Consider the following 144,179-nt stretch of genomic DNA (forward strand, 5'->3'; position numbering starts at 1 on the left):
TTCATATTGCTTGTGTTTTCTCAAAAACTCATAGCTACCACATTTGTTATGACATAAACCACATAAATAGAAAATTATATAGAGAATATTGCCAACAATATCCTTTCAATTTTAAGACATTAAAGACATTTCTGTCAGTAAACATGATAATTAACCAATGGTGATGCCTTCAGATATCTGAAAAAATGTCCTGATCTTTTGTGGAACATAACATCATTTAGTGGGAGATACTGGCAGAAATGAAATATAAATATATTTTCTTCAGTGTATCATCACCTGAAAAAAAGAATTGTAGTGTTTTTGTTACCTTAGAATGAGCCGTTTATATCTACTTAGAGAGCAGGTCCTTGTTTATGGACATTGCCATGTTACACCACGTGTCTACAGCTGCCCACAACAGACAAACCAAACACCAAACCATTTATGTTTTCACTTTGGCCACTGTAGTTAGAAGCCCCTCCATAAAGAGCAGCATCAGAAAAACACTGATTTGTGACATGAAAAAAGAGACAATGGGTGAGCACACATTAAAAGGACTGTGCCAGTGGCTCGTCTTCGACATGCCAAACAGCTTCAGAGAAACAGTGTTAAGTTTTTAACACCTGGTCCGTTTGTTTTGGAGAGGACTATTCAGCTCCCATTAAAAACCTCCTGAACAATGAACACTGAAGGAATTCTAACCGGAAGAAGTTTCATCTGGTTGCAATCTTCTTTGCTAGCTGCCACTACATCTCTCTAAATTGTACAAAGTGAACCTTGAAAGCAAAGGAACTTTCACTTTGTCTTAATTTTGGTGGCCCCTAAGAACACAAGCAGTAGTGTTTCCACGGGCACTACCACCTCGTGTCATAAAGGATCTGGTAAGCACTGTATTTGTTTTGGATGTCAGTAGAAAAAAAAAGAAACAGCTTATTTTAATACAAAATAACTTTTTTTTAAACACAGCTGTTTGCAGGATACATAGCGATGAGCTAATGTATCGATTTCTGCGTATGTACAATTCATAACTGTAAAGTAACTGGTGAAGCAAAGTAATCTTTGTCGTAGGCACCAACGTAAAATTTTTATTCGTATTTCTACATCATATCAATATACATTATACATTGAATACAATGCTCAAAATATATACCTGTCTTGGAGGAAGAGGGCCAAACAGAATTAGTTTTGAATCCTCTTACATTATTGAATGACCAACCATGGTTGACTCATGTTTTCGCCTTTGCTCTGTCACTTTTTCCAATTCTTTTCTTTTATGCTTTTCTTTTCCTGCCACAGTATCAGCCATAACCACAAATATAGCATCAAAAAACCTCCTTTAAACTGTCTGATGTATTACTGCAAAACTGCAAAACTTTTCCTAGAAAAATGTAAACACAGACTCTATTGGCCTCCATGTTTTAAATTGTTTCATCTCCTTTGGCGAGGAATCAGAGCCGGGGACAGACATTAAGAATAACTATACATAAATAGACAGCATTCTTGCTGATGACCTTCTTTGCTTATGTGGTGGTTAGCACTGTCGCCTCACAGCAAGAGAGTTCCTGGCTCCATCCCTTCTGTGCGGAGTTTGCATGTTCTCCCCATGTCAGCGTGGGTTTTCTCTGGGTACTCCGGCTTCCTCCCACAATCCAAAGACATGCAGGTTGGGGATTTAATTGCTGACTTTAAATTGGCCGGTGTGAATGTGAGTGTGAATGGTTGTGTGTCTCTATGTGTCAGCCCTGTGACAGTCTGGTGACCTGTCCAGGGTGTACCCTGCCTCTCGCACAATGTCAGCTAGGATAGGCTCCAGCCCATCCGCAACCCCAAACAGGATAAGCAGTTACAGAAATGAATGAATGTTTCATAACCAGTTAAAACTTCTTGTAGTTGGGGCGTCAGTGGCTTAGTGGTAGAGCAGGCGCCCCATGTACAAGGCTGTTGCCGCAGCGGCCCGGGTTCGAATCCAGCCTGTGGCCCTTTGCTGCATGTCACTCCCTCTCTCTCTCCCCCTTTCACGCTTGTCTGTCCTATCAAATAAAGGCTAAAAAGTGCCCAAAAAATATCTTTAAAAAAAAACTTCTTGTAGTTGCTTTAAAGAAACTGCACTCACTGAAGGAGACAAAGCAAACTACTTCAAGTCAAATGTGGAAAACATGCAACATTTGTTGGCAGAATTGTATGAAACACCTTGAAGTTTTTCTGCAGCAGGTGGATCCTTGAACATCAGATGTTACACATTAACTGAAAACATGTTTTTGTACAGGGCGGCATGGTGGTGTGGTGATTAGCACTGTCACCTCACAGCAAGAAGGTTCCTGGTTCGAGCCCGGGTGTGGGAGCCCTTCTGTGAGGAGTTTGCATGTTCTCCCCGTGTCAGCGTGGGTTCTTTTCAGGCACTCCGGCTTCCTCCCACAGTCCAAAGACATGCAGGTTGGGGACTAGGTTAATTGGTAACTCTAAATTGTCTGTAGGTGTGAATGGTTGTGTGTTTCTATGTGTCAGCCCTGCGATAGTCTGGCAACCTGTCCAGGGTGTACCCTGCCTCTCGCCCGATGTCAGCTGGGATAGGCTCCAGCCCCCCCGCGACCCTCAAGAGGATGAAGTGGTTAGAAGATGGATGGATGGATGTTTTTGTACATTTCAAATGCACAGAAAGTTAGATATTAACCTCATTAATTTGGAATTGCTCACTACTTATTACATTTTACAGGTAAGACAATAAAAATGATTACACTTGGGTATCAGAATTATACCTGAAATACTGCACCAATATATTAGTCATTTTGTGTAATTTCCCATTTAATAAATAAACTATTACTATAAAAAACAAACTATTATGTAGCTGTAAGACAATTTAAGGGTTCATTCGGCTAATGTATTTGTAAACAACTATTACTTTTTCTATGGGCAACCATGTGTAGAGGCTGCTGTATGAACAAATAATGAATGACAATGAAGTAAAATACATCTGTGATAATGTTAAGTATGTCCTCATAGCAGAGGTTACAACTGTTGCCAAATACTGTAAATTAATGAACACTTACTTCTGCCTATGACTACGTAATAGTGGGTTAAAAGCCCTTTATTAAATGTTTATCTGGTGTTACTAAATGATGAATAGGGGGTTAAAGTTTTACATAAGAAAGTAAAAGAAATATGGGACAACTCCTACAACTGACATAAGATTACAGTGTGACTTCCTGTGCGTTTCTTGCTGATCTTGTTAACTTGTTTTTCTAAGTCCAACTGTGTCTACAACTGAAAAACAGTCAACAGTCAAGGTGAGCTCAATCTACATTTCCTCTGATGCGTCAAATTTCTCCATTCCTTTTAATTACCCACTCACGGTGAAGTAAAAGTCACATCAAAGTCTGAATGTTTTTTTGCAGGTCTTGTCATATGTCTCCTGAATGGAACAGAGTACTGCTGAATACAAAAAGAAATAATAAAAAAAAACTCCCCCTTCTCACCTCTGTTACTGTAAACAGAGAGCGGATAAGGGTTTAGGCTTTGAACTTATTTTGTGAATGAATCCGTGGGAGGGCAGAGAGCTAAGTTTAGAACTCAGAGAATCAAAACAACTCCTGCTTGCCCTGCATGGCTTTCCCCGAAACGTAGATGGGAAACCAAGACAGAGAAAAAGTCTGAGGGACATCAGTGTAGACAATAACAGAAAGTGGTAGCTGACAGTACAGGTGGGGCTTCAAGAAGTTGAGAAGCTGACAATGAATAGGTCAACTCATGTTACAACACAAGAGCAAGTCCACCTTGTCCTTAGATAACCCCCTCGTGTCTTTGTCAAACTTTCTCATGTGATCTGTGGGCGTGTCGCCGTCTGTCTCCTCTGCCTGAGTGACTAGACCTACCACAACCATACCGCTCGCTCAAGTCCCTACACCCACGGTCATATTCACACTTTCTGTTGTCACCATCTTCCTCTGGGATCCAGTACAGCCTGTTCTGATCGCTGGCCTGAATAACTGCCTGCATCGTCCCCCACCCTGCACACACCCTGTGCTCACACCCCTCCCAGAGAGCTAGACGCTGACATGTTAGACAGTATGAGTGAACTGGTGAGCTGGTGCTCCAGAGATGAATTGCTCAAACTCGCTGGTTTGAACCGTGGTAAACACACACCAACTGTCTGCAAATGTGCACTGATGCAAAATAATTCACTTGCGTGTGACAGATGGATCGGTAAGTGTAAAGACATAAGTGATCATTTTGCAGATATTTCACAGGATTGGCCACAATGTCATTAACAACTCTGTATGCACAAAGAGGAACATACAGGGAGTATTAATATATTAAGAGTAGTTTCCATGGGTCTGTATTGGTATAATCTATAGGTATAACATGCAGGCTTTACCACAGTTTTAATGCTCCTTAACCTCAAAAACAAAGAACATTTTTGCTGAGCTATATGCTAGTATGTGGACAAATGAAAATAAATTTGGACTATATAGGCAATTATTTCAAATTTTTGAATATCACAATACAACAGAATCCATCACAAGCACACCCCAGATTATGTCTTTAAATTACTATGGAATTGAATTTATTTGACATGAACATGCTAATTCAAGGCATTTGATGAATGTTATGCTGGGCAATGTACAGTGATATAAGATATACTGAAACAATAAATATTTTGCAAAACCATATCATTTGTGTAACAAATTAATGCATTAATGGGATTTTTGCTGCACTGGAATAAGGAGATTTAAGTAATAGATTGTAATAACCTCCACCAAGGAGATTAGGTTCTCCCTCAGTTTGTTAGCAGGAAATTGAAGACTAACTTCTAAACATTTGTTGGTAAACTTTGGTGGAAACCTTAGGCCATGGGCCACAGAAAAACTGATTTGTTTTTGATGTGGATAGTAGGGTTGCAACGGTATGAGATTTCTACAATACAATAACCGTCTCGGAAAACATTGTGGTTTCACAGTATCATGTATCACAGAATTTATATTATTATCAGTTAGAATGCATGGAGGAATGAAAATGGAAAACTTAATGCTGGATAAACAAACATTCTATTACTATAATTGAAACAATTTTGTAAATGGAAATATGGTAGTACCTCCTTGAAACCGGTATATTGCTGCAACTCTAGTGGATAGTAACACCATGTGGCCTTCTTTATAGCACTTTACATTCTGATTCATTAGTCTTGAACAGTGACACGTAAAAGTAAACAAACGATTTGTTATTTTCCATAAACCACAGCAACCATCAGCCAATCAGTGTGATTATGTGATTGTCTATCATTACTGTATCTGCGTACATTTTAATGGAGATCTAAATCAATGTGACTCATGAGGCCTTTGCAGAGGTATGTGCTCTCTAGGGCCACTTCACTAAAAGATTGTGCAGTTCTTGCAGCCATCAACGTGCAGAAATAGGACAAGGGGAAACTCCCTGATTCTTCAAGCACCTACAAAAGGTGAAATGCACCCCTAACTGCACTGCCAAGCAAGGAGTGTCTCAGTGCTCCTGTGGCAAAATTTAAATTAGTTAATTAGGTTTCACACAATCCAAATCTCATTTCTCCGGTCATATGCTCAGTACTCCCCAAACACATGCTTACAAAAAAGGACAGTAAAATGCACTCAACTGCAAAATATGATGGTCATTTGATCTGTAATATCATTAGTGCGATACCTTTTTATGAATCTGACCTTGATACAGGGTTGCAAGTGATGCACAATTCATGGTGCTATCATTTGCCCCTCTGAGTCTTTTCTAAGACTCTATAAAAGACAAATATCACTCACATTACACGGTGAAAATTAAAACAATAAGATAAAAAAATACATACGTATATGATCAAAATTTCATTTACTGAGTAGTTAAGGAAGTACAGTATCTCACATAGGTGAGTACACCCATACCCTCCCATTTTTGCAAATATTTCATTTTATCTTTTCATGAACAATGGGACAGGGACAGTTGTCTTGGTGCTCTTCAGCATGTGTGGCACCTTGGCGAAAAGCACCAAGACAACTGTCCCTTGACTACAGTCAAGTATAGTGGTGGCAGCATCATGGTTTGGGGCTGCATGAGTGCTGCCGGCTCTGGGGAGCTCGGTTCATTTAGGGAAACATGAATTCCAAGCAGAGCTTGATCGCCCCTCTTCAGAAACTGGGCTGCAAGTTTCCATTATCAAGTTTTCCAACATGCTAATGACCCAAAATACACCTAGAAGATGACAACTGCCTTGCTGAGAAGCTGAAGGTGGAGGTGATGGACTGGCCAAGTATGTATCCAGTCCTAAACTCACCTGTGCACCTGTGGGGCATCCTCAAGCTGAAGGTGGGGTAGCACAAGGTGTCTTCACATCCATCTGCTCCATGATATCATCATGGAGGAGTGGGAGAGGATTCCTGAAGCAACCTGTGAGCTCTGGTGAATTCCATGCCCAAAAGGGTTAAGGCAGTGCTAGATAATAATGGTTGGTACACACAATATTGGCACAATTTGGACATGTTCACTGTGGGGTGTACTCACTTATGTTGCCAGCTGTTTAGATGTTGATGGCTGTGTTTTGAGTAATTTTCAGAGGAAGGTAAATCTATACTACTATACAAGCTGTACACTGACTACTTTAAGTTATATCACAGTGTCATTTCTATAGTGTTGTCCCATGAAAAGATAAAATGAAATATTTGCAAAATGGGAGGGGTGTACTCACTTATGTGAGATACTGTAGAAGATGAACTGAAGTTTAAGATGACACATTTCTTCAATATTTTTCTTCAACATTACTTTCAAAACAACAAAAAAGGAAAAGGGCCGAAAGCAAAAGTATGGGCATCCTACCTGGTCAGTGCTTAGTAGCGCCCCCTTTGGCAAGTATCACAGCTTATAAACGCTTTTTGTAACCAGCTCAGTCTTTCAGTTCTTCTTTGGGGGATTTTCACCCATTCTTCCTGCAAAGGGCTTCTAGCTCTGTGAGATTCTTGGGCTGTCTTGCCTGCACTGCTCTTTTGAGGTCTATCTATGGATTTTTAATGATGTTTAGGTTGGGGGACTGTGAGGGCCATGGCAGCAGGCTTACACCTCTTGAGGTAGTCCATTGTGGATTTCAAGTGTGTTTAGGATCTTCAGCTTTTTTACAGATGGTGTGATGTTTACTTACAGAATTTGCTGGAACTGAAGTGAATCCATTCTTCTCTCTACCTGTGAAATGTTCTCCGTGCCCCTGGCTGCAACACAAGCCCAAAGCATGATGGATCCACCCCGTGTTCAACAGTTGGACAGGTGTTATTTTTACGAAATTTTGCACTCTTTCCTCTCCAAACATGAGTCCAATTTTTTTTTTTAACTTCACTTCACTGTGTATATATATATATATATATATATATATATACACACACACATACATATATATATATGATGTTTTGCCTACCACATATCCCTAGTTCAAGGGCTACTATACATGAAGAAGCAATCTAAAGGTCTCACATAGTCACCAATTATCACTGAAAACATAAAAAAAAAAAAAAAAAATCAAGAACCAACCAATTAAGCAACCAACCTCAACTTTAAGGTCAACATGGACAGGAAGTCCTGACAGTGCTCGCTCAGAATAATGGAAAGATTCAACCCTTAAGAGTTCCTTGAAAACTAAGCAGCTGTGATCTGCTGATGAAGAATGTCTAAGATGGTCAGAAGAACCTGAACAAGCAATTAAGTGGACCTTGAGCAGAAACTGCTGTTGCTTTAACAAACCAAACCAAAAGAAAGCATCACTTTAACAGTTCATTTTCTTACTTTATTGGGCAGTAGAGATGGCACAGTGCAGAACATTAACACCAGCTTTAAATCTTGATTGGGACAAATATTTTAGTGTGAGACAGCAGAGAGTCCAGCCTGTTCATGGCCTATGTCCCACTGCTGACCCAGAACCTTGCTCAAACAAGCCAGTTAGCCACTTGCATGCTGTCTGTTAGCTATGTGAGTGGCTGTATGTGATTAGCATAACCAACATGACTGGGACTGTCCTATACAGTAACAATGAAATCAACTCATTTAGTGCCTTGGAGATTAGATTAACAGATTTGTGTCCAATCTGGTGAAGCAGAAGTTGAAAGTGACATGGAAGGAAGCAATGAGTAAACAAGTGAAGTGATAAGTGAAAAGATAACGGTGAAGTTCATTAGCTGATTACACATAGATAAGAAACAAATACAGCGCAGTGTAGTGGTAAATAGAGTGGCTAGAGTTTATCTCTTTACAGGCTGGACACAGGAGGGCTGGAAGCAGGTGAGCTGGAGCTGCATGCTGCTTTTAAACTTGTTCAACAGCTCTTCCAATAACCTGGTGGAAGAAGCATAAATCATGTGAAATTAATCTTTAGAGCATAAAGCAAATACCAACAGAAAAAGATCATATATATATTAGTAACCACAATGAGACTCACTTCTTATCAGCTCCGCTGTGCAGCTGAGGAAGTGCGTCCAAAGCCATTTTGAAGCTGGCACTAGAAACAAGATGCATGTTTAAAACATTATTTAAAAAACACAGTTATGAACAATGAAAACCAGAGAATACAGTTCAAGATAAGTCTAAGCATGCACACTGACATCCCCACATGAACACATACATGCATGCACACACATGCACACCCGCGTACACCACAGTGCATGCACACAGCAGAACCAGATTACTTTCACTTCCTTTCCAAAACCCACCAAGTAACATAAATAGGGATTGTAGTGAGGGATGTGCGACTGCTAAGATTTATGTTTGTGACATTCACTACCATAAATCACCGGGCACATACGTGAGTTCCCGTCTGTGCCACTATATGAATGTGTTTGTGCTGCACTTACTTGCTTTGAGAGTTTAGGTATGCGGCTATGGCGTCTCTCAGAGCACAGAGTTCAAGGCGAGCCTGAGCACAACGTGGGGTGAGGGGGTCAGGTGTATAGAAAAGAGAAAGACAACAGATGAAATCACATGGACATCTAACTGTCAGCAGTTGGTAGCTTGAACTGCAACGTATCTTTATCAGAAACGACAGGTAAATCCCCCGACTAGTTTGAGGGTCTACTTATGAGTCAGGGTCTTACTATGAGTGATAAACTGCTCTATATAGTGTGAGAGTGTGCCAGTGTGTGTGTGTACCTGCAGTGCTCCATTTTTGCTGAAGGAGGACACACACTGCATAAGACGACACATTTCGTCCGCAACTGACTCAACAATTCTGGACAAAACTCGCGGTACCAGGTCTTTGGAGACTGTGAAGACCTGAGACAGACAAAGTTGGAGATGAAGGCATGAGAGAAAGTTTTAAAATTATTTTTTAAGAGAAGTTTTATGGCATGAACTGGGGAAAATTCTGAATCCTGGTTGAGTTGTCATGGAATGACCCAGCCAGTAAATGCAAGGTTTGATAAAGAGACCAGTACAAAGAACGAAAGAAGAGTTCAGGGTGTGTATGAAGTGTGTAGGTTGTTTGTACCTCAGCATGAACTGTGATGATGTTGACCAAAGCTTCCTTCAGGTAGTTCCTTACACCTGATGGAAAACAGAGCACAAGAACATGAACATAAACCCTGGTAGATGGGACGATGGGATGCTAACAAATAGTGTCTCAACGCTTCTTTTAATCACAACACAGATATACCTCAGGTTAAAACAACAGTTGTCGGGAGAAATTATTGGCAGGGAATGTGAAATAACAGCAAGTGTGTGGTGCTACAGGCATGTCTGACAGATCTTAAGTGCAACACAAACTAGCTGTGTTGCAAATATTGACATGTTAATTAATGGCCATAGCACACACTGGATGCCCCCTATCTGGGGAGTGGAGTAATGTGAATAAGGACATGTTTAGCTCTTTAAGGATGATTTCTAGCTGTGTGTTAATGGATCTTCTGTCCTTACAAACATGGCCTTTTGTTACTTTGGGTGAATGGATTTTGTCAACAGTTTTGTATCTCTAAAGGAAAGGCATTAAAGAAAGTATAATTTTTGGGATTGATACAAAACTCAGAAGTTGTTTTGGCCTTAGTACAGAACAATTTGCTTGAGGGAGATTTCTATAGCCATGATTATTCATGATTAGGAAGATTTGATCAAAGGACAAGAAAAGTAGCTGCTCAAACTGAAGATAAATGATGCAAAGGTTTTAAACTCTTAGGTCTAAATAACCACAGCTCTGCCCACAGTTGTGTAGTTTCATCATGTTTTATTTAACTAGACAGCAATCCAGTTAACCATACAAACAACAGTAAATGGTGAATGTAAGTGGCTGTTCAGTGAAACTGTCAGAGTTAATGATTAACAATTTATCAGAACCACCATCATTCCTGCTAGAAATGTGACTAAGCGAGAGGATGTCATTATTCATAGGTGTTTATGCTTTATGATAAGTCTGACTCTGAAAAGAGTAACAAGCTGAAAAGGCCAAAGATGAAAATAACGCAATTAGATGGAGCGGGAAGTGTATTATTTTTTACTTTACACTGTTCTGTGAGAATAAAAAAAACACAAAGAAGAGAGACCATGTCTAACTTTAAACTCTAACATTTAATAAACTCTAGCAGTGAAACAACCAGAGACAACAACAGACTAAAAGTACTGAAACTGGATTTCTAATGCCTTGCAGCAGCACCCACCCACCAACATGAGTCCCATACGAAAAGTGCAACAAGTGAAAGTATCATATCCTAGAACTGTGGTTTAGTGTCCAAAGTGTTCCTCTTTCACATGTAGCCCAAACACACCAACTCACACCAGCAGGGACAAACTTAAGCAAGGCCCAACTTTCGAGCAATGCTGCCTTTTAAAACTGTAATGTGCTGCTGCCCATCTGAAAATTTACCCCGAGCTCGAACACACTCTCTGACATGTTGCCTCATATCCTGTGCTAAGGTAAACCACATACACACATTTAGGGTTCACCTGGGTTTGGTGCATCTGGTGAGCAAAAAAGTCAAACTACACTCATGCACACACATTGCTGCACACCCACAGCACAAGACAAAGGCCATGAGACTTTTAGGGGGACCAATCAAGCGATCTCAGTGGTGTTTACAGTAAGCCATCAAAGAGCTGTGCTTTACACATGACACATACACATGACACATATGAACCACAACAACAAAGAACAGAACAGAGATGTGGCGTACTCATCCCACAGAAGGGTTTGGGTCTAATTTCTGATAGTAGCAGGGTCAGTTAGTGGTTGCCGCTGGTGATTTCCCCCAACATCTCAGACACACATCCCAGGTTTTATCATCATCACACACAAGAGAGAGAGTACAGTAGGGCTGATCATGGCAAAAATCATAGTCTTGACTATTTTGGTCAATACTGAGATTAGATCAATTACTCACTGACTTTGGAAACATCAGGCATTAACTGAACATTTTAAAAGATTCGTCTTTTTAACAGTGTATTTTATTGAAGTTTAAATATAATTCAACTGTAGATGGCTCATTGGCAATAATTCTGAAAGTCGTTTCACACCAAGCACATTTTTTGGTCCAAAAATATAGCATGGGAATTTATAAAAACAGATTTTGTAGCTTCTTATGAATGCATATCCATGCTGAACATTTTGTGCTGGAAAAACATATCTGGACAGACCTTGATTTCAGCTGTTTACCCAATGAAATCCTTTGTTCCAACTGATGTCATACCTCCAGGTCATAGCTAGCTTGCTGCCAAACTGGGGAACATTTTATCATTTTGGTTTCTGCTTCAGCTGAGATATGATGAAGATGCTAACATAGCTAATGTGCACTTACTAACGTCATATGTGGGTAACAGAAGTTACATGTTGGTCACAATCTCAAACAAACAGAAGCACATGGCTAATTATTATGCAGTTTGATGTCATCGGATGAACAGATGCTACTTTGTCAGACCATAATCAAACAATCCATCTTCCCTGGTTGGCATTATGTAGCATTCCATGTAGCAGTGATATTACAATGGTAGTGAAGGCTTTCCTAAGAAGAACAAAGTACTCAGATTTCTTAATGGATGGGTAACTGTTTGTCAGATTGGCGGTCTGATGCCAAATGGCGTAGTTGATAGGTTACCGTCCGTCAGCCATATGTAACATATAAAACAGAAGCTCCGAATCAACTGGGGGAAGGATGGTGTGAAACATTAGGAGGCAGGGCTGACTGACTGCAGGGCATGATTCTTTGTAACTGCAGGGAGAACATATTTTTCAGAGAAAGAGGACTTCAGAGCAATGGGCGTTTGTTGTCAGGATAACATTCTCCGTCTGGATAGGTTTTTGTTGTGTTGAGTGGACGACGGCTCTGTTTAGGCGGAAACTTTTGTTTGGTTTTTCTTTGTCAAAACAACAGTGCTCACATGAATAGTTTTAACTGGTTGACTGCTTGATCATGTTGCCTTTGCTTTGTAGCTTATGTATTTATTTTAATCTGAAAAATTGCTTCTCTTTTACTATTGTATGTCATTGTACCCTTCATTTTTTCTTTTCTTTTCCTTTTACATTTATTATTTTATCATTTCAAAAGCCTCCTGTGGACAAGTGTTGCGAATTAGCATGTGTACTAAAACACTCAAACAATGCATCTGGTCCATCCAATGCAATTGTGATGTCCACATCAAATAAACAATAAATAAATAAATAAATAAATGAAACATGGCAACGTGAATAATTTAGACTGGACCCAGTGTGTCATGGAACCAAATACTGATATATTGTAATAAAAATAAACAACAGAAATGTAATTCTCTATCGTAAGACGCCTGTTGATAATTCCTGAACTGCAGCTTGTGCTTGTTTAGACAGGGCAGGCACAACAGACTGACTAAAATGCAAGTAGTGGGGCTCAAGCGCTTTCAGCATACACTTAAATTTTAGCATTCTCTAGCAATATATTCAGGTGATGCTGTAACAAATGAAATGTTAGCAGCCATCCTGAGAACTCTGTCTCATAACATAACGAGAGTTCAACAGTCTGAACCTGCATCTAACCTCGCTGTTGCAAGTTATTTTTAGAAATTAAGTCACTAAGAGGTTCTGAGAAGTCGCCAAGTTACCAACACTGAGTGCACTGCTGTAAAGAAAAGGAGAGCACTTAATTTCTAACACAAGATAAAACAGTAGCATCACTGCAAAACGGAATGTGAATGTTTTCATCATCATTGGGAGCAAATACTTTAACTGAAAGGTTCTAGCGTAGAGTACCTGTAGGTGTTTGGCAGTCTCTCCAGTCAAAGTATCCAGCGTAGATGCCAGGCTCCAGAGAGCCTGCGATGGGGTCAGCTCGTCTCTCGATGTAGGCCTCAAAGAGTTTTCTGTCCAGCTCTCGTACAGCATCCACACTCAGCTAAAATATCAAAGACACATAATGTTACTACAAAAATATGGGGAAGTATATTTTGAGTAAACAGTATCTTTTTTCACTGTCGCATCTAAGTCCAAGCAGGCTGTAAAATTGCACAAATAAGAATCTATCTTTCAATAGAAATACTTAATCTTTGTTGCATGTCTGTATTTGCAATCAAGAGAGCTTCTGGCAACTGGAGTCTGTATGTGTCAACATACAACACGTGTATGTTTGGCTGGGCAATGGGAATGAAACCAATATCATGATATAAAAGAAAGACGTATATTCACAGTTGTTATTCATAATTTGGCCTGCGACTATCGATTGGTGGCAAAATGGTTAAGACTGCATTTATACGAGCTAAGCAGACAAACGGCATTACCATTTCCTCTTAATCACCTATTCACACACACCTACATGAACCAGATGTAGCAGCGCTGCCGAGAAAGAAAAATTCAGAAGCTGGAAAAAGAAAATGTTTTGATATTTTCCCTTAATTAATAACTTAAATAGTTAATTGATTATCAAAACTGTTATCTGTTCATTTTCTGCTGATGGAATAAATAACTAAGCATTCCAGCACTAATGATATGGTAAATGTATTCAAAATCATATATAGAAATAATCAGAATGACATCAGACAAATGTGATCACCCAGGCCCCACTCTAATGCATTGTGCATTGAAGTGTGTAAAATAAAAACTTCAGTGTCATTTTTGTTTGTTAAACATCTGTATCTGCTTGGAATTATTATTAATTATTATTTATTTGGACAACAGAATTGTGTCACATCATGATCATATAATTCTCAAAATGTTTCCAATCAAAGTCAAATGATAAATAAGTGATAATATTGAGCTGCATTTGTATGCAATGGGAGATGCTCTAATATTATTTAACTGCATATCCTGTTTGTTACATTTAACTGCTTCAGTGCTGCTTCAGAGGAAAGGTGTGGGGAATTTGACTTTTTGCCGTGTTGATGGTACAGCTGTGCCAGCTGTATGGAAGGTGCATGATGGGGAAATTCTTATTTTTCAATGCTCTGTTACTAAGTAATATTTGAAGATTAAAATCAAGACAAACTGTCACCCAAATCTTGCTCTCTAAATACTAATAGAGCATCTAAAGTCTAAATCGATCTTTCAAAGAAAATGGTGTTCACCAGTTTTTACTGGAAAACCAACCGAACACTTCCTTGCTTTGTGAATCAGCCATTAGTCACTCTGTGTGTGTGTGTGTGTCTGTGTGTGTGTGCGCGTGCACCTGTGTGTGTGTGAGAAGAGAAAGGAGTGAAAATGTGGAACTGAGCTTCTAAGACAATGACCTTTACTTTCTTTTTAAGAAAAGAGTCATATTTTCAGCATCTCTCTGATCAGCTTTGTTGTTAATGCCAACACAACTCACTTCTCATCAGCAGTAGGACACAGAGCTCAGTTCTCTTTTGGTAGTGTGTGTTAGACTGACCCGTGTGATCTTCTCGGTGCCTGTAAGTCCATGTTTCTCAAAGTGATCAGCCAGGTTCAGGAAAGTGCGTCTCTCGAGGTACTGGCAGTTACTGAGGATGATCAGCAGACGCTGCTCCTATACACAAAAACATGATTATACTTTTATATTTCACATTATGCATTCCGTCCCCTGACCTTAACTTTCACAACTTCATGCCTAATGCCAAACCTTAACCCTAACACCAACATAGGTCTAACTTTAACCCTTTAACCAAGTCTTAACCCTTGAACAGCCATCGAAAGAAGTGAGGATTAGACAAAATGTCCTTATTTTCTTAAAATGTCCTCCATTTTTAAATTTAACTTTTCTAAATGTTCCCATTTAACTAAAATGTCATCACCTTCCAACAATGTCCTTGCTTTCCTACAGTGTCTTCACTTTCTAAAAAATCTCAGCCCTTTTCTATGTGTCCTTAACTAACTAAAATGTCCTTACTTTGCAAAAATGTCCTCACTTGCTAAAATGCCGTCACTCGAATTATCTTTGCACAAATGTTCTGTTTTCAAAAATTTCTTGACTTCCTAAAATCTTATCTCTTTTCAAATATATCCTAGCTAACATGTCCTAATCTTCTAAAATGTTCTGCCTTTTCCAAAAGTGTCCTTACTTCCCACACTTGTCCTCATTTTACAAATACATCTTTGCTTTCCAAAAATGTCCTGACTTTGCTGAAATGTCCTCACTTTCCAAAATGTCCTCACTCTGTGGGTGTGAAACTCAAATCGTTGCTCACAAACAAATACGTACAATGGCATACACAATATTTCATACAAATTTATAGAACACAAGCACATAAACAATGACAAGAGTGATGGCAGAATGGTTTGCCTAAATTCTGATGACCCAAAATGATGTTGTCATCGGCAGCAATTTGTTTTTCATACTCCATCTAACCAAGTCTGCAGACCTACAGACAAGACAGAACACTTCAGTGGGCTGACAACCTGACATCTACTGTATCTGGTAACGGCAGTCAGGCACCATCCTTGTGCCAACTTGCCTAACACTAGATTTCATATCATGAGTGACACCAGTCTGGTCAGCCGCTTTCAGTCGAGTCTGGCTGCCTAACCCCTGCTACGCATATTTGGGCTGGGGAAACCCCGTCTGCACCTTGCTCCATTTCCCTTTACCAGAAGCACTCTACGCCCTGCTCTTCCTCCTCCTCGTCCTCCTCCTCCCCTGCACTTAAAACCCCTTCACTAACATCTCATACAAGTTACAGGAAATGAGGACGTATCTGCTTCGTGTCCACAACCAGGAAACAGCCTGATAACATTTGTGGTTTGAATGACTGAGACACGTGTTTGTCCTGTTGTGTAAAGGAGAGCCCACGCTTTGGTGACGCTGCCAGATGTGGGCCTTCAGGTGTAATAACCCTAAACAGTTTAAAGGAAATTAAAAAAAAAATATTACACTTACAGATGTTGGACTGAAGCCCTCTTGAACTGCAGTAAACCTATCTGGAGAGGACAGGTCCACTGACATGCTGCTGCACACACAAGAGAGATTTTAACATGTTTTCAGAGTCGAGCACATGGTGATCAAAGATATGAAAAGGTCATCCAAATACTTACTGAGATGTGTCAGTGTCTCCATCAGTTTTAGAGCTCAGCTGCTCCAAGCAGTTTATGAAAACCTGTGTTGAACACGAGAACACACTTGTCAGGCATGGTGTGAAAAACACTACTTAGGTGCCATGCTCGCATCTTACTCTACATGATGAACACGCTCAGTTCACTACATTTCTCTCAGACTGCCCAAGGTAACGCAGGGTGAAGGTCCTTTTAAGGGAGGATAAAGAGCTAAGACTGTGGCTTGACTGCATGTTAAATGGGTATGGGATGTCTAGCTTTTCACAATTTCAGGTTAAACACTGCGCTCCATTCTTTTTATTTGTCAGTCAAAACATCCATAATGTAATCTGCATGCTGACAGATCTTACTTTCATGATGCCCACACTGAGCTCTGTGGCCTGGTCCTGGACCTGGTCTAACTGCAGCACCTGAAGAAGAGACAGTGAAAATTCAAGTTACTTAAAATCTGACATTGTGTTACTCAATGTGTGAACAATTTCAAAACAATCTTAGGGTTGCTTTGCAAATAAAAATGTTCTTAACTACAGCTGAAACAGTTGGGACCGCAGAGAACAAGATTTGCTTTGCCTACACCTCACTTTATTGTTTAGCTCAGTTATTGATTCTATGTTTTGACCCATCCTAAAAGAAGCAGTGTGCTGAGATGGTGCAGCGCCGAGGACAAGTTTAAGTATATGATATTTAAAGTGCGTTAGAAACAAATGTTCGTGACTGGCCAAACAAATTATACTGACGTACCAAAACCCAAAGCGTCGATGGCAACAAATAAGTTGTAAGAGGCCAAAGTCATGATTATGTTCAACAATCATATATTGTACTTCTGCTACTCTAGTTTCTGTGTTTGCATTGATTATTATGGATCTCACATTGATTTCTCCTGGTTTGATCTCCAGGGGCTCTTTGAGTGACTGCAGCATCTGGACCATGCACTGCTCAAACTGTGAAGGCTGCAAAAAAACACGAGAATACATTTTACAAAACTGGCTCCTAAAAACATCATAAAAGTTTTAATTGCATCCTCAGCAAAGACGAAAACACATTATGGGTGAAGAAAATGACCAAAACAAAATGATAATATCATACTGTACATTTAATGGTCAGAGGGAATGCTTTACTGTACACAAAATAAATACAAATGCCATTTTATATCTTGTTTTTGACATGCTGCTGAGTAAAAAGAGGAAAATGGTGATTTACAGTGTACAGTGCTACATATGACTGACATTTGTTGGAGCATAGCTATCATTTCTAATTATGATGTGACATACTGCTTGATGCACCAACACATCCTTACCAGGCTGGTGATCCCCTCATTATCTACGACCCAGTCCTCCTTCTCAGCGAGCCTCTTGACATCTGAGTGTCAACAAACAGCACAAATATGAATCAAAATGGCAATTACTAGAAAGCTGTGTACAGTGAATTGAACTTTCAGACAAAAAAACCCTTTCTATCCTTTCTATATATAATGTGTGACACTTGTCACACAGGGTCATTACTAGACATGAACAGAATTTAAAAGTTTCTGAGAAAAACCCACAATATGATATAAAATCAGGTTTCTCTGACGAGACCACAATTTGATGTGAGTGTGGGGAAAAGTTAAGTGAAAACCAGTCACTCTTCTCAAAATGACCATACCTAACCACATGTGAAACTGAGCATGTCTGGTTTTAGTCTCATAACACTTTCTCCATTACTACCCTGTCGGTTTTAAGAGGTAAAAGGTGACAGTTGAGGACACTGACCACCAAATACTCAATGACACAGACATGTGTCTATAGTGTAGGTATTAGCTTTTATAATTATAAGTCTTCAGTTTGAATTTTTTTAAATACATTTTTTCTTTTTTGTCCCAATTATACGACATACTACTTGAATGCAGTACATAGCATGACTGTGGCAGTACATAGCATGACTGTCTCTGCTATGTACTGCTATGCAGTACATAGCAGAGACAGGACCAGGTAATTGCTTTGCAAGTCACAAGTAAGTCTCAAGTCTTCGCACTTAATTCCCAAATCAAGTCCCTCATCAACACTGAAAAATCCCAAGTGAAGTCCCAAGTCCTGAACTTTGAGTTTCGAGTCCTAAACAAGTCATAATGCACTCTTTACCACATATTATGCCATTTTAACAATGGAGTAATAATACATTAAATTTACAAAAATCATGAGTGCTTTTTAAAATATGTATTTATTCCTTAAAATAAGTTTGTTGGAAGTTGATGCATTTCCATCCGTAATTCTAGATCCACACGTTTTGCATATTGCATTTCGTTTTTTGTTGCCCACCTATGTGGTTGGTGGTGGTTTAGTTCATAAACAAAATAATCTTTTTCCATTTCATTCCATTTTTCATTAGGTCTTCACGGTTCTCTCCTGCGACTCAATTTGATGTTGTCGGATTGGTTCAAACAAAGTGGATCTGGGGAAATAAGGGTCAACTTGCTGAGAATGAAAAGCATTAATGTTGATTCAAGAAATTCAGAGAAATTAATAGATTTGTAAGAAAATGTTTCAAATAACAGTTTTTAATCTTTGGGCAAGTCAAAAGACTCAAGTCCAAGTGAAGTCACGAGTCAGTGGTGTTAAAGTTCAAGCTGAGTTTTCTTTGAGTTTGTCAATTCGAGTCTAAAATCATCAAATTTGAGTCCACAACTCTGGTATGAAGTATATACTACTATACACTAAATGTTATAGTATACTGTTTTTTCAGTTAGTAAACACAAAAACAAATGTAGTTGATCGTTCTGTGCAAACAGGAAATGATACATGCACCAATCAAACTGCGACTTCAGAATGACACAGACAATCAAACTTGAACCAAGAAACCTTCATGTGTTTCTAAAAATGTTAAATTCATGCTTTAGTTTTCTAGAATCTTCCTGAACAGTTGATCTACATGGAAGTGACTGTGTTAAGTGTGTTTAACACTTACGTACTTACTCAGTTTTCCAGTGTGAACACCATTAATCAAAATCTGCTTAGGACAGTTATGAAGTTTAGAATTTGGACAGAGCTTGTTTTATTCCAATAATTTAAAAAAAAAAAAAAAAAATCCATGAAAAACCAAAAAAATATTGAGTTGAAGATCTAATAAACCAAAATCCAAGTGAAAACAGGATTATATTACAAATAGAACTTCCAGCACAAATGATACAGCTTTAATGTAGTATTCAAACATTTTTAACCAACTGTGACGACTTTGTTGCATAATCAGCAGCTTATTTGCATTTTGTAAATAACATAACGCAAGCATGGGGACATAATTAATTTGTGAACTGATCGTTTAAAAATCTTGATAATATTCAATGATCACTTCCAACTTAAAAGGTCAAATTTTACTTATACCCCTTCCATCCATTACTGCGTCTGCTCACCTTCTGTCGTATGCAGCAGAGTCACCATGAGGCAGTGAACTCTCAGCTCCAGCAGCAGATCCTGGATCACCTGCAGCAAATCATTTGGGATCTCCAGAGCAGAGAGAGCCTCATGACAAGCCCTGGATGAGAGACATGAGAGGCAACAGAGAAAGTGACAGAGAGAGGCAGGTCAATAAATGGTATGGCAGGCATAAAAACCCCTTCATATAACCACGTCAGCACTACACATAATCAGTGAGAGACACAATCGAACCTGACGGTGTGTATGATTTGTGTAAGCCAGTCTCCAGTGAGCTCCGTCTTGTTTTCCCAGCCTCCATAAAAATTCAGCTCCCCCTGTGGCAGGGTGGTGGGGAGAAGAGCCCCACGGATGAGCTTCACCAGCCGATTGGTCATCTCCTCAATCATTTTCTAAAAAACATGCAGCGAGACACACAAACAATAAGGTTTATGTGGCACATATTTATAAAACACAACCTTGGTGAGTAAGAATCTTAAATTAACACTTTAGTGTAAATAGTCACAACGACGCATACTTTAAAGTCATTCTGTCTCTGTCTGGCATTCTTCTTGGATTTTTCCACCTGTCCAGATTTCTCACCAGTCTGCAGAAAGAAAGAAAAACAAGAAATACTAATAATACTACTACTACTTAAACTAAATATCTGTAAATTCAAACAAGTCAGCAATGTGTCAATGTCTTTTTAAAGACTTTTTGTTCGGTCTTCACTCTTCACTTTTGCAGCAATCTGAGATGTTTCTTAACCAGATCAATTGGCTTTTAATTGTTATGCCAACAACAGGCCAAACACTGTATTTAGGCTGTGTGGTGGTTCTCAATTTTACCATTTCAAAATGTTTGGTTTTAGGGCTTTTGTTAGACCACCTGAATTTAATTTCCAGGAACTACAACACAAAATGAAGACAGACCATCCCTTAATGTTTTTTTGACATAACCGAGTGGAGCTGTAGCATTAGATGAATGGAATGGAAACCCTTAAAACAAATCATTCATACAGGCCTGTAACGTACAGTAGAGCCACAGTGAAACAAGATTGTATTCTCGTCAGGCCTGTCAAGACAATTGCCTTGTGGTACACCAAAAATGTGTTCTGTGAATTCATTTCTGAAAAGACCCGTTGATGTGAATTACAAAAAAAGTCACTTTTCCATAGTCTGAGCATTAAAAAATTCCGATCACCTCCTTTATTTTGGGGTGGAGGGAGTAAAAGAAAAAAGGATATCTGAATTATGGCTAGATACCACGAAAGGTAAGCGGGACAAAATGTTTTCTTGATTAGGGTGAACCCATGTGAAGTATGTGCAGTATCCTTTTCAGGTTATTTGTTTCTTATCACTGTAAAAGCTTCCCAGGTATTTACCTCACTGAAAAGGCTTCCATTAACATAAGAGATCCAAAGCTTCCAGAAGTTGGGCAACTGACCGATCACCACATCTGAAAGCTTCTCCACAAACTGCACCTGCTGTGGGGTTTCAAAGCGCCAGGCTGGAACAAAGACACACACATACTGTAATACACAAACCCCCCCGCACATAGTACTTATCTATGCTGTTCTCGAAGGTGACGGGGGGGACTTAAAGGATGAACTAGCAAACCACGCTGGCTTGAAAATGTCTTTTGTATTTCTAAGAATTACAGAAGAAGTTATTTAACTTCCAGTCACCAGGCTGCAGCTGTTTGTACTTTTACTGTACTGTCTGATATAAGGAGACACACTGCATTGCACTTACGCATGACTCCTGTATACTGTGATTCCCCTAAGCGCTGTGCAGGGCAAAAAGTGTTACAAACACAAACAAACAAATGCACACTCAGAGTGTGCCTCAGAAAGGGAAGCCCCTCCTAAGCACCAAGTGTGTGGGAGAGTAATTTGTGATTGTGGTACTCACTGCTGGGTCGCGGCGTCCGCAGGCTGCCCCCTCTCTTCAGAGACGCAGTATGGCTGAGCCTGCCGAGGGCCGACGGACGGGTATCCCCCTCCGGATCCAGAGCTCCGACACCCACTAAGAGAAATAACGGGGGGGGGGGGGGGAGAAATGAGAAATGAACTTGCAGGGAAAAGAAACACATACTTCAGATATCAAATAATCAAATAAGCCATTTTCATAATTCCACATTCCTCAATAAGCTCAGCAGGCTTTCACACCAAACAATCCTCCCTCGCCCCTCTTGGCCTTTCTTTATTTGTGTTCTGATCCATCTCTGCCGTGGCCCACAGCTGAGAGAATGCACCCTTGTTTCCAGGGCGAGGAAACAGAGCTGTGGGCTTTGTGAGCGCTGGGGTGAAGTGGGTTTACATCGGCCACACTGGGCCTCAGTTACGTCTGATCCTCAGGCAAGCACCGCCGCTCCACTAGATGGCATCGGGGAGCTTTGCAGCACAGACAAATGAAAAAGTCCTTCTGCAACCACACACTCCTATCTCGGCTAGTGAGATAACTTTAGTGCAATGAATCTGTGAGATAACTTTAGGATAACAGAAGAAAGGGGCGAAAGTTGACAAACAGGAGTGAAAGTGAAACACTGCAGTGCTGAGAGGGGATCAAACTTACAACAATGAAAATGAAACTTTAAAAGACAAATTCGTGCAACGCTGCAATACGCCTACATGTAGTTTGTCTAAACGAAGGGAGACGGATGGCCACATTTCCAAAACATGTGTCTGACACACACACAGAAAAGTGTACTGGTGAGTCACAGACTGAATGTGTGTAAGCAAGTATTGAGAAATCCCCAAGCGAAGGAGCAAATGTGGTTGAGCCGGCCGTGCACACAACACAGCCATCCAGTCTAGAAAATGTAAGGAAATTCTCGATTGACTCAGATTATCTGTAAACAAACGACGCTTTCTCACATCCCACACACAAACACACACTGACACACAGCGCATATGGAGCTGTGCAGAGTCTGTCTCTGTGATGTTTTTCTCTCTTTTTACAGGGATGAGAGCTGCTGTTGATCCAGGTGTCAGCTGAACCCCCAGCGTCTTCAGATACACAAGTGAGTGTGTGTGAGACAGTTTAGGTGTAAGTGTGTATGTGTGCAGGGCTGCTTTAAGTGCTCCAACGAGTCATTATGCCACTATGTTTTTTCCTTCTAAAAGTCTGAGGGTTAAAATGTAGGAACTACTGTGTATGTGTGTTTAAGACGCTGAGACAATGTGTGTCACCTCTGCTCACTTCCTCATCAGCTCTGATGCTTCTCTGCAGGTCGGACGAGTTCCTGTTCCCTAAGGGGTCACTGACCCTGACCACACACACACACACACACACACACACACACACACACACACACACACACACACACACACACACACACACACACACCTGCTTTCTCTCTAAACACACACACTTTTCTGTCTCCTATTTAAATGTATTTTATTTCCCACACTACAAAATGTAAGACTCATCATTTTTCACTAATTTCCACCCAAAAAGTAAAAAAGATATTATTTTTGATTTTTACCCACTAGAACTGCAATGATTAATCAAAGAATCTAGAAATTGTCAACCAATAAATTAATTGCCACTAATTTGATAATCGATAAACCTGTTCAGTAATTTAAAAAAAAGTCTCGTTTCTTTTGTCCTCTATTAAAGTAAACTGCATATCTTTGGTCAAAACAAGACATTTGAAGACATCATTCTGGGTTTTGGGAAATACTGATCAACATTTTTCATCATCTTCTGACATTTTGTAGGCCAAACAACTAATTGATTCATCGAAAAAATAATGGACAATGAAAATAATTATTACTTGCAACCCTATTACCCATATTTTATGCCCTCAGAGACCTAAAAGTTGTTAAGCTACCTGCAGCAAAACACTGAACACTGTATTTTATAGCAGGTTCTTTTGATGCATCTGGTAAGGAAGAGTCAAAAGAAAATAAAGTGAAAATGTGCAAGAATCCCTTGCAGACAGTTGGAAAGCAACAAATTGTAAAAGTTTATTGTATCTTCATTTCTCATTTTTATCTGAATTCCACCAGCTTTTTGGATTGAACAGATGAACAGATGATAAAAAATGAAAATAAATTGATAAGTTTATTGACACCACCCCACACTCATCAGATCACAAACATGCTAAATGAAAAGTAATAATTTACACGATTCTCCTAGAGGGGTACTGAATGACTGAGTCTAAAATCACAACCGCATGTTTCCCAGTCAAACATACGAACACTAGAATCCCTCTAATTGTTCACTGACAAACCTATTTTCCTACGAGCAAAATTTCCTGCTAATTGTATTGATATTGGCAGAAGAAGTGCTGTTCAGGAAATAAGAATACTGCAGTTTATAATTGAATCGGGCAGAGTCAGATTGCAGCACCAGGGCACGATGGGACTGTTTAGACATACGGAAGCAACTTGCGCTGCTCTGCTCCCTCACAAGAAAACTCCAGCTTCAGGCTTTTGTTTCAACAGAGATGGATGGGTCTATTTCACATTTATGGCAATTTATAGGCTAATTAATGGAATCATAACTCCAGCAGAACGACCTCTGGCCTCATATTCTGGACTCGGAAACACAGGAGACAGAGAAAATGACATCAGTTACCTCGGACATGGCTGATCCATCACAGAGGACTAATCCCTGCCACGTGTGATGCTGACAATAGCATAAAAGATGGCGTATAAATACACTGAGCTGGTGAATGTGATACGAGGAGGAAAAAGGAGGCCGCCAGCAGAGGGGTCGGCTGTGGGGTACCGGTAAGGGGGGATTCTGGCTATTTAAGAGGAGGGGTAAGTGTGGGAGGAAGGGGGAGGAAAAGTGGGGTCGGGGGAATGTACTGGATGTGGTTTTATGATGGTGGCTGTTCAAGAACTGCCTGGGTGGAGGGATGTTTCAAAAGCATGGGTTTCGTACTTGGGCGAGAGGTGAGCAGCAAGGAGCAGGGATGGTAAATAGCTACCAGGTGTGTGTGTGTGCGTGTGTGTGTGAGAGGAAGAGGTGGGGCTAGAGGGGCTCTCTGTAAAATGTGACAGCAGAGGGGACAGGAGAGAGCTGGCTGTAGCAAACTACAAGAGTAGAAATGATCAGTGCACGCACCTTTCTGTACGTTTGTCTGCTTTCCATATAATGTCGATGAAAATTGTCCTCACCAGAAAAATTTCAGTTTTGGTCACTTGTTGAAACAATTAAGAGAACCCTGTGGAGTTTGTGACCAGTAGCCTTGCTGTTTAGTGTTGTGTGCTGGGCCGAGCATCACAAACAGTTTTTTTGTGTTATCAAAAGGGTTTTACATTAAAAATTAAAGTTTCCAAGATTTGTATAGGTAACCAATTTTGTGCCAATCAGTCAGCCACCGAGGGACTATACTGAGCATGCTCTATGCACCCAAAATTAGCAACGTGCCAACAAAAAAAATCAAGAAATAAGAGGACTGCTTTCATGGATTTTAGGTTTCAAAATATTCCAAATTTCATTTAGCAAATCTTTTGATGAGAAGCACAGTACACAAACAAAATTGTGTTTATTTATGAGAAAGCTTTACAGGGTACCTTTTTCTTCACAACAACCTAGAGATACATTTCCTTACAAGTGGCCTCATGTGGTTGTGCGAATAATGACTGTCCTTTCTTGGTGGCGGAGGCGGAGGTAGCGTGACGTTATTCATAACACTGCAGAAAAGTCTTGGCAATGAGGCTGGGGTGGATTTACAAATCGCATGATCTCGACAGTGATGACCGCAACTCATGTCCTGCCTGCTGGAAACAGTCAAGTTGGGTTTCTTTTTAATACGAAAGTGATCTTTTCCTAAACTTAACCAGTTAGCTTTAGTTACCTAAACTTAAACAGAGCTTCACTAGGTGACATGGCAGATCAGGAAACAGTCTAGTTTGGAAACGTCATATAGGCCATTTTGGAAGACAATGACAAATGTGTTATGTGGTAAGAGGACTTGTGTGCAGTAAACCTGTCTATTCATGTGTTGTCAGAATTGTATTGTATATAAAATATTGTTTGGATATAATGTTTCTCTTGAGTCACTTAAAGTTTATTTCATGTAACTTAAGACTATCATATTTAAGTAAATAAACTCCCTATAAATGTGCATTTCTGCAAACTAACAATTTTCACAATAGTTGGGTTGCGTTTGATTTGCATGCAATTTCAGATTCACTCCCTGCAACTTGTTGCTCTGCTGTGGAATGCATGTGTGAACTGAAAAGGGGCCATCCCTGACATGATGATCGAGGTGATATTTAACTGTGGAGAGGCAGGGAGCACACCAACCCCCAGATCCATCAAGCCTGAGCCCCGGAAACCACTGTTACCCTTAGCATTAGACATGTTTATGTTTCAGCTGCACTATGTGAAGCAGCCACCCACTCACAATGTATTTGTATGGGTGCCTTTGTGTGAGTATGAGTGTAGGAGTGTGTCTGTGTGTGTGTGTGCGCGTCTAAGTGTGGTTGGCGAATCGCGGTTCCTCCTGAGCGAACGGTTTCACATTTTTCTGCTGGCTGATTTAACAGAGGAACAGCTTAATTGGGGTTAATTGTTCCAATCCATCTGTGAAGCTGTGTGAGTGAGAAAGAGAGTTTGTATGCGTGCGTGTGCAGCAACATGTCAAGCCCTGAAACCTAAATCCAAAGCCAATGCTCCCTCACTTTCATCTTATTCATACATTCATGAAAAAATAAACATGCGGGCCTCGAGCAGAGCAGAGCAGCGCAGGGGAGGGCGGTGATGGAGAGGGGAATGCAAGCAGAGAGCTGGTATGACGGAGGGGCAGCTGGCCCTCTCTCTTCCCTTCAGACTCACATGACATCCACCAACCGCTTGATTGGAAACGCTAAATAGGGGCTTTTCACTTCATGTGTAATTCGAGTCATCTCAGACATGTGTGTGTGTGTGTGTGAGTTAGTCACCTCTCTGGCCACTGATGAACTCATCCCTGCAGTTCTGCATCAGCTGCAGGATCCACTTGTGCTGAGCGTAGATGCACTGCCATGCTGGGTCGCCTGGAGCGTGCAGGTCAGACAGGTACCTACACGTGCACAAACACAAATGTGTGAAACATTTACATTCAAAGAAGAAAAAAGGAAAACCACACTTCTTCTGGTGAGGTGCAGGCTTGCAGGTACAGTGCACATCAGAGAAAGGAGGCGAGAGCAAAACACCAATGAACTGCAGATTCTATTCTATCCACAAACACTTCACCACTTCACTTATCCATCTGTCATAATCCAATAATCATTCTTCTCCCAGGACGTTATTTCCTGAGCATCACTCAGTGACCTGTGGACCGTCAGATGACTCAGTCTCTGAGCTGTGGCCTGGCTCCCTCTACTGTCATCCTATGAACCAGCTGCTCATTTGTTTCTCATTAGGTGGCATCTTTCAAAAGATTGAGCAAGACTCGCACGCACAAACACACACAAATGCACACAGCTCCCACCATCCACGGCAAGAGTAAACAGGAGCTGAGTGGGCGTTCAGAGCCGTGCCTAATGCAGCAGGATGAAAGATGTTGCCGTGTGGTTGAGAACTGGTCTCTGTGATCCTGACAGGTCGGTCTTAACAATAATAAATTGGGAAAGACCACAAGTATGAATGGGTAGAAGGATGGAGGGGGGAAAAAAGGGGGGAAAATAGAAACAGAAACAAGAGAGTGGGACAACAGAAAGCTGGAGGTTCAGAGAAAAGTGGGAGGCAGATAGAAGAAAGTGGATGGAGGATGAAGTTCTGGTAAATGATGACAGAGACAGACATCAAACAAACCAAAGGGGGTGTAATTAAGAAGTATAAGAGATATGTCATGACTTTGTATTTCATGTACACAGACTGTTTTCAACGTGTAGAGATCATGTGACACGTGTCATGAATGAAAAATGTGGAAACTGCTGGTTAGAAAAAAAGCTTCACAAGTAGATAATGAAGCCGTTATGTGAAAACAAATCAAAGAGTATGAGATGTAAAAACATGACATCTAGGAGGAATGCAGACAGATGATGTGGAAAAGTTGCGGGATAATAAAAATGTAAAGAGACCTGATGTATCTTTTCTGGTCGTGCAAAGTCGATGGGGTCTGCAGCAGTTTTTCCAATAAGAGGCTCCTCAGCGCTGCGATCCTTGTCTCAACCTCAGCATACACTAGAGCAGAGTAACAGGGAAACAGTTGCATTCAGAACAGGGAGAATTTTTGAGATTTTAATCATTTCATTCATCTGTTGAGGAAAAAACACAAACAAAGGACAAAAAAACCTGTTTACCTTTTTTGAAAACAGGGACCTCTGTATTGCCGAAGAGAGATTTGGCTTTTTCATAGTCATTGATCACCACATCGTAATCACCCTGTGAGAGAGAAGTCAGTTCAGTATTTTTTTTTTTCAGTTTGTTTTTTTTTTACTTGTCAATCATGACACACACTGTGTATTTAAACCTCTCTGGCTCCACCCTCTGGATGACAGCCATCTAAGCTGAGCCTTAAAACAAATAAACTCTACATACTGTAATACAAACAATTTACTAAAAATCACTTTGAACTAACAATTAATAATTAAAGGGCTGCTTCACAAGAATCATAAAATATGAAATGCTCTTTTTCTTGTGGGGCTGTGGCAGTTCTTAAAGCAGCTTAAGACAACAAAGATCACAATACAAATACAAAACTAATACACAACTGCCTTTATTAAACGTTATAGAGAGCATTTTGAAAATCATGACAGTGTCTGTTAAACACAGAAAAACTGCCCAAATATTACTGCCTTGACAATTACCACAGACTTTAATTAGCACCTTGAAAAATGTACATCGTATCACTACCAAATGGACCCTATTTAAATCCAAGATCTGTGTCACAAGCAATAGATACAAAACTGATTTAGTAACTTGTGCTATTATGTTTTTACATGTGTAACGTGCAGGGATCTTAGACATTTTCCATTTAAAAATTCCATACTTTTACAGATTAAAATTTCCAGACTTCGCCATAGACTGTATTTGCCATCTAAGTAAAAAAAAAGCCAGCCCTCTGAAAACTTCCATTTAGCTATTGTGGCTGTTCAGTTCACACGATTACAAAGAAAGTTGGATGACGCTCCACTGTCAAATAACTAAACCCACAGAGGAAGTACACTAACAGGTGCTACCTAGATTTGTATTATATTTCCTTGACATATTGAATAAATAATACTACATTATTCACATTACACATACATTATTTTAGTCTTTTGTTATGAATAAAAAAAAGAAAAGTTTAATTTCTTTCTCACAGCGTCTGTAAAGCCTTTTTTATTCACTGTGCCCATGAAAATGACGATCAATAAAGGAATTGTTTCCTTACACAGCAAAGACAATCCATTTACTATTACAATGACTAAATCACTGCATAAATACTCATATATTTGGTTATGTGATGCTGTGTTTTTATGCAATTCAAAGATACTGCTGTAAACTTAACTTAACAAACTTATTTGGTTACTGATGTCTGGATCTGGTACAGTTACAGGGCACTTGGGGCAGAGCTGTTTTGTAAGCTGTGACACACATGTGTAGAGGCAGCTCTGCGCACAAGAGTGCGTTCAGTCACAAGCCGTACTTCTTGCTCTGCTTTCGATGACATCAGGCTTGCTCTGCCAAGCGGTAAACATTTTGGATGAGCTGGCTGCCTGCTCTGAATGCCATGAAAAACATTCTGCTTGTATGTTTGGTTTGTTTTTAGAAATTCTGAATTTCAGCTAATATTTTAGAAAACAGAACAGGGGCAATAGTCTAGAAACACAAATATTTTTCAACACTCTTTCCTTTTTGTCATATTAATCCATTTCAAACCTGGAAATTAAATTCCACATTATACTCCGTAGGAACCCTGTAAGTAGTGACAGCTAGGCCCTTATTTTGTTTGCTGTCCTTATGGGTAATGTTTCTATGTATATACAGTATTTATGTATTTAATCACTGCTGAAAGTCCACTTTTCTGTGAAAGGACAATAAAGTTAAGTTAAGTGAAGTGAGGGGAAGTTTCACATAATGGTAGACTGGTAATGTCATGGAAGGCTTCTCATGAGAGGTTTTATGATTGCTCTGCTGGGTTTTATAATAACTGAGGAATATTACGCCAGTCACTAGATGAACTCAATATTAGTGTCATGATCACCAAGATGAAAACAATAGCCTCACAAATAACCAGACTTAAATACTCCAGGCTAAAGGAAGTTCTGAGAGTACAGGCTGTAAAACTGATTTTCATCTCCTTCATCACTGAGAGAGCTGAAGGCTTTCCCGTCTTGGTGAATGATCTGATATCTCACTACACACAGCTCATTACAAATGTGTTGGCATGGAGGCAGAGAGAAGCTTTATTTATTTTGTATTAGGCTCTCAATAGCCATACATGTGCTGGTGTTTTTTACTGCTATTTTGTACATACATGTATGTGGGTAGTACCTTTTGGATATTGCGTTCAATGTTGAGTGGCAGGTTAAATAGAAACTTGAAACGTTGCAGGACGTTGAGTGCATTGCGTGTGGAGTCAGCTTTGTCTTTCCGCCCCAAGACCTCCTGGAAAAGAGTATCTGCGGTATCACTCGCTCCTACGAGAAACACAGAGAGAAAACGAGTGAGTGAGAGTGCAAGAGGCAGGAGCAAATGAGAAACTGGGATACTATAAAAATAAATGTTGATACCACATTTCCCTTTTAATGTCGGTCTCTGGTTTTCTTCCTGCTCTGTATGCTATCTGACACAGTAGAGAGTGAGCTGCTAAAGAGAAAGTGACAGCTATCTCTTAGTCAGACAGCTCAGTGAGACCTTCGCATGACTCGCTGGCTTCGTGGGTGGCCTTGAATGTGCCGTCAAATAGGAAAAAAAAAAAGTTCTTCTAATCAAAACAAAACCCCACCCCCAAAACAAAATTCCTGAAGGAAAAACAGCATGGGACCCGACAGAGAAATATTTGACATTTTTCAATTGCCAATCTGAGTTGTCACGTAACTAACATTCCTACTTTATGATTGGCTGATTGGTGCTGTGTATTTGACGCATTAGGGTTTTGGGGGGTGAACAGTGGCCTGGGCCCACTGGACCATGGGCCCACAAGTCTGGGGCTGTGGGGATGAAAGCTATGTCCGGCTTGGAGGTTTATTTACTCTAGACTCCGGGAAAAGGACCTGCTTATTGACCCTCCATTAGAGAAGTCACATTATCATATATGAGATGAGAGGGTGGGAACACAGAATTTGCTGAGGGATCCGATTGTTAAAAGCGGAATATCTACAAAGGCGACTGGACATACACAGTGTACATGTGTTTGGTTTACAGAGGACATATCAGTGAGTGATAGGTTTGGCAGCAGAGCATCAGACGGTCTGTCCTCATAATCACTTTGACCTAGGGTTGGACAATATGTTAAAAATTTCCAACCGGCCACCGTCAGCTCTCTCGACACCACATGAATGCAGCAAAAAGCACGCCATCAGAGAGGGTGTTTAGCACGGCTGGTAACATTGTTAACCATATGCGCACTTTGCTTAAGCCAAATATGGTTAACATGCTCGTTTTCCTCTCCAAAAACATGTAAAACACTGTGTTTTTGAGTTAAAGACAGCGCAAAGGGACTTTATTATTTTATGTGATTGTGTGATTTTTGCAAACAGCAAACAGGTGGGAGATAGGGATAACATACCTGTCCTACTATAACGATCGGGGTGCACAACTGCACATCTTTTTTGCCTAGTTCTCAATTATGGTTTATGAATTAACGTTTCCACCGGCTGCAAACGTAAGCGTCACGTCAAGCATCTTGTTTACAGTTTGCTGAGCCATGACAGTTAAAGCATTTTCCACCTAAGTTAATACATATATTTGACTTATCTAGCCTACAAGTTTACTGTACTGTTTGTCATCTACTCGCTTTCAAATGTCCGCCACGGACATTTACACAATGTCACGGATAAACAGGGGTAAATGCATGAAAATTAAAGTCATCACATATCACCTCTGATAATGGTTTATTCATTTAAAAACACATTGTGCTCGTTTAGCACACTATTTCATGTAGTTTTCATCTGCTGGAGGGTCGCATATGGGAGCGCTGCGCGACAAAAATAGAAGAACCGCCTCAAATAGAGAGTTGTCGGGCGGCAGCCTGGGGTTGTCGCGCCACTCCCGTTGCCGGTGGAGCCGCCGTTATTGATTAACGGGGGGGCGAGCTGACGTGCCCGGTGGATCTCGGCCGTAACTTTCAGCCCCGCCATCACTGACGTGTTTTGTGAAAGACTCGTCGGAAATCAGTGTGAAGCTGCCAGCTCCAATACGCACACACTTTGAATTGTGTTCTAGTAATTATGGACTATATGTACCGAGCCCAAAAAATCGCCAAAAATGAAACCAACCGTGATGGACTCAGCCGATGGGCGATTGGCGACATATTCGTCCAATCGCCCAAGCCTACTTTGACCCTTGTTCAAATCAACACAAGGACATACCGTTAAAGTGAGAAGTCAAGGTAATTTGCGGGGAGAGATAAACAATCCCAAAAGGGCTCTTTAATTACCTTTACCTAAACAATATAAAGCAATGCACAGTATATGTAGAGAGAAATATAAGAAAGAAATCCATTAAATAACAGATAAAACAGAGTTCAATGTTTTATTTTATATTAATTGTCAGATTTGAGTGTGGGACTTGTGATCAGTATGTGTAACTAAAAGTCTCAACTCAAGGTCCACTAGCTTTTCAACCATCAGCAAATGGAGACATATTAGGAGCAGATCAAAGCCATTCATTGCTTACACATTAGATCATCTTTTAACTACATGATGATATCACATGCATGCATATGGGCCGGTTCTACTTGCTGAGGAAGACAGTAACTGAACTTGGAGATGGGATAATTTTGTCACAAGTAAGAGTCCTGTATCCTATCCACAGAGTGGATGTGTGAAGTCATTTGAATTAATGACAAATTAATAAAGAAGTTGGAGTTTCGGCAATTAAGGCACCATAAGGGTGCAAGGATTTGAAGGGTTTGGGATTAAAAAACATCCCTGGAGGAGAAACACTTTCTGCAGGGCTGCTGAAAATGAACTTGCAATATGAAAAATAAAGCTAAATCAAAGAATAATAAAGGGTGTACAGAAAGTGATTGTCAAAAAAAAAACCAAACCTCACCTTGCTAATTAAACCAATAGATTTAGTTACTCTTTACTGACATAATCACCGACTACGTCTACATGCACACTAATATTCCACTATTATTCCAATACGACAATACTCTGAATATGATACGGGTATTGTGTAAACGGCATATTTCATTTGGATTTCCTGAATTAGGCCTTTTTTCCGAATAAAGTATTTGTGTTTTAAGAGCATTCTTTGGACATGTATACAGCACATTCAGAATATGCATCTCAACTGAGGATTGTACCACAGTTTGTGACACCAGGCATCTTGCCTGTTTACGGTCAGCTCTGTGAGTTGTTATGGGTGCCTTGTCCACAAACCAACTAACCAATAAGTTGAAAGGCTTTTTGGAAATGTTTAAATATTGCAACACAGACCTTCTCAAGAAGGCGAGTGAAGGATTGAAAGCTGTGTTCACATGGTCCAACAAGTCTGCCCTATCATGATGGAAAGAAGCAAAATGGCCTTTCCACTTTTCTATATTTACATGTGATAAAAGACATGTTAGGGCATGTTAATCTAAGTAGGCACGGGTGCATGTAAACATGAATATTACTGGAATATTTATTATAATTAGCCATGCAAACAGCTCAGTAGGAATACTGTCTTTTCCAGAGTAAGGGCAAAAACTGGAATATTTTGTGCATATAAACATAGTCAGTGTGTTCTCATCAGTGATGAATGACTTCGTTTCTTAGCTGTCAAACAACTACAAGATTGCGGAATTAAGCTTTGCGTCTAAACTCAGATCTAATTTCTCAAACCAGTGTGGGATACAATAAATATGTCACTGTCATCTGTGACTAATGCATCAAATAACATATGAAATGGGGCAATTATGTGCTAAAAGGTTGCGTCTTGGTTCCAAAAACTGAACCTTTATATCTGCAAAACACCTGCAGTTTCTCTTGGGGTTGGACTCTCAGTAAAATGTTGCTTACTGTTAAGGATGTTTTCTAGTCGTTGCGTCATCGATCCCTCCACTCTCTCTGTGCCATCAGATTCCAGCCTCTGGTGGATCGCTGCAACACAAAAGTCAGTAGTGTAAAGGACTGTGATTGACAAAATATAGCGAAATCCACTGAAATAAAATCAGAGAAATAATAAATGTTTGTATGAATGTTGAGGTGGAATGTGGACAAAGAAAATATGGAAATCTGTTCTCTACACTGTAGAGGAACCAGCGTGCAATCCCCTGAGACAGGAATATTTTCAATTTCAGGAACCGAAGGTAAAACAATAAACAGGCCCTACCCCAGTGATAGATGGGAGATAACCTCGCCGGCTCTCCGCCCACAGATGCTATTGAACCCACCCCCCCTTGTGCCTGTTCCCACGCAACAGAGGACCTGACCTCGTCCCAGTGGTGACTGTACTGGATCAATTCACCTAAGCAAAGCCATTAACAGCACAGTTTTGAGGTCTTGGGACATTTGGAGCCCTTTGACCTGAAGGTAATGTGAATCTAAAATGTTTCAACTCTCTGAAAAATAACATTTGGGAGACTAGAGCTGGAGGTCTGGATGCCAAAAATGACTGTTGCTTAGGAGGGGCGGGAGGAAACTCTCTGATGGTTTGTATCCATCACTTAGCATGAAGAGCTTTACGCGGGAGAGGGAATTTGAAAAAAAGGGAATGAGGGGAGAAAACAGAGAGAAAAAGAGGCAGAGCTGGTGGTGTGGCTACCCCAGTGAATAAATAAATGGTGTGCAGTAGTGGGCAGCTGGGTGCTGAGAGCGGCAGTGTGGGTTTATTGACAGAGTGGAAGAGAGGTGGAGAAGGCTTAGGAGACCTTCTCATACATACTTGTGAAACGATTCAAATATGCAACAGGCAGACATCTCAAGAATGAAGTTAAGAGACAGAAACATGGAAAAAAAGGGAAAAGGGGTAACAATCTTCTCATTTCTGTCCTCTCCATTTCCCTGCCTTCCTTCTTCTCCCACAGTTGCTCCACTACAAATACTTGCTGTTAGCAGAGCTTGGAGACAGCAGGGGGAGCGGGAGGCAAAGTAAAGGGGGGAGAGTTCTGTAAATAAATATGTGGGTCCATTTCTGACAGACAGAAGCCTCAAGGCAGGGAATGAGGTATTCCTAAAACACACTGCTCAAACATGCCATTGCCTAATCAGTTCGGACATCACTGGCCCTTTCTTGGACCTCTCCCTGCTTGCCGACCGGCAAAAAACGCCGCCAGATGCAGGTTAGGACAAAGGCACGTAGATGTGGGAGACTGTATACGGGAGAGCACAGGATTGATAGGGCTGAACACACAGGAAGAATAAGACACACACACTGCAGGTCTGCTTCACGTCTCCACACTCCCCCTTGCCCTGCTGCCAGCTGTGTGTCCTCTGCATCTGTCACACACTGAAGTGCTGATGACGTCACAGCTAACCTAAACATCAGGTCAGAGTCCGGATAACACACGCAGCCAGGACCTGAGGAAGAGCTACAGCTCCCGCTTCACTTCCTGGAACCGTTGAGGAGGGGGAAGAAAATGAATAAGAATAAAAATACAGTGTCCCTGGATTCTAAAGCTGGAGATGTTTTGACTCCTGCCGGGGCTGGGGGCTCGGGGAATAGGCCCTGGGAATCTGGCATTTTTGGAACACGGTAGCCGTTCCGTTTCCTGCATCGCTGGGAGACTTCCTGTTCACACAACAATGAAAAACCTCAAATTTCAACATTTTAGTAGAAACAACCCTGGACTCCCTGACAGACTGTCAGTCAGTCAATCAGCTGGAGCAGCTCTCCCAGATACATGGCTCAGTCTGGCACCAAACAGTCGCAATTGCCCAAAATCTTCCATGTCTTTCACCAGTCTGTGGCGGTTCACATGGAGTGTTTACGGGACCACTTGTTTTCTCACTGCAAACAAAAATCCCTTCTGCAAACAAGTAAAATATTACATCAAACAAAACAGCCTCAAATGGGCCAGCAAAAACTTCAGATTTCTTGAAACTAACATAAAAATCAGACCACAAAGAACACATTATCTGACCTTGAAACTGATGAGAACAACTTGATGCTGTGACACTTCAGGAATTGAACATATAGGTATTTGAAATTACACTATTTGATTTAATGACCACTTGCCCTCACAATATACCTCCAACTTTCTTCCCCCAATAACAAGTGTACCTGGCAAAAGGTAAAATAAGCCTACATCTAAAGCATCTAACTTATGACTTCATGTGAATCCGTCTGACTCTGACACCCTGTCTGAGTGATGCTGTATTACTTCTTTGGGTCAAAGCCTCAGGTACAGTAGTATATCTATCACTCTGGTCAAATTCATGTTCTGAGTTGTCTACCCACCTATATACATCCTATGATTTTGAAGTTAAAATAACATAAAATGTTTTGGATTCCTATCTCTTTCCTCTTCAATTTGGGCTAATTTTTTGAAGTACTTTGCTCAGCCTTTAGTCTCCGTGTCCTGGCCCTAGATGAGCGCATAAACATGCATGGAAGGACGGATGTTATATAATGAGATATATGCTTGAAATTTTACTTTTCCCCCCCCTGGTAATCAGGGCTGCACAGATCCAACTTTGTTCTCCTGATACCAATTTTGATTGCTCAGCTCTGGATATCTGCTAATACAGAATCTTGATCCAATTAGCAATGGTTGCTTTTCCCCAAATTTAAAATCTTTTTTAATCCTACCATTTTTATGTAAAGTAAGATGAGGCCAGAAATGACTGGTGCTTAGAACTTAGTCGGCAGCTGACTGTGACTCAAAAACACAGCAATAACACTGAATTTCACACTGACAGTGAACTGGTTAATCTGGTCGATATTATATCTGCTTAATGAGGTCAGTATCCATACTGATCTGGTGATGGGGGTGGGATCCTATATCTCATTAAAAAATACATACACCAATAGTGCCATTTGGATACATACATCTGCTAAAGAAAAGATGCTGATCTGGGTCAAGTTCATTCCTTACACCAAGCAAATCTTTTGGGGCCATGCAACTTGATCATGTACTTCTGTCTGGTCCATTGGAAGCTCTTAGAATAAAACCCTACCATAAAAATCTGGCTGGAGCTCCCAGTCTTATTTCTCCAAAAGCCAACATCAGCTAACTAACCCAAACAGCTCTGTAATTAACAAGATTTGTGGTTTGCAGATGCAGAAGTCTAAACTGTGTGCTAAAGCAGAGAGTTCATAGGTTATTAAACAGAAACATGGGATTTTGTTTTGCTTTTTCTGTTGGAGATGGTTAACTATACTGGAGGGCAATTAAGAAGCAATTAGTGAGGACAAGAAAAAGAGGGAGGGAGAGGAACCCCAGCAATATTGAGGTCAGAGTCCTGCTGTTTGTTCTAAATATTTTCTATCTGCTTTATTTCTTTTCCAGATTTGACTTCTCCTCCTTCTTTCCACCTTGCTGACAGCAGGACACTTGTATTAAAAAAAGTAACTCCAGACTTCTATTAAAGTCATCAATAAAACTCTCACATGCAAGCAGAATTGAAAATAAACAGGAGAGGAGACAAAAATGTCTTGATGGTGACTGAGAGGGCTGGACAAACTACAGCAACTTCCAACACTGAATTCTGAAGAGGGAGAACACACAAGCACCCTGTTAACTTCTTTTTTTTTTTTTTTTTTTTTTAACAGCTAATTTCTTTTAAATGTTCACAGCTACATCTCAGGTGAGGTTCATTTGGAATGACTAAGAACAACAGAGACCTGCCAAACGCTGCTGAGAGACAAAGAAAGGATTCACAGTCGCTAACTGGGCCTGGCAGTGAGCTGTTGCAGAGCTGTCTCGAGCTGGCCGGCTGCTAGCAGCTTGTCGGCTGGTATGTCGGTTTGGCTGACCATGCCTAGTATACAGAATATCTCCACTTGAGCTATCCATTCTGGGCTACCACTTCATTTTTTATGACTGAGAGCCAAAAGTTGGCCAAGAAAGGATGTTGTAGTGCTGTAATGAGTCATGTGAGAAGGCGGGAGCCAGGGCGTTTAAAAAATGAATTTTTAAGTCAAGCTGCTCAAGGTCTGAATATGAGACGGTGTTTTTATGTGGAAATTACATTTGAAAAGCGGGAGTGGTATGATGTTCAAGGACAAAGTAAGTACCAGCTGTTACAGAGTGTGCCCGTTCCTTTATGATAATGCAATTAGAGTTGTTTTTAGCCTTGTTGTTGATGAACTAGCAAGTTTGTTGATGTCCATTTATAGTGGATATGTTATATATAGTCAGCCCTACCTTACCAACTAACAATTACTAGAGTTTCAAATGTCTTCTGTAGATTATGTTTATTTGCCATGAAGGAAATTAACTCAGGACAAAAAGAAATCTGTGGAAGTTATGGAAAATGTCAAGCTCAAAAAGGACAGTCTGAAAATGCTAACAGCTACAACAATCACTCAGACCTTTTCCAAAACTGTTGACCATAAAGTAGTGTCTGTTTGCTGCACTTGAAAACACAGCTGGACAAGCTACACAGATGTGAGATTTATGTTTTTAAGCAGGATCATTTAATTTTATTTAGGTAACTTGGGTCAATGAAAAGGTTACGGTGAATTCTTCTTTTTTATATGACTTTATTATTCAGTCTCTCGTTCCAAGTTGGTGCCGACTAAACTGTTTGAGCGCTGCATGGACTGAGACAGATGGTATTTCATAGCGACCTGTCTTTGCATTGCGCTGGCAAAAGGGGCTAAATTTAGTGCGTTCACCTGGATGTCGAATTTCCATCACTGCTAATTGGAGCTGGAGCTGATAATACTCGTGACCACTGCAGAGTCATTCTCCCTGAGAGTAGATGCTGATTGTATCCTTTCCCATTAAATGCAAAATTAAGATTTAAGTTGGTTTAAGTGGGTTTTTGTCCAGTGGGAAAGGGGCTTTATAAAGTTGTTAAGGTTGTTTGCAAACAGCTGCATATTTACACATCTAACAGGCTGAGAGCAACATTGATTCTCCTTGAAATGATACAAAAGAATGTAAAAAAAAACAAAAAAAAAACAATTCGACCATCCTTTGTCATGCTTGTTAGTTATTTTGTTTTAAACTTTTTTACTGTATATATGTAGGTAAATTTGACAATACATTAAAAGGGACTCTGTGCAAAGGGTTATCAAGAGTGCCTAAGCTGGAGGCTAGTAGCTAATGGAGCTAACTCCATGCACAGCGCTAAACAATGGCAACAGTGCTGAAAGAGCTAACGGTATTTACCGGGGGGAACCAGAGGGTCTACACAAAGCCGCCATCCTGATATCAGCATTAACAGCTGTATGAGAGCAGTGCAAAGCTGCAGTGATGAGCAAGATATAGTCAGATACATACATGTACAACTAAGCACGCACTGCACAACTGGCTTACCACAACAAACCACAGACAAAGCATACATAGGTAGCATGACTCTCTGCTCAGGATGCCATAACTCCAGTGAATCTTTACATAGCAAACAGTGGTTTGTGGCTTTATTAATGCTCTGATTGTTGCATACAGACCCTTTAAAATGTGTTTATATCTGCTTACCTTGTCTATTCAAAGTGCTCCTTATTAAAAACAAAAGGTGTAAAAGAGCAAGTGGGACATCTTTTCATTCTCTTATATTAATGCCAACACAATGACTCTCATCCTGTCACACAGGTCATAAAGCATCGTTATGCCCTCTTGATTCACAGGTCACTTAAGTTCTTCCATAGTGTACTGCTTCCTCCATCTGTACATTTCCCATTGGGCAAGTGGGCACACAGTAGGCACGCTCAGTCTGAACGTGAGAATGACTGTGTATTGTTCCCATTGGTCATATTGGGTCTGTTATCAGCACTATCAGTCCTAATACTCTGGCCTGCATTGTGTTGGGCTGCTCCGTTTATTTAGATTCAGCCACTAACAATGAAAACATTGCCTCTCTCCCAACCGGGACACAAACATACGGAAAGCAATAATAATAATGATGGAGGCAGAAAAGTGTACGTATAAATAGTAAGGGGAAGTAACTGAGGGGCTATGGTGGGAGGAGAGAGTAAACAGACAAAAGTATGAATGATGAAGTGAACAATTGATTTGAAGTACCTGGCAGAGCGACAGCAGTCAGTCAGTCTCTGCTACCTTGAAATCTTTTTGCCATCTGAAGGTGAACGTAGCCAAGTGTGTGTTTGTGTGTGTGTGTCCACTTCCAGGCTCTCGAGAGACTCAAGTGAGACTGTGTGTGACAGGTGAGAGCTGATCTCATTTTGATGAAGGTGAATTAGCCGTGTTGTGGTTGGCTGGTGTAACTGTAGGACGAAGTGGAGGGTTTTCACACAGCGTCCAAATGAGCCTCTTTAATCAACCGCTGCTAAACCGCATGTGTAGGGAAAAAAATCCAGAGACACGCACACTTGCACGCCTTCCAAAAAATCAAAAGCTCTTTTCTGAGCAGAGATGAAGAGTGATGATTTGGAAGTCTGTGTATTAACTGTAGGCCATTTGGTGCGATTCCATAGCACACAGAAATGTGTTAATCCCTCTCACCTGCCAGAGCGTCCTGGGCCTCAAAGAACGTACTGAGGCCTCCTTTCACATAGGCCAGACTCCCCTCATTCTTCTTCGTAGCCTGTTTCTTCAGATTATTGGCTGCAATCTTCAACTGCTCAAAACTGAGGAAACAAAAATAAAAATGGTCATGCCATTATGTTAGGCCTCCAACTTGTGACTACTGTCATTTATTACATTATTTTGGTTAATAAATTAATTGTTAGTTGTCACAAAAAATGCACAAGTGTCCAAGGTGACATCTTTACCTTGGTTCAATAAATGTAGGTATGTCTTACTGCACAGCTCATACACAAGCATGTGCTGTATCTCAGAAACACAATCACACACAAATTTCAGCCAATATGAGCATGTGTGTGTTTGTGTCTGAGTGTCCCAAGTGAGGTTTCCTCCGCAGGAAGAAACAGTCACCCAGCGAGCTCCAAACACAGGCCCCTGGTCATGCTGGATCCTGGGGTCTGGGTTACTGGAAGGCTAAGCAGGGGGAGAGGAAGCCAGGAGAGTCCAAAATAACTCTCCTCTGCCCTGACATGACAGTCAACCAGGCTCAGGGCTTTTGGGTCAGCGGACTGCCTTGTCTGCGTACCTAACTGCTCTCTGAAGGACCAAATAGCCATGTGAAGATTCAGCCAAGACACTATAACCTCAAAATGAACACCATAAAACAAAGTGTAATATATTTTCTGTATTTTTTCTCCCATGCAGTCAGTCTAACTCATCTCCTGTCTTTACCACAGCTCTGCAACTAATGATTATTTTCATTATTTATTAATCTATTGCTTACTGCAAGTTGATGTCTTCAAATATCTTGTTTCCTCTGGCCAACGATCCAAAACCAAATACATACAGTTTACTATCAAAAAAGAGTAAAAGGAACAAAAAATATCAACATTTGAGAAGGTGGAACCTGAATGTTTATTTATAAATAATTATCAAAGTTGTTGCCGGTTAATTTCCTTTAATTTCAAGTGGTCTACTAATTGCAGTTCTATTGAACTATAATCTTCTGTTTGGCTTGGTGAGGGCATAGATTTACCCGTCACTGATCTCACCTGCCAGCAAGGAGTGTTAACTGGAACAAAGCGATTTGAGATGTACAAGCGCAGTGTCAGTGACATGCCAGACTCCCACTATAGTTTATTGGTGTACCCAGCAAAGCCACAGGGACTTAATCCTAAGCCTCAGTTTTGCCTCTGAAGCACCATATAAGCCTTTGCCTCTTGTGTCTCTTGTGGAATTACTTCAGTTGAGGACAAAAATATGATACAAGCCAAATCCTGGTGGTTCCCTACATTACAACTTGCATTGCTTTCTGGAGAGCTTGGGTCAAGGCAACAGAGACTTTTATTCCCATTCTTATTGGTAATTATGAGGGATGACAGCTTAACACTGGTGATAATGAAAGACCTACCTGGAGCCTGTGTGGTTTTCTATGAGGTACAAGGTGGCAGAGAAGTTCTCACTAGTGAAGTCTCCACTCATTCCTGGAAATGTCAGCTCCAGGTCTTTCTGTGGGATTTTGCCTCTGGGAGAAGACAGATAAATACTGATGAACACAGAGGAAAGGCAAAGCAAAGAAGAACTTCGCTGTGTTAAAGATGTCCATGGTATGTACAGTACTATAAACACTAGAAAAACACAAAGGATCAAATTGTGCGGTACAATCTGTATGACAAATTGTGAGTAAGGAAGGTTTGGCAAAATAATTGTGAAAATTGTGACAGAATTAATTCATGTGATGTTGGCCTCAGTTGTTCCAGCAGGGGGCAGTGTGCAGCCAAGAAGTACACCAGGCTGGGAGAGCTTGGCGTGGGAAGTGCAGTGTGTGACGCCTGGGTGCCCCTGGAGGACCGAGCACTCATTAGGGAAGCTTGATCTCTACTAATGACCCGTGGCCAACACAAACCAAACCCCCACCACCACCACCACCACCCACTCTGCAGTTACACACACATATGTAGAAATCCAACACATGGCAGTACAGTATTAAGGTCTAGGGTCTGTCAAACAGAAAAGCCATACACTTGGTGACGTATGCACACACAAACTCATGCACAGAAAACCAGAAGCACTAAGTAGTAAGTACAAACACATCCACACTCAGTCATGTATATGACATAATATTATTTCTGCAGAGTTGCTGCAATGGTTAAATGACTATCACAACAAGGTTAATGTGTATATGGACATACAATATTTTGGTCACTAAATATTATTACTTCAGGTAGAATATGCAATAGTTAAGATGGGAAACTGGGTGAAATTGCAAGCTGCAAATGTATACAGTGTCTGTATCAAAGATCAAAAATTGTGCTTAAGAAAAAAATTAAATGAGCAAGAGGTGAGTGTATTTGCAGAAAATACAGGACAGCATAAAATGCTACTAGTCTCATTCCCTTTACAGTCTTCATTGTTTTCAGTTTAGCTCAGGAGATACCAAACTGACATGGTTCGTGAAGACAGTCCCACACAGCAGCTGTACCAACTCTTGCTCTCCAGTCTAACACTAAATGATCACTGGAGTCCTTTTTTGTATCTTCAATTAGTGTGTTAGAATGAAAGTAAATAAGGCTAGCTGAAAGCAGTCTCAAACCTCATAGTATTATTCACTTGTTTCTGTAAGCAACACACTTCAAGGCTCTCACATGTGTTTAGCCTGCAGAATACACTAAGTAGAAAGATATGTAGCAGCTTTTTTCTGTCCAAGCTCAGCAATATAGCCGGCATGAGGCATTGTATTATTCAAATATTATACGTCTGAGACTGTGTCTATGAATCAAATGATTAGAAACGGATTCTTTGAGCAGATAAGACAGTTTCCTCTACTGTCCTGGACTGGTAAAAAAAATAATAAATATATCGCTCAATTTATGTGTCAAGTTCTTTACTACGTTCTAAGAAACTTCTAGCAGTTTATCACTTATGTGGGTTGCACTGTTAAAACTTAAGGAATGTCTTAGCTAGCTGTGTAATCACAAAGCAATCAACATCATAAACTGAAAGACACTGCAGCTTTGTAACAAGCAATATGATCTAACTTGCAACGGTTAAAATAACTTGTTTATACTGTTTGTATTTGTTTTATTCTTCATACATACATACATACATGGAGAAATGTATGTTTTTCATAACAAGTATGCATGAAGTTCAGAGTGTGGGAAAAATGACTATGCTATAATTTTGTGTTGTTTGTGAAATGTGATTTAACAGTGTATAAAGAAAATGGTGCCAGTTTCTTGACACTATTGGTGAGTTTAGTGGATGTTATTATTCACTGACATACTGTTGAATGAGTGGAGATTGCAAATATATCCAATCTGAGTGTCAAGTCAAACATTAACCCTCCTCACTTTGAGCAGGTCATGTATTGCATGTTTGTTGTAAGATAGTTTTGTCAGTTGGTTCAGTCAGCTGCTCAATGGTTACACCTTATAGCTAAGCAAATGGAAATATGCAGTAACAACTAACCTCTACGTTTTATATAGTTACTACTTCATCTCCATTTACGCAATGGAACATTTACATTACATCTAGGCCAAGTATGACGTTACAAACAGCTAGTGCAAACATCTACAGCTGAATAACCATCCAGTGACATCACCATACAAAGATGCGCACAAGAGTGAGGTTGTTTTACTAACAAAAACAGCTCCGCAGATCAAATGCTGTAAGGAGTATTTTTTCTTAAACTCTATCTGTATCAGATCAACACAGACCATTACAGGCACAGATGACAGAGTGGTCATATATTACTGTCAGAGCAAACTGTGTGGACTTTTTATTCTGGATGTTTAACACAACTGTGGGAGACGAGTGAATGGTACAGCCTGTTTATGGGGGTCTCGTCTCTGGCCACGAGCGGTCACTTGCCCTCGGCCCTCTAAACCAAACAAACACTAACTCTGAAAAGCCAGAACCTGACAACACAAACTATATATTACAACTTCTGCACTCCCTGCCAGGCGCGTGGGAGGCAGCACCACGCTGCCCGCTCCAAGGCTGTACACAAACATGTGTGTGGGTCGCTGCCTTGGTTCTTTCCAAATCCCTTTCTATCGCCGTCCTCTCTGCTTTATACACAATTATTCTGTTTCCACTCCCTGTGAGCAGCGGTTAGAGGCTGTTCAGCCATTGCTGTGTTGGCATAATATTTCAAACGTCTGCATATGGGGAGAATTTGTTTCTGTTTAGGGATGTAAACCATGACTCAATGACTAGAGCGTGTGTGTTTATGGCGATGTGATTGTGCCGAGCGACTCTTGTGTGCGTGTGTTCTTGTGTTCTCTGTCCGTACTTGTCTATCTCAATGCCCAGTGGATTGCTGGGCCGCAAGGACAGGGGTGAGATGCCTTTGTTGCGGTCTGTCCTCATGTCGTAGTAGTTCATCTCATCCACCCACACGGCAGACTGGTCCAGGATACCTGCAGGACAGGGCAGGACAAGAGAGGCATGACACACATCAATGAGCTCAACAACACATACCAGATGTGCACTCACACACTCAAACACACACTTTCTCAAACAAACAAACATGTATATTCATCAGTGCCATTTAACTTTTTATGTTCTTCATATTTTTAGCTTTGTTCCTCTATAATTAAACTGGTGCAAATTCTGTCTACTCTACTCTTTACACATGACACCTATTACATGTTTGTCGGTTCTGGGAAAGAGACCTCTAGTTGTCATTCAACACTGCGACTTCAGAAACTACAGGCAAATAGACAAAACACAAATAAACACAGAAAAATCTTCTGACTTTGACAACACGTGCATTACATTTAGAAAAAACTACAAATAAATATTACAAGCAATTTGAGAGACACATTCATTGATTTGACAACACATACGCAGCACAAAGAAAATGTGCTGCAAATACAGTCTCAAAGGGACACAGAAGTCATGAGTAAAACGTTAATAGTATGTATAGCCAGTATCTCCAGTAATACTGAAATCATGTGATCAGATTAAAATAAACATTGTTAGATCCTTCTCCAACATTATCAACTTATGGCTGATTTATCAAATCACACAACTAGGTGTGTTCATCAGTTCTTATCATCTTTTTATTTATTTGCAGGCTTGTTATTAATGTGATACATCTATTGCCAAAGTAGTGTTGTAAAAAATATGTATTTATCGATACATAGTGACTTTGAATATTTGAGACCATTTTAATACTCATTATCTGCAGTGTTGGTTCACTGGTAACAGCTGCACTTTCTGGCTCTCTCTTATTGTTAATGTTTACTACAGTCATTGTGCTGTTCTCTACTAACCAAGAAAAGAAAGTCTTTGTTGTTATGTTATAGCCTTGTTATAATTATCTTTTACTAAAATAATTAAATTGTATGCCCTAAATGTCAATTTTACCACGTGGTACTGAATGTTGCCATTTTTCAAAGTATTGTATCGTAGTTAGAAATTTGAACATTGTGACAACACCATGCTAAAGAGATGAAAAATGTCTTTTTCATGTGCGTTATGAGTTGTGTCCATTTCAAAGTGTATTTTAAAGCTGTAAACCATAGAACTCTCTTGTCTTCCTGTGTTGCTGTTCCAAAGCCCCCCCCCCCCAAAAAAGAAATGAAAAAGAAGTCCTGATAAAGTGCGTTATTGTGCAACATTTTGATAATCAATTCACTGCTTGTTTTCTTTGTTTACCAAAATTAAATTTGAGGATCTGCTGCTTTTCTCTGCTGCTAATTGTTGGTCCGGAAGAAAAAAAAATTGTCATCTTGAGCTCTGGGAACTTAGGACATACACTTTTCACTGTTTTACGGCATAGACTAAACAGTTAAGCAGTTATAACAAAAAAATAGAGAGTTTAATTGCTAATATAAATAATCATTAGTTGCAGCCCTAGCTGCTCTAATTGTTTCGGCAAGCAAATAAAACAGATTTTTAGTCTTGGGAGTCTTACCAATCCTCTCTGGCCTAAGCAGTTTGAATGAGACTGTGGAGGTGCCGAGACCTCCAGACTTGGTGGTGACAATGATCTCTCCCTTGTCGTCTTTGGCAGGACCCACACGGCACACTATCTTGCTGGCTGACATCCACTCGGCTGTCAGCAGGCAGTTATGGCCGCAGATCGACAGACCTGAGATGGAAGAGAAAGGGGAAAAGGGGAAAAGGGTGAGAGATACAGCCACACTGTGACAGCACAAATAAACAACATGCAGCACCGACGTACTCACACACAGACAATCTATAACAAGAGGAGCTCACTCAGACAGAATTGCAACTAACAGCAGGTTTAGTCAAACTGTCACCAGGGGGTCAGAGTTCAAGTTGGGGTCAGGATGGGTGTGGGTGGCCGTGACCTTCCTTCCTCTCACTCCGCTCCTTTAAGCTAACGTGTGTCACTTCAGCGCTAAGTGGCCCATTACAGGCACAGTGTGCACTCTGCCCCTACATCTGTCGTCCTCTTTTTAAACCCTCTTGAAAACTATTTGGACACTAGAAGACAGACACAGGGATTACTTTGACAGTTCCAGCCGAGGGAATTCAGAAAGCTTCACGTGTGTATAATCTAACATCATAAAAGCCTGTGAAAGCTGATTAACAAATAGCCCATAAAACCGTGAATAATATGCCAATTAGAGCCCCATTTCCTGCCTCTGTACTCCCCTGGCCAGTTTGTTTGAATACATAAGCACTCACACACATTTGTGCATATCTAATTGTCTAATTCCAGGCCCCAGGGACATTCATGGTCAAAAATAGACCCGAATCACTGGCCAGAGCACAGCTTTCCAAGCATGGAGCAGTGTGTGAGTCCTCTGGACTGTGCCCCCCTTTCCCCACCTCCGCTCAAACACAAGAAGTAGGGTAGAGGAGGAATTGGCGAACATGGGGGAAAATATCAGCACAGAAAAAGTGTGACGTTCAAACACATAATGAGAACAAGATGGAGGTAGTCCATCTGTGTGGCTCTTAAAAGTCATAAAAAAAGACACACCAACAACAACAACAGCTCTATTTTCGTATGAATGCATGTTGATAAGCACTTGAGTTTCTCAAACTAGGCATACAGTAATCTAAATATTTAGAGAAACAAAAGTTTTGTGTGTTGAAGAGAGTTGGCAGAATTGTCACAGAAGAGGCAAAATTGAATTACATAACAGTAAAATATCTTAATATTTTATGTGGTTGGTCTGCAGGAGTTTTTTGTTATGTCTGTTCTCTCCGCTAAAATGCTGAAAGGTTTGTATTTTGCTGAAACATTTAAAGAATACAGCAAATTAAATCATTTTACATGTACAATAAATTGACAAAAGATGTCTTTCAAATTATAACTGCACAATGAAATTGAAAAACGGATTTTAAATTTCCAAATGAAGTTTCTTTTGCTTTGTGTCGACAGAATTTTAAGTACATTTACAAAAGAACCAAACTGCCTTAATTAAAAAAAAACTTGTTAAAATGCAAGAGTTATCTAAACATTTTAAACATTCATGTAAGCAGCCATTTTAAATTAACAGTTTATCATCACTCCGTATGAATGTGTTTTTTTTTATTCTCTACAAAAGTACTTTTTTGCTCAACTCATTAAAATGTTATGAAAGAAAAACCCATATAGTGAGAAAGTGATGAAATTCTTATTCTGGGGTGGGGTGGGGGGGTCAGGCGTCCTGTCCACTTACATATCATATAAACAAAAACAAACTTTACACCAGCCTGTTTAAAAAAGGGGCCGCTGTGGTTTGTTGATGGATAAGTTAATAAAATCTGTTAATATGACTAGAGTTACAAAATACTCTACATACCAGAACAGAAATTAAATGACAAAAATAAAGCAGCTATATTTACTCAGCATCAGTGTACCTCTTTTTCAACAAAAAGTGACTACCACAGAGATATAAACAATAAAAATCATCACCTAAGAATTATCGATTAAGATAAAACAAATAAATGTTAATTATATAATGTGCTGACATATTATATATCTGTCTGCTGATCCAAGAAATATCTATATTTACTTTATATTTATCTTGAAGTATTCACTTATATACCTACATGCATATTTTATCAAGGAAGATGAAATATCAAGGGGAGGAATAAAAAGGATGAGGTTTTCATTCCCCATGAATATCAATATTGCTGAACAAAAATTCATTGGGGAAAAAAATTAAACAAACATAGAAACTTCAGCATTTTACCAAGACCGAGTTGCGTGTGCAGTTAGTCATGTAGTTATAAAATGCATTATTGTACCGATGAGGTCGGCTGGGCCCGTGCCCAGGTTTTCTCCACGGATGGTAACTTTGGTCCAAGCTGCACCCTCCTTGGGAGAGATGCCTGTGACCAGCGGGGGCTGACGGGCACGAGACATGGTGGCCTGACGCAGATGGGAACACCGGGTTGATCAGCACCTGGACATGGAAAAAGAGAGCAGAGAGAGGCATGCATATGAGGACATGGTGAGTAACACAAAACTCAACTCCACACACTGACAGTTCAGTTAAAATATATAAACAACATCTCATAATGAAGCAATTGGTGCCAAAATTAAATAAATAAACTTTTGCAGAAAATTAAGGGTTTAATAATCAGTTAATTGTTTAAGGGATTTATTGAGCAAAACTTGTTGGTCGCAGGCTGAAGTCAGAGTAAAAGCTGCTGTTAAAATGGACAAAGCATTTTCAAACGGTTGCGCAAAACCGCACTCAATAATACCCACCAGGTCTTAAAAAGGGGATAAAAAATATCTTAATGTTGACATGGGAGTGTAGCTAGTGAATCCCCATCATTCTCCTAAAAATAAATATAGTAAATAATTTTTTGAAATTGACAAGACACCTTTACTGAATTACCAGGCTCGCATATATTTAGATTTTTAGAACTGACTGGGGACAGCAGAATACGAGCAGCATTTGGCTGGCAGTGAGCGTTAATATCCCACCCTGTAGGTCTCCAAACAATGTATGCATTGCAGCAGTTATCTCTCAGATAATAGGAAAAATAGAGAAGGGAGCCAAGAATGAAGGAGCAGACAGAGAGCAGGGAGGAAAGGAAGAATGTAAACCTCACAGCGAAGGATAAATAAACCTGGCCTCCCCAATCATTCCACATAAGCCCACACAATACAGTACAGATTATGGTACCAACGAAGGAGCACCCATGCAAATCAGTTCATGTTGGGGCTGAGCAAAGGAAGCGAGGGAAATATTCCAAATGAAAAAATGAAAGGATGTATTTCAGCAGCACAGATGTTTGCTAATAAATTACTGCCAGGTCTCAAAAAGGCTGACCAATCTAGACTCTGAAGCAGCTTGAGCAAGGCTTCCGCCCTTTTGCTCCGCAGCCAAAACACGTTCTCCACAAACAATGCAGGAGTTCACACGGACCGGACCTGCAGAAAGTTCATGGTGGTAACCCTTTGTACAGTTATATGGTCACTAATTAGGTGTAGGCGTGCAACTGAGGTGCAAGAAAACTTTCAAAGGGCCAATGGGGACGCCAATATTAAAGGAAATCAAAACTGACAGAGCACGACATTGATTAGTCTACTTGTTAGAGAGATTTCCTGTATTAAAAAAACAACAGATTTTTAACCCCTGCAGCAGCCAGTGCAAGCATCAAGAACCATAAACCAGGGCTGCAATTTATGATTATTTTAATGATGTCATGCACTATGTGATATTTGGTATAGCCTACTAATTGGTCGAAAACAGTACAAAATTCAAATCACATTCAATATTGAATTCAAATTGGTGAGGCAAGCAGTCTAAAATCTACACACATTCAACTTTACAAAGATATTAAAAAGAGAAAAGCGGATAATTGTCATATTTGACAAGCTGGGACAAGGAATGTCTGGCATTTTAGCTTGATACGCAACTTAAATGATTAGGCCTACTCTGTGCTTTCCGAACCCTGCAGTGGATACATCATGTGGTCGCCTGATATTCAAACAGGGTCACATGAAAATTAGAGAGAAATAGATTTTCAAAGGTAATTTAAATCAAGGTCATTTTTTCCAAGTTTCAATAACAAAAAACATTAAAAAAAAAAATGTTAAAAACAGTTTGCTTGAATCATGTACGTTGCATGACCCTTAAACTTTATGAACCTCCACCTTCACAACAGAGTTGAAAGGCATGATGAACAAAAAATTCACTGGCAACATTTTTGACAATCAATTAATCGTCAGTAATGTTTACGCATAAATGCTAAACATCACTTAGTTTTAGTTTCTCATCTCATCCTTTCTCATTGGTTGTAAGGTACAAGACATTTGAGGAAGTCATCTTAATCAACGATTAACATCTTTAACCATTTTCTGACATTTTTGATCAAATGATTAATTTATTATTATTTATTAAGTCATTAGCTGCAACCCTACTTCACAGGGCTCCTCTACAATGCAACTTGGCATTAAGCAAAGTTGCATACATAGTAAAGGCCGCTGACTTCAGGCTGCAGTGTCATATGCAAGCACAACTATCTCATTAGACATGGTGTGTTCAAATAAACATCAGTGACAGCATATTGTGCTTTACACACAGTGGCAACTAAATGATGTACAACTGTACAACCTATTGCAACAGTTCTGCCTTAAATTTTTGTAAGTGTATTTCTTTTACCTAAACTTTATGTTCAGTTTTTTTGGTTTTATGGGGGGTTTTTTGGATACAGTCATAAAGGAATTAATTCACTGATAGGTTAGTGACGGTGTTGCACTGGAACTGGACTGCATTTTATTAAGCAATGTTTCCAGTATTCTTCTCCTGTCATGTAAGTAAATGAAGGACAAATAAATCAGAAATACCTTTCGATATAATGCAGTCCGGTACAACATAGGATTAGGCGATATAATGGTATATACCACGCAATGGTAGAAATGTGTCCACCAGCAGAGATTTGGCAATATCATTCCTATCTAGGTATTCAGGGAAGGCTATGTACCAAATCAGGGCTGAATTATCTTGCGATCCCATGATTCTTGTATGATTTTGCAACTCCAGCTGCCTTGGAAGTTAATTTGATTTGGGCAGACATGGAGGAGGAGTGAAGAGACCTGTTACACTTTGAATTGCTGTTCGCAGGAACCGTAAAGCTTCCATTTTATAAGAAGTGTATATATACTGTTTTGAGTCTTCTGAAAAACTGAAGTGTGGTCTCATGTGATGCAGTTGAGGTTTTTTTTGTTTGTATGGGAAGCTAATAAATAATAAAAAATAATAAAATGTGAAGTACAGCATGGTTCTTCTAAACCATCTCTGAACTGAATTTTAAGAAAAAAGTAATGTATAATGATATCTACTGCAACCATGATGTCAAATTACATCCTGTTTGTCCTTATCGCCAACCTCTAGTACAACACCATCTTTCACTATGACCTCAGCAATACAAATGCAATTTAATTTAAACATTTTCGACATCACCAAAAACTGATCATTACAAACTTCACAAAAGCAGAATTTACGGCAAAGCTGCTGTATTTAATTACAATATATTTTAACAGGTGTAGAGTAAAATGCTATGTCATAAATGTTCATTACAATATGTGCCCGTCATTTTAAATGACTGCTTGTGAAGACATACTTTCATTTTTAATCACTGGTGTCACAAAAATAACATCAAAATGGGGACCAGAGTAAACAAAAAAATAATAATAAAAGGTTGGCAACATCTGTAGATTAACAAATTACCTAAATTAAAGTGACTAATTGTTTCAGTACTCATCATGTGAAAACCTCCTTAACACTTAAGTCCTACCAGCTCACACTTTAACACTTAGTCAGGGCACTTGCAAGACCTCAGATTTTCATTACAGTGTCTTTGAACAGTTTTTACAGTGTGGGAATATATGTAGGAAAGTATGGGACAACAAAAATCCACGAGCATAAAAAACAGCAGTGAGACAGCAGCACATGTAATGACCTAAAAAACCTCCAAGAGTTGAAACCATTCCATTTTGGGAAACTTCTCCGCCACAAGCCCCCCCCCCCCCGCCCAAAGGCCCTGACATCCAGGAGTTAACAAGAAAACTCCAACGGGATTTACCTCATGTTGTTGCTGCTGCCCTGCGCTTGTCAGAGGAAATGGAGGGGCTATGGATCTGACATGGAGAAGATAAGAGGTTAACAGGTCTAAAACAAGAGCCTGGTATATCCTTCATCAATCCCATATGTTTAGAGTGGGAGCGGCGAAAGGGCAGAGGACTGGGATCCTTATTTTGTACAATTTTGATTCTGCTTCCAGGAGCGTTTCTAGATTACCCCCCCGCCACCCCACTCCCACTCCCATCTTGGAAATACACGTGCACAAACACACAGATAGCCTGCCCACACACACACACACACACACACTTGCACACTTACACACTCATACATGCTGGGCAGAATGACAGCTCAGCTAGGTTGCGTGCGAGGGGCCCAAGCTGGTGTTGTGTGGTCTGTGTGTATGCGAGTATGTGGAAGGATCCACGGAGAGGTCTGGGCAGTGTGTGTGTGTGTGTGTGTGTGTGTGTGTGGTCTGGGTGTGTGGTCTCTGGCGCGGGCCTGGGGAGAGCCTGCTGACGGCTGGGATGAGAAAAGAGCCGCTGTGTTTACTTTACTCTGGGGGCTGTGCATGGACACGGGAACACTGCCCAGACCCCTCTCTATAACACCAGCGTGCACACACACACATGCAACAAGTCACGCAGAAACTAAGCGGACTCTTGCACAAGTCTCATGGCACACACCACCACAAATACCCTGTAAACTAGGCAATAGAAACTAAAACTTTATTCAGACCGGGCACATGAATTTTTCCTTAAAGTAGCATGAAGAGGAAAACAAAAGAAAAGGTTTCTGAAGCTCCAACTGGAAACTTATGAGGCAGACAGCCTTTTCCACAAGGGGGATAAAGGTAATAGCCTCCAGGGGGCATCAGAGGATCCCCATAACACTGCACGCCACTCTCTTCCAACATTTATCAAACTATGTCATACTGTGAAGGCTAAATTTGATCAATGACAACACACAACCAGTTTTAGCTCCTTTTCTCTTGCTCGATTCCCTTCCAACCATGATGCTGTTATCCCCCAGCCCCAACCCCAACCCCCCCCCTCTCTCTGGTAATAGGGCTAAAAGGCAGGTTTGTTTTCCTTGGAAGCTGACTTACAAACAGCAGGGTTGGCTCTAATCTGTGTGGTAGCAGTGGAAGTCTGAGGCTTGGGATCTTCTTGCAGCGCTGCTAACAAGTGACAACCCTTTCTTGGCCTTGTGCTCAAGTGTGCAGACACAAAGGAAAGACTTTTCATTAAAGCTCTAAACAAATCTTTTTGTCACATGAAACCATTTAATTTGAAAATGCCACACGCAATACACCCCAGAAATGCTGTGCACAGTGGTCTGGGCTAGATGGCAGCAATGGATTTCTTTTTCATTAAAAAGGAAGACCGAGTTGAGTTAAAAGATATGTGCTAGTGACTTGATAGTGTCCTATAGACACTGAGGTTTTCAGATGGGAAATGTGGATGATTTCCCTCTGCCACTGGGGCTGCTAGAGGGTTTGGAGAGACAATGGCAGCACACATCAGAAAAGGCTACTATAGAAGTAAATTTGATCATCACAATCATGATTTTGGCTTTAAAAACGAATCAAGCTTATGATATTAATACCTTGCGTTCTAAGCACATACTCATTATCAAATGAAGTGTTGCCTATTCCCGTGTAAATTGTCTAACCCATCACACGGGTTTGTTTCAAGTACTCTGTGATTATCTGGCCTGCAGTGAAGAGCATTTACAGTTAACAAGGCAACTGCATTAGCCATACAAGATAAAATTATTTTCAATTGGTTGTAATTTTGGATGAACAGTACTGTTCAGTATTGCTGCTCCTAAAAATAAAACAGCAAATTTAGATTCACTTATATGACTGATATCACGATAGTAAAAATAAAATGTTTGGGATATTAAAATAAATCACAAAGGGTTAGTCAAATGTACATTAATGTAATTCATGTTAAATGCTATTAACTGTGGTTCACTGTTACCCAGTACATCAGACAAAAGACTTGACAAACGCCATTAACTAATTTTGCAGGGGTGCCCATTATAATATGCTTAGAATCATTAATTTAACCAACAGAAGTTTGCAAAAACAATAATCTCATCAAAAAGATACACTTGACCCTGATTAACAATAAACATACATACAACATAAACATGACCTAGAATTAAAAATAATTTGATTTATCTAGGTCAAAAATAATTGATTTATCAATTATTTGATAGAAAGAATCTTAAAATTAATCAACATCTTTATTTGTTAAAGTCTTTTATAAGGAAAAACATCTGCTGATCCCAGCTACTTCTATGTGAAGTATTTCTCAGTTGTCTATCATTATAAATTGGCCATTTTGGGGTATAAAACCATTTGATGGACAAAGTAAGAAATGTGAGACCATCACATTATTTTTTTACTATTATTACACATTTATACACTAAATAATTAACTGATAAAAGACACTGAGATTCCAATATGAGTTGGGATTTTAGTGGGAATGCTAATTTTTGCATTTCATTCTCACTGACAAAAACGTAAAAATGATGATGTTGTGATGTTTGTAGGGGTCTGTACCAAACAAGCATGTTCGCTTACGTCTCACATGACTTGATTTATTTATAATGGTATGTTGAGAAACATTTTACCTTTATCAAAAAATTGCAGCTTCTGCTCTCTGGATATTTCCCTTGACCATATTGTGATTTTGAAAATAATTTGACCAATTGTGCAACCGTAATGCAATATTCCTAGTTTACAAGGGAGCTTTGTTGCCTGTCATACCTCTCATTCGCTAACCTTTTCCTGTCTTTCTCCACTGCCTCCTACCAAATAAAGGGAGAAAGGTATATCATCAACAAGAATCTTGATAGTTCTCCTGATAATACCCCAAAATGAATTACATGGGGTTTAAATACCACAAGTCCTCTGCTTTTTTTCATTTCCATAACTTCAAACCATGACAAACTCTCCACAGCACCACAGACGTGGGAAACTATCTACCTGATCCACCATATCAACACACATACTGCTACATGACTATCTCATGAATAAGGCGTTTATACCTTAGATCATTTGCTGCTCTAAACTCAAAGGTGTCTCACATATGGCAGTGATTGGCAAGTGTGTGTGTGTGTGTATAAGAGAGAGTGTGATGGGCTGAGGGGGCACAAAGGGACCCATTTAGACAGCTCATCACCCTCACCCCCTCCGTCTCCCATCACAGCAGCTAACTGACTACGCTGGCGGCTCAGAACCCCCCCCCCCCCCCACTCCCAAACTAACACCATTTCACTCCGTGCTCCTCAACATTACACAAACACCAGATTCCATCAAAGATCCCCCTCCCGACTCCTCTGAATGGACAGAGCAGGCCAAACATCACCCAGTCTGAGATGACTGGTCTGATCACAGAGGCTGGGCGAAGCTCTGAACAATCCTCCACAGTGTTCACTCACACCCAGGCCACCACATGCCTCTAAGATGTGGAGAGGGCAACGTTGCCAAATTAACCATAATATGTGTCAACTGTATCGTATTTCAAATAAATGGATCGTATTTACATGAACTGTGCAGGTTCTGTTTGAAAACAGATGCTGCGACCACTGTCCAGTCCTCATTCTTCCACAGTGAGTCAGCATCTTCTGGGCGTGCGGACCATCCCAGTGCTCATGGAGAGTCTTTCGTGACAGAGAAAGAGGACAGAGTGATCAGATGTGTGCCTCTGGCTCACTATCCGACCATCATCCGATGTCTGCCCACAAGCTTTGTTATCTTTATGGCTGTCTGTTTGTTTGTTTGTCAGTCTCAAGTGCTTTTCAGAGTTAGGCCTAACGAAGTGAAGTCCACAATTTCCCATATAAAAATCCTGGAACAATAAACAGAAATATGAAGTGTAGGCCTGCAAATGCAGGAAGATGTTTTCAGAGGATTAGGAGACTGGAGACAGGCGGCTTTGCCCAATGACATGGCGGAATGGAGAGACTTGAACCTTCATGAGCCAGGCTATAAGCTTAACGTCAAAACCAGCAGCGTGAGAACATCTTCTTCACCCTAACTTAGTATAAAGAATTATACAACCACTGTAGTTTAAAAAAAAAATTAAAATTAAAAAAAATAAATAAATAATAATAATTCAAACATTTTATTTAGGGTTGTGACTAACTATTTTTAACATTTTTCTTTTCAAGTAATCTGTTGATTATTTTTTCTATTAATTAGGCCTAACTGATTATAGGGCTGCAACTACTCATTAACTGTGTTCAATAAATCATCAGAAAATACTGACGTATGTCCATCACAAATACCCAAGCTAAAGTCTGCTTAGCTGACTGCTTGCTTCGTATGGCCAATAGTCCAGAACCCCCATTCAATTTATTATAGGAAAAAAAAAACACCTTTTTTAGATTTCTGACCAGAAACCAATGACTTTTTGACACGTAATGATTAAGTGAATATCAAATGTGAATTGTTGCAGAATAATTTTCTGACAATTGACACGATTATAAGGTGTAAAAAAGCCGTAAAAAGAAGGAATAGTAGAAAGGTACTGTGTTGTCCAACCAAAACAGTCCAACAGTCCAAAACCTAAAAAACAGCAGCAAAACATCACATTTGAGGAGCTAGACTGGCAAATGTTTCTGATAACTACAAGACACTATTAATTATAAGAGTGGTTGTTGATAACTGCTCTGAAAATGGACTGCTTCAATAATCAACTAGGGCTGCCAATGATTTTACTTATTGAAAGATCATGTGGTCAATAAATGTCAGTAAAATGTAAAATAGTTAAAATGTTTACTGTGTCTAATGTAATAACTTAAAATTGTTTATTTTTGTCTAAATAGCGGTCTAAAACACTAACTATTAAGATTGCTATTACATAACAGAAAAAAAGCAACAAGTCCTTGTAATTAGGAGTCTAAAACCAAAGAAAACCATCAAAAAATGAATAAATAGATTATTTTGTGACAAATTCTATCACTCTATTATCAACAAATTGTTTCAATAAGCTGACTCCATAAGTATTGAGCTCGTCTCTCCAAGTTGCGCTGTGACCTGTTTTCCCAGCCCAAAGCTCCTCTGTCTGTCTGTCCAGGTCTGACTGGGTCACAGAAATCACACTGTGAAAACCAGTGGCCCAGCAAGCCTGTCAGCAGGGAGGAGGCTACCAGGTGGGGCAGACTGTGGAGAGCAGACAGGGGTGAGAGAGGAGCGCCGCTTCACAAACAAGGCTCAGCCTGACCCTCGTCACTCGATTCACCCTGAGGTCTATGGAGCAGCGACACTGAGGAAAAGCCTCAAAAAAAAAAAAAAAACACAACCCACCACATTCCACCAAAACAAACAAGCAGGGCCACCCAAATTTTTCAATTAGAGCCCCAAGAGAGGGGCAGGAAATGGATCAGTGCAGTGTTGCCCCCGCCATCCCCAAGCCAAGCAGTGCTGACTTTGGGGAAGAGAAGAAGATACACAGAGCTCTGCAGGCTCTCACTGAAAGGCTGAGGACTTGCTAGACAACTAGACAACTAGAGATGTTTACTTTCTCTCCAAAATAATGAAACTACATAGCACTCGACTTGTGGTGCTCATAGCACAAAAAAGAAACGTCTGAAAAATAGCAATATCTCTTTCCAAAAATCATGACCCTGTTACTCAAGATAACCCACAGACCTTGTCCTGAGCAGCTTCATGTAGGAACTTGTTTCTTTCTACAGAAATACCCCCACCAACTATATCAACATGCAGAAGAAAACTTAACATCTTTAGGTTTTAGACCATATGTGTCAAACTCAAGGCCCGCGGGCCAAATGTGGCCCGCCACATCATTTTACGTGGCCCGCGAGAGCTTAAAAGGTCTGATTGTCTAAAAATAAATAAGTCAAAAGCGTGATTTGACCAAAAACTACATTTCCCACAATGCATGTCGATTATGTTACCCGTGAAGTGACGGCTTCCCGCCACTAGACGGCAGTGTTTCCACATCAATGCGATTTATCCAACAATTGGAATTGAGAAATACAAATAATGATCCCAAAATGTCCAGGAAGAGAAAAGTTGATGCAGATGGAAGGCTGTTTCAAGAAAGATGGGAAGGCGAATACATGTTTGTGCTTCAAGGAGAAAGGCCGGTATGTCTTTTGTGTTACGAGGCGGTGTCGGTTGTCAAAGAGTACAATCTACGTCAGCATTTTGACACCAAAAACGGAGCTAAGTATGCCAAAGCTAGCCTTCAAGAAAAACAACAAATTGCCCAAGAATTAAAAGGCAAACTGCGGTCGCAACAGAATGTGTTCACAAAAGCCACGGCCAAAAACAACGCGGCAGTGAAAGCTAGCTTTATTGTGGCTGAAGAAATCACCCACGCTTCAAAGTCTTTTTCAGAGGGAGCGTTTTTGAAGCAGTGCATGCTGAAGGTCTGTGAGCAAGTGTGTCCCGACCAGATACAGACTTTTAAAAATGTCAGTTTATCAAGAAACACCATCACGGAGTTAAGGAACTAGCAGAAAACCTTGCAACACAGCTGGCCGAAGAGACACGCAGCTACATAGCTTTTTCATTAGCTGTTGATGAAAGCACAGATAACACGAATACAGTGCAGTTATCCATTTTTATTAGAGGCGTGAAGTCGGACCTCTCTGTCACTGAGGAGTTGTTGGATGTGGCTGCTATGTATGGGACCACAACGGGACAGGACATTTTTGATGCGGTGGAGAAGTCTGTAAGTAAAAATGCATTGCCCTGGGAAAACTTGGTGGGATTAACTACAGACGTTGCACCGGCAATGTGTGGAGGAAAAGTGGGCTTGGTTGGACTAATGAAGGGGAAAATGCAAAAACTGAACTGTCACACGCCTCTGATAACGTATCATTGCATTATCCACCAAGAAGCTTTGTGTGGGAAGGTGCTGGGGATGGATCACATAGTGACCATGGTCATGAAAACAGTGGCACGTGGCCTGAATCATCGTCAGTTCCAGCTGTTTTTGCAGGAGATGGGCTCGGAGCACGGAAATGTGCCGTACCATACAGAAGTACGGTGGCTGAGTAGGAGCAAAGTCCTCAAAAGATTTTTTGAGCTTAGGGAAGACATCGCTCTTTTCATGCAGAGTAAAGGAAAACCCTTGTCTGAACTGTCAGATCCAAACTGGCTGTGTGACTTTGCTGTGTTGTGTGACATAACCGAGCATCTCGCCCAACTGAATCAGAAGCTGCAGGGACGCAAACAAGTCATCACACAGATGTCCGACACGATCATGGCTTTCCAGCGTAAACTGGACCTATGCATGTGCCAAGTGAAACAGGACAATCTTGCCCACTTTCCTGTTTGTCAGAGCATCTCAGCCTCATTTCCCGGTACTTTTTCATGTGCTCAGTTGGCTACCAAATTGAGCCGGTTAATGAATGAGTTTGATCGGCGCTTCTCTGACTTCAGAGCACAGCACTCTGGCTTTGCCATCTTTGCCAGTCCTTTCACCACCGACGTCTGCACTGCACCCCAACACCTTCAGATGGAGTTGATCGAGCTTCAAAGCGACAGTGGCCTGAGAGCAAAGTTCCAGGATGCTGCAATCCAGGACTTTTACCGTCTGCTGCCCCCTGGTTTGATGCCACAGCTTCGACTTCATGCTGCCCGTGTTCTGTCCATGTTTGGGAGCACCTACCTGTGCGAACAGATGTTTTCAATAATGCATCTAAACAAAAACAAGCACAGATCACGCATCACTGATGACAACCTCCATGCTGTTCTACGGACTGCCTCAGCACAGGACCCAAAACCAGACATTGACACACTGGCAACGGGAAAACGGTGTCAGACATCAGGTCAGAAAACACATAGGTAAGCATTTTTAAAAACCTAATTAGAATATAATAAAATGTAATTCAACCAAGAAGAAGAATAGTTAAACTGTGTGCAATTTAATGATTGTGCTTGCATTTTGTTTTGTGTTTGTTATTTTCAGAACATGATCAATGGATGGTGGAGAGGGGATCCACTTGGTGTGTTCAAGGACAGGCAGCATCTCCTCATCAAAAACTAATCTAAAAACTTGACCAATATAGTTGTGAACTGAGACGATATTTATTTTGTTATTTTGAGTTTATTACATATACGTATTTATATGTGTAGCTGCTGTAGCAATGTATTTAGTGTTTGAAGGTTTTATGTGTTTATGGCATTTGTCTGCATAAACTTTATGCAGACAAATGTTTATTGTAATCAAACCATCTCATTAGTTGGATGTATGCCACATGCAAGGCTGTGTGCAGCCTTTTTTTTTTTTTTTTGAAAAATGCTACATCTGTCACACATGTTCTTAGCAGCTCACAACTGTTGGTTTTACAGTAATTAAACCCCTCTCAACTATGACAAAAACGTTTTGAACAAAGTTAATGCAATAACTTGTGTTTGACGTTATTTTTCTTTATTCACTTGGATAGTTTGATCCTTGATTGATGGAGTTATGTGGGTTTCATAACCTGACAAATTAAAAGGATTTACGTTATAACAGAGCAACAAGCAAACATATTTTTTTCTATGCAACTGTAATATTTGTAACTTGAATAAGTAATAAATTCAGAGTTATTTAACATTAAGGAGTAGTTACATTTATTTTACATTACATTTGGTTACATTTAGTTACATTTATAAGTTACATCTGGCCCTTTGAGGGCAGCCATTATGCTGATGTGGCCCTTGGTGAAAATGAGTTTGACACCCCTGTTTTAGACTGTGGGTCAAATAAAACAAGCAATCTGAATGCATCACTGCATCAAAACACTCAACTGCTAAATCAAGAAAATAATCAGCAGCAAACTCTAAGTTTTACAAATCAAAATTAGCCTCAAAACTCAAAACTACTGTATATAGATGTTATAGTGTCTATTCCTACAGTTTCAAACGTTTTCCCAGAAGCCTCATATTGGCATGTAATTACGCCCTTGCCAATTTTCAACCATCTCAATGTCATTTCAGTGTAGGAAGTGTGAGCAGATTAACAGTCTTTGGCTTCCCCTTGTTAAAACAGCTTCACTGGTCTGGAGTTTCTGACTAAATGTAGGTCACACTGTAACATTCATAGTTTACTGCTAACCTGATGTCCACCATGTGCAGGGTGCAGACACATTGGTGCACTGAACGCTTCTCCAGAGGCTGCGGTACACGCCATTGGTTTCTGACAATATTTACATTTAGCTTTGCCTTGTCTTGTTTTGTGCTCACACAACTGACAACTGACTGTTTTTTTTCTTTTTAGGGCATTTTGTGCCTTTATTGATGAAATAGCTGAAGACTGGACAGGAAAGGTGAGAAAAGGAGGGGGGGGATGACAAGTACGAGAGGGCTGCAGGTCAAAATTGAACCCAGGCTGTTGCAGAGGACTGAGCCTATATGGGGTGCAAACTCTACCCAGTGAGCTTAAGGTCACCCTCTAACATGGCATCTATGCATACCAGCTCTTTCTCATCTGCAATTTTCCAGGATTTGAGTTGTTTTGTCTCTGTGACTGGACATGCAGGTTTGAATAGGGGAGACCAGGGGGCTGTTATAGCAATTTGTGGCTTTGATGCCATTACTATACAGTTCTTACATAGGGAACTTGTATCTATGTCTGTACGTTTACATACAGCTGGAGAAAATCGCATTATTGGCTTAGTCCGACTAACACCGGACTTTTAAATAAATGTAAACAGCTTAGTCTGACTGAAATTGGACTATCCGTAGCTTGACTAACACACCTAGATAATTTGATTGAACAAAGAACTATTGCTGCATGGATCCACTTAGTCCGACTGGAGTCAGACTCTGCGTTCTGTGCATGCACCACTTTTTCCTTTGTGAGCTTTAATCCGTAGCAGCGGTTCAGTATATAGCAGTGCAGTAACTCCCGGAAAAACAAACAAACAAACACCTGCGACCGAGAAGCAGAAGCTTCCTCTTTGGGTCAACTGGAGTTAGTTCAATACACACTATGTTAAAAAGGACACAGCGCCACCTATCGAGGCAGAGTCAGACGTACTTGGTCAGAAATTTGATTTTCTCTTCTGCATGCATACTCAGACAAGGCGAGAAGTCCGACTTGACCGATTAGCCGAACTATGAGCTTAGCTCAACTACTGCGTGCATGTAAATGTACGGTGTTCTATTTGTCATCATTTGTTTTTAGAGGCAATGTTAGAGTCACAATATTAGTTGGGATCCTGGATGTCAAATGCTAAATCTGCTCCAACATGCAGGGATGATCATAACATATTATAATAATATATCATAACATATAACTGTGCAGAAATATGTGCATAAAGCCCTTTTCGAATAAATAGAAGTACAAAAATAAAGTCATTCTAGTGTTATTCAATGTTTATATAGCATTATAAGTTGCATTTCTGTTAATATGTCAGTAAAACAGCAGTAGTCAGATAATGCTGCAAAGTATCCCATGTTTATATATTCAATGTTTATTGAATAAAATTAGGAAGAGTTATTGTCACTTTTGAACATGTGAGCTTTGCAAGATTCTGTCCTTTGATTCCACAAAATTTCAGGTGGAAATATAACATTTTGTAAACAACAGTATTTAATTAACATATAGAGTAATAGCAGTAAAATGACATAGTGAAAACAGAGTAAAAGCAACTACTTCTATTTGTTGTGCACTCCAAACTGCAATATAATATATTGTTTGTATAATACACAGGCTACTTTTATATTAGCACACTTTATATTATATACTTTATATTATCAAAAGGCACACAGGGAATAACAATATGAATTGTTGAGTGGAGAAGGGTTAGGATTTAATGAGCTTTGCTTTTTCCCACCCCTTTTCGAACATGTCAAGTATATATATATTTTTTTGATTGTTTATCTGCTTTAATTGCTTTGTTGTTGTTTTTTGTCATCCGTTTGACTTACTGTATTGCTCACATTTTTTCTTCCTTTTTTTACTTTCACATGTTCGAAATAAAACCTTCAAACAAACAAACAAACAAACAAACAAACATTTCCCCACTTTGTACTGCAACTGCTGCACAGCAATTATACTCAGGATTAATGACGTTTTATTATATCTTATTCTCCCGACCTGTGAGAGGCAGCACTGTGCTGCAAGGCATCCAGTCTGAAAGAAGAATGTTGCTGTGTTTTTCATGAAATGTTTTAGGTTTTTTGACATGTTGTGTTTAGTAAAGAGAGGAGGGGGGAAATACGTCAACAGTTAAAGGTCTGTGGATTATCTCAGGTATCCCAGGACACAATTTTGGTTTTATTTAAAGTCAAGGTGCTGTTGAGGCAAATGTCATTTTGTAGTGCTGTGAGAATCACAAACTATTTTCATAATAATGCCTATTAATGACTGTATGCATGAACTTAATATGAATCACTACTTGGAGACAAGCAGATATAATAAGATGGTAAAAGGGGTAAATAAAGAGCTTTATCTACGTTAGTTTTGTAAAATAAAGCCGTTATAAACCCAGTGACAGCAACTAAGTAACGCAATAAGTACCGTTTAACGTGACAATAACGCGCCCAACTTGCAAGACGTTAACGGCAATCATAAAAGTCTTAACGTTAGAAATGTTCTCCAACAAAACAGCACCGTTACACAGATACTTCAGTGGAGTTTGGTGCAGCTAGTCTTATTGACGTTAAAACGATGCAAGATGACAACATTAACCGCATCTTTACAGACGCCCGTTGAAACACTCTAAACAACCCACCGGTGATTCTGGAGAAATGGAAATCAGCTATGTTGACAAATTTGACAGCTAACATTAGCTCGGGCTAAGCTGTGCTCGCTAGCAAGCTACTCGTTATGCCGGAAGGGTTAGCGGTGACTGTCATTTGTGTTCGTCGTAAATTTACAAAGCGCTTATATTATCACCTGTCTCACCACAGTGAGTTTGACTCCATGTCGAGTATTTAGGAGAAAAATACGTTAGACAAAATGGTAACTTACAGTTTACAGCGACTGGACTGCAGCGACCGTTTCCTGTATCATGTGACTACTTCCGGCTTTCCGTTCTCAGCCACAGCCTTCAAAATAAAATCATTAAAATCAAGTTAAATTAGGTAAAATATAAAGAAATAAAAAATATATACTATGACTACACACACACGCACACACATATAGATAGATAGATAGATAGATAGATATTTTTATATTGCTTTATACCTGTAGTCCACTACAGTTGAGTGATAGTGTAATTATTACTGACGTCATCCATCTGACAGTTGTAATGACTTAACTGTACAAAACATATGATCATCTCATAAAATATGGCATCGGGCGAGAGGCAGGGTACACCCTGGACAGGTCGCCAGACTCGCAGGGCTGACACATAGAGACAAACAAACATTCACACCTACGGACAATTTAGAGTTACCAATTAACCTAGTCCCCAACCTGCATGTCTTTGGACTGAGGGAGGAAGCCGGAGTGCCCGGAGAGAACCCACGCTGACACGGGGAGAACATGCAAACTCCACACAGAGGAGCAACCCTCTTGCTGTGAGGCGACAGTGCTAACCACCACACCACTGTGCCGCCCCATATGCCAAAATATTATAGATTAAACTACCCACCAGTCTATAAAACTGTTGCAATAAGCTCTACCTGGAAAGCAACAACATCAAAATGTTGCTTACATGTTAATGCATTAATAATCATAACCCAATGGTAAAATATAAAAGGAAACACTGATCTGGTTGAATTTCTGTTTTGCTTTGTTTTATATTTGCCTGACACCATACCAATTTCTTTGGTGGATGGTTGGTTCTGCACCTCTGTCTTGAAGGGCCTTTATAAGAAATAATGAATATATTTATGTGCTGTAACATCTTATGAGCAGTTTGATCTATGGGTCATCTGGTTTGTACATATGTCAGATTAAATGCAGTAGAAACAGCATTATTAGCCTAAATTCTCCTCTGAAGTATTGGATGTCCTTTGTGTGAGAATTCTGAAGCCCAGTGGGAGCTTTGCTTCTTTCCTCATCTCTCTTTTCACGGTGCATCACTGAGGTATTTCCACTTGTTCTGGGAAAGGCGCAGCATCATTAGAAATCCAACAGAGACCACCCAGGCACACACTAGAACACTGATACCATTACATTTATCTCACCAAATTGTGCAGGGCAGAAAGAATTTCTGTGATAAGGCAAGGCCCAATCCCCGGGGAAACCATATTGTCCAATTAGACGGGGTAATCTGATAATTGAGGGATCAAACTGTGACTTGGGAGTTTGCACAGATGCTGATGCAACACAGGGGCTGTTTGTCTACATAAACATCAACTTAGAGCAATGACGCTGGAAGATTTTGATCTTGGTCTCACTGGTACAGCCTCTGCCAGTGAATGAGAACATCGGTTGCATTTTACACATACCAAGTGGTGCATCTAGAAATCAATGGGTTTTTGTGCAAATTATTATGTGTCAAGTCTTGAGATATAAATGTAATGTATGGGAGAATATTCTTGGAGAATATTTAAACTTGTATTGATTTTTATCAATATTTAAGTAATCTCAGTTTTGACATTGTACGGTACAGAAGAGCAAGAACCACTTATTCAGAGTCTTGTTTTTGATTAAAGGAATAGTTTGACATTTATGAAATTTTCTTTTTCACTTTCTTGCTAAGAGTAAGATGAGACAGTTGATACCACTCTCTTATTTGTTTGTTAAATATGAAGGTGGCGCCAGAAGACAGCTAACTTTGCTGTGCTTAAAGGACCAGGTCACCCCAAAATTGAAAATACATATTTTTATTTTTTATTAAAATTGTTTTGGTGTGATTTGCCAAGTGTTGGAGATATCGGCCGAAGAGATACCTGCCTTCTCACCAATATAAAGATACCACTTGGCGTATGGTGCTCAAAGAGCCAAAAATCCACATTTTTAGAACTCAACAGCAATGTCTCTTTCCAGAAATCATGACCTGTTTGATAATCCACAGACCTTGTTGTGAGCAGTTTCATCCAGGAACTCTTTTCCTTCTGCCGAATTCCATCCACAAACAGTATCACTGTGCAGAGGGAAGTGTGCATCTACTACCAACTTACCTAGCACCACTGAGCTAACTCAAGTTACAGCTCAGCCTAGGAGGACATTATTAATGTTTACATCTAATGCTGTTTCAAAACAAGCCTCTTGTGCACACTTCCTTCTACATGGAGATACTGTTGGCTGGTGTAGTTTGGTAGAAAGAAAATAGCACCTCCATTTAAGTGTTCACCACAGGTCTGTAGATTATTTTAAGTGACTGGGTCATGATCTCTGAAAAGAGACATTGCTGTTGAGTTTTTGTTTTGTTTTTTTGCACTTTGAGCACCATAAGCTGAGTGCCCTATAGTTCCATAATTTTCAATGGATTTTTTTTTTAATTTTTTTTATTTTAACCTTTATTTTACCAGGAAATAGTCACATTGAGATTCAGAATCTCTTTTGCAAGGGAGTCCTGGCCAAGACAGCAGCATAATATGGCAAAGATCTCTACAGCCAGTCACTCCAATGCCTGGTAACTCACACCAAAACAATCTAAAAATAAATAACACTACAGGTAAGATGAAAAATATGTGTTTTTTACTTTGGGGTTAACTGTCCCTTTAAAGACATGAAATTAGGGAAACAGCTAGCATGGCTCTGTCCAAAAGTAATAAAATCAACAACTCTAAAGCTCACTAAATAACACGCATCGTATTTATGTCTACTATATTTGTTCTGTGCAGTTCTGTATTTACTTGCTGTTTGTGCTACACAGTTTTTTGGACTAGGCTGGTGAAAGTGACTAGTTTTGCCCTGTTCAGCCTTTATGCTCTGCTGTGCTAGCTGCAGATTTATATGTAATGGACAGATATGAGAGTAATATCAATCTTCTCATCTAACTCTTGATGAGAAAGCAAAAAGCGTATTTCATGAAATGTCTTTTTCTTTACACAACTATACCCACTGCTGACAATATTCTCATTTAGTGAGGAACACGTGACTGAATATTGTGTTTTAAAATAGCACAGGCTCTCTGAGCAGGTGTTCAGGTGTGCTCCTGAGGGACACTGCTGGTGCCTTGATCCTTGCTGTGACCCCCCAACCCTCTGTAATCCACATCCCGTAATGGCACATGCTGCGCTGGCACCATTGCTCATCCCTGAACCCTATTGTTCATTGTTTGTCTTCTTCAGTTTTTTCCCATGGGCCCCTGGCCAGTGAGAGGAAAAGGTCACTGTAAATATTGCACTGAAATCCTCCCTCCCTCCCATAGAGCTCCTGAAGATGGAACAGGCGACCAGTGGGTGAGCACTTCCTTCCTGCGCAGGGCATTTCAACTGTAAGACATCAAACAAGTATGAATCCTTCAATGTCAAAGATCGCTGCAGTGAGATCATGTGCTCAGTGTTGACATTACAATAACCTGGGCAGGTCTCAGCTCTTTGTTAAGCCCATCAGATAGCATAATATCTACATATGTGTCTCTATGTGCCATCACAAAGATGCAATTTATCAAGAAAACTGGGCAGTACACATGAAACACTTCTGTTTTCTCACTGAAAGAATGTTAACCACACATATCCCATAACTGCTCTTTAATCATTCTATGTAACTGGTTAATGAGCGATACTATAATAATAATGAATAGGCATGAATCCAACCCCTGCCTGTATTTTGCAACACAGAAAATGCACAAGATATAGATCACAAGGGAAATTAAGTGAGGCTTAGCAACCCCTGACCCATGTGTTGCTAATCACTAGCCTGTAGCACTGCTGTTAATATAAGACAGGGAGATTTTAAATAAACCCCTGATATTTGGGTTTGTTTTGCTTTTGAGTGGCGCTCCATCTCCCGCTGCTCCCCTTTCCCCCGAGGAGTCCAGTTCCCTGGGCTCACAAATTTGGGCTCCGGAAATTCTGGCCTGTGCCAGGCTTAGCTTGGAAAAGCATCAAGATGAATACAATGGAAGAGAGAGAGTTAAAGGGGAACAGAGAGCCTTTCAGTCTGAGTGCTGACACATTGCTTGACACACTGGCTGGATAACATGACCAATAAATTGATGGGGAGATGAAGAGGGGAGTACAGGAATGATTTTACAAGAGGTGGTGAAAAATCTGATACATCTCCGATGATATCTCTCCCATTACCTTGAGTATAACCAAATCAAAAAACATTTTCTCACTTACCATAAGTGGTATCTTGTGCTTGCAGCCATGCCGTTTTGGTTTTGTTTGATGTTTCAACAAAACTAGAGTCTACAGCCACTGTAGCGGCTCAGTGAGGCTGGTGGTTTGAGCTACATGCTTACATCGACATGCTAGCACTTTTACAGTGACAATGCCAACATACTGATGATTAGCAGGTAATGCTGACCATGTGCACCTTCTTAGTTTAGAGAGTTAACATACTAACATTTGCAAATTAACACTAAACACAATGTTCTGAAGTGCTGAGGCTGATGGGAATGTAAGGTTTGCAGATATTTGGTCATTTACCAAAGTATCTTTGATCTGATGATGGAGCTATATTAAAAGTTAAGGGATCACCCTGAGGGGGGCATGAATGTCTGTAACAAATTTCATGGCAATCCATCTGATAGTTCTCAAGGCATTTCAGTTAAACCGCAATGAAGGTTACGACGTTGTAACCCTAGTTCTATTAGCACAGGCAGAGCCCTCTACTGGATTCTATGGGTAATACTATTCTCCAATCACGAGCATGCATTTGCATCAACCTAGCCTGCCAATCAGGACGTGCCTACCCAAAAACATGCACAGCATACAGTATATAGGAAGGCATATGGTGCTGTCTCTTAGGCCTATCATACACCGTCTTCAGTGAGTGACATAACAGCGACAGGGCCTCTAGGTAGAGGGCTCCGTCTGTGGTAATAGAATTAAGGTTACAATATCCTAACCATTGTTCTGTCCCACACAAGCTCCGCCCTCTACTGAACTCTGTGCGTACAGTGGTTGGAGCTTGATGAATGACTGCCCTGTTGTGACATAACATCAACCCACCCACACTGATCCTGACTAGCCAAAGGTAAGTCACCACAGCCGGCCTTCTTCTTCATAACCTAGGCTGCCACAGCAAAGAAGTACGAGGCCCCAGCCAAGCCAAATAATATGCAACCAAACTGGGCGGAGCCATTGCCTAACTTTCCATGAGCCAAAAGACAGTGGACAGTCGCTGAAGGGAAAAAGGGTAGTTGAGAATGTCATAGGCCTTATTATATACTGTGGGCTCTGGAGATATTTGAGTAGACAGATCCTAATTGACCGGCTATGTTTCTGCAAATTTCAGTGGGCGAATGCATACAAGTGGTTGGAGGAGAGCATTAAGCATAAAGTACAGTGTAGGGTGGAGCATGTGTGAGATGGAATAGTCTACCTCATTGTGGCCCTAGAGGAATAGTCAGGGGACCAGGTATTTCCAGCCTGGTCCAAAGTGGTGGACCAACCATCACGCTGACATCAACATATATAGAGCCGTGCCACTAGTGTGATCACAAATTCAACAACAACTCTTTCCAGAAATGGTGTTCTTTATTTCTCCAGATATTCCACAGAACTTCCTGTAAACAGTTTTCACAAGAACTATTTCTACAGTTAAAAGAAGTTCTAATGAAAAATATATATAAGGTCGGTAATTCGGGACCACAGCAGTTACAAATGACAACACAGGACATATGTCCTAGGTGTTATCTCTGGAAATTTGGGGACTTAATCAACCTGAGAGGAAGTTTGCATTTTACAATATACAGTGTCAAATATTCAAAGCTGTTCCAATCAATGTTTTCACATTAATAAAGGATCAATGACTTTGTGTAATGTGATAAGAGTCAATGGTAGTGACAAACCCACAAGACTTATCACCCAAGTCTGCAGTCCCCTACTTTACAGAGGGTTTTGGTGTCTTTAAGGTCACTGTTTTGGTTTCACAGACTGCAACTTTACTGTTTTGGTTCAGTCTCACAGTTCTCACACCCTTTTTTTAAGTACAGTGAGAAAATATGTTTTCTTTTGTTTGTTTTTGTGTAATTTGGGTGGACTGATGCTTTAATTATTAAGACACAGTGAATATTGGAAAATTCCTGCAGTTAGGTGTAAAAACTAGTGGGTGTGAGAGGATATAAAGGGGCATTTTCCCAAATATGTTCAGGCTTTTACCACCCAGGTTAACATAACATGTTCTTTGCCTTCTCATAACACCACTCCTTCAGCCCCCCTAGGCCAGACAACAGGCTACTGTGTCTCAGGAGGCACAGACAGGATCAGCCCTGAGAACTATGTGGGGAAAAGTCTAGAAAGTAAAATGAAAAATCCACAAGAGCTCCGAAGATGTAAAGTCGAGCCAGAAAGACTTCCTTTTACACATATTGTCTTCCAAAAGGTTGTTGTGGAGTATGGGCTCATATTTTGCTGTTACATGTTCATGAGTAACATAACTTTGACAGGAAACAGCTTTCATCCACAGGGGCCAGCTGAAGCCATCGATGCGTGCTGCGGTGTGTGCTCCATCTTTGATGAGATGTGACAGGTCGGAGTGTGTTCATAACTGTTTGTGTTTATAAACAGGTGGACTTGGTTACAGCTGAGGGTTATTTGTGTGCTGGATGGGCCCAAGCCAATCGCAATCAGGAGAGCATAATAAAATCATACACTCACCCGGCTGATGTTATACGCTCAGGCTCTGTTTTCTGTCGTCATTGGTCAGATGTTTGGATTTTTTTAAATTGATCTGATGCTGCCATATTTTCATTAGTAAGATTATATCCTTTTTTGAAGACATTCCCACTGTAGCTACATCACATAATATAATTTAACCTTAAAATGATAGCTCCTATCTATTTTTTTTAATTTGATGATTTCTTTTATTTTTGCAGATGTGACTGACTATAATTTTATAGCATGTGTTTTTAGTGTCTGCTATTTAATTGTGTTCTTGTGGTAAAACATAAATAGTATATTTCCCTTAAAAGAAACTAATTGTATTTGAGTTGAATGTAAATTAAATGCAGACAGAGAGAGAAAGACATGTACTGTAGGATTTAATAAAAAATGATTTAAAGCACTAAGAAGTGATAAGAAACTTACAGTTCAGTGTGACTGGAAAAATAGGAGACCTATTTAAAATGAGGGGATTAAAGGGGACATCAGGGATTAAAAATACCACATGACGCAAACTGAAAATAAAACTATTTTATTTTCCACTGTGTGAAAGGAAGAGAGGGTCTTAACTTGAATGAGCCCTCTAATGCCACACATGGGTTTTCTATCCCATGGATCAGCCTGTAAGGATTTAACACACTCAGGAGGAACCCAATTGGCCTCGGTGAATATTAACTGGACTTAATGTGCAGCATATTGGCTCACAAATGATTTAATAATATGTCTTCATTTCCTTTGCTAAATCAATGACAGTAAAGATTCAGGCCTTGGCGGGCAGCCTCACTGTGTCCTCAGGATTTTCCCTCTTTTTGTGCAGTCCAAATATTTCCAGAAAATAAAAAAAGAACATTGTGGCAACAGACCAGAAGGGGGCGCCCAAGAATGTCATTTATGAACGGTGCCTCTCCTCTGTGGTCTTGTTTGCGGAGGAGGAGAGCTGAAGATGTACAGTGAGAGACCAACAAAAAGTTTTGTTAAAAAGTTTTGAGATGTCGATGAAATGTGAAACAGCAGGGTGAACTTACAAGAGCCCTATTACTGTACTGATCGAGACCACATTAAATCATTATTAACCAATACATTTGCTGTAAAACAAACATACACGGGGATGGACAAATTAATTACAACACCTTACAATATAATGCAGGCCAGTAACAACAGCATCTGAAACACCCCCCGGAATGACTGTTTGAAATGCTTTGAAAGACGTGGAGATACAATTCTTAAGTTTGGCATGATACCAAAACACTACTGTTTGTGACACCTTACACTGAAAAATATAAATGCAAACACAAGCAAGAACTTTGCAAAATAAAAAAAGCCTTAAATTAGAAACATTCTCATCTAAATCAGGAACTCTCTTACAAAAGAATAAATATGACCAGACATATACTGCCAGCTTTCAGTATTTAGACATATTGTGGTGTGTGCCAAAAGTACTGACCCTTAATAGTTAGCCCTTACCATAATAACAATAATACTGTTTTTATAAAGCACTAATCAAGCAAGTAGCACAAAGTGCTTTGCTTTAAAACTGTGCAATAATTGGTGCAATGATTCAACAACAATACTCCGTGCAGTTATTCAGCTGTGCAATATTCTTCCCACTCTTTAATGTATATTGAAGCACTCCTGAATGTAGTATATGGAACATATGTTGTACATAATGTATTTACTTATATTTCTTAATCTTATTCCTACTTATATATTTTTTTGTTTTACATTGTAGTATTATACACATATTCTTATATTTCATAAAATTGCACACTAGTTTTATAAATTGCAATGTAGCATAAGGTACATGTTTTTATATTTGTCACACACTTTATATGCTTTGCACATTATACACATGTTGTAGTTTTAAATATTTTACATACTAGTGTTACACTGTAGCAAATTGCACAGATTTATGTCTATATCTACACACATTTTGTACTTGTACTTCATATTTCTACCTCTATAAGTCTCATTTACATCAGAGCAACTGTAATGAACAACAATTTAGTTTCAGTTAAGTATTTCTGATTCTTATTCTGATTCTGAAATGGAAATGAAAGTCCAAGGTATACTGTACTAGGAGAATAGTATAAAAGGAAAACGAAAACAATCACAAAACAATAATAATTCAGACACAAACATATGAGCAATGGAGAAAGAGATCTCTGAAAATAAGATGAGATGGTTCATTAATTAAACCACACCTCTCTGATACAGTCTCAATAAACACTAAGATGCACTATTTATTGTAAGAGTGCTTTGTTGTTTTTGTCAGTTCTATGCATTAAGTAATACATTTTGTTACATGTGATGTAATATAGTTTCATAATAGTAACTGGTTGTGTAACCAGGCAGGTAACAATACATTAACTAGGTAGGTGCTTATATTTGGGTTTCAGAATCGATGCACATTTAAAAAATTGTTTATGAATAGCTGAATATCTACACAGTACACTAGACAAAACCTACAGGTGTGATCAACTACGTGCCTTTAAATCAGCAAGAACTAGGATTTCTGACTAACTTGGGGGGCATGAATTTACGGTTGAGTATATGCGTACACAAATAGTGTATGTGTATACATTACAGTGTGTGTGTGGGTGGGGAGTTGAAGCAGAGAAGCTGTTTGTAGTGAAAACAGTGAGAAAGAAGACACAGAGAGGAAGCTAAACACAGGCTGCTCTTTGAAGTGCAGAGCAGGGTAATGCTATTGTGAGCAGGTTGTTTAACCAACACAACCACAAGTTATATGTTGGCCCAGGACATATCTGATCATCTGTACATCTGATAATACGTGATAAATGGTATAAAATTGTATAAATAGTGCAGATTAAAGGTAATATGTCGTGGAGGCAATAAATTGTACTATTAATGGGTCGAAGGCGGCGAGAGATTTCCTGTGTTAAGTGGATGAGGTAGTGTGGCATACAGGAAGGGAAATAGCATGTGTGTGGTTCAGTGGGAGGTGGTGGAGGGGATATAAGGAGAACTATAGGAGTGTGTATGTTCAAGAGGTGCGGAGTGCGCAGCAGTGCAAATTAAGGTCAGTTTCAGCCGAGTAGCCTTTTAGCTTTGATCCCTCAGCTGAACTGGATGAAAGACATCCTGCTTCCCTCGCTAAGGAGGGAGGAAGGGGAGGCGAGCACCAAGAGGACCTCAGTTTTCCACCTGACAAATGTGGCTTGATGCAGCACAAACTGTTTCCTCTATTGCGCCGATAATCTCTTATATCTGTCTGGCCTCTCTTCTGCCTAACTTGTGTTCTCGCCCACTCCTCTCTGTAACTCACACTCCTCGCCTTTTTCCTGCTAATATAAATTCTGATGGGCTTTATCAATGCTTTGTCTCTCCATCTGTATTTCCCTGACTCCGTCTCTTCTCTTGTTTTCCTTTACAGTGCATTCAAAATCTGAACTTTGATCCTCCCACGACCTGTCAGACAGCAGACCTGAAGCCTGGAGCGATCCACTGTTTGCGTGTGTGTGTGGCCTGGTGTGTGCAATCTGGTGCAAAAGCATCTGAGTTCATGTCAATCACTGTGTGCGTGTGATCAGAAAATAATTACTTAATGGGATTAGGGTGTTTAGACTTGACTCACTGTGTCACTAATGTTTCTTAACAGTGTATGTGAACAAAGCGCGTGCGCCATCATTTAGTGTGACAGCTTCCAGTCAGGCAGTGGGGTGATTATTTTGTGGAAAATCTGGTTTACTAATTTAATAGATAATTTCAGTTTTATTACAAAATGGTTCTTTTTTGTAGTTTTGAGCATCTTTTCTGTCAGATATGACAACACTGTACTCACCAAAATGAAATTCAGCCATCAGGGGACACAGGGACATCACTGCAACACACAACAACATGGAAAGAAGCAGTGAAGTGAAAACAGAAAATTAGTACCCAAACTGTACCATGTGAAGAAGCCACCACAACTTTCAAAGTTTCAACTTTGACCTTCAACCATATTGTTCAATCAACAGAGACAACAACCCAGAAGAAAATGTTGGCATTGTTTCTGCTAACTACAGATACAATACATTTGTACATTTCATACATATCATGTTCACGTTTCTAAAGTGACATAGTAGCCTATATGAGCTGACTTTGTCAGCGGAAGGTGGAGGGGACGGTGCCTTGTGTAACATCTATGCGAGATGTCTGTAAAACTGCAGACCACTGCAGACAACTGTTCATGAGACCCGTCACTGTGTTTCCAGCTAGGATAGTGCCAAAACAGGTATTTGAAGCCAAAACATGATCTTTTCCTAAACATAACTAAGTGGTTTATATGCCTAAACCCTAACCACACATTAACCACAGCATTGTAAAAACATGAATTTTCAAATGATCTGCTACATAATGTACACATGTAAATTAATGTATGGTTTGGAGAAAGATAAAATGCTCACACTTATTCTGGTGATTAGGTTGGAGAAAACACAAACCAAAATGCAGACAAATTTGATAAATGAACCCAATATGGCACTTTTATTAGGATAGGCATAAACTGGACGTTGACAGTGACATTTGTGGGTTGTTGGAGTTGCAAAGCAGATAAATGGCACAGTCTGCAATGAAGGCAGAGAGACAAAACAGGCAGAGTGGTTTAAATATTCTTCAGCTAAGATGACCATTGGATGAAAAGCAAGAATACCAACAAAGTCAAGTTAAATTATTAGATAATAAGTGTTAGGTGGGGCCACTGAGTGACAATGAAATAAAATGATAATTGTCTTTCTGCTTGAACATATACTAAAAGCTTTATTTACAGGTGCGCCTTTTGTAGCAACATTTTGTGTGCCCTCATGTTCTGTTTTACCTCCAAATAAAGATAATTTACAATACCTGGCCAAACTGTCTGACTTTGTTGCAGTGACATCACTGTGTTCCCCGATCTCAGACATTAAAGGTGCTCTGTGGCATTTCATTCTTGAGGTTTGACAAATATGTTATCTCTTTCCCCCTAAACACTTGCAAAAGCCAAATTTTATATATTCTAAATAATGCATTGTTTGCATCCACATTTGCTACTTCCTTCACTGTCTTTGATTGTTCATTGCTGTGCTCGTTGGCCTGTTACCACCCCCAACTGTCGATCAGCTGAATACCATGCGCACATGTGCGTAAAGACAAACAAAACAGTGACCAGCTCACAAAAACATTGCTCCATAGTGCTACTTTTCAGCACAGTCTCAGTGCCAACTTGAGAAATAATGATGCTTGGTCAGTGGCCCTTGACATTAGATACCAACGCACAGAGGCACCCTTTAGCTGCAGTAGGAAACGCACCAGGCAGCAGCATAATTTGACTCTCAGAGAAGACAAGTTCTGCCATAGAAACTGCCATAGTACAAAAAGCAGATGAAAGGGAAGGTGGATCGATCAATCAAACAAGCCCCAGACTTTCACCCAGGTGACCGCTGGTTTTGTGTATCCCATGTGAAACCAAAAGTAAATCGAATTATTTTAATAACAACCAAGTGTGCTAGTAATGTCACCTGACATTACATTACAACAATGACCATACTTATTTTAAGCCAAACCATAATGTTTTTTTCCAAACCCAACCACATGCTTTGTTGCTTAAACCTAAGGTAGTAAACCTAGCAATAAAGTTTTTTTTTTTTTGTTTGTTTTTTTTTTTTTACCTACGTTCTATAATTACAAGCGTAAATTGACACACTGTCCCTGAATGTTCAAATCTGACGAGGGTACCTAGAACGTCATAGTTTGAAGATTAGGGCCACTGACCAAGTGTTGGTATTTGTAGTTGGGAGTGAGAATTTGTTGTAATTGTGGTCAAAAAGTCACCACAAGGTGAATAAAATGCTGTCTCATTGAATGTGAATAGAAATGGCGTCCAAAACTATAAAAATACAAGCCACGTTGTAACAAGCTCTCTCCTTATCTTCATTTTGCTTGTTGTCATACCTCATTTTGTGTTGTTTCTTTGTCGTCACCATTCTGCTCTGAAGCTGATATACTTCAAAGTGTTTCTTCACACTGGAACAACAGACACATATGGAACATAAATGACAGGATGGACCTATAAGTTGAAATACAATAGAGCTCAGGAACAAAGAGGATTAATAGAAGGCCACTTTCCTGTGTTTGACATTGGGCCAGTAGAATGTAAATGTCCTGTATGATCTTCATTTATTTATTCTTGTCAGCTTGTAAATGTGGAAACCAGGAAAACAGTCATCTGGAAAGAAAGTTTTGACAGTTGAAGTTCATTTATCATCACAAACAGAATGGAAAGAAGACCTACGGTAACATTTGTGGACAGTATGTGAAGTGTGCATGCTAGCATGAAAGTCTACTGGAGAAGTGGGAAGATGCAAATGACATGCGTGAAACAAAATGGAGCAACAACCAAATTCTGAGAGATAATCTGCAGTGATGTAACATTGAGGTAATAACTGAGCTAATCTGCCAACCATTCAGTTTGAACCCTTTCACCCTGTGTGTGGGAACGTATCGCATCTTTGCATCAGTAAACAGTGTGTCAGTAACAGAAAAGAGGCTACACTCCTCAGCTGACTTGCAAATACCATAACAGATGTCAGATTACCTGGTTATACAACAACGCAAATCTGCAAACTAATGATGACTCACATACAGTATGAAAACATGCACACAAGGAATGCAATTTTGAAATAGCCTCCATCACAATGCATGACTAACGTTTGCATAAACAATCCAATTATGACAAACAAAAGCGAAAAAGATTTACGGTTCTGAACTGTTTACCAGGTTCCTAATTTAGAGCTCATCCATGATTGATGGGCAGGTTGACAACTCACACCCAAATGCTAATATGCCTTGAGGAGGAACACAACAACATCTGATGAACGGCCTTTTGTTTATTCAGCCATCTTGCTTCTTAGCATGGGGATGGAATCTCTGGCTACGTTGTATAATGAGGCAAGTTCCAACAGCAGGGGATCTCTCTGGCTCTCTAAACTAATCTTCCCTGACAACTTCTCCGCAGGTTCTTCTATCATGGATTAGTCTGAAATTAACAGCAAATAGGTTGTTATTTACAGGTGTTTGTGATGTTGTGCGTGCAAATTGCCAGTTATGCTTTTGTGTAAGAAGTATTAAAGGGACAGTACATTTTCCCTTATACCTGTAGCACTATTTATTATTGGTTTTGGTGTGAGCTTTCACGTGTTGGAGATATCAAATGCAGAGATATCTGCCTTCTCTCCAGTATAATGGAACTAGATGGAACTGGACTTTTAGTGCTCAAGGTGCCTGTTTACCTGTTCACTCAAGATAATCCACAGACCTTGTTGTGAGCAGTTTCATGTAGGAACTATTTTCTTTCTACCAAACTACACCTGCCAACCATATCACTGTGCAGAAAGAATTATGCATCTACTCATGGATGAGAGGCTTGTGCTTGTGACAGTGTGAGATGTAAACATTATTAATTAATACTCTTCAACTGAGCTGTAACATGAGCTAACTCAGTGGTGCTAAGTGAGCTAGCCATAGATGCACTCTTCCTTCTGTATGGTGATACTGTTGGCTGAAAGATGTTTGCCTAAAAATACCAAGTTTGGTGCCACAAACATGGCTGGAAATGTCCTTTTGTTTTTTTGGTCCCAAACAGTGGTTCGCTGCTTTCTGCCGGTTGGCAGCTATCTTGCCTGGGTCTCACACAATCCACCTTCCCCTCCTTCTCCTGATGAGAACCTCAGTTTAAACACATGTAATCTGAACTACATCACTTTAGAAATGTTAATATGATATGTATGAAACGGACAAATGTAACATATCTGTGGTTTGTAGAAATGTACAACACCAAAAATTTATTCTGGCAACAGGGCTGAGTAAAAAGAAGAATAATCCCACCTGGAATATAAATTAGAAAGTAAAACTAAAGTAAAGTACAAGTACTTCAAAACTGTTGGTCACCAGAGGAGAGAGGAGTGCAAGTGACTAGGTAAACTGCAGGACAGTACTTCCACATTGTTAACAGAGCCCAACAACATTCCAGAGAGCTCACATCTGTTTAAGTGTCTGTAGGATGGGACAGGAAAGGTAGGAAACTCTAAAATCAATCTCCCATTCCATATTTAATTACCTCCAGCTCACACACAACTCTCCCCCAACCTGCCTGTGTGCAGCAGGAAATGGAATGTGAGGTTTTTGCATTGGTTAATACATTTCATAATCACAACAATCAGAGTATCATTAAAGATTAATGATTTCCTCATCGCACATCCATCGTGGGTCTACAGCTGGCAGACAATGTTCCCGCTGCACACACACACACACACACACACACACACACACACACACACACACACACACACACACACACACACACACAAATGATCAAATACAATATGTTAGCATATAGACAGTAGGACAGAGAATTCCCTAGATTTAGGTAGGTGTAACTGTCATTTAGTTTACACAAAAACATGCACACACACACACACACACACACACACGCACACGCACGCACAAACACACTCACTCACACACACGATGACACAGAGGCAGATCCATGTTGCGATCTTTCATCAGCCAAGGGTTGCCCATCGCGTGACTGCTGTGTAGAAGGCGAGTGCACAGGGAGGTTTCTTGGATGTTTAACATGTCATCCAACCAGTTTCAGCTCATAATGAGGTGACAGTTGGATTGTTATCAGAGAGCCAAACAAAGGCAGGATTGAGACAGGCTGACACCTCCGTCGCCTGCTCATTGACCTGGGATCAGCCTGACTTTAGGCGCATCATCAAACCCAAACTGTCAAAATATGATAATAAACTATGATGAGCTATGCAGGGGCTATAAAACAGTCAAACAATACGGTAAATGTCTAGATATGGTTGATAGGCATGACAAAGAGAACTTGACACTGTGTCATTAAGTTCTTCGACCAATCTTCTAAAAATATTTTCAACAGTCTAATGGTTTTCATTTGCACATTAATCTAAAATACCTGACACTTGGTTTCCTTTGTCTTGCCATGGCAATCAAAATACCACAGGTACAAACACATATGTAAACACCTGCACGATACTGTGTGTAGTCCATGGAGCAGCTGCATCTTGTGCTTGCTAATAACTACAAACTGAAAAGTATATCCAATATCCTTATTCTTTTGCTATAATACTGGTCCAATGGTTCAGGAGTCGTGGGTAAGCTGGTAATGGCGGAAAACAGGGTTCTCCACGTGTTCTTTGTGATATGACTTCCTTTGTCCTTTTGTTTTGTTTTGTTGACCGGTTAGATCATCTTAAGTATGTTCCAATCATTTCCTCCTACTGTACTGGAGTTTGCTTTTGAATGGCGACAGCTAAAACTGGTGACTTCATAGATCCTTTTTATCATTTCCCCGGGAATTTACCTGATAACACTTCAAAATAGGGACATACTTTATTTTTCACCGTGTTATTTGTTTTCAGGTTGCCATTATTTGCAGCTAATGATTTTTCTGTTGTCTTACTAAAATTAACTTAATTCAAACTTAAGTTGCAATGGCCTTTTAGGCAGTGGCACCCCCAAAGGTGAGCCAGGGGGGCATGGCCAGTGCCAAGTTACTGGTATTTTGTGAAAGCTTAAGTGTAAGGCACCCATTGCTACCAACAATGCTGGCATAGCTTGTTGGGAAGGGGGCTAATTAATGCTCCAATGTTAAGCTAAATTTTGGCAAGGGAGTAACTGGCATGGCCATTTCCCTTGAACTCCAACTTCAAGATATCTGACTGAAAATGGGTTCTGTGGGTCCCCACAAGTCTCCCCTAAACTTAAGAGGGATTGTTCCCAGTAAATATTTTGTTCCCTACAAGCAATGTACTCTTTCACATAAAAGCTGTGTATTTTCTTTTTAAGGAATGGACAACCAGCCTATTTGAAGAACAATGAATCATCTAACATGTACAGACAAATAACACATCAAAACAGGAATGTTGTGGAACTTCAGATGACTGGAAAATGAGAAACCAAAGTATATCAGTATGAGATTCCTTAACTTTCAAATTGACATAGTTTTCATCTAGCCTATATACTTCAACACCATAATTCAATTCCTTATTTTCAGTTATGGCTTTTGATTTTTTGATATACCACCCCAAGATTTTCAGTGGGTCCACCTGGCCACCACTATGGAATATTTCCAGGGATGCCACTGCTATAGGGCTTGAGGATAATCTTTGAAACAATTCCAGTACAGACAATCCCAACTCAAATTCATGTTCATAATGTGCCATCTTAAGCATGAACTGCAGTCTTGACATTTGAAATAGGGATGTTCTAGTATGAAACAACAAGACGAAACTGACCTCAAGCCTCCAGGAACAGCACCAGGCAGTGAGCCACAGTTAGAACTGTAGGTCATATGATACCCACTGGCTCTGAAGAGTTCCCCCCAAATACATTCATTACAAAAGAATCAGCCATAAAGCAATAAATCGATTTTTCTAGGTGTCTCAACAGGACAAAGTATTATCGCAATCTGATCCATCAAGTCTAACAAACAATAAAAAGTTTTTACGAGCTCTATCAGTAAATGGTTTCAGTGCTGTTCATCTGAGTGGGGAGCCAACAGGAAACCAGCTGGCTCAGCCAGAGAAGGACATTGATGCTGCTCAAGCTCCAAGGAGCTAAAGAGGCCTGAAAAACGTTTCTGGTGTATGTGGTCAATGAGCCACTTTCAATGGAATGACTGAGACGCAATCTTGGAAGACTGCATTCAGATCTCTAAATATATACATGCTTTGGGTTTAGTTTTGCTCACAATAACTATGCCTGACAAGCACTGACTCCATAGGGACTTTATCATCTCTACAGGTACATAAGACTGCACAATGAGTACGTTTAAGTTGGTCATGCATTTGCACAAGCAAATGCATGACCAACTTTCACAGGGTATGCTAAGGGTCTAAAACTGGATACATAATGTAGTGTTTACAGTCCTTGTTTTGCTTGGTGTCTGATAGAGATCCATGATGTATTTAAATACATGACTTAGTATGGGAACATAAAGCAGTAAGCAGTGTCTACATCTGTCTTGTATACAATCAGCATCATTTTAAGTACTGAACTGAGGTGCAGATGACATTTAAAGCCAGCACTCAAGGCCTCCTTCAATAATGTAAATCAGTGTGTGTCCACAACAGCGACAGCAACAGCAGCAGCAGCAGCAAGCAGCAGCAGTAGTGTGGATCTACAGGCTGCAGTTAGTGTTTCACCAGAAAGGCTGTGTGGTCCTTCAGTCTCCTGCTATTAGTTTGTTTACAGAAGTTAAAGCTGTGAGCTGCAGAGTGCCCGGGGCCAGCATTCCAATACAGTGGCTCATACAAGCATGCACGGGCACACTCTGCAACGCTGTTGTCTCTCAGTACAATGTATGCAAACCCGCAGCACCGAGCAACACACCTAAACTCCCATTACGAGCGCTTCTTTTCTGGTTTCTCTTCTGAAAGAATCCACCCTCTTCCTCACTGCACGAAGCTCATTATTAGCTCTTGCTATTTATCCATCTGTCAGAAATCCTCACTTTGAAATATAAGCTACACAATCATCCTGTCAGACCACCAAATATAAACACACAATGGCCTCGCTATGGGAATAGATGGTCTGGGCCATGAGGTGTTGAACGGCAGGTGATAGCTGTTGCATGCTTAAATGAGCCGTTACACATGTATTTGAATGTACAGGTGAGATGTCTCGTGCTGATACTACATGCCTAACATGAATAGTGGGCTTGTGTGCATCATATACAAATGAGTAATCATCCGCTTACTGCGACCAACTGTCAGAGTTCAGCTTGGAGCAGATGAACTCGCAGAGTTAATGAAACCAACATTTGATTGATGAGATGACACACGGCTGTAATTAGTTAGGGGCCTGACAGCTAAAACTGTTTCAGTCTGGGGGGAATAGACAAATATGCAGACATCATTCCTAAAGAGGATATACCCTTATTTGAAGAATCTGTCTATCCATCTATAGCATGCACTGTTATGTACCTGCATGTCAAGTGAAAAGGAAGGAATTTAAATAGCTTTTCAATGTGCAACCATACAGAAGGAACAAAGCGATGATAAAGCTGTACTGCAGTAATTAGTCAGGGCCAAAGGGTATTTAAAAAATGCTGGTTGTATTGAAAGGACTGTATCAACTGCCTCTGGAATAAAATGGCTGTCATTTCACATGCTGATAAGAGCAACATATTCATCTCTCAGTCTTTGTCCCAAGATTTTAGTAGGTAAACTTTCGAGCCACTTATCAGTACAGGTGTTTCGTATGTTGACTCGAGAGCTTCGATTTTGAATGGCTACACACCTGAGCTGGTAATGGACTTGCTTTATCTCGTTTAAACAGTTGTGATTATTGATAGGCAGGCATGTTCACACCTAGAAACAAGAAACAACACTGCTCCAAAGCTTAGTTGCCATTGTTCTCTCAAAATGCGCTCGCATATAAACTATTTTCTGCATTGTGTTGTGAAAGATTGGTGGAAACTTGAGTAATCTCAAATCAAATCCTTACCAAAACGCATATACAGTTTCAGTCTCAGACTCTTGTGCAACTCTTGTCATACTTTGTTCAGTTCTTCATGACACCAAACTTAAAAGTGATCTTTGGAACGTTTCCTTACAACCATTTCACCCAAGTCGCTCTGTACCTGACAGCCACATTGCATCAATATTTTACTCTCCATTCAACAACCATAAAGCTGTCAACTCATTTGGGTTAATGGGAGCGCTTAGTCATCCACACAAAGCAGAAAATTGGACAGTATGCGGCACACCCTGCGCTAATGGCCCCAAACGCCGTTGGCCACAGGTATTGCCGTATTCTCCACTACTTGGCGAAAGCCCAGGTTCTTGAACATAGCAAATGACCTCAGTTTACAGTCAAAGCACTTGTGCAGTCTGCACGCTATCCGGAAAAACATTAAATACCATCCTTCAGTGGTCTCCCTTCAGTCTCAGATGGCTTTTAATTTGTCTTTGCTTCTGTAAACTTATTAAAAAATTGAATTCCAAAAGAAATAATTACCAGGAACAAGGATATTAAAGAAGCAGTAATGATCTCATGTTGACAGATGATGAAATAGCACTCAGAACCAAAGGATTACATTTAAAGAATAAATTAGTTTGGCATTTTTATAAGATTAGAATGAAATTATTGCTGTAATATGTCTGTAACACTGTAACATTAGAATTATGTACAAAAAAATACAGTCAAGTGTATTTTCTAAAAGTACATTTAATTACTTACTTAGAATACCTATTATGTATTTAAACTTAGTATCCTGAAGTTGTAAAGCATATTAAATTAAGGTGTACTAAACTCTGTACTTAAAGACTTTGTATATTGACAGCTGTATTTGAATACATGCAAAGTCTCTTCAAAGTGTGCTGTTGTTATAATTGGATGACCATATGTGAGACAGAGATTTGATGCAAATTTGTTCATATAAAGCAAACTTCACCGACTGTTCTCCTTTATCTGCGCAATATTGAAAGAATTAGGCCTATCCTGTCCCAAAAAGATGTAGAAAAATTGGTTCATGCCTTTGTTACCTCTAGGCTGGATTACTGCAATTCCCTATTATCAGGTAGCTCTAATAAGTCTTTAAAAACTCTTCAGCTAAGAACGCGGCGGCACGTGTACTAACAGGAACTAAGAAACAACATCACATTTCTCCTGTTTTAGCTTCTCTGCACTGGCTCCTTGTAAAATCCAGAATTTCATTTACAAAGCTCTAAATGGTCAGGCTCCGTCATATCTTAGAGAGCTCATAGTGCCATATATCCCACCAGAACACTGTGCTCTGAGAACACAGGGTTACTCGTGGTCCCTAAAGTCTCCAAAAGTAGATCAGGAGCCAGAGCCTTCAGCTATCAGGCTCCTCTCCTGTGGAATCATCTTCCTGTTACGGTCCAGGAGGCAGACACCGTCATTTAAGACTAGACTTAAGACTTTCCTTTTTGATAAAGCTTATAGTTAGGGCTGGCTCAGGCTTGCCTTGTACCAGCCCCTAGTTAGGCTGACTTAGGCCTTCTCTGCCAGGGGACCTCCTATGATACCCTTCTCTCCTTCTCTATCTCCTCAGTTTCTGAAAAGTTGGTTCTATCTCATTTAAGCAATATCACACTCAAGGTCGTGATGTTGTAATGTATATCGTCACGACCGTAATTCGGTCATTCATGCTGAAGACAGTTTCAGCCATGACGATATACAGTACAACATCTCGAGTGTGATATTGCTTTTATACAACAGTTCAACAACAGCTTAAACAGCAATGCTGAGTAAGGAAATGTTAACAAAAGGTGATGAAATAAATTATTTAAGTATGTTATGTAGCTCCCTAGTCTGTTGCCAGGCAACGCAGCACACACGCCAGGAACTCACAAGCTACTTCGTATTTACATTGATTTGCAACTGTGTAACTTCGTCCAGTTCGGCTGATGAAATGTTGGCAAACCTGGATGTTGGCATGGCCAGATTCAAACACACCTGGAGGTCTGCACAGAAGAGTCCTGGCTTTCCTTTTCCTTGTCCTCTCCTGACGACCACTCATAATTTAATTCAAATGTAATTTTGGGGAAAATATCCATCTTCTTGGTGTAACACTATATATGAGCAGAGTGATTTTACTGTTACAGGTCCCATTGATTATACTCAATCAGCACTCACAGAATGCCTCTCGTCCAATCAAATTACTCGGTCGGAACTAACTGTTGTATAATTGCTAATATTCACGTCCTGTTACTGCATATCGCTAACTCGGCTTGTTCTCCAGAGCCTTTGTGCTCCGCTGTCTCGCAGGTTAACTCATATTGCAGCTACACCTGAATCATGTGTTGTGGTTACGCTGCTGCCGCAGTCCTGCCTGATGCTTCCTACTACTGCTATTATTATTAGTCATACTTATATTATATGGTATTATACACATGTGATTATTATTGTCATATACATGTACTTTCACAGATTAATATATACTTACAACATATGCTACCACAATTACTGTTATTATTATTATAATATTATTACTAAAACAAATGTTATTGTAGCTATTATCATTACTGTCTGCCCTGCATCTCGACTTTTCCCTCAATTTTGACAAGATGTTTCAATAATGCCCCGGCAGAGCATGCTGGTAATGGTTCAGCATCCATGTTCATGCACAGACAGCTGAAAGTAAGGGTAGTAAAGGCTCTTTTTAACAATTATAATAATAAAAAAAACCCAAAATTTATTGTCCTGTTTTCAACTCATTCACATCCAGTTATGCATGCAGATGCAGCAGCAGAAGATTTGGATTGTACTGTCTCATCTGGATTCGACATATCCAGTGATTGTTGTCTGTGTGAAAGCTGATGTTACTCCATAACAAAAATGAAAAACAAAAAGAGAGATCAGCTAACTGAAATGCCAAGGGATCAGCTTTAAACTCTCTAAATTTAGAACCTGAACACACCTAAGCACAGTTAGATAAGAGAAAAAAAACACTTGTAAAAATACAGCCACATACACTACGGACACGTGAAGTATCACAAACTTAACTTATAATTCAAAATATACCAATTCTCCATTTGGCGTGTGTTTAAGCAAAATCAAATCAGTGTTGTGTTAACAAAGGTGTTTTCGTAAAACACTAACCCAAACACAATCCTGTTCTGGGCTAAAAATCATGTGTGAGATAAGTTTACCACCTGCAGCATTTAACTGCTCATTGTATCTGCATCAACGGATCTATACTGTAGGTTTGCATACCCTGGTACTTATCAGATAGAGACATTCACATTGTATACACATCACCATTTAGGCGTGGATAACCTACAACGGCTGTGGCTTTTTCATAAGGTTTACTACCTCACCCTAAGGCCACACACCAATTATAAGATATCTCTGTTGAAGCCATGTCCCATTTACTGATTTACACCTTGATGCCACATATGCACACACACTGGAAGGAGTGCAGTTAAGGACACAGGGTAGCCCATGGATGTATGTTAATGAACAGGCTATTTAACTAAGTCAGTGCAAGACAGTTGTTTGCGTTAGTGGTAGAAAGCTCATGAAACCAAGAGGCATGATACTCTACGTACTCTACACCCTTAACTTGTACCACCTTAAGGGCAACTTATTATGTTTTTCCTTAATTTCTGTCTTATAATTTTACAATGTCTGATGTTCATATTGTGATGCCCCTCCCAATATCTTTGAGAATGTTTCAGCCAGTCTCATCAGGCAGTTGGCTGACATGGGAGGGTCGTTACCTTGATTAGGCTCACCTGGGCTTCCAAGCTGTAAAAGCTGCCTAATCTGTTCATTTGGTCTCTCCCTTCCTTTCAGCTTACATCCACTGAGCATCTTTGGTTTTGGTTTGCACCTTCAACACCTCCACAGAACATCTGACACTCACTCACGCATGGCTTTCATGACTGACTTTGCTGATCTACACACTCCACTGATTATTAAGTTAATTTTTGTTTAATAAATTTGGCTTGTTTTAAGTAAATCTTTTGTGTGGACTCCCTAATTGTCACATACTCTGAGCCAGTTTGTGACAATATTAAAGATACTAAAGCATAATAATGAGGCGAACGTATGTAAAAGGCACCCTTGTGAACAAAAACCTCAGGCTTCAGACCCTTCTGAATACTCTCCAACAGTTTTTCTGCTTTGGAGACAACCTGATGTCAGTTTGTGATGGATTTTTATATGGTCATCTGCTCCAAGTACACTAGCCTACTGCAAGTGTTACATAATGTAGCCTATAGTAGCTACATGCAATGCCATTATACTTCATTATAGTCATTCCCTGGCTGCAAGTACACTGCTACATGTAGCTAAAACAATGCCATTATACTTCATTACAGTCATTCCCTGGCTGCAAGTACACTGCTACATGTAGCTAGATGCTAATATGAGGGCAACAAGTACTTTTGGTTGCCCATGTCGTTATTTTTTCCCCCTAGCTCAGATTTTAATCCTGCTGGAACATGTCTGGTAGTGAGGATTTTGGTTTACAAGTTTTATTGGTGATTTTTCATGGTACAGTTTTCCCCAGCTGCAAGTACACTGCTACATGTAGCTACATGCTAATATCAGGGGAAAATGTAATCTTATTTAACATTAAGAATTTCCTCCCGATTTTAGATCATATTCCTGCTGGGACATGTCTGGTTGTGAAGATTTTGGTTCAGAAGCTTTTACTGGTACTTTTGTCTGAGTAAAAAGTGCCACTATATTTTCTTACAGTCATTCCTGGTTGTCTTCAAGAGACAGGTGCTAAAACAGAGCAGAGCATTTCATACAGAAGATAAATACGTGTTCTGTGCTGAAATAAGTGTGCTGAAATAAGTGTTTCAGCACAGGAAAATACAAGAAAAACAGTGTTTTTCAACATTAAAGCATGTAAACATGTTCTTTTAGAAACCCCAAATCGAACTATGAACCTGAAAATTAGCATAATAGGTCCCCTTTTATCACTTTTAAGAAGTTTAGCACGAGTATGAATTTTCTAAAGAGCAAAAAACATCATCAAAGCTGTCACTTCACACAAAAAAGTAAAATCCAGCCATAAAGCAGTGATGACACATCCCTCCTGATCTACTGTATGATGCTGGGACATCAGTTTGATACATGACTGAAAATACTGGATGGTCACATCAGAAAGAAATCGGATGATTTCAGTTTAGTTGATCCAAAATAGCAGCTGGAAGTATAGCACAAGTACATCCATAGTTACACTGCATGCTGGAGAAACATCATGTTAAAAACAAACAACCAACCAAACTTCATATTGTTCTCCTACGGGTACTCTTTATTCTTTAGGTTCTGAAACTATTTATGACGGATAACGGTTTGAGAGTTGGAGTGTAAAACAGCATTTTCTGAAATAATAGATGGGTGTGAAAAGCCCTGAAGACAATGCATTGTGTTCAGTTATGTCACAGTTTGTGCTGTTAATATGCAAAATGCAACAGATCTTTATGACTGACACCTAAACCATAAAATATAATGATGTGTTTATGGTACAAATGTGAAACATGATACTGACTGACCGCTCTGATGACGTCTTGCTGATTCCCCCAGGAGTCCATTTGAGTTGGGTGATGTTCATTTATGTAAGACTGCGTGTTAGCGATACGGTGATATGGATGACACGGTCCCATCTTACATTTGTTGCTTTATTTTATGTAATAGGGATAATTTATATAACCATGCACACAATAGGACACGTAACAGACACCGAAGAAGTCACTCAGAAGCTGGATTGTGTAACTGTCATGTTCCCAGAGGGTGTCTTTGTTTGTAATGTCTCCTGAGAGTGTCTGTGTCTGTATATTGTGTAACTGCCACATGTCCCGAGGCATTTGCCTGTGAAATAACCATTTCTATTTTTATCACTTTCTCCATAAACCCAACACGCATCAAATAACAAAAAAAAATAATGTTGTGTGTTTGGTTGTACTTCAAAGAGTATGTTTTGATTTAATGCATTTTAATAAAATAAATCAGGAAATGTTTCTGCAGAACATTATGATGTCACAGTGAAGCTGACCTTTGACCTTTGAGATGTAAAATGTCATCACTTCAGAATTTTGTTCTATTAGACATTTGTGTGAAATTGTGTCATAAGTAGTGTAAGAATTCTTGGCCAGAAACACGTTTTGTGAGGTCACAGTGACCTTGACCTTTCTCTGTCGACCACCAAATTCTGATCAATTCATTGATGAGTCCAAGTGGACAGTTTTGCCAAATTAGAAAATATTCCCTCCAGGCGTTTTTTAGATAGAGCCTTAACAAGAATGGAATGGGCAGACACCCCAAAAACATAATTCCTCCGGCCAGTTATCACCAGCCCAGAGGCACAAAAACACATTTCACCTGTGAACTGAAATGTTCATGTTTGTTTTCAAGTTGTATTTTAATGGTACTAATAATATATCTGCCTCACTTCTAGAAGGCACTGAAATTTGACAGAAGCTCTGTACCAAATAAAAACAAAACAAGATTGACAACAACATAGTCCTCCATGAAATAAAGATATTGATGTAACTGTGAATTAATGAGGAGCAATCTTTAAAATTCAGTTTTGGAAGCAGTGTTTTGTTAAAGACTGCCAGCATTTTTCAGGATCTTTAAACTAAGTCTTTAGGCTCCAGTGAATCTCCTGGAATTCTAACCAGTACATAGTGACTGTACATGTGACTCTGTGTGTGTGTGTGTGTGTGTGTGTGTGTGTGTGTGTGTGTGTGTGTGTGTGTGTGTGTGTGTGTGTTTGGGTCTCTGGCTGTGTAACCACAGGGCAGGTGAAGTAATGCCTGTCAGTGAACCCACGCAGGATGGCGTGTCTGGCAGAGCCAGCTGCTATAGAGGTGTCGAAAACCTCTCTCTGCTCCTTTTTGCTCTGTCCTTGCCCTCCAGCTTTTTTTGTTTCTCTGTTTACCTCCCTGGTTCAGTTTTCAGTCTGCATCTCCAAAGTAATACCACCTTACATATTTAAGGTAATATTCCTGTACTTAACTATTTCCAATTTGGGCAGCTTTCTGCTTTAACTTTGCTACATTTATCGAGCTGATTTAAGTTTCAGGTTCTTATAAAATCATAAATAACAACAATCTTCATTTCCTTCTTACTGTATTTTTTTTTATTTGTTTCCTTCTTGCCTTCTTCAGCTGATCTGAAGGCAGGAAACTGTAAATACAGTCTTTGTGTGTTAAAGCAAAGCTCTACTTCTTCATAATGAGTATTTGGCAGAAGGCACTTCAGTATACATGTACTGTAGTTTTCAGAGGTGTAAGAAGAGATCCATCAGATGCTTTATTTAAGTTAAACAATCACAAGCTCAAATGATTAGTTTATTAATTTAATAGTTGCTTGACAGAACATTTTGATAATCAATTAATTGATTATAATAATTTCAAGGAAAAAAATGCCCAAAATTTACAATTTCTCAAATCTGAGTAATTCTTTTATTGAGACTTTATTTTTTTTATTTTCAAGTTGGGCTGTAGGAAATTATAAATGGTATTTTCACAATTTTCTGACATCTTATAGACCAAATTATTAATATTTTAACCAAAAAAATAATCAGCAGTACTTAAAATACTTCACTACAATTAAAGGTCCAGCACTCAAAATAGTACTTAACTAAAAGTAAGAAAAAGTAAAGTATGAGTGCAGTTAGAAAAACATACATCAATTGTGAAAAGTAAAAGCATTGCTTATTGTATTCGGGCAGTGTAGGTCCTGTCAGTTGCATTTCAGTGTTGGAGCTTGTTGACAGGAAGCTACTAGCCTACTTAAGAAGATCAATCCATAAAACATCAATATATTTTATAAATGTATCATAATTTATATCTGAAAATCTTAATCTGCAAAGTAACTAGTGAGACAATCTGCAAACAAACATTTCCCTCTCATATGTAGCACAGCAAAAGAACAATGTACCATAAAATGAAAATACTCAGTAGTTACAGTACTTGAGTAAATGTACTTAGTTACATGTGTTCACTGGGAAGATTTTTCCTCAGTGCTTTCACTTGGAAAAGGGACTTGAGTACATGTGTTACGACACATAAACAAAATATTTCTTATTTTTTTTATCTTGTAATCCTTACACTCCTGTCCTTTCTCCTGACCTCCATACTCTGGTCCTGAGGGCAAAGGGTGAACCTGCTGAACTACGAAGCTAAATAAGGGCTGGCACTACGTGTTCTCTCATACAGTCTTTCTCAGACTGTAAGACTGAGGTTTTCGCACTCCAGATGCCCTCAGACACACCTAATGTCTGTACAGTGTAAAACACCCTCATACGAAAGCAGTTCTCATGGTTCACCTGCAGGACAGGGGAGCTGTGAACTTCTGGTCCTGGGTCGATCAGTCAAGAAGGGGGGGGGGGGGGGGAATCAGGGCACCAAAACCAACATGTACCTCCACTTAACCTGCAAGTGTTTGAGTGACTGGGCAAACAAAGGCTGGAGGTAACACCCACAGCTTACATGAAGTGTATCTGCAGTCATTACTCAGTCCTGCGTGCTGCCGCTAACACAAGAGGGCTGACCTTAACTGTTGTTAGAGGGAGAAGGTGCATGTGTTCATGTATTATATCACCGAATCCAGTCACGGAAGGATTGTTTGTGCAGATAAACAGCCTTCTTGTTTGATATCTCACCCTCAGCAGTCCAGAAAGCACCTGAACACATGCAGCTAACCGTGTGAGAGACATACAAATACCTGCTGGTTTTTGGGAATGCACGACAAGCTACATGCCACTCAAAAACCAGCCTCTCATTGTGCGCAGTAATAAAGCCGTGCATATGCAGAGTGGGGATGTGTAGCACCCGTATTGTGTTTTCTATACAGATGGATTCAAAGCAGTGATTTGCTAAAGAACAGGCCTGCTGTAGATTAGACGTCGTTACAGCGACCCTTGAGGCTAATCCTTGCACACACGCCACCAAGAACGTGCCACTCCCAAGACACAGGCTTGGATTAAAGCTGGGAGTTATCGACATGTGCAGCACACACACAAAAAGAGAGCCATTAACATAGAGAACGATACAAGCTGCTCTCCTTTGTGAGGGGCAGATGGAGCCGAGCAGCCACTTCTGCATAAACAGAAGTCACCATCGAAGGAGCAGCGAGAGGGGAAACAGACAACAGCGATGACAAGGAGTGAAAAACTCCAAACCCCTACATACCGCAGAGCCATATTAAAATGACAAAGGCTGGGAACTTGCTCTTTATGCTGTAGCAGTGATGCACCCTCATAAACTCGGAAAAACATCCTTTCATATTTTACAATATGATTCCCCCAATTTCCCTGTGGAGATCATTAAAGTTTCATCCTTCTTACGATGACTGAACTCATTGTTGTACTCCAACAACCAAAACTACTATTTGCAGTTGTGTACACTTTGAATGAGCTAAATATGAGAAGCTTCTTGTTGATATTAAGTTGCAACGTCTTTTCAAATCTCATGTTAAAAGCTTATAAATCCTTGTCTGTTTCTATTTATATCCTCTTTGGTGGTTGGGAATCAATAACATTCAGAGTTAGTTTCCACATATTGCAAAATGATATTTTCTGATTTATCTTCAATTGTATTGAACCATGCAAATATTTTGTGCAGCTTATTAACATATCTGTCACTACAATTTCCATGACCACCATAATAATGGAAGTGAATGTCATTTAGTTTTTGGTGTTCATAAATATTAAAAATTTGCATTTGAAAAATTCAACGGCCGCATCTCTTTCCAGAAACAGCATCTCTGGCTTCTGATGTCAGTGTATTTCAGTGAAGGAGCATGCTTGGTACCGTTATGGTGGGGCAGGAGAGCATGGTGACGTGGCAACATATTTTTCTGGTTGAGTGTAGGGTGAAAAAATCTGAAATTGGTTAAACTTGTGGGGTGAAGCACTGCAGATCACCTGTCAAACCAATATTATACCAATTCAAGGATATGTTTCCTTGGTTAAATCCTTCTGACCTGTGAATTTGCAGGGTTGCCTATGAGAAATGATGCATTGTGCATTTTGCCAGCTCATCACTGCTAAGTACAATACTACAATTTGTGATCAATCTACTAAATATATGTTTATTATCAGAATCAGAATCAGATTCCTTTAGGGACTGAGAGTTTGAGCAGTTTTATTAGACAGAGGGTAATGTCACTGTACCTTTAATTAGTATAATTCCAGTCCAGTTGCCAGAAGAACCTTCCTTATAAAATATTTTATATTTGTATGTTTCATACTGTATGTATCAGTGTTTCTAAAGTAACATAGTACATAAGCTGTCTTTGTCATTGGGAGGTGGAGGGAATGGTGGACAGGGTGTACCCTAAGTGAGAAGCCTGCCAAGCTGCTGAACATTGTTTGAAACCAAAAAAAACAACAAAACTGGTTGTTTTTAGTGAGTCACTGCTGAGTTTCCAGCAGATTTTGAGACACCAAATGTGGGTATTTTGTAGTAACTCATCGCTATTATTCCACCAGGGATAGCACCACAAAAAGCATTTGTTTTTTTTTACCAAGACATTGCTGCATTTCCTGCAAAGATAATGCCACAAAAATGGATTGTTTTTCATATAGACATGGCTGAGTTTTCTGCCAAGACAGCGCCATGAAAGACGGCTTCTCCAGCTACGATTATGCTACAAAATCCGGTATTTTAAACCAAAACGTAATCTTTTATCAAAGTGTTTTTTATGCCTAAACCTAACCAAATGTTAACTACAACACTGTAGAATTGTAACGTTTGGACTTATTTACGTATCCATGGTTCGCCGAAATGTACGATGCCAACATTTATTCTGGGGACTGGGCTGGATAGTTCACAGACTACAATCAACAGTTTTAATTGGAACTTAAAGTTGCGGTGTGGAGTTTCTGACCACTAGTAGTGCTACAGAGCAATGCGTTTCAAGTGGGTCCCCATTTTGTCTGTATGATGCACACGCACAAGGACGCACTAGCATTCGGGTGAGGCAATACACAGTACTGCCAACTGACATTTGGTCATAGCAGCACTCAAAGAACCAACTTAGGCAAAGAAGAAGAAGACGACGACAAGGTAACAAATATGATTGTAAACAACGCTGGATTTTAAATGTTTTATAAATGTTTTATGAGAAAGGTAATGCATTCAACACAGACAAATTCCATTCACTTCCACTGCGCTGGGGTGAGTGCAGAAATCAGATATTTAAAAAAAAAAATCAATCAATAAATAAATCAAATACCTGGTTAGCCAAAACTTGAGGTGGATTTTGTGCTTTATGCAGAGCACCAAAAATATTATTAATATTCTGTGTATATGCAAACTGTGTGTGTTTTTCCCTCTGACCCAACCATACAGTAGCCCCGGCTCTCTATGTCCACTCAAACTGCCGCCTGTCACAGGACACCAGAAGTGTACACTATGAGCGTGTGCAACAACTCTAACCAATTAATCAGCCGCCCATGTTTGTGTCGAGCTCCCAAGGCTCTGAAAAGTTCCCGAGTTTGGTGACTCATAAAGCTTGGCTGCAGCTGAATGCTTACAATGTGTTTTCTTCTTCTGCTCAGGCGTTCATGTTCAACATCCAGCCAGGCATTGTGAAACCTGGGAGTATCCCAGCTTCATTAATCCACCTCCCAGACAACAGCGTCAAGAGAGACAAATGTTTGAAACACTTGTGTTAGTCAACTAACTGACTTAAGCAGCTGATTGACTCATTGTTTTGAGCAGCATCAAAACAACCTGACAATTGGTTAAAGAAAAGCTCGGAGCCCCTCAGATGCCAGCACAGCACCAGGACCTTGAGCCTAACCCATGTCAAAAAAAAAATAATTAAATAACATTTAGAAAACTGACCACAGGCAGTTTAAGATTATAAACAGCAATTCAACAGTTTTTTTTCACTGTATCAATAAAAGTTGGATGTATTATTTTATAAAACTAAAACCTTAAAAATCCAAATGTCAGTTGAATAACATGTAGCTACATGAGTGGATAGCAAATTATCTGGCCCTAACTTTAACATTTACTTTAGTCTTGTTCAGCAAATTCATCCCAGGAACTAAATGATTCAGCCCCAACTTTACATAAACCCCCAAAGTTTCACTGTGAAAAAAAAATGTACACACACACACACACACATAAATATATATATATATATATATATACACATATTAAGTATTTATTACAAGATATTTTAAGATTTATTACATATGCAAAATATATTAAATAGAGAATTTATAACATTTCTCGTCACTGATGAGAGGCGGGAGTTGGGATGGGCCGTTGAAGTGGTGTCCAAACTTCTTTGAATGGGGGCCAGATAAGATAATGTGAAAATACCTGGGGACCATCTGCTTCTATAAACACACACACACACACACACACACACACACACACACACAAAGAAACACAACAAACTCAACTATTTCAACTTTCAGTGAAATTATCCAACTTTCCACCTCTCCTAATTGCAGCGGTCCTCACTGCAAAGTTTCAGCCTCTTTGCTGTGGCCATGTCTGCTGCCTCGTTAGAAATGTCTGCTTTAAGGTAACCTTTCTGTTTGGTTGTTTATTGTATGATTATGAAAACAAATTAATTTTGCCTGCGTAGTTCGTACTTGGTGAATGTCTACAAACTGTGCAACAGTGCTGCCATTGTGAGGTGAAGCGAAAAAAAAATGCACAGTGATTTTGCTTGATTAACCAATATTGTGTGGTGAGCCACATACAGTATACTGTTTGAAAGCAAAGACAAGAGTCATTTAAAATTGGTCCATGGGTCACAATTGCCCCTCAAGCTGGAATTAAAGGTAACACAGTCCATATAATATTCATGACATTACACAGACTATTACACAGACTTTATAAAAATAAATAAATAAATACATACATAAATACAAATAAATAAATAAATAGATAATTGGAGCAAACTGATACAATTCAAGCCTGGGGGAATTTTGAGAAACTATAGCCCAACCTGGCCCAAACCCCACGAGTTGGGTCGGGCCCAGTCAGGTCTGGGCATAGAATCCAAGCTCTGTTAGTAAAGGAACTCAACTCAGGAGGTGAATATAAATTAAAAACATTATAAAGATTTGGCGAAACAGATAAAGGAATAAAAATTGACTGCGGTTTGTGTTATGTTTCCTACCAGCAGCAAATGTTGGTTTCTTTTGGACATCACAGCAAAGCTAAACTCTTTCTAACTTTGACCTTAGACATTTTAGACGAGTCCCTTAAAAAGAATTCAGTTTAAAAAATAACTAAATAAATGAATAAAGTCCAGGCTCATTTACCAGCTATTTCCAGTTTTTCTAAACCATCTCATGGTCTTCATCAGCAGCAGGACTTTGCTCAGTTGCCATTACTTAACATAACTTGATAACAGGTGGTCGTATATGGGGGGCCATATTGTCTCAGTTCAAAGATGGTCAGATGTGATTGTCTTCATTGATTTTTAAAGTTAAAAGTTCTGGAAGAAAATATCATCAGAGCTCAAAATGTTTTTTCTTCTTTTTCTTTTTCTTTTTTCAAACTCCATGCTTCCATGCTCAGTGCCTCTAAGTACTTTTTAAAATGTAATGGGTCATGTTCAACCTGTCAGAGAGATTTAGTACTGTAAACCCTAATATTTTCTGGGTCATCAGTACCAAAACTGCTCCCTCCTGATACAAAATGCCCATTCCTAAAAAGGTTCCCATTAAAGTTAATGTAGTGTAAAACTGCTGACACCAGGAGCCACAATCCTCTGGATGTTTGATTCATCCTCCAAATGTTTGTCCTGCTGCTAATCTCTAACAACCGTGGTTGTCAATGAATTTTGAAACCTTGATCTGTTGCTCAAGTTGTCTTGTTTACATTTTTGTGAGGCTGCATAATAACCCCAATTTTGGGGGGGGGATTTACAAGGCCGACACACATTCTGCAACTGTTAGAGGTTGAGCCATGTCCTCCAACATCCTCCTGATTCCACTGAGGCATCATGATATAAAAACAAGTGTTGCCATATTCTCTGTTCAGTAGGCAGAATTAAGTCAGTTACAAAGACATTAAGAAATGAAACACAAAACAGAACTTTCCATCAGTGAATCACACATTGGTGAACTACACCTCAGGTGATTCATATCTGAGTAAGATTTGTATTAACCTCAACCACACCCTGATTAACCAAGTTGTTTAAGTTGCTTTGACTTAATCATTAGCCAGCCTTTTAATGTTATAAAACAGGTAGGTTCGTTATGTCCATTTTCACCTGTTATCATCACATAAACCAGTTTGTGGTTTTAGAATGAATGTTTGTCCACCAAACACCTCATCTGTGTTTAAGGATCTGTACTGATCGCACAAAATGGAGCCAAATAGTTGTTGAATTTGTGTGATTTTAATGTTATTTTTTAGTTTCAATACTTCACCTCCACTCTGATGGTTTTGCAATTGGTTTATTGGTGTTTAATACATATCTGTTTCCCTGCATACTGCCCTTTGGTAAAAGAGGCAAAAGACAATTGTTATACAGTGAATGTTGGCAAAGAGCTACTGTGTGCCTTTGAGGTGTGGGTGTGTCCAAGCTTCACTGTAAGAAGGAAAAGGAAATTAAGGTCAAATACAACATGAAAAAAACTTGCATTAAATATATTTGCTGAGTCATGAAAAGAATTATGTAACAGTTCAAACCATTAAACATGACATGACAATTTTTGTGTAATGTTGAACTTTTGGCTGCACAGGCCGAGAACTGCTGTTGTAAAGTAATATCACATATTTTGATAAAGTTGTGAACTTTGTCATGTGTGACCACGAGCTAATTCATTTACAGACAGTCGTTAAAACCATCTATCATCCATAATCGATCATGCTGACAGATATGACCTCACAGTCTACACAAGATTATTTTACTGTTAAACATCTTTTACTTGTCTTTGGTCTGAAACGTTTGTCCACAAACTAAACAGTTGAGTAATTTATAGTGAAATTAAGAAATATGCCAATATTTATTCCGCCAAGGAGGTTATGTTCTTTGGTTCAGTGTGCTTGTTGGCTGGAAAAACCACTAGTCCAATTTAGTTGAAACGTAGTGGAAAGGTGTGGGCCAAGGAAGAACCCAATAAATTTTGGCGCCAATTCGAATCACGGGGCAGATTCACAAAATATATTTTACTTTGATTAACATTGCAAGATGTGGCACTTCACCTTGGTGAAGGTCTCCGCCCTCTGAGAGCCCTTCTAGTTTGTTTTATTTTACAGTCCATGTGTTCATGTTCAAGTTTCTGCTGTTTTTTACACTCAGCATTATAACAACATTGCCAGTAAACCTCAACATAAATCAATACTGGCTTCTCTATAAGCTTATCAGGCCCAGTAGCTGTATATGTGTGTGTGTGTGTGTGTGTGTGTGTGTGTGTGTGTCATGGCTTTACAGTGTCAGCCCTCTGCCTCCTGGCTCCCATCATGGATTGGTTAACAAGTGCAGCGTGTGTAAGCAGCGTTTGGCCTTGTGAAAGCCCTATCAGTGTTGACAAAGACACAGATGACCTGCAGGCTCAGGCCAACACAGTGGCAACACACCCGGTGAGGGAAGAATTGCTCAATAGGCTGATAGTGCAGCTCATGCTATCTCCTGCTGATTGCTTTATAGCTGTGTAATCCAGGGACAGTTTGTTTTAGAGCGTAGGTGATCAAATATGGCTGAATGTCACCGCAGCAATCTGTGTTTATTTTATAATTTTTTACAAGAGCATGAATTGATGTCATTATCTGTGCAAATAGAAATGATGTTAGAGGTTAATGAATGATAAAGATTGTTAAAGATTCCCTATGGTGTAAAAGTTATCAGTCTGCAGCTTTCATTACAAGCATGAATGGATCCTGCTGTATTGTCCCTTAACAAAAAAAACAAAAACAAAAAAAAAAAAAACGCCCTGGATTCACTCTATACTCTCAGAGAAGATGTTGCATTACAAGCTATGATATGGCAATTTATGTAATAAGCCACATCCTGATCTTGATTGTGTTGTTGTGTGAAGTGGGTCATGTCCACCAGTGTGTCAGATACTCACGAAACACCGTCCCCAGAGAGCTTTGATGCCTATTATCTGGAGCAGAGTAAAGAAATCAAAGCAGAGGTTAGTAGTGAGAAGTGAGAATACAGTGTGTTCTGTAAATCCCTTTGCTCTGACAGATTGAGTTGCACCAGGTATTCATGAATCCCAGTTCTTTGTAGCTACAAGCTACTTTAAAACTAGTGATGTGCCAAAATCTGATTGTGCCACTACAACTTAAAGGGAGAGTTTGGGCATTTTTTTTTTTAAGATTACGTTTTGGAGATTTTAAACTTTGATGACAGAACAGCTGTAGATGGACAGAAAACGTGGGAGAGAGAGAGGGAATGACACAGCAAAGGGCCACACTGCAAAGGTCTTAGCCTATACGGGGCACACACTCTACCCCGTGAGTTAGAGGGCACCCTAGAGTTCAGGTATTTTGAAGTGGGGTTGTTTAAGGTACTTATCATTGGTCAGTGTATTATATAGTGGTTGGCACACCCCTATTCTGGTGAGGCTGGCAGCTAACTAATGTACTCCCGTGGATGAGGCAGCAGCAAGATGTATTTTAGCCACCTACTACTTTGCTGCCAGACAGCCCTTTCCTTGGCACTACAATTTCTCAACCATAGAACTTCCGCAATCCTACATATAAGCAAAACTCTATAGTGAACATTTTTTATGTTCATGTATTTGTTGTGTCTTTCATAAACTGCTGGAAGTGTGACCCAAACAAATGATCTCTGGCGTAATATATGTTATATATCATATACACACACAGCCACAGCACAGTTGCACTTATGTGTAGGAATACAAAAATTTCATCGCTGGGAAAATGTAGAGCCAAAGTACAGGGCTGTCAAGGTAAAGCAGTGAAAATATTCTAAATATAGTGTACACTTAAACTGATATTGATTCTGAAAAAGGTGGGCCTATTTTTGGTTTGCTAAAATCTGTTTTTCTGCTGCAGTACATGGCTGAGCTTCTGTAGCGGCACTCTTGTCTGTTTCTCCAAACTGGGGGCATGCTGACTGTTATCTACTGTATATAATACACTGACTATGAATAATAATAAAAAATTTAGTAACATGTTAATGGGTTAATAGGAGAAATCTGTAATGCTGTTTAAGTAAAAGCAATCAGGTAGCATTGTGTAACATAATTTATAAACTATACCAGTTTTTGGGGTGAAGGGGGAGCAGTTAAACTTAGTTGTAAATGTAGGTGTTACTTTGTTTTATCCATAACTGCATGCATGAAGAAATATGTTGTGAGTTACTAATATTTATGCAGTTTCGCTTGAGTGGGAAATATCCAATTTAGCTTACTTAACCAATAACATTTGGTCATTTTGCTCAGTCTAACATTATTTATTTTGGAATTTGAGGGAGGTCTTACATTGTATTTTTTGTGAAATGTAATTTCATATCATTCACATTGTTACCAAACAGCATTTTGATCAAATGTTGAGTCAAATATGTTGCCCATAATCTTTACTCTTCACTCTGAACGGGTCATACTGTACACTAGCAAGCTAATATTTGAATTAAGTGATGCATAAATCTGTCCTTAGTAAACACTTTACTTAGTGTAAGCCAAGTTTGTGCTTCCAAAGAGCTGGTGACTCTGGGAGAAGGAACATCAATCTAGACCTCTTGTTCTGTCTCTGACAGATGCAAAAGAAATACCCTGATCACTGAACAGCCTCCTGCTTTCCAGAAGCAAACCTGAAATGGCAAACAGAAAAGTACATTGCAGTGTTTTTTGTGTGTCTCTTCTTTTCCTCTGGGACCTACAGTAATGAGCCACACAGTGTGGGACGACGTGCCAAATGGGTGGCCTGGGGCAAGGAACACCAAGAAACCATCAAGTTTGGTGGTTTGAGTGCGAGCAGGGGGAGCGATTGGTTTGGTTTACATTGAAATTAAGGCAGAGAAATGAGAAACTGCTGTTTACATTTTAGGTGGACTGTTCTCTGTATTTCCATCCACACCCAGGGAAAACCTAAGTCAAAGAGTTATGAAAAATGCATCTTGTAAGTGAACATGCGAAATGTGAAACAGAGCTTCGACTCGCTTTGGTTTACAATTCAAAGTGCAGGCATTATAGATTGGCTCAGGGTTATTATGGCATTCAGTCACCAGCAATGTGGACACTCTAAAAGGCTTTCTGCAATGTAACATATAGGCTATATACAGTAAATAAGCATAAATACAGTATTAAAAATTACTGTGGGACCATGTTACAGGAAGTAGTTTAGAAAGTATTTACATTGTGAAAAAGAATATATCAGTTTGATGGACACAGTCAAAGATTGTCTTACTTAAATGACTGCCTCAGTGTTTTTTCAGATTTTATCTTTGATTACAAATGATAAATACTTCACATTATTTCTGATTGTTTTCAAATACATACAGATTCTGATTATTCAAAACTCAATGCAAATTTCCATCACAGTGAAAATCAATGATGTGTTGTTTTGCCAGTTATTATGATGTTACAAGATAATGAAACTGAAAATGTGATTTGGTTTAACTGTGCACCTTACTTCATTTGATAAAGACATGACTGTGTGACTCTGGCAAAAATGACTTAATTTAATGTCGTAAAACATGATGGATTACCCAGTACAAACACATTTAAAGAGATATTGATATGTACTAAAGTAATAAAGTTGTTATATTTTGATATCTGGGGCGTGGTGTGGTGGTTGGGTTGCCGAGGGTTGCCGGTTCGATCCCGGGTGTGGGAGCCCTTCTGTGCGGAGTTTGCATGTTCTCCCCGTGTCAGTGTGGGCTCTCTCCGGGCACTCCGGCTTCCTCCCACAGTCCAAAGACATGCAGATTGGGGACTAGGTTAATTGGTAACTCTAAATTGTCCGTAGGTGTGAATGTGAGCGTGAATGGTTGTTTGTCTCTATGTGTCAGCCCTGCGATAGTCTGGCGACCTGTCCAGGGTGTACCCTGCCTCTCGCCCAATCAGCTGGGATAGGCTCCAGCCCCCCCACGACCCTCAAGAGGATGAAGCGGTTAGAAGATGGATGGATGGATATTTTGATATCTAAAAAAAAAAAAGAAATGTTACACACAGATTATTTGTATCGAATTGTGTTGAACAAGCAAAACGACTGCCATGGTATTTAAATCTAAATCAGTTAGCATTAATTAACATCTGTGTTCTTATCGTTTTACTGTTAAAAAGTTTTCTTAATTGCATTTTTCATTTGTCAGATCAAAATACAATATACATTTTGGACAAATTTTTAAATTTTCAATTGGTCTTTTGGATTTTTAAAAATAGGAAATTTGAATATTTTCCATATCTAATTATGCTGTGGGTTGACTGAGGGCAGAGGAACCTAAAAAAAATTAATTGATAAGCATCACATTTGGTGATTTTTAGATCAATAAATCTGATTACGTTGATTAATTGATTCTGATTAACTTTCAATTAAATACAGTATGTTGTTGTTACAGTGTTGTTTAGACAGCACTGCAACGACTACATCAACATGCAAATAGCACTAACTTAAAGTTGAAACAAACGTTATACCACGTGTAAACATGCATTCATCCATTAGTTATACCTGCTTATCCTTTAGACGGTCGCAGGAGGCTGAAAACATCCGGAATAGGTTCCAGGTTTTTCAGGGCTAACACATAGAGACAGACGACTATTCTCGATCACATTCACCACCATTTTCAACTCAGTTTTTCCTGATTTAACAAATGCATCTGGGTGTTTCTGCAAATCACCACATTGGTGTTTACTAGGAAGCGACGTGAGAGTTTGTCTGAGCCACTGTTTTATTTTTAGCAACCAGCTCAGATTTAATTATCACCCTGAGCATGCTTTAAGTAAAGAGTCACCATATGACACCATATACACAGACCACATGAAACAAAGACAGAAATGTCCATTGTCCTGGCGTATTCTTCATAGGTGTGACTCTGTGTCCGTGACAAAATGACCGCAGGGTGTTTTCTACTCTCAAGGGGGATTATTATGCAATGAAAGATCTCACCTCCTAGAAACTGTAAACCCTGTCATCTAATCACCAACAACAGAACGAGGACAAAGAGGAGTGATTGGAATCATGTAATCTGCTGCTGTAGATGTTTTCTGCACATGTCAGTGTGGTGGTGAAACTGTCAGTCATGTGCTCAGCTACAGTGGGAAAAGCAGGTTAAGACAACTGTGGGGGAGGACGTTAGTGTTTTTCACCACACACAGTATGATGTGGACAACAACCAATTTAACTAATAAAAAAATGATTTATCTTAAATGGCCATATGGCGCTTGTGTTTTAGACTCCCTATTACAAATCCCATTTCCTGTACACTGATGGTGTCTGTTTTTCCAAGGCATACCAAAGTGGTTTATAATTTTCAGTGTGTTCCTCCCAAAGTATCAGCCAGGCAACTGTTTGTTTTCACTCATTTTTAAACTCTTAACAGACTCGAAACTTGATTGGTGTTATGTCATTATGGTAACATTTATCAATCTGTCTGTCATTTATAGACACAATATCTCAAGAACAACATAATGTAGAAAATTTAAAAGGTAAAACTAGCAAGTAGGCCTACTGTGTGCATATCCAAAGCCTGATATATGTTACACCTTTCTATTAACCAATGGCTGACAATAGTCCCCAACAAATGCACTATTTACTCCTGTTTGAGCAGGCTGTTCTCATTCACTCTCCTTACTTATACCTATAAAAAGTGCACTTTAATTGCACGCAATCATGAGCCAGGGCGCTGTGATCGCATTACCTATGTGCTGCAGGCTGTCTGTCGTCATCAGTCATATGACAGTAGCATAGGAGGCAGTCAGGCAATTAGAAGGACAAAGTCCAGCTCGGGAAGTGGTTGGAGTGGTGCAGGGGTCAAACAAACACAGGACTTTGACTCAGGAGGAGAGACAAGAGTCCCATGTGAAACCAAAAGTTAATGTTCTGTTATTTTAAGTCAAGTACAGATGTCATGAAATGTCCAGTTACATCACGTCATGTCATGTCACATCACCCAACCATGACTCTTTTCCTAAACCTAACCAGTAGGGGCTCTAATTTGTGAGATGTCATACGAACAGTGTGCATAACTTTTTGTAAGTTATCATTCAAATCACTGTATGAGGATATGTTGGTTTAAGTGTTGCAGCTGTTATGGGCATTAACAAACAATGAAATGTGAAGATTGATGTCTTCAGTAGGAACCTTATCCTGTAATGGAGATTTGTTTCCTTGACAGTAGTATTATATTTTGGAGCACCTTGCTGCCTACATTTGTAAAAAAAAATTTTTGCTACAACAACTCAAAGCACTTTAAGAACAGTGTTAACGTAGCACTGTTAAATAAATAAAGCAGAAATGATCTAGACTGGACTTTAAAGGTGGCTCTACAGCTGATTTATTATTCAGAATGCAGCTGCTTTTACCAGAAATGTGTTTGAATGAGTAGTCATGGGGCTTTCCTTGGAAATGGTGACACCCAAGCATGCAGCGCAGCAGGTGTGCTTGGACATGCACCTCTGATGACGGTGTCAAACTCTATCAAGGTGTTGAGTGTACACTGAAGGATGGCACGCAAGTTTATTTATATATATCATTTGTCTACCTATCTATAATTTTTTTGTGTTGTACGTGGTTGCGTATGTGTGTATTTATGTGTGTATGAAAAGCAGGTATGCACCGCCACCTCTAATTAACTTGGTGGAGATGCGTATGACTCAGCAGCAGTTGACAGCATAATCACCCTGTGGCTCACCTGTTTATACGCGCAAACACACACTCACTCACGCATGCACACACACATGCACACACACACACACACACACACACACATAGTTGTAGGCTGGCGAACCCTTTGTGAACCCCTGGGAGAGTTCTCACTCTGCATCAGGGTGAAACTCTTCCGTGTCAAATAAACGCAACTATAAAACATAGGCATGCCTTAACCCATCACTGAATGCCAGCCGAGGTGCGCGCTTGCCAACGTGAGTGTGTGTTTGTCTGTCTGATGTAACCTGGCAGCTCAGGTGCAAACAGAGGGCAACATGCTGTTTAGTGGTGGCAACCTGCAGCCACAGGCAAGTGAGAAAATTAACGTTCAGGCAAATTAAGCAACAGCTATTTAAGAGAAATAAAACATAAACAGACACAAACAAACACCATGGTTTCACAGAGCAGGAAATCAATTTTCATTTCCGTGTATGCAGCTTTTCAGTTATTCTGACTGTCCTGGGCAAATTCAAAGAATGGACTGTGGCTGGTGAGAGCACCATGAATTGTGCATCACTTGCAGCTGCCCTGTCTCGAGGTCAGATTCACAAAGTGCAATTTGCCCTTTTTTGCATCTCCATGTGACAGTATAGTATAATATAGTGTAGTATAGTATAGTATATATGTTGCCTTTGTACCAAGAACACAGCAGACAGAGCAACATCAGAGAGAAAAAGAAAACTGAAATTTTCACACCACAAGCTACAGGCCCTGAACAATGAGGTGCAGAGGCATTGCTCAAAACTTCAGGCAAACAATTTCAACATGACTAGCAGTGATGGATAAATCCACCCACAACCCATGGGTCAGGCGGTTCAGGTAAGCTTAGTGGAAAATAAAGCGGGGTCAGGGGGTGTCATGAAGTGACATAGCAGTGTTCTGAGTAAAATATTAATAACTTACAGAAACATTGTACAATAGTCCACCTTCTCTCTCTCTCTCCCCCTGTGTCTCTCAAATACACACAGCAAGCATCTTTATCATCAGCGCTGCTGGCCAGGTAAATCTGTTGTAGTCTGACATATTTAAATCTCCAGTAAATGTCCAGTAAAAATATTTACATCTGAGAATATGTAGGCCTTGTCCTACCAGCATGCAAGCATCTCTCTGTCCACACCGAATCCATCAAATATGCACTTCCGTTACATCACATGAACAAACCACTGTTCCTATCAGCTGTGTGCTCGTGTAAACAAACTACATGGGATATCAGCTTTACTCTCAAAATCATACCTTAGACATAACCACTTAAAAGATGGGCGAGTACTTGCTGTTGTTTGACGCTTGTACTTTTTAAACAGAAAACACAAGTTTTATACTGTGATACTGGAAATGACAATATGTAGCCAACAACAAATAAGTTGTTATTAGCAGTGGTCATTACCAGAAACTTTATGCTCGGGTTTGCGGGTCAAGTTTGGGTGATTAGACACATACGTTTGTTTGTGGTTCAGGCAGGGTGGGCTGGCTCTCATAATGGGTTGGTATCCTGAACCAGCATCACTAGTGACTAAGTTTAGGGTTAGAGAAACCATATTTGGGTAGTGCTGGGCATGACCTCCCTCATAAATGCACTTCAGTTATCACCAACTCTCTGAAGATGCTAATAATGTTACTGCAACTGCGAATGGCTATTAGCACTGAAATTTGAATTGGACTGTTTTTGCAGTGAAGGTCACTTTGAGGCACTATCTGCTTGGCTATGCAGTTAAGCGTGCACTTACACAACTTTTCTTTTGGTCTTATTTTTGCAGGTTTGGCGCACAATCCCTTTGTGAATTTCATCCTACATTGTATAACTCCCAGTAATAACTTTCCTCAGCTGCACCAGGTGGGTTCAGTGCAGGGGAAAATTCTGCTTTTTTCCAACATGAGTTGGAACAATGAGAAACATGTTGTTATTATTATGTGATTAATTATAGGAAAAAGAGTGACCCAGTCAAACAAATATATTTTAGAGTGAAGGTGAAGGTGAAGGTGAGTCTATCCAATGTAGATGTCATCATGGGTCTACTTGGTTCCAAGTGTGCATACCTTGACTGACAACCCAAGTCAGGAGTCAGGACAGGTCAAAAATGGGTTTACTTTGAACTTGGTCTCTTTTTTAAAAATTAATTGATGCATTTTTTTCAGTGTCTGTAGGTTTTCCATGGATCAGTTTTAAAGTTTTTTGTCCACCGTTGACTCTTCAAAGTGTATACTATAATCACACTGTAAACTCAATATGATGGTACAGAAGGGTAAAAATCAACCAAAAGTAGTGAAGCAATGTCTAATGGGTGTTTACAAAAGGACAGTTAGTGTATCAGCTGTTATGTTCATTCAGTTTTGTTTTCATTTCCAAATAACTGGTTTAAAGATAATACAGTTAATTAAACTGGGAACTTGTTTAAACCTGTCGGACCACATTAATTGTTTGTCCTAATGAACTCTGTTGTGTAAAGAACTTGTACAATATATACGTTCCCATGCAGTAAACCTGGAAATGAGTTGTAATAAAATCTGAAATTTCAATAAATAACACAATATGTCTGTAACAGGACTCACAGCATGAGACTGATCATCTGTCTGAGACTGTTGCATGTCTACTATCACATACATTTTTCTTGGTTAAAAAGATGAGATAGTTAGCTCTGCCTGCCTCTGAGGTAACACACATACACCCATAGGTATGTGCACACAATGCCAGTTGAAATGTGTCACACAGGTTATATTTAGTTATTCTAAGTACATATAATTACACTACAACGGGGACAGCACCTGACGTCAAATGTGAGACAGGTATGCATGCATGTACACAATGCCTACACCTCCATACGTACAATACATATTTTCCATTACACATATATTGTATCTTATGTCATGTGATATTGTTTGAATTGCTAACTGTCCACCTCAGCTCTTTCTTTTGCTTTTATACCTTTACCTAAAATATGTTTGTATATTAAGTATGTATTTGCTGATATTAATGGGCATATAAATTTGTATATATATTTCTTTTTTCTCTAATATATATTTGTGTTCTTCATCTACGTTATTATGACTATTATATAAACAAGAAAGTAAGAAGAGGAAGAAGCAGGCACTATGGCAGAGAAAGTGAAATTTGACCCAGGTTCCTTGGGTCATGATGCAGGTAAAGTACCTGAACATTTCAAACACTTCTTGGGAAAGTTCAAAAGGTCTTTTAGTTTCTGTTGCATTAGCAGTATGTTGTTTGACAAGCAGGAATAACACGCAGCAACACTGACACAACAACAGACAGGTTCATCAGACTAAGATATTCCAAACACGGTTCATGACCTCCACTGGCATGCTGCAACAATCACAGCCTCATCATACTTTACCCTGCATCCTTTACCCTGACCTCCTGAAAAATAACAAGTTATCATGTGCCAGGAAGCACCATCAGCTCTGCCAAGCTCTGGTGAAAGTTGTGAATTTAAAGAGATGCAGGTGGTGGCACAAAGGACCTTAAAAGCTGAGCATGGAGATGTGCAGGAGTGGAAAGTTTGCCACTCTTATTTGTAAAAATCTTCCACTAATCCCATCAGAGGAAGAAGAAAAGGCTCTGGTGTAATCTGTTGATAAGTGATCAGGCCTTGTTTACCACAGTGTTGATTAGTGTATGAAGTACTGCAAAAAAAAAGAAAGAAAAAAGAGATTAACAATTACAGAGAGCGCTTCTAAAGAAAAAGGGAGGAACAATTTCCAGAAAACAATTTCACTTTTCAGTTTGGTTGAGAGAGACGTGAGAAGTTTCTTAGATATCTGAGTTTAATTCCAACAGTTCCAATATGGCAGTAGCAGGTGCTAACCACTCGTTATAGGATAAGGCAAGCCTTATTCTAAGTCTTTTGTGTCTCTTTGTACTTTCTGGCTCCCCTATCCTGTCTGTGGTTCTGAGCCCTAAGCCCACTGGTTCTTAGTTAAAACTTAAAACAAATTTGATCATTTTTTAAAAAGGCTCAACCTGGACACTAGTTTTTAACAAATGTTACTCAAACAGAAGGAAATAGTGCATTAATTGGACACTATGTCCAACAGTGTGTCAGCACGTGTTTGCTGCGCTAGTGAGTGGGGTGGCAGGCAGATGTATGTGGGATTGAGTCAAACTACAGTGTGTTTGTTCATGGTAACGAAGGAACATGTCCCCCAGTGCAACAGTGTGGCTCACTGATGTGTTTTTAATAGTTTTCAGACAACAAGGATCATACTTGTTAGTTTATTGTTGGTTTTGGTCTCTTTGTTGGATTTGCTGACAAAAAGAAATATACAGGATGTTCCATTGGAATACTGTAGAGTAATTAAAATGCTATATGGACACGTAATGCTACTGTGTCCGGCTTTGACTCAGCCACATCCAATCTGACTGGTGGCTGACTCAGCACTAAATCAACGGTGACAGAGTCATTTTGTTGACTCTGGTAAAGAAAAAGCGAAAGTATATGGTTAAAACAATACTTGGTTAAAAAGGTAAGCAGATGGACTTAACTTTAAAACCACTGAATTAACTGCAAACGTTACATAGGTAGCTAAAATGAAATATAACAAAGAAGTGGCCAGGCAGGATACAGCGATGCTAACTATATGTGACCTATATGTCTAACAATGTTTTCAGACAAGTTTAGCCTACATTTACTAAATTCAACCAAAATTAATAAAACTATCACACATGTAACTCATCCTGAGTGCTTGGTCACACACTTATAAAAGCAACATTTTGGACTGAAATCCATTATTGTAGAGTTCAACATTGGTTAACTTTGACGTGCAACTTGCTGTCACCATTGATCAAATTCAAACAGTCTTGACAGTGCTGACATTTGAGAGATCAAAGGCAACCAGCAATTAGCTATAAAGTGTTATGGGCACCATGTTACACATTACTATAATCACGTTACACTACATCTGTTACTGTCCTTTATTCAATAATCACATTACCATTACAGATCAAATGATTATGTTGTTTCTTGCGTTACATAAGTTCTTCAGTTGTCTGCATAACAGGCAGATAGAACGCCTGTGATTTGAGAGTCCTCCTAATGAGATGTAGAGATAAACACATCATATAAGCTGAACTGGTGATCTGCTGATGTATTAAGCAGCTGATATATTTACTTGGCAATGTTAAGAAGGCCAATCTCTTTTATAATGTTTCATGTATTGATACAGTTTTATTTCATTTCATCTTCATTCTCTTGATCCTTGTTTTATGCTTGTATCTGGGCATATTTAAGGTTTAATGAAGTTATATTGTTAAATGGCAATTACACAACATGCATCTCGGGCAATGTTGCCAAGTAATGCAAACATATGCAATGAGTCATACAACAAATTACTTTCCACATGGAGTAATTAAGTAATGCATTACTTTCTTTAAAAGCAAAGAGTAATATGTAATATGTTATTTTTCTATGTGTGTAATGACACCAACACTAAAAGTTCCACAACCACAACCTACTGGGTAGCTGCGTGACTGGGTGTTTGTCCAAGTAAACAACAAAACAACATCAACAACAAAACAGTCTTTGTCTTTAAGTTTGCCTTTTGGTGGTCTTTGTCCTTTAAGTGGAGCCATTTGAACCTGATAAAATAAATGTTCTCTCTGTAAAATGAAACAAAAGAAACTGTTTTTTTATGCTGAACCAACACTCAAACTGATTATGTATAAATGTGAAAACTGAGAAGTCCATGAATCAAATAAGGTCAACACAAACTTACTGGTAATGTGTAACCTGCTTTTCACAGGTGTGTAAACATCACAGCAGTTCAGTCCTCCCACACGCTGTGACGGGAAGATGGAGGTAGAGATTTCTGAAGATAAATGAACGGACAATCTACAGCACAGGCGTTTATCAGATACAATCAGATGGAAGCAATGTGTAATAGTCTCTAATGAATCTAACGAAATCAAATTAACCGCAGGGCTCGCACAGGCCGGCCCTTGCAACAATGAAACCTGTTTGTTTAAGTATAATGTGGGAGTTGATAACTCCAGGGCTGCTGCCTTGGAAACAAAATAATTTAAACTCTGTGTTGTGCAATGCCTTGACTCTGCATCTATGATGACAATCTGAGGGATCACCTATGCCAAAATCATCAAATGATTTTTACCACTGAAAATGGAGCTGGGATCAGGAGAGAACCTGCTTATGCACACAGAAACTCTGCATCTTGTACAAATACACCTGGAACACGCCCAGTATACATGGCAACTGGGACCAACAACCACTTAAAACACAACCACAGAAAAGAGGTGTTTGCAAGCTGCTGGGATTCACTACACCCCGGTCAAGTCTGTCGACAATAACTGAACAGCAAAACATGAACTCACAATGTTAGTCTGTTTGATGTTCCCCGGCTCTTTTTCCCTATTCTTCTTTTTTTTAATCTTTCCTTCAATAGAGGGGAGTCTGAAAGGCAGAGTAGAGATGTTTAAGAACACGGTTTGCGGCGGTAAAACCCACGGATAACAATAAGCGTTTTACACTGAGCAGGAATTCAAAGAACTTGAGGAGAGAAACACAGAGACAATACTTGGCTGTGAAAGAGTGACGATCACTCTAACATGCTAAATCTCTGCCTTTGTGCCCCGAAGCTTTGATCCCAAACTTCCAGCGAGCCTCTTGTTGAGTCTGTTTGCTCTTATTCAGATATATTAAGACTTGCCATTATGTGCAGACTTCAGAAACAGCCTGTGGTATTTGCTCAAAGATTAGTTTACTTAAAAGCCCAAAAAAAGGTCCCGAAATCAGAGAGGAAAACCTTCCATTGACTGAGATGAGAGGTATTCTGTGCACATTTCAAGGCTCTCCTCGTACGTGTATGCAGATTGCGCGTGTGTGTGCATATGGCTGTTTTTGTGTGTTTCGTTTGCTGTTAGATAAATATGTATTGAAACTGATGGGCTTAAAAGAACAAGCAGCAGGAGCATAAACTTCTTCTTTCATACTGCGAGTTCAAAACTGTTTACTGAGACACACAGAGGTTAGAGCCAAACAACCTCTGCGGAGCTGATGCAGACCTGTCAAGCTTGTGTATGTGTGTGTGTGTGTGTGTGTGTGTATGTGTGTAGTTTAAAGGACATGGATCTGAGGGCTTGTTTGGGTGATTTGTGTGTTTGAGTGTTGCTGTTCATCTAGTGAGCAGGCAAGGTTCATGTAGGTCACTGTGGTTCCCCGAGGAAACAGACTGTGCCAGCGACTGGTCGGGCTAGCTAACATCACTGACCTTTGACCTTTACCCTTGTCACATGACTGACCCTGCCAGATGATTGACTAGAGCCTAGGAGGTATCTGAGGCACCAATGAGCTTTAACAATGTCAATGGATGACCTCAAAAATATCAGTGTTCACACCAAGCTTGTAGGACAGTGACACATCAGGAATACCATTCATGTTGGACAATTCTGCTTGATGACTTACGTCCAAGGTCGGTCTATTCAGTGGCAATGAAGAAAGTAGTGTACCATTTATTCAATGTGGTTAGAATACGAGTGTATATGTCAGGATAATGGATGGGCACGTAACCTGTGAGTCTGAAGCCAGTAACTGAGATGAGTCTCTTCTACGACCTTTTGTTTCTTCAACCATGACCTTTCCCTAACCTCAGCCAGGTGTTTTTGTTGCTTAAGCTTAAAGCTTCACTAGTTAATACAGTGACAAAATGAATACGTACAGGGCTGTTTCAAGACACTCTGGGCGCCCCAGGCAAGAGGCACCTTGGAGAAAAAAATAAAATAAATAAATGAAATAAAAATCAACCAGCCACCCTCCTCCCCTGACAAGTAAAGAACAGTCCTTTCATAAGTAAAGAACAGTCCCTAAAGTGCAGTGAGGTTTGTGGACTGTTACCTGCCACAAAGAGAAAAATGTGAACGGCTCATTTCTCCTCTGACACATTACATACCTGTGTGCCGCCACGGCTCGGCTGTTCAGGTACTTCTGGGCGGTCATGAAATCAACAAAGAGGAAATTATTGGACCTGGAGCCGGACTTCTCCGTCACTGGTAAGCCCTTATCTGTAACTCAAATTTGTGATGTCATAAGGTTTAAAGTCTGAAAGTGCTCCATTGACAATGAATTGGGAAAAATGCTCTACAGTAGATGACACTGAGAGCACCCAGGGGAATGTTCTGAGTATATGGGTACAGTTTCTGTTTCAGAATCGAGAACACTACAAAAGAATAAAACTCATTTGGGTATAAAAAAAAAGAAAACAAACATTCTGTGGGTCTTCAAAAGCAGGCTCCCATTCATTGTCTGTGGAGCAGCTCCAGACTTTTTGCCCTATGACATCACAGGTTTGAGACTTCTGTGGTTTCTGGCTTTTGAGAGAGAGTAGCTCATGTTCACAAATATTGACTGAACTTTCCTAGGCACACATGAAAGAGTACAATAACAATTGGATTTCTTAATTTCGGTAGTGTTCCCCTTTAACACTCTTAGCAACCCTATTTTGCTCTATCAAACTAATAGCTGTTTCTAGCACGGAAGCTCTGATAAAGCCACTGTATGCTACCAGGCCAGCACCAATGGCTAACAGACAAATTAGTGACTAATAGGTGAAGAAATTGGAACATGTAGCTGGTAAAGAACCAGATATCTTTCTTAGGAGTTGATGGATGCCAAACCAAAGCTAAAAGGAGAATGAATATTGGACTTACTTGCAGGAAGACAGAAATCTGTGTCAGCTGGACATTTAAATAGGCAGCTGTTTGCCAATACATTAGTCAACAACATTCTGAGATGTCGGGGCTGCGTGCTGATTTGGAGTTGTTCCGCAAGTGGCAAAAAAAAAAACAATTAACTCAATGGAGTTTTAAAGCTGAGATCTGTAACTTTTGGTGAAATGTTACCCTCTATCATGTGTATGATTGAGTGCTGTAAGAAGACACATTTACTGAGCTTGGACTTGCTGTCTGTGTTGATATTCAGGCTAATTCCTTTGGGTGGCAGCTAGCTACTAATCTGACTGACAAATAAAATCAGTTCAAACCAGAGATATTGTATGTAAAGTGATACAAAATGCAAATTTAGTGTAGTTCTCATCATAAAGTAAAATCTACAAGATCCTATGCAAATGTCATAACTTTAACAATAGAACAGTGGAAAGGGTAAACAGCATTTAAACATTGTAAACATGGTGAGGCAGCATCACAGGTGTTATTGTAGATGTTCTGTCCCTTATAATTCCATCATCATTTTGGGCATTTGTAACCAATAAGATACAGGCTTTAACCATAACAATGCGCACTGCATTTGCTATGTTTGATTATTGTTCTTTCTCCTCATTCCATTCCTCAGGACTTTTCTGGATAATCCAATGTCAACACAATGTTTTAATATTGGTCGTGACACACCCACACACACACACAAACAATTTCTCAAATTAGACGAGGCATGAGGCATCTGTGTGGTATGAAAATCATTATGAAAACAAAGACAGGTGATGGGAGTGTGTTGTGCGGTGAAGTATGTGTTAAAGGTTCATTCCAAACTAAAGTGTCTGTGTTCATTTGAGCAGCTGATTGAGCAACATAAGTGGACTGAATGTTTGTGTTTGATGGTTTGCATATGGACAGACACATACACACATACCACAGCCATACTCACCTGTGCCATTAACCCCTCCACCGCCCATCAGAGGCTCTTTGGAAGGAATGTGAGGCAATGAGTGACAGAGGGTTTCTGTCTCTCAGGACCTGACAGACTGTGTAAATACAGCAGGCAAGTTGGAGGGTTCAGCTCTCCTGAATAAAAGGCTGCCGCTCTAGATCACATCACTACTGAAGAAGTGCAAGAAAGTGTTCATCATGTACTATTACATCTACTCTACTTGTATTTAACATGTAGCCTACTGTAACAAACAGAATCACAAACACACAGGGACATGCATGTTCATGAAAGGGAGGTTTTTTTCTTTGAAACTAAACAGATTAAAACAGATCTGCTAAATGTGACTCAACCTGGGATGATTAAAAGCTTAATCTGCTCTTGAGGAAGATAAAAACACTAAGTCACATCTTCTTATGAACAACTACACAACATGATTTTACAAACACACAACCAAACATTTCCATCTGTATTTACATCCTAGCACCAGGTGTTTAGCATTTTGATTTGATTTTGTTTTGTTAGCATTAATCTCATAGATGATGGGAATTAGTTAAAGCAGTATTGATATATTTTTGGCCAACTTTGGGTAGTGAAACACTCTGTAAACACATGTTGATATAATGTTAACTTTGGTTGATGTGAATATTAATCTAGTTAGCAAACGGTTGCACATATCCAGCATACACGAACAAATATTATCATTCATTTGGAGTTGTTTTTAGCTACCTTGGGAATGTAAGTCCAGGGGCCTGTATCACGAAGCGAGATCAACCTTTCCTGGGTTACCCAGACCTATCCTGGGTTGACTAACCCTAACAATGGCAGTCAGGATAATTGGTATCACGATGCTGGATATCAACTCGGTAACTCAACCCAAGGTTGCTTTATCAAGAGCTGCGAACGCGCACACAGCGGACCAATCACAATCATGAAAGATTGTCATCACTGAGCGTCCCCGAGCGTCCTCACAGAGCACTGTATGTGGGGGGTGGGGGGTGGGGGGGGGGGAGTATTCTCGGGAGGATCAGAGATTAATTCTACTAAAATATGAGGAGAAAAGCAACATTACAGAAAAGGCCAACACCGTGGCAGCTGCAGGAGGAGGAAACATGCGTGGCAACGTCAGTTTTAGTTTAGTTTCAGTTTTAGTTTAGATTAGTTTATTTGCACATAATGTTAAAAACAGACAGTATGAAATTTACAAGATTAAAAAAAAAGAAAACTGCCGGAGAGGTTAGAAGCCACTAAAAGCTTATCAAAGAAATTCCCCTGTCAAAACATCAATGAAATCACATAATAGAGAAGAAAAAAAAAACAGGTCATGAAAGAAGAAATAGAGGAGGAGAGAGGGAAAAATCAAGACAAAACAAGGTAGCAAATAAAATTATGTGTAGGTTAAATTACTCATCACTGGTTCAAGTAGCTACAGTACCTGTACCTGTACATCTGACACTGATCACACCCTTGAATCCCATGAAATCAATGCTGCGCAGATGAATTGCGTGTATTGCAATTATCATCTAACATCATTGCGTCTGATAAATTGGTCTTCTTTGTCATAACGTTATATATGCTACAATAAAGCTTAAAGCTCACGCCACAATTAAATCATATCAACACCAAATTGATAGTCTGAATAAAATCATCCTGATATTGAGCTGTGTTAGAAATTAACAGCTGCGCAAAAATATACCTAGTCTCCCTCTTTAAAAAACAAAAGGGAAAATCCCTCAAACACCATGAAGTGTAGACATGATAGGCTACTTTCCACATTCACAGCAGCAAAGCTGTCAATTAGGCCCATTATCTTTAACAGGGATCATTTACTCCAACAAAACAAAATGTTGGCACTAATTAATGGTGCTATTAAGTGTCCGCAAATGATCAGTTTCTTTCTTATGAAGGGGTGGGATGAAATTTCAACTTCTTTCCACTCCTTTTTGAACAATCTTTTCATTGTCTGTTGTTGTTGCTTTCTTTTGTTTTTTAATGTTCAAAATAAACTTTCAAATCAAAATCAATCAAATGAATCAAACTTCCTGTCATGACTGGGCTGCATTTCTGTCAGCGGAGTCATTTTTTTCCAAACAGCTGATTGGCCAGTGGGTGGTGATCTACCCCGGTAAGAACTGAACCGGCTTTGTGAGACCGAAAACCTAGTGTTAACCCTGAAGTTACCTCACTAAGACATTACTCCTGCTTCGTGATACAGGCCCCTGGTCTTTCTTTTTAGCTTTGTTTTGGTTTCCACCAAATCCCGTTGACTAAGACCCAGTTAGCTAGCTAACTTGCTGCTAATTTTGTACTATTTGCTAGGTAGGCTAGCTTAAGGGCACGTGCTTGTCCATATTGTGTTATTCTTTGGCAGAAAAGTGGTGGCAGGGCGCTGGTCAGTGCTTCATCCCAGTGCTGAAAAAAGTACTCCTGGCACTTATTTTAATGAAGCACTACATGTGGGATTTGTTTCTGTAACAACATCTTGACATCAGTATTAGCTCAGCAGCTAATGTAACACTACATGGGTCGACTACAGTTAACAACAAGCTTAAAACATGTACAGTAAATAAAAGCATGCTTACCAGCAATATTCACAGTCTGGTGACTGATACATCATACAGGACAGACAGTAGCTAAAGGAGCAGCTGTGATGTTAGCGCTTTTCTGGAAAATTTTAAACTAAAAGCGTGAGGAGCAGCTGCACAAAAAAACTGGAGTGCTCTGAAAAAGACCCTGAGTGTGACGCTTTTTCTCTAGGTGGAAGTGTGCAGCTGCATAAAATGTCGTTCCTATTGGAATTTTAAAAAAGACGCTGGCACTTAGAAAAAAATGTACGTGGACACAGGCCCTAAAGTAGCAGGAAGTTCCAGCTGCAACTGTAAAACAGGGGCGATGACACCAGTGAAAATGAAACATAACTGTAAAGGGCTTTGCACACTGAGGGCCGAATTCACAAAGAATGAACTGCGGCCGCTGGTAGCACCTTGAATTGCACTTCACTTGCACCCGCAGTTTGCTCCGTCTTAACGTCCTATTCACAAAGGATATTGTGCTAATGATATACCAGCGCAAACACGCCCACAAAGCTTGGCAGCTGAGTGCAATTTACCCCTGATTTGCCCCTAATTGCAATTAGCCACACATGGCAAAGTATAAATGCTGGCTTTGCGCCAAGAACACCGTGGCAGAACAATGGCAGACTTTGTTTGGCAAAGTACTGAATAGTGTATACCCTCATGTAGTGATGTCTGCTGGTGAGTCAGTCTAACAGTGTTGGATGGGTTTGTTCACGTTTGTTTCCCCCGTTTTGTAAAATAAATTATTGAAAGTTGCTTTTGAGCTGCATGACAGAAGTGCGTTTTGAGAACGACCGCAGACTGTCACCTATTCAATGCATCAGTATCTTCGGATGCCATTAAAGTAATAATGATTATAATAATAATGTCAAAATATTATTTACAGACTGATTTAACAGACGATCACTACTGCCACGATCACTGGAAAGTCTGGGCGAGAGGCTTCCACAGAGGAGCACCAGGTTTGCACCAGCTTTCTAAAGATGTTATTTACTTCACTCAAACTGCGTGTGGCTATTAGCGCTGGTGTTAGTGAATTAGACGTTGTTTATCAATGAGGCTCATTTGCATAGAAAGGGGCAATTTTTCCACCAAATATAGGGCTGAAAGACGTTAAAACACCCCATAGAGCTGCAAGAAAATGCAGAGACAAGGGATAGGTCTATACATGTGAAAGGTGTAAGATGTAATTTACATTGTTTATATGCGATAACACTGATTAGCGCCACATTTATTAGTTTCAGCTTGAACTTAAGCAATAGACGAATTGACAAGTCATGGCAAAAAACAATCGTAGTCACAATCAATTGCCTCAAGACATAAGTATACTTAAATTATATTAAGTTATTATGCAAATGTAGCATTGAACTTAACTGAGTAAAATCCTATTTCTTCATACTTGGTGTAGAAGGTCAGAGCCTTCTGGGGTTCCAGTGATGCAACCCATCAAATTTATTTTATAAAGATTTTAACCTGCTGTCACTTTTTAATTGATTTTACAAGTACATCTTGATTATGGATGTTTACTTATGCTGTTAAGTGTTTGTTTATATCAGTGATTGCTTGTTTACAAAGCAGTAAAACAGGCCAACATATTGAATTATGATTAAATGGGAAGCATACAAAACTCTGATTTTCCATCAATAACTGAAACTCTTCAATTATATAAGTAAATAAAACTTAAAGAACTTGTCACTGGACTGATGATGTTATTTCTCAGACATTTTTGGGTTACAGACTTACTTTCCAGCTCAGTGCTGACAGTCAGGTTTAAAGGTCCCAGTGAGGCTAATTCTCTGTCATAATTACCTTGACAGTAACATTGCTGTTCTAACTGCTCTCAGACTGACTGCCAACCTCTGACCTGAAGATGACCCGTGATCACCTCTGACTGATGTGCTTGTTTGCTCTGAAAGGCCCACGTCATTCTGTCAACTGGTAAAGATCAACAGAAAGGGAAAACCAAGAAAAAAAGTAATACTGTTAAGATGAGAAATACTGTACATGTTTGTTTAGGATTTGTGTGAAGGCTTGAGAATGCTTTGTGGCTGTTATAGCTAACCAGCTAGTCTACAAAAATGTTAAGACACCCCAAGTCTTTGTAATTGTTTTGTTTGTTTGGGTTTTGTTTTGTTTTTTTCAGCATTTTTTTCTACTAGTTTTATAGCTCAGCACATAAGAGTTTCTCTCATGGACAGTTAAACGTTAAAATGAGGGTCCCTTAGGAGTTCTATAAAGTGTTTATCGGAGCACCAGGGTCCTGTTGATAAAAAGTAATAGAATTAAAAAGGTTGCATCAAAGATTTAAGTTTGGTGCTCTGTCCTTTTTTTTCCAACCTCTGTGAGCCAGCACCAGATTTCACTGCTATTTCTCTACGGGAAATATAAACTGCCACATCTTGGCACTATAACCTACTAATTTCTCTGTAAACTCATTGTCACCCCACCTCATAGTCCAGTTAGTGTGTCTTTGTTGTTGACACAATCTGAGCAGGGTTTCGGACTTGAGGATCTGAGGTCTGAGGTCATAGAGTCTAAGACCATAAAAATAGCCTTAAAAATAGGCTACAATTTTAACATGTGGACCTTAACAAGGGCATACCTTTTGATTCACAATAAAGTTACATGGTTTCTGAAGGTTTTGATATAAATTTGTATCAAATTATTATTAAAATGGCTTAAAGAAACTGGATGGGACGGGCAAATATCACTGACCATCCCTGCAGAGACCACGACTAACACACATCTCCTTTGATGTTGTCGTGGTAAAGGCAGTTGCTTAACAAAGCTGACAGCCTGAACTCTACACATCCTTTTGCCATCTACCGTGTAGAGTAGTAACTCCCAAATATCTTAAACCATGGCTCTCCCCACAGTGATCTATGTCATGTGTACCAGAGAACAGAAAACAAGCTCAGACAGATAAGTTGGAAATGGTGATATTGGTGTGTTTTTAATGAACCCCAGGGAGCTGCAGCAGACGTCATAATGCATTTTATAAATGCTCCCTGGTGGAGTATAAGGGAAAGTATTCCAAACTTCCTGCTGGGCTTGTTTTGGACTCTAAATCTAAATTCAAGCAGATCATTATGGATCAAACATTTAAGTTTCTTCAGTGTTCAAACTATTATTATTAAATTTGAATACCACACTGGTCTACAGCCTACCTGCACCAAAATTGGAGCTGTATTCTGAATCACATACTTTTCTTTTTACTTGTAGTAGGTACTGCAGCTGCCCTACGTACACAATCAGGTCATACTACTTCTTCATAACATTGCACTCTGAACTTTGACCCTCTTGCTCTGTTACTTTGGAGATAAAACAAGACGCCATTTGCCGAACTTGCCAGGAACAGAGGTCAACCTGGAGAGCTCTTCTAGTTTTGCTTTGCAATGTATGTAGTTTAAACTTTTACGTTCTAAGTGTATACACTGATTCTGACATGCGGTATTAAATTCCTGAGAGTAAAATTACATATGCTTTTCTTTTGCATTGTTATTTTCATAACTATGTCCTTTTGGTTGGTTATCTTTATAATTATTTTATTCACCTTAAAAAAAAGGGATATTCCCATTATTACTGTTTGACTGGTCATCAGTCATTGCAGCTTCTGACAGCTGTCAGTGAGATTTCATCAGTTTGTGTCTCAGCTGATGTGAGGAATCTTCTGCTGCAGAGGATTGTGGGTCAGAGGAGCCAGAAAAGCACGCTGGCTAGCATACTGCAAAATGTGACTGGATGCAGTTAAACATCCTAATACTTTTGCTTTTGACATATTATGCATTGAGACATACTCAGTCTTTTCCTAGCATATTAAACAGTATGGTAGTATGGGTATTGATGTGCACATTGAGTATTAGCAGCAGAGGTGGGACCAAATCATTGTTTTTTAAGTCACACGTAAGTATTTGCACTCAAGTCCCAAATCAAGAGACGCAAGTCCCAAGTCAAATCCCAAGTCGTAAATTTTTAGTTTTGAGTCCCAAACAAATTGTAATGCACTTTTTAAAAGAGTAACAGAGTAATATCGAATAGAGTAATGTTCCATTACAAAAAAAAATTATTTGTTTTAAGAAGTGCAAATGAACATAATCATAAAAAAGAAGCACTGACATTGCACTAGCACAATGTCTAAAGCCATCAAATCTGTGACTCAAGTCCAGACCTCTGATCAGCAGCATCAAGTACTGCAGTGGGGGGATAGGGACACTGGCCTGTCCAGACTGGGGATAAAAGGGAAAAATATCCTACTGATTAAAAACTTTCAAAATATATATGTTTTCTAAGTTTTTGTGATGTAATATTTTCTGTCTGAAGGTACATTTTGGTCACTTGAAGTATAAAACTGAACTTGTCCAAGTGAAAAAAGGGTCAAGAAGTGTCCCTAAATGGACATACAAGAAAGAATATGTAGATGGAGTGGTACTCTCTAATGTAGAATACATCTTTAAGTTTAAGTTCAGCTAAACACGGCCGCTAAAATTTTCTGGGTATGGGCGCATGTGCACAAGCGGGAGTGTCCGTGTGTGCAAAGTGCAAATGAGAAGATAAGCGAACCAGTTGGAGGCTGAGCCAGGGCTCCATCCTGTGATGTAACAGCTAATGACAGTAAATGAGTTGAGTTCTTTGCTCGGGCAGATCAGTGGCTCCCGGAGGAAAAGAGCCCATGGTTCACTCTAAGTGCTGTGTTGTTATTTCTAAAGTGAATGGAGTTTGTTATCACAGCTTGGCCCCCCTTGCTCCCCCCTCCATCACTCTGCAGAGCGACAGAGCAAAACCCCTGCTGCGTTTCTCATGCTAAACACCACATGACAGCACACACACACACTCAAACACACACATGCACACTTATGTGAGGGGTAAAAGCATGCATGCACACACATTTCTGTCGCAGTACATGGAAGCATGTAGAAAATAACTGAAGGTAAAGGAGATGTGTTTGAGGTTGGAGGAGCTCATGGCGTGCGACTCGCCTGCTACCGCCATGACTCTGCTTACATGTTACTTATCTTATCTGCTTATCACATTGGCAGACAACAAAACACACACATACACACACGTGCACACACACTCTTTTTGGTATGTACTAAAGTAACCAGTATTTTGGCAGGTGCTCCCCAGTTTCCTTAATCAGGACAAGATAAGCCTCCCTTTGAGGCACACACACACACACACACACACACACACACACACACACATATACACCAGCGACAAAAAGTAACCACATACATTACTCAGTTATAACTCTGAATATACTTATAAACAGGTGTAGGTATGTTACTTGAATATTTCCAATTCAAGCAACTTTCTACCTTTTTCCTTTTCATTTATCTGTGAACTGTAGTAATTAGTTACTTCACAGATAAAGACTCTATACTGAAAACCAATTAAAAGTATACATGGAGCAGTTAGACATTCTGTTTATGTTAAAACATCTCAGTCTGAAAGAGACCATTCCTCAAGAGTACTTCTACTGTTAGTATGTAAAGGGACAGATGCTGGCTGCAGCATGTGTAAACCTTAATACTTGGCTGGCAGTGAAATATGCTCTGCCCTAAAAGAAAACAATAACATCAACCAGCGAAGCAGGTGAGTCTGCGTCACTCTGCTTCACTCCTCAGAGCCACAGCGTCAGACGTGGGCTGTCGGTCGACAGGACGGAGGAATGTCTGGCTCTGCGTTCCAGCCTGAGCCTGCGTACGTCAGGAGAGGGCTGGCTGCAGCAACTGCTGGTGTTAATTGTGATGAGTGTGTGTGTGTATTTGTGTGTGAGCATAGCAACTGTAGAGGTGAATAAGGCATATTAACCAGCCAGTGGCATGAAACGTCAAATTAGAGGAAACACACTGTACAGGAGATCATAAGGAGAAAGGACAGAGTGCAGCAAGAACTCTCACTGATCTGAGCTGCATCTGGACTGGTCACAGCATAACGGTCAGACCCCAGCTCAGTGCTGATATAGGGTCTACATCAGTAAACAGATTGGAGGAGGCAGTAAGTGCTGCTATTTCCCAACCTGTAAAAACTGTGTGAGACAGATCCTGACACATCTCATCATCAATGTACTTACTAAATGTCTCAATCATTAAACTGCCCACTGCTGCTTTTCCTTGATGATTAATTAGCTTTATAATATATTTCAGAAAAATGTAAGAACTTCTTCTTACGATCTGCACTGGGCAGGGCACCTCCACTACGACATGTTCCGGGAAACTCTGTGATGAGTCATCATATGATTTATTAACCAGGACTGTTAAATTCATGTTGAATAAAAGCCAATATACAGATATTTTTGCATCCCCAGAACTTAGACAAGATTTCTCTGAGTGTCAGCTTCAGCTGTCTGACACACTTTGACAAGTCAGTGATGAACAAGGTTAAAGTTCAGATCATTTGACCTTAGACTACAGGAGTGTGGTGTTAAAAAGGAGTGCAATACTCAGGCTAGAGCTGCTGTGCATTCTCTTTATCAGAAAGCATTGGCTGAACCTGAAGCAAAAAAGTGCATTATGTGACTGTATGTAGACAGTCTGTCTCTGTGCATCTACACAAAGAAGGGTGTCATGGGTAACCATAGGTCACACCTCCAAAAACGTTACAATGCATTATGCCATCCTGCATGTCAAAACTGATACAACTTTCTGTCGGAAGGTGGGTTTGAAACAACCAGATCTAACAAAAACATGTGAAATGGCCACAACCTTTTCACACTGCATTAAGTGGTGGTGGCATGTAATGTCTTAAAATTAGGTGCTGGAGTGGTTGCAGTTTTAAAGACATAGTTAACATTGTAAATTGGTTGCAAATGTGTTAGGTTTAGGCACCAAAACTACATGGTTAAGTTTAGGAAAACATTGTGGTTTTGTTTAATTTAACTACGTTTATTACAAGTGGGGTGACACAGTGATGTGGTGGTTAGCACTGTCGCCTCACATCAAGAGGGTTCCTGGTTCGATCCGCCTTCTGGGCGGAGTTTGCATGTTCTCCCTGCATCAGCGTGGGTTTTCTCCGGGTACACAGTCCAAAGACATGCAGGTTGGGGATTCTAATTGGTGACTCTAAATTGCCCATGATTGTCACTCCAACCTTCTACCTTCATGGACTTTCTTGCTCTTTTTACTACCTATGGGATTGTAACATTAACCACCACCCACTGTATGATGTTGTTTAACCAAGGACTTAGTATGTCACGACATCACCACGGCAAAGGATCCTACTCATCTTTCCACTGGCATTGTCTCTGTGGTACCAGCATGTAATTTTTAATCACAATAGAATTGAACTACAGATGTTAACATTACCCTCAAAATGTATAAAAGTATGTAGTTAAGAATAAAAACTGTGAGGAAAATGTCTCCAGCTGACACCCAGTCACATTAAGTACACCCTAAGAAGCATGTTTTGGCCTTAAACATACGCCAACAAGAGTAATTTAGTCTCAAACTAAGCCTTCAAGACTTCTTTTTTATTATAAATAAATATGCCCAGTTGTACCCATTGCAATTTTCCTTGTTTCAGAATGTTCTAGAAACAGTATTGGAATCGAGTGAAATGATTTCACCCCTTTGGCAAATACTTTCCAGAAAATGAGATTTTGAGATCCAGAGTTGTCAGTTAGTGGTTCTGTTCAACATTCAGCTGTTGTAATACAACAAATTAGACATTTGTGACATGTGTTTTTGTTCCAGAAATATTTAGGATTCCATGTGCAGCCAAAATAGTCCGCTGGATCAATCTTTAGCAGAGCTCTTGAGTGAAAAGCTCAAGGATATTTGCCCTTTAGGGAAAATTTAGTGCAAATACCTGCAGGATTAGCACATGCTCTGTGAGCTCTGACGCGAAGAAACAGGGTACAACAATGTAGAGTATGCACCTGGCCTAGACCATGTGGTTGAGCCCAGTGTGATCACACCTGGGAGGCAGGCTCAGGTGAGTTTGGAGAGCCTGTCAGTCAGAGTCCTGGTCACCCCGTAGGCAGGCTGCCAGCTCAGATTTACTGCCCTGTTTGGGTTTAAACCTGAGCTCCTGTTCTGAGATCCGTCCTATATAAACATGCAACCAAGTATTCTACACACTTGTATGAGTGTGTGTGTGTGTGTGTGTGTGTGTGTGTGTGTGTGTGTGTGTGTGTGTGTGTGTGTGTGCCCACAGTCACACGCAAGCACACGCACAGATTATCTTGGATGTTTATACAGAACGACTTGAGCACAGATCTGATAAGGCTTATCTGATCCGGGAGCACAGCTCATTTAATCAAGTGTAAGAAATTGTCACGCACCTGTGTGCTGTGCAAAGAATGTGTTTCTTACTTGACAGAAAATGACTGTAACATATTTATGTTTGTTTCACAGATGACATTGGAAGTTGTTTGCTTTTTTAGTGCACTTTCAAATGCACATTCCTTCACCTAGGTTTTTGTCTTGCACAGCGTCCATTAGCTCATGTTTGTCCAGAGAAAGTAAACTAACACCAACATTAACACTTGACATGGAAACATTGGTCAACTACAAAAATAAAGTTAAGCTATTTTAAAGTGCCAAAGGATGATGAGATAGTGGCAGCATGCTGTGAGGTCTCAGTCCATCCTGCTGTACCACTTAGCTCATCTTTTGTGTTTTTTGCTTCCTTGATTAGACTGCAGATATCAACAGTTATACATGTTACAATGTCTTCTTGTAAACACTCCATGACACTTATGAACCATTACTGACTACTGTAGTGTCACATAACATACATTAACAATGGTTAGTGATACTTTTTTTATGTATCTAAAATTAAGGTTCATGCTATGGACTTGACTTTTGGTGTTCCACTGTGGAAATTGTTGATGCAGCTATTTGTGTATAAATTTATGTGCACTGATATTAAATGGCAATATATATATATATATATAGATATGTATATATATATATATATATAGATATATATATATCTATATATATATATATATATATACATATCGGTATATAATTTACTAAATAGCAACAATTAGTGAATAATGTCCTTGACTATTTTAAGCAGAATTTTTGGTAAATGTGCTGAATTCTGGTTAAATTGAGACATTTGTCAAGCTAAAACGTGGCTGACCAAGGTTAGCGTAAAAGCTCTCAAATTGCTCACTTTTGCACGTCCCCCCTTAAACTAAAATCTTCACAATCTTCAGTCTTCAAACCGGCAGGAATATAGCCCAAAACTGGGAAAAATCAGCAACTAAGATTACATGTTTCCCAGATGTTAGCATGTAGCTACATGTAGCAGTGTACTCTGCTGGGGAATGACTGCAACAGAGTATAGCAGCACTTTCTACCATAAAAAATCAGCTATAAAAGCTTCCGTACAAACACAAATCACTCTATGACAAAGCATTACAAGCTGCACCAATAGAATGAAATGGTATACACTACCTCTCCTAAGTGGGCGTGTTTTCCTCTCCCCTTCATCCCCTGACCTTGTGTGGAAGTATAGTAACCCTTGGGTGGTTGCATGAAAGCAGGTTCAAAATAGTACAACATTATATACAGTAGAAATCGAATGTTTGCTCCTTATTTTGCTGCTCATTTTTATCTGCTAGCTTAATATCTGATATGAAGCCAGTGCAAGATCATATCAATCTAATAGCATTCCCTTTTCCCCTTCCAAAAACTATTAAACAACAACAATAATAGTATTATTAGCAAAGAAACACAAGTTTTAATTTGGTTTTAACTTTTAATTCATCGTTTCACAGATAAGTCTATTTAAATTTCTGGTTATTTGGTTGGAAAGCAATGTCAGTGACAACTGCAGTGAACCTGGACCACCAGTTCAGCACCAACAGAGAGAAGAGATTCTGTGCTGCCAGATCTTGTGACAGTGAGTTGTTGAGACAGAGACAGGTCCTGATTTGTTTTCCAAAAAATGCCATTTTAGTGTCAGAATGTTCGGAAGATATGTGACTTGTGAAAACTGTGGGGTGGGGCAGTGGCAAAACCTATGTGACACAGATACAGGAAATGAATCTAAAGTGGGCTGTCTCGCTTTATTAATGGTCTCTAACCAAAATCTTCACAACCGGACATGTTCCAGCAGGATTATCATCTGAAATTGGGGAGAAATTAATACCTGTAACCAAGATTAAATGTTTCCCTGATGTTAGCATGCAGCTACATGTAGCCATGTATGTAATGTAAAATTTTGCAGTGGTGTGCCTGAAGCAGATGACCAAAAGAAATATGTGATAAGCTGACATCAGCTTGTCTCAAAAGTAGAAAAAAAACACGTTGGAAACAGAACTCAGAATGGTCTGAAGCCTGAGGTTTTTGCTCACATGGATTACTTTTACATACATTTACCTCATTAAACTTTGGCCATGTTAAGATTAGATATGCAAGCATGTGTTTAGTATCTAGTCATTCTAGAAATGCACTCCACATAAGCACCTAAAAATCAGTAGTACTCTTGTTTCAGTTGTTAGTTCAAAACATGAAAAGGCAAAGAAAGAGCAGAATCTCCACTTGATGTTTTTGTCATGCAAAACTTAATTTGAAGATCAAAAGAACAAAAATCTTGTTTCCTCTTTTCTTTGAAGTGTTAAGACCTCTCAGGGAGTTTGATGTGCTCTTAAAAGACACACGATGTAGAAAACAGCTTCTTTAAAGCTTAGTGACACTATCTGATTGATTATTTTGTGGGCCGTGTTGTTGTTGTGCTATGCTACACAGTGTTCTACTGTCGTTTGGCACAGTCAGATCAGATCTACAGCCCCGCCTCTGTGACATCACATACCTCACTGAGCGTGCCAACACTCTGAACTGACAGAAAATGCCCGCATACGCTGGCACGTTATTGTCGCATGCATGATAATCTGACCGCAGCAGAAACAGAGCGGTGATGAGGGGGCTGATAGGCAGCAGCCAGCCGCTGGTGGAGCTGCTCTACTGAGTGTGCAGAGGAGGTGAGAAGGAGAAATGTGATAAGATTGCTGTTACATCTCTGTTTCTGGTCGCTGGTAAAGTACATGGCTCCAAGAAAAATATTTGAGCCACAGTAACATTTAACAAGTTTTCTTTTCAAGTGAAATTTGTAATTTGATATCACATTCAGCAATCTCTGATCAAAGGGAGACGAGTATGGGATAACAGAGGCATCTGCATGTTAATACGGCTACTGTCAAAGAGCTGCTAGCATGGCGGAAAAGACTCTTTGTTTTGTTTAAATGGGGACTTCAAAAAAACTTCGTATTTTGCCCAAATGAGTGTGCTTTTGCAGGATGCAGCAGTGCACACTTCTGCGAGCTCTGTGACCATCTAAACCCGTGCTCTGAGTGCATATTCATACTATAATTGGTATCCTACGTGCACCTTTGTAAGAAGGCAAAACAAAAATCCTGCATCATTTTGGTTTGAAAAAAAAAAAATGAGATGCTGCAGTTACCAGGAGCAAAAATCTAAATGTATCTTCGTAAATCAGTGATTGCAAGGAAAAAAAATCTCTGAAGTTACAATTAGGTGTGAGGTCTCCAGTAAGTTTAAGCTTGGGGTTAAGGTAAATAAACTTAGATTAGATAAACTTAGATTAATAAACAACTTTTTAGGCTTTGGTTTTGCTAGCCTATCCCAAAAGTGACGAAACAACCTGATGTGAGCTGTCGAAAAACATACATCAGGCACACAACATGGTGTGACACAGGACGTAAGGCACCGCCCCAAACAATACCAAGTTTTTAGGGAGTCCCTGTTTAAATGTGTTTACTCTGAAGTTCTGTTGACTAATTTACCGCCAACATGGCCTGAGGCGTTCCGAGGAATTCTGATGACAATTTATCCTCAGTGCCACACCTTGCATGCTAACACAACAGCAGCGCTATAAATAAACTCATGACTGTTGTTGAGGGCCAGGACTTCATGCCATCAGACAAAGTTTCCATAGTAATATAAAGCTGTTGATTTTGGTGTGCAATCAAATCAATTCTTTCTGACATCACAGGCTGCGCAAAATCTGGCAGACGTATTACCATGCCGTAAATCACCTGGCAAACACACGCATACACACACACACACACCATAAATCAGCACAGAATAGTAGGGAGTGGAGGAGGGGCTTTAGGTTAAAACCATAATTATGTACTTTATGATATTTTTAGAGCTGCAGTCAGAAAGCGAGCTTGTAGTACAAAAACAATAACAGAAACTTCTGCAGCACTTAAGCCACAGACAAACATGTCCTTACCTTTTATCCAAACCCATATGAGTAATGTCAGCCTGATTCATCAGTGCAGCATTACAGGCTAAGCCTAAATATCAAACCAAAGACTAAATAAAAGTCAGGAAATCAAACTGAGCTTTGTTTGTGACCGTGGAGGGAACCCCCTGTATCTGGTGATCCCTGCGCTATTGATATCTGTCAAAACAACATTTCAGAAGAACCAGTTTTTTAATAGCGCCTACACACTCACACACACAAGCCTAACCTCAACTGCTCAACACACACGCGATGGCATTCTCTCAACAATGACTCACAGCTATTACCTGACACTATTAAGCATTGTGAAACACGAGCTGGGTTACCCCCAGAGTCACATACTGTCAGTCACTGTGTTTCCTCATATTTCATACTAATCCTTTTTACAGACAAACACGACGAGCAGCTAATGGCACAAGTATGTTTGGACACGCTGAGTGAATGACCAGGCTACATGTGACAAATAATCTGTCACGTACACTGTACATAAACCATCAGTGTGCACACCAACCCCCTCACAATAACTCGGGTCAATATGATAAGATACAAGATAGGGGCTGCGTTTACACCAGGTGATGGGACAGCAGCACCCCAGGTCAATGTCATTCATGAAAAATGCTTGACCTGAGATAAGAGAGGCCACAAAAAACATGCTAGTTATGTAAAATCCTATCTAAACATTGCATAAAGCAGACTGGTGTCTGGTATTGTTGGTGTGATCCCTCACCTGTCTTGAAGATGAGGAATACACTCGTCATGTGACGTGTGTGTGTGTAGGTGTGAGGAATGTGTTTTTCCATCTAGCAAATGTTGAGCCGTTATGGCGTGGCCCTGTGCTGCAAGGCCTGCGTCTGGCTGGAACAGCTCACAATATAAACTATAAAGTATAAACAAACATAGGACCAGAGTCCTGCAGTTATAGTCAGGCACATGAGGAATGAGCTTTTAAGAAATACTAGATTATGCAGACTTTGACAAACATGCCATTTGAGACCAAAAATTTCAAACCTATGATCTTCATTTTGCCTTTTCTGTTTGCAGTTACAATCATATGATTGGATTTGGGTGTGGATCAAACTGGAAGGTGGCTGTGTTTTGGGTTGTCTTAGACACTGACACTCCTATTTTTGCAAGTCAGGTCAAATCCATTTATTTATAGAGCATGTTTAAAACTATTCAGTCTGTCTGTAAAGTAACAGTGAAAACTAAATTATGATGATTCAAATGAAAGTAATGGACAGAATAATTACAGTGATACAAAGGCATTTTGAGGAAATGTTGGATAATAAAGACAGAATATGGGTAATATACTCACAATGACATTAGCGAAGAAACACAGTTAAAAGGTGGAGACAACTTGATTTTGAGATAAAAGCATAAGTTATGGCCTCTAGAGGAATGACTCTGATGAAGACCTAAGATGTATTAAAAATCTAGAAAGGCTAACAGTGCTGATTTGTTTGTTGAATCTTAAGCCTGACTTAAAAATTACATTCTTTGCATAGGTATTTACGTTTGGCAACAGGGTGCAACTGGAGACCATCTTGTGGTGAGTTCACTCCAGCTGCAATACAGAGCTCAGGGACTTAAAACCAAGCCGCAACCTCCGAGGCTGAAAAATTAAGCCCACTCTAAAGCGCCAAAAACTCCAGTTCTTTGAGTGGCCACTTGAGGCTGGCTCCTAAAGCCAGGAATGTTAAAACGTCCAATTTTACAGCAGAAACAAACATTTTTACAGCCTTGCATAAAAAAACTCTTTTTGGTCTCTATAGCTAATTTCGCCCTTCACAACAACTGTGCAAGGTAAATTTTTATGTAACTCACCCATTTACACCTCATTAAGACTAAAGTTTGCATATTTATAATCTTCAGCGACAGACTTTCTGCACACCACACACCACATTTTGCCATGATGACACACACACAGACTCAAGAGGTGAAAACAACACTAGCCATTGTGATGTTGTTGGTAATGACAACTGGTAATAACATAGATTTCTAATCAACTTCACACTGACAGAGACCGGACACTTCAGATGTAATGCTGTATTTATACATCTATTAAAGGTGCATTCTCTTACTGACTTATCTTTGATTAATATTAAATTATAGAATCTTTTAGTTAAATTTTATAATATTAATCGTTTCAGATTTTATTATGCAAAGAAGACAAGAACAGTTTTTGAATAGTGTCTGCAACAAAATGTCCCCCTGCGTGAGTGTAAGGCAGCCTCTATGTACTCTGAGGTCTGGCTGCAGGACAAAAAGAGAACATTGTCTATGCATCATGAGACATGTAAAGGAATCAATAGACAGAATTTATAAGCACATACAAATGTATGGTTCTTAGAGGTTTGAGGTTTTTATATAGATAAGGTTCTCTCTATCCACCAACACCACAGATGTTGAGATACTGAGGTGATAAATTCATTGGTCTACAATCACAAACAGTGTGCTGTGAAACAGTTCCCTTTCTACTGCAAGTTAAATACTTATGATCCTTTGAAAAACACCCACAGCTGCTCATTGTGTCTCCTGGCCTTGAAAAAGTCCACAAGTCAGAGTTGAAAGTTGATCTCTCAGCTACTAAAATCCTGTGCTGCGTCCCAGAGAGTAAAGTCAGTCTTCTTTAATTCCTTTGTGCAAGTAGAATCATTTGGTGCCAGACAGCTGTAAATACTATGAATCAGATCCTCATGGCATCAGTAGAAGTTCAGACTTTACTAAGAGACAGAGGGAGCTCCTGAAATAAGAAGATCCAGGTTTGTGATTGCAGCAGCAGGCCTCTCAACCAGCGCTCTATTCCCTCTCTCACACATGGACCACCTGGGTGATCTGTTTATGGAAGCCATCCCAGCTTCTGGCCCTGAGCACATTCGAGCTATTCATGCCTCTTTTGTTTAAAGAAAGTCAATTTATAAAGTCTCCTGCACAAGCACTATGCAGATTAGAAACAGAGTGACTTCTCCAATCAGTCCAATGCTTTCAATCTGGACACAAGGCAGCTCAGTCCTATAACATAACCACCACAACATTAAAGGCTTATTTCAATGTTTTGGATTAACATTATTCCTTTGGTGGATTACATATAAGAGACATTCCCTAAATCTCTAGAAATCTTATAAAAAATTTTCCATGCTCCCAGAGGAACATCATGTAAACTCATGTTAAAAAAAAAAAAAAAAAAAAAGGAGGAGCAGGTATTACGTGTGTGTGTTTCGTGCGAGGACAAAGTGTTTCCACAGGTTAATTTGTAGGGAGCAGCTCCCGCTGTTATCACGCACTACACAGCACTTTGTTTTGCCCCTGCCGTGAAAAGTGTTTTTGAGCTAACCCAAACACAGTCTATAGTAACAGTGATATTATCTACCTGAGCACGCGGGGCCCACCTGCGGGGCTCTGACACAGCGAGGGAGATGTTTTACCTCGTCTGCACGAATGGGCCCGGAGCAGAGGAGGGAGGCAAAGGGGGGGGGCGTGTGGGAGGAAACACGTGGGGGGAGGGGGGGCGTGACGGAGAGTTTTACAGGCTAACACGCATGATGCTGTTGGGGCAGGTTGAGCCTGCAGACTCGATGACTTTTCATCAGCTAGTTTTTCTTCACCTTAACGGCCACACTATAATTAATCAGATGTCTGGGTTGGATAGGCACGCAAGGGCTGGGTTCAAGACCTTTTGTTTGGATAGATGCCTGGTCAGGTGTGTAGCTGTATAAATAGTTACCGCCTGTTTTCTCACAACGCCTTTCAGAGAAAGTTCAATTAGAGTGGTGTGGCAGCGACACATCTCCTGACATGAACAAACCAAATGGAGCAGCGATTATGGTTTTCTTCTTTTTTAGCATAATTGGACATCATAGAACTTAAGTGTAGCAAAGGAGCACACCATTCACTGACAGATGATTCTATTCATATGTCCTCTAACCCATCATTGAACTGTTAATGCCCTCGTTTCAGCTCTGGAACCACCAGTTTCTCCCAGAGAGAGACTCAGTGTGGCACAGCTGAAGGTCATTTGACTGAAAGGGTTTGGGATGCAATCACACTGCTGCTTTATAATCCCGTATTTCCACCACTATCATGCCACTTATCCATGACCGCTCATCCTAGTCATCAAGCAGGTGTTGCAGTTTTTTGCCTCTAAATTTTTTTTTCCTCCCCTTCATCCACCTGGCTGTCCCAATGGCCAAACCTGTTTCTCTGGTATGCAGGGGGAGTTAACGAATCTTAAGGCTCATACATTGAAAGGACGGATCTATTTCCAAATCAAACAGGAGGGTTGGGGATTGGGCCAAAAATCACACTAAAAGCTTGGTCTCAAACAAGCAGCAACCTCTGGGTCTGAAAAATGGAGCCAACACACAAGTGCCAAAAACTGCAGTTCCTTCCATGGCCATACGAGGCCAAATCCAAGAGCAGATCAATCCCCCATGTTAAAATGCTTAAAGTTTACACCTGGTACAAAAAACAGGTTTGGTCTTGATAGTTAATTTCCCCCTTCATGACAACTGTTCAGGGGGATGAATTTTCATACAACTCACCCATTTAAGTTTTATTAAGGCTTAAATCATGAATAATTATGAGTATGGCTGCTTTGAGTAACAGGAGGGTTCCATCCACAGACATGTCGCTACCATGACCTACAACACTGGTTTCAGAACGTAACCATATAACCCCAGAATTACAGATCATTAGTGTAGCAGTAGCTGTTGCTATGTTAGTGTGTTTTCACTTCATGAAAGTTAATTGTGATGTTTTGCTCGCCTAAAACAGTCTTGTTCAGCATTTGGTTATAATAAAAAGGAACTATACTGTCTAAGGAGTTGGATATTTAGTGTTTCTGTTCAGTACATTTTGTTTTAATGGTTTTAGGCCTGTTTTCCACAAGCAAAAACTGGCATTAGCATTAGCCTATTTGACAATAGCTGTAAATGCACCGCAGCTAGTGGCTAGCGTTAGGCTTGTCTTCGTCCTCTTAACTAAATATAGTCACTCCTGGCACTAAAAGTCCAAGATAGTGAACCGAAATACCAAACTTCAGGCTTAAAAACACGAGTCCACAAACCAGTGGATGACATCACAGTGGCTACATCCATTATGTTATATAGGCTAGTATATGGTCTCAAACAGCTAAACATTAGCAGGTGAAGTATGGGTGGTGTTCATCATAGCTGATGTTAAGGTTTTATTGGACGCATAAGCCTGGTGTTATTTTATCTTTCTTATTCTTATCAACAAATGGCCCTATGAAACCATATTTAAGCAACAATGCAAGTATAGTCGGGTAATCCACAGCCTGATATTGCTCTGCTCCATCATCATTAAAAGTGAAACACACAAAACATTGTACTTTAAATACATAAAAGAGTAATACTTTTGAATTGGGTAACAATAGAGTTTTGGCCACCTTGGTTCCGGAAGACCCATTCATTTGTCAGTGTTATGTGACTCACAGTTGAAGCCCGTCTATCGCGTGAATCCCAGCCTAAATCTGTAGGGTCGTTACATTATCCAGAAGGGTCCTGTGTTCCTTTGACCTTAATTATTTTATCACATAATGTTTAAGATATGTTGAAGACTGTCTATTAGGCAACACTGTCAGACATGTTCTATTGTCTTACATTTCATTTTATCTTATATGAGTCTGCTGTGCAGCAAAGCAGCTGCTGTTTGCTCCGGTGGATCAATGCAGGAGCAGAGGCAGGAGACATTATAACCCCACGGCCAGCTGGAGGAGATTAGGCCTTTTTTTTCCAATCAAACTTCCGATTCTTAATGATAATAATTTACGAATTATCACTGGATCAATATCTAATAGCACTTACTACAAACAGTAGCATCTGCTCAGGAGCCCAGGTTTCCAATTACCCCTGCAGTGAGCCATGTAAAGTCTACAGAGATCAAAAAAATTATATTTGAGTTGGGAGGGTGGTTGGTCTAGAGTTTCTCTATTTTTAAAGTCAGTATGGTCAGAACCCACAAAGGGGTCAGACAGACACAAATGAGGTAGATTTCAAGACCGACATTTAATTTAATTTAATTCATTTAATATGTTTGTATTTATGATTTGGTTTGAAATCTATCATCTATTTACAGTCTATGTGGAGCTTTCTCTCTGAATGTAGAAGTAAAATATCACACTATTTCATAAAATTCACATAACAATCTGACACCTGCATAACTGGCTGATGTCATGAAACTTAATCAGCCTCTAAAATGGGCTGTAGACCAGAGAAGTTTGAGTAAATTGAAGAAACACTCTAAGTATATAAGTAAACCCTCGAGCCACACTAAGGAATGGGAAAGCACCATTGATCCAGTGACTAAAGTGTTGAAATGACTGATGTGCCAGCGTTATAGATGACCCATCTCACTTAGTTTCTCTGACTCATTTTCTGTGTGTGTGCTTTCTACAAGCAAAGATATCCACTACACCAAGTCGCATCTGATTTAGTGCTAATCAAAGCCTTGCTAAGGGTTCAAATCTGAGTCTAGGAAAAATTAAAGGGTCACTCCAGTGATTTAGTAACACACTGCGATAAGAAAATTAAAGCAGCAGAGGCAGAGCTATCTCAGCTTTTAGTCTTTAATATATTTTAAACCCCCAAAACATTGGATCCTAAATTTCCCATTTTGCAACTTCATAGCCTCCTTCATTAGCCCCTCGATGAAACAATCAGGGTTTACATTATAGTACATCTATTTTCACAGGTTGAATAATAATGTAATCTCTATGAGAAGTGAACTTCAGTGGAGCAGTCCTTTAAAGTGCTGTACTACTTAAGTATCTCAGGCTACGTAACATATTCTCTTTTCTCTTTGTTCACCACAATGTAAGTTTGAATAAAGCGCAGGCTTTTTAAATGAAAACAAAACATCTGCATTTTCTCATAAATGCTAGGAATGTTTAGAAAACCCCTTCAAAAATTTTGAAGAAATTTGTATTTAGATGAAAATGTAGGCCTAAATTAATGGCCCTTATGGTGAAAATGTTAAAAAGTACAACTTAATGCAGCATTCATACTCAAGTATTCTGCAATGTGCTGAATGACCTAGAAAAGGTTATATTATATTAAACAAGCTATTTTAAAAAAAAAAAGAGTCCAGGATACAGTCCTTTTTAAATGGTTAATTGTGATAGTAAATACTGGTGAGAAAAAGGGGATCTAAATATAACCCACACACTAATGTTGTCAATCAGCGAGGTGTTTGTTGGGATTGTCTGTGGTATGACTCCTTGGTAACTGCTCAAAATCAGTGCTATGTTTGCAGTTAAAGCCCCCGAGCTAGATGTTCCACCTCTCAATCAAAAGAAATAAGAGGGGCGGTTAAGGTTCATATGGTGCAAAAATAGCGCTACGAAGCCCCGCGGTAGGTTGAGAGGCAGGCGAAGCATCTCGTGCAAACCACTATGCGTGAGTAGAGTGTTTGGATCCTATTTCAAGTTTAGACAGAAAAGGGCTGAACGGCTGCCAGGTAAACAGTGCAGCGCAGGTACTGATTTGGCTCTGTGTTTATGCTTACACAAAAACAGCCTACAGCACTGCTGAATGGAGGTAGGTCCTATCAGCTGCAGCGATAAAGCAAGGTGTCTATGGCAAAGATCAATCATTGCTCCTTTTTCTTCTTTATCCACCCCCTCGCCCTCCCACCCCTACACTCCCTCCACGCCTCCCAGCTCGGCATGCGAGGGGACTCTAGCGTGTGAAGAGCTGAATTGGACGATAGCGGCAGATAGGGTAGGTATAAAACCTGTGTTGCCCGCATGGCAGGGGTTCATTGACAGACACGCACTAACAGTAACGTTTTACAGGCAGGATTAAGAGGTCTACTCAAGTCTGCTTTCCCTTGTTGGTGTTATGGGTTTCTGTAGATTGCAGACCACCATCTGATCACAGGTTTTTGAAAAAAGGCATGCAGGGTTGGGAAAATGCTTAGAAGAAGTGGTGTAACGACCTCTTCCACTTAGGTTAGGATTCATGTTTAAGGTCATGTACCACAGTGGCAAATGAGCCCACCAGAGTACTTTGGGCTGACCTGAGGGGAACGTTGTCTTAACAGAGGGCACTAGGTAGGGGGTCACTTGAGGAGCAAGGGGGTTCATGAACAGACTAAATGGGCATGTGGGCACAGGGCCACAAGTGCAACTGCCTTGTTGTTCACTGAACCCAATGGCAACACAGCTTAGACCACATTGTATCTGAAATGGTCTTAACTGGAAGAGTTAATGAATAATATAAGATTGTGACTGATTGATGATGATCATACTGGGCTGTTCTGTGTCCTCCAGTATTGGTGCCCTTCGCACAGTATTTTATGCGCGTGCCTGCAGCAGCAGAGCTGCTTGGGGACCAGAGGGTCACTTGGTTAGAAGGAGTGGCTCTTTAGCAAACCACTTTAGTCAACTAGAGGGGCATTAGGTTTAACCAGAAGTAAACATGGGTTTGAAAAGGTCACTTAGGGACCAGAGAAGCTCTTTTGCTGACCAGAGGTGCACTTGAGCCAATCAGAGCTGCACTTAAGCTAAGCACAGCGGCACTTTGACTAATCAAAGGGATTGGGGTTTACGTCAGGACCCTTTTGACTGACCATAGGCAAACTTGGAGGAGAGGCAGCGTTATAGACAACGGTGGTCTTTGAGGTCAATAAATACATCTCGATGTGGAAGGAGAATTCTTTTCGCTATATTACCGATTCGTTCTGTTCTACCATTATTTAAATTCCTTAGTTGTAACTATGGACGTATCTCACCTGAACTATGCTACACTGTTTCCACGATCTCCAGTGATACTGCTCCATTTTGTCTGTATTCGTAAGCTTTTGGAAAACTTGCACGAATTCAGACGAGATGAATGCAGAGTATGAACAGAAGGCTCTGTCTGTCTCCATGTCTACACTGAGCATAAAGGAGCCCTTAGAGGACCCCACTTTACCCCCTCTGGTTTGACATTAGATCAAAAGGTGAGCGCTGGAGTTTTCAGTTAGTGTAGACATGTCCTGGTTCAAGTAATGAAAAAAAAACTCTTTGCACGCTACTGGTTAAAAATGTAAAAATGTATTGCGTGTATCAATGCAATAAGATACAAGGGGGACCCAGAATGACATCACTACCTTTGCATGTGATTTAGATCCTGGCAGTGCCAGGCTGCCTTTCACCTGCACTTCACCTGTACTTCACCTCTTTCCTTAATTACTTTAATTATACCCTTGTTGGCTCCGTTTATTTTTATGTATCTATTTTTTTTCTCTCAGTTGGTCTGGCAGGGTGTGAGCACCTCAGGTAAGAATGCAGGAGAACCCAAAATAGCAACATGTGGTTGCCAACTGACTGCAGGATGTGCTGCTTCATTTGATCAGATTTCATTTATTAATCGCTGACACAGAAGCAGCAGAGATGTATGCTCATCAAACCATGCTTATGAAAACTCTGTGAGGCACTGTATGTACTGTAATAATGTCTGTGTGTGTGTATCAGGTGTCTGCTTCATGCAGTTGCTTATATGTGCTCTTAATACGGAAAGTTCTTGCTTTATCAAAACAGCTTCGTGAGAACTTTCTGTTTGTCACTGTTAAGTATTCAGGTGTGCCTCTGATTACATGGACTAGTCGCCCCCCCACCATTTATCTTCCAAAACACAAAGGTATGATTCTACAGAAGCGCAACAAAGCAGGCAGCAAACGTTTAGAGGGCCGCATTGTTGGGTAATTACAGTAATCATTGTTCGAAGAATAAACTAGATGGAATGTATGCGTCTTACTCTTCTATTTACCCGAAGCACATGCGCAACCTCACACACTTTCACACCCACACCTGAGCAGACGCACAGCTGCAGACAAACATACACCCCCATACACAAAACCCTGTACTGGTGCCTACTGTGCTGAGTGCAGGAATGAGTGGAATTGATGTGGAATGTCTGATTTTTAGGGTTGGCTGTGAAGTACACACATTTCCATACCTACCTGTGCGCCCAAATGAAGCATGTCGACTATCAGCGGCCTGTGTCAGAGTCTAAATCTGCTGCAGGGAATCTTGGGAATCTCAGCTACGCAGCGCTTCTTGTTGCCGTTCCTCCCTGCCCTGCACACCCACAGCCCGTACTTTGTTTATACAAAGACATGGGGGCTGGACACCCTTCACTCACAGAGAAGAAAGAAAACAAAGATGAGATACAGGTAAGAAGTCATCCACAGACATGCAGACAAGGGTTAGCGTGTGAGCGCAGACCGCCGCAGAGGTGGGGCTATTTTTGGAGCTGCATGGGATTCACCCAATGAATTTACATGACTGGAATTCCACTCATGTCAGCACTTAAAAGAGATTTCTTGCTTAAAGGAGACACTTTAAGTCTCAATAGGTGAGCTAAAACAACAAGGTGCCAATTTTAGAGACATGTCAAAAGGTTATATAAGTGTGATGTGTTTCTCTAGTGTTACAATAGAGCAGATTTGACTCTTCTGACCTCAATGACCTTGCAATTAAAGCAATTTTCCTGCATTACATATATCATTTTCTATCAGAACCTAAAGGTAAAAGATGATCCTGACCTTCTCAAATGCTGCTATGTTCTGAAATAAGCCCAGATATCCGGAGAGGAATGATAACATGATACTTTATTGATCCCTGTGGGGAAATTGTCTTTCCACTTCTGATTTCAAATTGCCATGTGGAAGATTAAAACTGAAAACAGGTGTGCTGCCTTTCACACTGAATCACTTCAGCACAGGTGTGTGTAGCCGTCTTGGCAGAGCACCTGAAATCAAATACAGCCTCATCACACCTCTGCAAAGAAGAAAAATACACACAGGCACACCTACCACCAGCCTGGCGGTGTAAAATTCTCTTTGTGCCTCGTCAGAGTGTTGTACAGTGGCGGTGATAATGATAGCACACATGCCGCTGTGTTCCTCAGCTCTGGTTTTAGGCTCACAGTGGTTGGCCTCCTGAGTTTCAACAAAAACATTTTGGTTTCAACTCTCCAGCTGCTGCAGCAGTGTCCCGGTGAGAGACGGAAGCAGTTTCCAAAGTCTAAATTTGATTAGAGGATGTCTGACGACCTTTGGTTTTTCCAACATCCTTTTTCCCATTGCAACTGACACTACTTCAGATGATGCACCTATGATCCTTGAGTTTGGAAGGCAAAACATGTCCGAGACCCAAAGTGGTTAACCAGCTTAGACTCATTACCTCCAAAAAACTAATGGCTTATTTTGGAATGCCCTGATATGAAGACTTGTTAAAAAATTAGGGCTAAGAAGTGGATTTTTTGTTGTGAGGTGAAATGAATGCAGGCATATTTGCCCCCCCGACAGAAGTCCACACTGAAACATTATTATATCTACAGTCCCCGAAATGCTCCCAGACCCCTGACCAGACCTGGGTTCCTGTAATCATCAGCACCCTAAGACACCCCTGTTATAAGAAAAGCATCTACTTTATGGATATATTCAAACTGCTTTCATATTGCCATATAAAATTTTACATTTTTGACAAAACATTCCCAAGTCAAGGTCGAACTACAAGCTTTGTCCAATATGCCAGTATGATTTCCTCATGGCACCTTTAACAACTACTGTAAACAGATCTACCTCCATGACAACTAAGCAAAGTTCATCTCCTGATGAAGACCATGCGGTTGAAAAAGCAAGTATGTGAACCTTAAGTTTTGTAAGTCACTATTTTTAAGATCAAAAATGAACTTTGATGTCAAATTCCACAACTTTTCCGCCTTAGGTTTGTTGCTTCAGACATGCATACATGCATTTGCATGCTAACAGAGGGACGAAGTACTAAATTAACCCATTGATAAGTTGCTGCAAATTTACAGCAAATCATGGTAAATTGCCTGTTTTATAGATAACGAAACTCATTACAGTCAAGTATACATATCTGTTCCATTTCTACTCCAGTATTTAAGATGAACAGCAATGACAAACAGATTAACTTTGGAGCTGCCATCAGGGCTTTCATTAACAGGACAGAAAAAAACCAGACACAGACTTAGATTACATGTACATGTAAATGATTGTCTTAACCTCCAGATTCTGTTGCTTTCACACACTCACACACACATCAAACAGCTCTGCATGCTATGAGATCTTTAATCATGTCTGTCATGTACACCCAAGGTGATAATTGGGTGATAAAATTTAAACATGTAGACAGAGAAACCGCTCAGGATGCCAAACATAGATTCATATCTCAGTGCTGTGAGGAACAGACTGGTAGTTTACAGTGACCTTATCTTATATCCTATGGCATCATGGTGAAATTCTTTATTCCTACAGGGGGCTTTCATGTGGTTTTTGTTTTACATTATTCCCAAAATTCATTACAGGGTTTCTGTAAATCTTTTCTGCGTTGGTGCGCACACATGAATATGTGAGTGTACAGAGTTACAGTAAGTCGTTCAGGTCCCAGAAGTCCAAGCAGCTACGACAGGAGGAGTGCCTGAGAAGACAGTTTAATGATTATTACTGGCCTGAGGCCAAGCTCATAACTCTTGTTAACTCTCCAGCCTCTCTCTGCACAGTCAACTGGCTGAAAGCTGTTGACAGGAGAAGAGTAAGTGGGACAAACAGACATTTGGTTTACAGGTGTCAGGGACGTCAGTTTACTTAAAACCTGTTAGGGAGGCTACACTCCCTACAAATAATAGCTTATCAACTATTGCTTGACGAAACATCTGCAGACGAATGTGACGTGGCACTGATTTATGGGTCATATATTAATTGGTCAGGGTCAAAACTGTTAGGGTGCCAAACCTGTGTCGCAACGATGCACACAGTTTGAAAAGACTGATGGTGCTGAATTCTCCTCCATATATTCTTAAAGGGGCAAAAAGCGAAATCGTTTTACTGCTAGGTTTGCTGTTGTGCACTGCCTGTAGACCAAAACAAAGTGTGTCATGAGCCACACCTCCCTCTACCTCTGCTAACACCGGGAGCTAACGCTAACGTTCCTCCTCTTCTCTGTGAGTGAGAACGATGTTTTAGCCTGGCTACATTTTACAATGCTAACTGCAAATGTTAGCTGAGCTGCCGGGCTACTCACCTAACACAACCATAACGCCTGACCCATTGCTGGGACCGAGCCGCTAATAACTCAGGCTCCAGACATTAACCCATGCTATGATTGTAACATTAAATTTAATTGAATCGACATATAGCGACATGTGCCTAACGTGACTGTAACACTAATTAAAACAGACATTTGACATTACGTTGTACCTGTCTAGAAGAAGAAGAGCTAGCTCCCAGTCAAATTGTAGCCCCTTTAGCTCTCGCAGTGCTCTCCACCTTGGAAATGCAAGGCCAATGTTACAGTTCTGTCCCTTTCTTTATCCAACAACTTCTTCGCCAACAACCGTTGTTTCTTTAGAGGTAATGTCAGATCCTGGTGGACGTTCTGCTTTAAACACTGTAACTTTCTATTTGCTGCTCTTTTGGCTGCCAAAATAAAAAGCTACAAGTAGGGGGCGTCCCACAGAAGATCTTCTGTGCATTTCTGTTTGTCATAACTGATTTAACAAATTTATTTTATTTTATTTTATAAATGTACAAGGTTATGTTCCTTTTTAGACCTTGCAAGAATATAAAGTCACTTATATTTTAAATACCTTTTCAGCTAACTTGTGTCACCTTACGTAATATCACATTAATGACATTCATGCACTGTATGATATTATTACTTACTAGCCAACCAGTTGCAGAAAGCTTTATTCAGTTTCAATTCTTAACACTTAAAAGCCACAACTTCATTTGATGAAATCTCTGTCTGGATTTCATGAATTGCAATTATGCAATACCAAATGCTGCTGTTTGTGTGTCTGATACTTCTGCCAGGAGGCGCCAACAATGCAAACTAGAACCCATATCTTGCCATTGGATCCTTCCAGTCGCCATACAGCAATCTGTAATTTTAAAGTGAATGTCAGCCAGAGACATAAAGTCAGGGGGTCCATGGCCCCTTCCCAGTTTCTGGCATTCTTGGACCACAGCCATCTTTGAACTCGGCCTTCATTTTGATCTCAGCTTCACACCTGTAAAGTTTTGTGACTTCGTGCACAGTTGTAACACGATCATATTGACAAAATCTGTCCACAGACAGACAGACAGATAGACAAATATAAACACCTGGCAAAAATACTCAAAGGGGCCTCTGTTGTAGTTCACACTGCAGTTGGTGTCACCAGAACCACACTGTGTCATGATAACACACATACACAAACTCAAGTGGTGAAAACAGTACCAGATATTGTGATGTTGTCGCGGCTGGTAATGATCTAAACACTTAAAATTTG

At 39.9% G+C, this 144,179-nt stretch overlaps 1 protein-coding gene and 1 pseudogene across 3 annotated transcripts; one reads left to right on the plus strand and one right to left on the minus strand.

The window, feature by feature from the left end:
* Positions 1-7,740: 7,740 nt before the first annotated feature.
* On the minus strand, positions 7,741-64,498 carry exoc2 (exocyst complex component 2). Of its 3 annotated transcripts, none has more exons than XM_049587944.1 (28): positions 64,439-64,498; positions 48,697-48,854; positions 46,403-46,579; positions 44,774-44,900; positions 41,891-42,004; positions 40,459-40,583; positions 33,908-33,988; positions 30,231-30,376; positions 28,055-28,136; positions 27,833-27,935; positions 26,711-26,829; positions 21,717-21,830; positions 21,188-21,312; positions 20,342-20,410; positions 20,059-20,216; positions 19,803-19,924; positions 17,715-17,776; positions 17,287-17,367; positions 16,768-16,827; positions 16,400-16,461; positions 16,245-16,314; positions 14,781-14,897; positions 13,172-13,313; positions 9,455-9,510; positions 9,118-9,240; positions 8,823-8,884; positions 8,411-8,470; positions 7,741-8,307 (listed from the first exon to the last, which is right to left on the minus strand). In XM_049587944.1, the coding sequence occupies exons 2-28, from the start codon at positions 48,812-48,814 to the stop codon at positions 8,214-8,216; spliced, it is 2,769 nt and encodes a 922-aa protein (XP_049443901.1). In that variant the 5' UTR covers positions 48,815-48,854; positions 64,439-64,498; the 3' UTR covers positions 7,741-8,213. The 3 variants fall into 3 exon arrangements, with proteins under 3 accessions (XP_049443901.1, XP_049443902.1, XP_049443903.1); XM_049587945.1 differs by lacking the exon at positions 64,439-64,498 and adding an exon at positions 52,492-52,509; XM_049587946.1 differs by lacking the exon at positions 64,439-64,498 and having other exon boundaries at positions 16,245-16,311.
* On the plus strand, positions 58,521-60,325 carry LOC125896170 (general transcription factor II-I repeat domain-containing protein 2B-like; annotated as a pseudogene).
* Positions 64,499-144,179: the final 79,681 nt, after the last annotated feature.

The sequence above is a fragment of the Epinephelus fuscoguttatus genome, linkage group LG10, assembly GCF_011397635.1.
Source record: "Epinephelus fuscoguttatus linkage group LG10, E.fuscoguttatus.final_Chr_v1".
NCBI classification, from domain to species: domain Eukaryota; kingdom Metazoa; phylum Chordata; class Actinopteri; order Perciformes; family Serranidae; genus Epinephelus; species Epinephelus fuscoguttatus.

Excerpts from the sequence above, each read along its gene's own strand:
- exoc2 (XM_049587944.1), bottom strand. The coding sequence starts at position 48,814 with ATGTCTCGTGCCCGTCAGCCCCCGCTGGTCACAGGCATCTCTCCCAAG. Across the intron at positions 44,901-46,402 it reads GCTTAGGCCAGAGAGGATTG|GTATCCTGGACCAGTCTGCC; the intron begins GTAAGACTCCCA and ends CCTGTCCTGCAG. Across the intron at positions 17,777-19,802 it reads TCTGCTGCATACGACAGAAG|ATGTCAAGAGGCTCGCTGAG; the intron begins GTGAGCAGACGC and ends GTTGACACTCAG.